The 144179-nt window shown below is 38.8% G+C and overlaps 1 long non-coding RNA gene across 3 annotated transcripts; it reads right to left on the reverse strand.

Annotated features, from left to right (window-relative positions):
* Positions 1 to 43852: 43852 nt before the first annotated feature.
* On the reverse strand, positions 43853 to 100193 carry LOC141276206 (uncharacterized). 3 transcript variants are annotated; one of them, XR_012325417.1, is made up of 4 exons: positions 100019 to 100193; positions 99456 to 99742; positions 89359 to 89466; positions 43853 to 46759 (listed from the first exon to the last, which is right to left on the reverse strand). It is a non-coding gene; the product is annotated as an uncharacterized lncRNA (long non-coding RNA). The 3 variants fall into 3 exon arrangements; XR_012325416.1 differs by lacking the exon at positions 100019 to 100193 and having other exon boundaries at positions 99456 to 99881; XR_012325418.1 differs by lacking the exons at positions 43853 to 46759; positions 100019 to 100193 and adding an exon at positions 65598 to 68506 and having other exon boundaries at positions 99456 to 99881.
* Positions 100194 to 144179: the final 43986 nt, after the last annotated feature.

A 144179-nucleotide genomic window follows, 5' to 3' on the forward strand; every position in this document is an offset into this window, starting at 1 on the left:
CCAGACCAGGGCTCGAACCCATGTCCCCTGCATTGGCAGGCGGATTCTTAACCACTGCGCCACCAGGGAAGCCCTCTTCCTCATCTTTATATCTCCAGTAGCTTTAGGACAAGCTCTGCTAGACCCATACCTCTCCAGAGAGGGGCTTTCCTTACTACAGAGTCTTACTTGTCATAATATAATTCCCTCACCCTTAGTTTCTTATAAACATATATTTGCTTTTAACACTGATTATAAACTCCTTCATAGCAGAGATTACCTATTCTCCTTTTGTATTTTCCAAAAGAGACTAAAATATCAGACACGGAGTAGATTTTTAGCAGTGTTTTAAATGAGTGAATGAATGATATATGGTGGGTGACAAGGCCTCAGTGCTAAAGTTGGTGGCTGGCCTGGAGTGGACAGACATATGTGTAAAAAATTACAGTTAGCTTCTTGCTCTTTCCAGATGGAAAGGAGTTTGATGATGGCAATTACATAGTAATCAGCAGTTTGGGTTTGGGATGTCAGAACATGAACGGGTTTTGGGATTCTTCAAGCCTCATCTCCGAGTCAATATATATTTTGAGTTCCTTCTTTAATACAGAAGGAACAGAAGATTTCGTAAGGCTTAATTTAAACTATAGTGAACTTGGGACCATAGAGAGACATTTTAAGAATTCATGGATCCCTAGGAAAAGTTCTCAGAGTTCCTGAAGGAAATATTCTCTCCAGAGGTGCAAGTGCAAGTGTAAAAGGTAAATCCATGAAAAATAAGCTTGATTCAAAGTTGAGGCATATCTAAGTAAAGGTCAATGGGAAACCCTGGTAATTAGTCCAACTGGAATTCCCAGAGGCTGTGTTCACTTTTTTCTGGTGGTTCTGTGAGATGTTCAGTGCCATTATCTTGATATAGTGGAAAGAGTCCCATATCACAGTTCCAATTTTTTGTTCATTTTCTTCAAATGTGCACACTAAGAAGTTCAAATCTCTTTGGAGCTTAAAATGATATCATTCCTTTTTACTTGGCATTACTTTGTCTCTTTTTTTAAAGGTCCTTCAGTTTTAGCAGCATCAAGGCATTTGGTCTTAAGTATGGTTAATACATGTACTGGGGCCTAAAACATACAGTTACATTGCAGAGAGTTGGTGATAAAGATTTAAAGAATATTGAAAGAAAATCCTTTATCTTAAGTAGAAAGTTTTAGGAGTTAATTATTTATGGAAGGCTACCTTACTTAGTGTAATTTTATCTCTGCCAGGACAAGGATGCTATCATATTTAATTTCTGTCTTTCAGGGCCTAGTACAGGGCCTCATTCAATTGAATTCAATTTATACTGATGGCAGAATTAATTCTAAAAAAATAATAATAACCCACAAAATAAATGCACATGATAAAAACTGTGAAGAGGTAAAGGAAAATTAAGGAGCTATTATTCCTACTATCTTACCATCTAAGAAGGTAGACATACATTTAGCAACTATAGAGCCATCTCAGGCAGTGTACAATTGAATGCTTGGAGAAAATTGTGGATTATAGTAGTTATTCAGATCTTTGTGGCTGAGACTTTAATTACAACTTGCAGGTATCAAGTGTAGAATTTGACTTAGCAAAATGAAAGAGGAAAATAATTCCAGAAAGAAGAAAGTCAGAAGTGAAGCTGTATAGATAAGGGACAGCGTGGCTATATGGGAAGTTGAGAGAGAAAGGCATCCTGATTGAGAATAACAGGTTCAAGTTGAAAAGCATTAAAAGGTAAGGCTCTCTGGAAGGTAAACCTGGGGGAATTTGAATGTCTACTATAGATAAACATGACTTGACACATGCAAAGATTTATCTCTCTAGGCATCTAATCTTTAAATGTATATGATTAGAGGTAAATTTCTCATTTATGTTATTCTTTGGAAATTATTTGGGATACATTTGAGTCATTTTACTCCGTATATGATATGATAACACTTTCTGTAAATAAAAGAGCAACCAGGATTGAAGTGTGCATGCGTGCATGCGTGTGTGTGTGTGTGTGTGTCTGTGTGTGTGAAGGAGACCCCTGCATAACCCAGAGGACTGGGCTAACCAGACATTTGAAGAGAGAATCCTGCAAGTATTTGGGGAAAGAGAGTCCTAGCAAAATTCCAATGCCTTTGATTTGGAGAGTGAAGTAAACAGGAAGAGAAAAAGAAAGATGGAAGAAGGCAGGAGACTAGTCCTGAAGTTTGGATAATGTTTCAACTGTGTAAGGACTGTAGAGATGAGTTTATCTTCTAGAGGGAAGGGTTTGGGTCCCACTGTTTTCAAGCACAGATCATGGGAAGCAAAGGCAAGTGGGGATGTGGTGCGGGAGGTATAAGACAAGGTATTGACACCCTCTCCTTGGTTTGAATCAATGTCACGCATCCTCTGACTCTCAGTTTCCTCATGCACAAAATGCGGCTGTTGACCCGGTCTTCCTAGGACCCTGCCAGCCCTATACATTTTACAAATTGAATTGCTTGATTAGGTTAAACATGTTATTCTGCTTTTGTCCTTTGTTTTAGATGTGTTAGTCTCATATCCCCAGTGAAATTATCATGGGATTCAGAAAACGCTGGTTGAATTGATTTGGTGTCTCTGCTCATGTCCCTCATGCTTTTAATAAGAGCACACTTGTTATTCAAAAGCTGGGTGGTGATGGGAGAAGAGGCACCTACTTCATCATGTCAAAGAAGGGCAAACAAACTCAAAGTTGAGTTCAGGGCTTCTAAAAATCTTATGGCCATCGTGTTCTTAAAGTAGAAATCAGGAATGATTTGTGGAAGATGGGGATGTTCATGTGGCCTTCATGCTGTTGACTTCAGAATCTATTTAGGTCCAATGAACTTTTCAGTAATCCTGTATATACCTGTCATCAATTATTAGACAAAAATATTCTTGATTATATTACATTTTCAGCCTGTCACCTTTTCTCCATTTCTCAGAATGAGTGTGTGTGTGTGATGCGTGATGTGTGTGTGTGTGTGATGTGTGTGTGTGGTGTGTGTGTGATGTGTGTGTGATGTATGTGTGTTTGTGTGGTGTGTGTGTGTGTGTGTGTGTGTGTGTGTGTGTGTGTGTGTGTAATGCTGAGGAGGACAAAATGAAGAGTAAGACTGGTATAAAAGTATGAGCAAGTACCAACTTAAACTCCTAATCTTATTTATATCTAAAAAATCTCCTGACCACTGTAAATTATTCATTCACATGTAAACTCTGTTCTGTAATTTATTATTCACCATTTGATTGGATTTTTATTAAAATTACACTATCACTTATTTAAAGAAAACTAAACTAGTGTCATATTTCAGTCATCAATCGGGGTGTCTCTGTGAAGATTTTAGTCAGATTTTTGTTGTTGTTGTTATAAGGAAAACTTCGGTGCTTTAATTTTTTTTTTTTTTTTTTTTGCATTGATTCTCTGTCATGAGTTTGGCACCAATTTGAGTTTTTATGTTCCCTGAAAAATCTTTGCTTTTCATGCTTGTGTTTTATAAGTTGCTGGCTGGCCTGTCTTATGGCTGAGACCTACAAGGGGAGGTGAAGTCCACTTGCCCAGGAAAAGGTATTTGTCAAGGGGCAAAGTCTATGGTGAAAATCATTGAGTAGTGGTCCTAGAGAATCAGGGAAAAATTTGGAGATAGTAGTGTTTTCCCCTAGAAGGCAATTGGGCAGCCGAAAGTTGGAAGCACCAACCCACTCTTGAATAGTGTTTCATTGTCCTAAATGCCTTTCCAAAGATCTTGTCTTGTTTGGTCCACACAGTCACTCAGGGAGCCAATTAGAGCAGGTGACATTGTCTCTACTTTATGGATGAGAATATGGTGGCCCAGTGTCTTGAGACTAACCCGGATAACATGGCACACAAGGTGAGGAGCCAGGAGGGGGCGCTAGTGCACAACATTTCTAGTGCAGTGTTCTTGCCATTTGTAACCCTCTTATTCATTATTTATCCTCTTCAGTCACCATATGGTCTTCTCCTTCTGCTGTATCAAGTAAGAGCAAGTGAGCTCAGAACTGTGAAGACGATTTTAATATATTTCCTCATTACCTTCAACTTTGTTGATGATTCTCTTTAATGCCAAAAACAACAACAATCCTTCGATGGATTAAAAACTTCAACCTTTTTCTTCAATCAGTGGAGGCAACTTTCATAATTGTGAGAACAGAAGATTTGTATTCTACCTCCAGATCCTCTGTGTTCTAACTCTACTACTTCTGCAAATTTATTTTTTGAGTGCTTATTTTTAGAACTGGGAAATGAAGTGCATGAACAGATGAGATAAGGGACCTTTTTAGCTTCGATACTTTATCAGGTTTGGATGTGAGTTTTGCCCTCTTGGGGCAGCAGAATGGAGGGCTTGCCTTGGCCTTAAGCCTTGCTAAGTAGCCTTAGCCTTTCATCCTTGTTATTCTCATTAAATGTTGTTCAAGACTCTCAAACCTCAAATCAAACCTGGTCCTTTCCCACTTTTTAACAAACAGACCTAAGGCTCCTGTACTCAGATCCTCTGGGCAGCCCCTAATACAGCACTTAGATGTGAGAAGAGTGGTTTAAATGTCTCTTTCTTCTGAAAGGATATTTTTATCATTATGGAGCTCCACCTTTACATCTATTATAATCTTGCCCTTACACTTCAAGTAAGGATATACTAGGACCTATATTGCCATGGACAAATGGCTTCTGAAGTAAAAATGTAACAAAATATGTAATTTTTACTGTGGAATAATCCAGCTCTCATCTTAGATACCTGTGAATTTGCAGCTAAAAACCCTAAATTTGTTTAATTCAGTAGCATTCACTCAAAAGTTTTGAAAGAATAAATAACTCTAAATGTTTAACAAGGGCATGTTTAGAGTACACGATCCATCTGTATTTTAAGATTTGAATAAATTGAACGATTGAATTAAATGTCAGCAGAAGTAATTTAAACCACAGAACCAGCAGTGTCTGACTCTAAAGATGGAAAATAACTTAATGCTGTGACATTTCTGTTTTAAAATATTATCAAACATTCCAGTAGATTGAGGGGGCAAGAGGTTATATTTTAGAACCCTAGTCTAAAAGACCAAAGAAAATCAAAGAACATCCAGAAGAAGATTTTAGATTTAATAGGAGGACGAGTTGAGGATGTCATGAATGTTTATCTTGGGGAGGTAATAGAGAGACATGATGAATACCACTGGGTGTTTGAAGTTGTGCCAGAGAGAGTTGGGCTTAACCTGCGCTGTATTCTAGTTCCATAAATTTAACCTAGAGTTTAAGAAGATGAAGAGAGACAGGTTTCGCTTCAATATGAGAAGTGATAATTTATTGGTCAGATCTGAGTTCCATGTCAAGTAGAGGCTGGACAGAATGTTTCAGATCAGTGAGGTCCAATAGAAATACAATGTGAGCAGAGCAATGGGTATAGTTTTAAGATTTCTAGTAGCCATGTTAAAGAAAGTCTTAGAAACAGGTGACATTACTTGTATTATTATACTTTCAACCCAATATATTCAAAATATTATCATTTCAACAAAAAGTCAATATAAAATCAGAGTAGATTTTATATGATTTTTTTTTCCTACTAGGTTTTCAAAATCCAAGGTGTAATTTGCAATTACAGCTCATCTCAGTTTGGACTGGCAACATTACAGGTCTTCAGTAGCCTTTTGTGGGTGGTTCCTGCTGTGTTGGGTAGTGCACTTTTAGAGTAACCAAGCATACTAACCAACCTGGAATTGCCATAATTCAAAACAATATCTGGATAGAATGGAGGCAGAATAGATATAATTTCCCAGGCAAAAGCACCTTTGGAGTCATGGCACAGATGTAGGCTAACAGGGTAGTCGCTTAGTCCTGGGGACTGTGGGAGAGAGAGGAGGATAAATGGATCACAGATCACTGTTAGTCCATACAGCACCCTTATATGAATTTTAAAATGGAACCCCTTCTGGACAAATAAAATACAGAAAAGGAGCATCTCACCCTTATCCTACTCCAGGGCAAAGTCTTGAGTAGAGAGCAGAGCTAGGGTTCAGTCCACCCTTGCCGCTTGGGCTGGGAGCCCTCCTGAGGCACTTCCTGGCATCTGTATCGCTGTGGGCTGCCTGGGAGCCAGTTTCTGCAGTGACTGCAGACTGCAGTCTTCAGCAGTCATTCTTAAACTTTCATAGGTCACAGGTCCCTCTCCAAATTTGATGAACACCATGAACCTCTTATCAAGGAAAAATCATCAAAGATTCGCAGAGTGGCAGTGGTTCATGGACTGCCTTTGAAAGCATGAACCCTTTTGAGTCTGTGGACCTGTGGCTAATAAACCTGGCCACAGTAATAGTTGTCCATATTTCTAATGAAGGCCCTCTTGTTCGGGGACAGGAAAGTAGGAGAGGCACAGACCTGCTTATCTCTCCCCTGCCTAAAATAGGCTTCACGGATGTGAATTGAAAGTAACCTTTGTTCCTTGTGTGTTTTGCCAAGTCATTATTTTCTCTCTGAACTTTCGGAGGATTTTTCAGCTGCTGTCACCAGCTCTCCCCAAAGTTCTCACCCTGTCATGTTGGGGGAAGACCACCTGGTGATGACTAAATCGAAGCACTGAAAGTTTTGACACTGGCTAAGGAAGAAGCAGGTCATTTGGTCTATTTTTAATGTCATCCCCATTGGCATTTCCTCCCAGTGTTTTTCTTGTGGTGCTACAGGACACTCCTTCCCTGCTGCCTGCTTCCTACTGTGATAAATGTTCATGATCACACAGGTCACATCTTCTATCAAGAACAATTGACTCAGCGTGCTGGGTCTCCAGTTCACTCCCACAGGCCATGCTCTCCTGTGCTCCTCTCTGCACATCAAGGTTTCAGAACAGTGAACAGAAAGAAAACTTGTGAGGTTTTAGTTTCCTGTGTAGTAATTCTGCAGTATCATCACATTTAGAATAGATATATATATATATATATATTATAATGTGTGTGTGTATATATATGCGTGTGTGTGCATCTATATATACATACACATGCATACATACATATACATTTTCACTCTTTTAAATTTTACTCATTTTTTTTTTACATTTTGTTATTTTGTAATTTTTATTTTATATTGGAGTATAGTTGATTTTCAATGTTGTGTTGCTTGGCAGGTGTACAGCAAAGTGATTCAGTTATACATATATCTATTCTTTTTAAAATTCTTTTCTCATTTAGGTTATTACAGAATATCACTTATATGTGGAATCTAAAAAAATGTTACAAATGAACTTACTTACAAAACAGAAACAGGCTCGCAGACTTAGAAAACAAACTTATAGTTACCGAAAGGGAAAGGGGGAGGGAGGAGGGATAAATTAGGAGGTTGGGATTAACATACACACACTACTATATATAAAATAGATAATCAACGAGGGCCTACTGTATAGCACAGGGAACTCTAAATTTTACTCTTTTAAAAAAGAACTTTTCCCCTTGGATTGACTGAACTTTTTCTAGAAAACTTAAGATCTGGACAACAGGTAACAGGTTTCCTTTTCTGTCCCAGTTATGACCATTATAATCACCCATTAAACTTAATGAGCATTAGGTTATTGAGAGTGATGCTATGCTGTATTATACCTTTTCAATTGCCACTGCACCTCGGGTTAGAGACAGAATGATGAAGAACTATTTTATAAAACTTAGCAGTTTAGAGGTGTGTGATAAGTGAGGAAGACAAGGGAAAATAAAATCATTCTGAGAAACAGATAGTACATCCAATCTGCAGGGGCAATGAGATGCTTGATTAGATTGTGGAAGCAAGGACTTCTTTCCTTCAGTCATTTTTATACCTTGAGGAGGAGTTGCAATTGGGGAGTTAGTTTATAGTGAATCAGACTTGGAAGCTTCTCCCTGGGGATTGTAGGGAATTAGGGACCTGAAGACAGCTCTGGAGATTGCCTGTGAAAGTTTAAGGACGGTGTCCAGTGTCAGTAGAAGCAGGAAGAAGTACAGAAGAGCAAGGGCTTTTACTGACCTGATATTTTCTTGCAATGCTACTCAGAGGTTGGTAAATGGATACATTTGCTTGGTTACTTCCGTGTTTCTGAACCAATGATAGTGTGACTTTTTTTGAGATATAATTGACATACAATGTTATACTAGTTTTAGGTATTCAACATAGTGATTCGATATATTTATATGTTGGAAAATGATCACCACACTAAGTCCAGTTGACATCCATCACCACATGTAGTTACAGATTTTTTTTTCTTGTAATGAGAACTTTGAAGATCTACTCTCTTAGCAACTTTCAAATAAATAATACAGTACCAACTATTGTCACCATGCTGTACATTACATCCCCAGGACTCTCTTGTTTTGTAACTGGAGGTTTGTCACTTTTGGCCATCTTCGCCCATGTCACCCACTCCCTACTCCCTCAGTCTGGCAACTACCGGTTTGTTCTCTGTAGCTATGAACTCAGTTTCTGTGTATTTTTGTTTGTTTTAGATTCCACATACAAGTGAGGTCATACAGTATTTGATTTTCTCTGTCTGGCTTATTTCACTTAGCAAAATGCCCTCAAGGTCCATCCATGTTGTTGCAAATGGCAGGATTTCCTTTTATATTGCTAAATAATATTTCATTTTATCACATCATCTTTATTCATTTATCAAACTGTGGACACTTAGGTTGCTTCCATATCTCTCAGAATCCGCAGCCTGGCCCTGCCAGCTTTGGAAGATCCTGGGGTGTAGGATCTTCCAGACATTCCAAATGCATGGCATTTCAGCAAAGACTTTCACACTTAAATGTGAAATATGGGGACTTAAATTATGTAGAAATTTCACATTTGTGGATAAGATGTGAATGATTTGATCAACATGTATCCAGTTAAGTCTTTTGTTCTATATACTTATAGAAATAAATAAGTTTAGATATTGAGCTTCTAGAAAATTTTGAGAAACATTCCTTATTGGTTTAAGTTTATCTGGATCTGGGTGTCCCTGCACTGCGTTCTTTCTAGCCATATTTCCTCTATATTTGAGAGCCAGTCACTGTCGAGGTGCTGAAATGTGGTTAAAGAAAGCGAAGATATTAAACACAATAGTGCACAGAGGTTTCTTATGCACAGAGGTACCTTTCCGAAGGTACTTCTTCATGGCCCTTGCAAACTTGAATTTTCAGATATGGAAACTGACCTAGTCTTTGATGCTCCCGACTGGACTTTGCAGAGACTATATAGATGAAAATGAATTCAAGCCATGTTGTATACTGTCAGTTCCAGCATTTAGTATCTCCTTCCTGCCATGACAAGTAGAGTCCCCCTGTGCACATGGGAGATAGAAGACCTTCCGGTTTTGTTGCATTCCATTTACATGCTCTTTTCTCTCCATTTTCAACCAGCTCTTTCTGTCAAAAGCAGAAGTTTCTGTCTTAGGCATCACCTTTGCCTCCCTGTCTGAGCCCTCATCTCTTAAGCAAAGTGCCATTTTGCTCACAGCATCTTTCCTTCTAGCCCCTTGTCTTTGTACTTGTTTTCTAAAGACCCACCAAAATGAGTCCTCATAACTTGTCCACACAGTGAACCCATGCTTTTCTGCTTAGCCTTCTTGTCTCATCCCTTCCAGTCCTACTGACGAGAATAATAGAATATTAGAGTAGTAAAACAACCGCATTCTAGGACGTTCCTTTTAAAGCTGATTTCACCTTTGGGTAATAGCATCTCCTATTTTATCAAATGTTCTTATTAACTAAAAGTTGCATTTCTTATCATGCATGACATTATCTGACATGTAAAATATAAACTGTGGTTTATGGCTGACATTCATATTCTTCTGTCTGTCCCAGGCACCACACTTATTTCTTTACATTGATTATCTCATTTAATCTTCATAACAACCCCACATGTTGTATACTAAAATTCTCATTTCATAGATGAACACTGAGATGCAAGGAGCTTACATAACCTACCCAAGTTCATAAACTGCAAAAAGCAGGGCTGGAATTTGAACCCAGGCAAGCTAGTCCAGGCTTCTGTACTCTATAGTCTCCCATTTTAAATGTAATTACTCTGGGACCTGATCATTCAGATTTCTCAGAGCCCTAGAGCAACTGTTACAGGCATCCCTTCTCATCATACCATCTGCAGAAGAGACTAAAGTATGAGCCTGGAAAAAGAAAGTTTCATTTTGAACTTAGTACAAATGAAGTAATTGTCTGAGTAACGCTAATGTGAGCTTTAGAAGTAGATGAGTCCGTACTGATATAAATCGGTGATTGAATAAACTCGTGAGGGGGAGGGAACACATATCCCTTAATGAGGAATTTTAAGTAGTTTAGGTAGATACTCCCCTCTCTCAACAAGTGGAACATAACTCTCCCCTCCTTAAGTGTGCGCTGTACATAGTTTACTTCCAAAGAGTGAGGTATGGAAATGGGAGGAAAAGAGTAACTTTTTTTTTTTCTTTTTTTTCTTTTTTGCGGTACGCGGGCCTCTCACTGTTGTGGCCTCTCCCGTTGCAGAGCACAGGCTCTGGACGCGCAGGCTCAGCGGCCATGGCTCACGGGCCCAGCCGCTCCGCGGCATATGGGATCTTCCCGGAGCGGGGCACGAACCCGTGTCCCCTGCATTGGCAGGCAGACTCTCAACCACTGTGCCACCAGGGAAGCCCAAGAGTAACTTTATAGTAGAGAAAAATGAAAAGCTTTACTTAAGTCAAATGATCAATGTGAACATCATCGGTGATAAGTCCTGTTAATAGTATGTACCCTTCATAGGAAGTGATGAGAGTGGCTCTTACGTGGTCTTCCTCCCCTATACCAATAATCCCAGTCTAATCATGAGAAAAATAGCAGATGAACCCCAGTTACGGATGGTTCTACAAAATACCTGACCTGTATTCCTGAAAACTTCCCAAATCATCAAAAACAAGGAAGATCTGAGAAACTCTATCAGCCACAAGGAGCCTAAAAAGGCATGAGGATTAAATGTAATGGTATCCTAGAGAGATCCTGGTAAAGAAAAAGGGATATTAAATAAAAACTAAAGAAATCTGAATAAAGTATGGACTTTATTTAATAATAATATATCAATAGCATTTCATGAGCTGTGATAAATGTACCACACTAATGTAAGATGTTAACAGTGGGGCAACTAGTTGTGAGGTATATAGGGGTACTCTGTACTTACTTTATAACTGTTCTGTAAATCTAAAACTACTCTAAAACATAAAGGTTATTTTTTAACAAATGAAGGGTAAAGATAACCTAGAATGGGAGATACGTATATAGAAGTTAGGGGCAAATAGTTTTGTGTCTTTGTAACTAAAATTTTTCTGCTTTCCAAATTCAGAAACAATCCTGCTGTGTACAGCGTAAAACAAGGTCAAAGAAAAGAGTGTTATGAAATTATCTAACAAAGAGAGAAGGTGGTCAGTGGCGAAAGTACTGGAACTGCATGCCAATGATGGAGGTCATGACAGAACAGGCATAATGGGGACTTGGCAGGCATGTTCTCTTAATTGAAATGTCAGCTCTGTTGGGTACAATCAATGTAGGAGAGCTCAGAACAGAAAAAAAAGGTGGCAAGGTGGAATCATACCTCTGAAATATTAATAGTGGCAGTGTACTTCAACTGGTCAATGAAATGGACAGTAAAACATTTTGGAGAGGATACAGAAAAGGCAGAAGAAGACAGAAAACCTCAACGAAGCTCTACCATACATTATAATATTGATATGACTGTCTTTGAGGAAATACCTAAACTTTGGGTCATAAAGTTGTACTACCAAAAACACAAGCTTTAACAGATCTGAAGTTTTTCGTTTGACAAGACAGTGATCCAGTGTAAGAGGGGGAAAGATGCTCTAACTAAATTTTTAGTAGTAAAGTTACTAGTTTCTACAGGCAGGCTTTGAATAATGAATGAGCTATCCACATTCATAAGGTAATAAGTTAGAAGAGCTCTTGAAAGGTCATATAGTCTCCCTTCCCATTACCAACCCTCATCTCCTCCCCCCACACACGTACACTATGTAGCACAAATTAATATTCCTAATAGGATAGCTATTGAAAGAGGACAGCAGTCTTCTTTGGTGACCTATCCTGGAGCTCAGCTATCCCAGTAGGTGGCATATTCTATTCCAAATGCCTAAGCTGCAGATAAAGTCTTTATCTTCCTCTTACTGTACTGAGATATGCACCTTGGAGTCTTGGGAACTTCGGTTTTGGTGTGTGAGGTATTGATATATGTCAGAGAAAACAAAAGATGGGAATGATCTTTCCTGGACTTTCAGATATTGAAGCCCAGATGTGTAGAGAAATAAATCACTGCAACAAAGAACGTCAAGTTAGAAACCAGCTTATCGAATAGTAGGACACTATAGATATAGAGATTACAGAGAGTGGTGGATTGATAGGTGAGTGCATGAAAATAGGGAGGTGTATGTGCTGAAGGTCCAACATGGGGTAGACTGTATTTTCAATGTTAGGAGAATGGAGACCCACAGGAATCAGAAGGGCAAAGCCAAGTGGCCAAAGAATCATTTAAGGGCACTTGAAGGACCTTGTGTCCATCAAGAAAAGGAGTGGATATAATCAGAAACTTCTTACGTGGTTCCTACTATCATGCAAAACTATTACTGAGATATAGGTGCCCCAGGGTCTGAGATGAGGATGGATGGGAAGGTTGGAGAGATGGGAAATGCCACAGGGTAATCTTAGGGTAAGAAAAATATGGGAATAAAAAGGTTTATTTTAAAATTCATAGTTAAGCTGTTTATGTAAAAACAAAATGGAGAAATGTTTACTTATCAAATTTAGATTTAGCCTTATTAGATTTATATTTCAAGAGGAGATGTCTTTTTGAAATCAACATTATGATTTTGGCACACTTAGTTCATTCTGAAAGGGTGAAAATAATTGGACGGTATAGGGATAAATGTCCCAAATTTGAGTGGAGGTTTTGAAAAGTTCTCAGGTCACTTCTGGTTAGAGCAAGAGAAGAGTCAAGGCTGCTGCCGGCAGCTGATGGCTTAATGCTGAAGAGTATTACTGGAGAGTAAGCACAACTCCTCCACTCCTGCCCTACTTCAGGCTCCTCTGCCAGGGCCAAAATGTCTTTGACTTGATGCTGTGAAATGAACATATGTAAATGCATAGACAGAGCAGAGACTGCAGTGATAATGGGGCAGAGAGAGGGTAAGTTTTGAAGCTGCCCTGAATGAATTCAAGTCGGCTTGACCAGGTGACACAAAGCGAATGGTCCATGAGATCAATGAACTACATGTCAAACATGACTTACTGTTCAATAAACAATTAGTGTGCACCTCCAAGAGACAGAAGCTGTGTTAATTTCTGAGAACACAAAGGTAAATGAGTGAGAAGCCCCGCCTTCGCTGTGTGAGTGCATGCTCTGGGAAGGAAGCCAAAAAATGGTCAACAATAATGACAGTGTATGGAGGGCAATTACAGAAGCTCGGAGGGCTTCTAGAGGCGGGCAGTGGAGATGAACAGAAAGGATGCTGTTTGTGCTAGTGAAGGATGATTAGGAGTTTTCCATATGGACTGGATGAGAAAGCCATTTCAGAGAAAAAAATGTATCAACACTATATAACAGACATAATATATGTTATGTGCTGCCAGCTTACCATCTATCAGAGCAATAAAGAGCACAGGATTTGGAGAAAATAATTCTAGATTCAATTCCCTATCCACAATTCCTAGCTACTTCATCTGAGAAAGTTATTTTACTTTTAAATTTTCATCTTCTTACCTGTAAATTGGGGTTATAAGAGAGGCTACGTCATAAGTGAGATAAGTGGTCAAGAAATGTTAGTAAGGGCTTCCCTGGTGGCGCAGTGGTTGAGAGTCCGCCTGCTGTTGCAGGGACACGGGTTCGTGCCCCGGTCCGGGAAGATCCCACATGCTGCGGAGCGGCTGGGCCTGTGAGCCTTGGCCGCTGAGCCTGTGCGTCCGGAGCCTGTGCTCCGCAACAGGAGAGGCCTGCATACTGCAAAAAAAAAAAAGAAATGATAGTAAGTGTAAGATATTATTAACATTATTAATCAGATATTGTCAGATCACAAAGTAGAAATGGCCTCAAGTAAAAGAAACTATGGCAGATAAGAACTAGAAGAAAAGATGCCTAGCAGGTTAGTAACTGAAGGAATGCCCTAAGGATTTGGATTAATGAGACCTTGTGCATATTGAGAGACAAGTTGTAGTAACATGCTACAGGTGTTCTGTCTAGCCTTATTCACGTTTTAATCAACGTGGATGAATGCTTGTGAATTCATAAATGATATGACACTGGAAGGGCTTCAATGACTTAGGGTGATGTTTTCCAGCATCCAACTGATGTTGATTGACTAGCTGAAACAAATTCCTTGCATCTGACAACATGAAATTTCAACTTTAACATGAATTATAGAAAGTCCTAACTTTGAGTTTACCAAAGATCAGTGATAGAATGGGGAAAGATCTGTATGGTCAAAATCATATGTGAAAAATACAAGGTTGTGGATTTGCGTAGCTTTTAGGTTTGATGTTGGTCAACTAATGTGATTTGGATTTCATCAGTAAAGGTGAGGTATACCTAGGGTGGTAGAGGTGATGGTCTCATTCTTCTCTGTTTTGACCAAAACACATCTACCATGCCGATCTCTAAGAGAAATTTATAAACAAGTTAATCCAATTCACTTGATTACTATCAGGGTGGTAAAGGAACTTAGTCCTCTCATTTATGAAATGTAGATAAGTTCTTAAAAGGAGGAGACTAGGGACACATAATTTCTACTCTTATACCTATGAAGAGTAGTCATGAAGAAAAGGAATTAGATTTATTGGGGTGGAATCTGAGGGTAGACTAGGATGAATGAATGGGAGATAAAAGACAGAACTTAGGCTTGGCATAAGTAAGTCTAATGAGTTCAAAAGATGGAAAGTGATGTGTTAGCTAACAATGAAATCTTCTAAGCATGGTCTAGTTGTACCAGGCAAAGACTACAGAAGAAACTATTGTCAGGACAGAGTTGGGCTAGATGGCCTTTATTTTTATTTATTTATTTTTTTGCGGTATGCGGGCCTCTCACTGTTGCGGCCTCTCCCGTCGTGGAGCACAGGCTCCAGAGGCGCAGGCTCAGTGGCCATGGCTCACGGGCCTAGCCGCTCTGCGGCCTGTGGGATCTTCCCGGAGCAGGGCACGAACCCGTGTCCCCTGCAACGGCAGGCGGACTCTCAACCACTGCACCACCAGGGAAGCCCGGGCTAGATGGCCTTTAAAGTTTTGTCCAAATCTGGAAATCTCTGATGCTGTGATAATTAAAAAGATTTAATAATGAAAAATGGTAAGCCGTAAGAGCCAAGTAACCATTATGGCTGCGGACTGAAAGTTAGTCAGAGGATATCTGGATTAATGTAAACCTGAAGAAGGACTGACGATGTTTAAAAAGAACATCCATAGTAAAAACCTTTTGGGTGTCATGCTGCAGGAAATTCCAAGCAAATGTTGAGGTCTAATTCAGTTTATCATTTATGATCTGGAAGAACTAAGAGCATGCACACTGAAGTCAGTACATGTTTCCTTAGTTACTGAATACAGAAACATAGGCAGAAATCAATAAACATTTATTTCTCCTTTGGGATGTCAGTAGAGCCCTATATGCTGGAAGAATAAACTAGATGATCTATTTACTTCTCATTTGTACTGTCTATATGTCTATAGTAACAATAATGATACACCGCAGGCTGAGAGCATGATTTTTTGATACCAGCTATTAGTGATACACACAGGAAGCAGAAGTACTCAAGTTTACTTTTTAGTAGATATTTTGGTTTGGTAATCTGGCTCTAAAGAGACTTGGATTTTTTTTTAAAAAATCTGTTATCATTTAATTATATCAAACTAAAGGGTAGCATCTAGTTTTGATTCATTTAACCTTAATGGGAGAGAACAAGTCATTACTTAAAGAGTGTCTTATAGCCTCTGTTATTTCTTGTATTTTTAGAAATCATTTATTCCTCTTCAAATTGATGTGCTGTAATTATTCATTAATAATAATTCTTGATGTCTCTGGAGTTATTCCATTACCCACAGTCATTATGCATCGTTTTGTCAATGTTTGCTATGATACTGAGATATCTATAGCTCATTGAGTCATTACATCCATTGGTGTATATCCTTCTAGTGAAGAATATCCAATTCATTCTGAATCAAGTTTCATTGAGATATTTTCCAGGAACTTTAGAAACTGCTTTTATGTCCAGGGAGAAGAATACAGATATAACTCCTATATACCAACTCTTGAACATCTTTCATAGAAATCTTGACCTTGACTGGAGAAGTCCATTTTTGTAACCGGGCTGATGACCCGGAAGAGATTTGTTAATAACCTCCTGGGCCCCAAATTGTAACAAAAAAGCAATACTCCCTAGAATCACTGTCATAACTGTTTTATGCATTTAATGGTAGTGTGTACTAAATCAACTCCATTATGGGTGGGCTTAATAGCCTTTAGTAGGAAGACCTAGAAACTTAAAAGAATGTCATTTCCTCTAGGTAATGGCATCCTGCATTTAAACAACCACAATCTGTTTGTTAAATTCGGAAGACTGGCACCACGTCGTAGGGTGAAATGTTTAGCATGGTAAAGATAATGTATTTTTTTAAAGTTTAGGATTGGTTCAGACATTTAAATCCATTGTTATTTTGTCTGAATATCTTTTCTCCAGCGATTAAAATAATCTAATAATGAATTAAGCACCTTCTAAATATTTATAAATTATTTTCCGCATTTCTTAGAAAAGACCAGGTATAAACTTCCTTCAGGGGCTTCCCTGGTGGCGCAGTGGTTGAGAGTCCGCGTGCTGATGCAGGGGACGCGGGTTCGTGCCCCGGTCCGGGAGGATCCCACATGCCGCAGAGCGGCTGGTCCCGTGAGCCATGGCCACTGAGCCTGCGCGTCCGGAGCCTGTGCTCCGCAACCGGAGAGGCCACAACAGTGAGAGGCCCGCATACCACAAAAAAAGAAAAAAACTTCCTTCAGGCAAGTCTAATGTATGAAGGCAGTTTATAAAACAGATGTGTTAGTGTATGTTATTCACATCACAAAAGGCTCTTTTGTTACAAAAGGACGGAGCTAAGGGTTTCTTTAAATCTGAGCCCCCATTATGCATTTAAAACAGCATTTAGATTATCCAAACCTTCAAGAATAAACTTACTGCGTAAAGTATCATATACTTATCTTATTTGTGAACTTTGGTGAAATGAGTTATTCAGTAGGTGATTGACACAAGTCTGGCAAAAAGCCAGAAGTGTGAAAATCAGGACTTTGTAATTCTTGAAGCTCTTGTACCATATTATATCTGTTTCCATAAAAATATTTACAACTAGCTATTTTGAAATAATAGTAATATTGATATAGTACTTAAAAATAAAAAAGTGTAAAGCTTACTTTCACTAGTTATATAGAAACTCTAGAAATACTTTTAATGAAAAAATATACTAATTCATTAAACAAATATTTATTAAGTGCACATTATTTGAGCTGGAAACAACATCAACTATTTAAATTTCCCATTTGATCGATGAGAAAACTGAGGCCGAGAGAGGTGATATGGTTTGCTCAAGGTCAGTTAATGAACAGATGCAGAAATAGTAATAGTCTCAATTCCTAACTGCTAGCCTTTCCACTGCCCCATACATGCTGGTCATATATTAATTTACTTCCTTATTAAGAGAGATTGTTTTAAAAATATCATCCTGTCTCCATTAACTTATTGAAAATAGATGGATTCCTATTAAAAAGGTATTCCCTCTCTCCTTTTGTATGCCATAAGGGATTCAGGCAGCCATAATACCTCGCATGCACTGCTGACAAAATACACAAAAGAATCAAAATCAAATTAAGTGATCAAAAATGAAAACCAAGATGATGAAATAAGGAATAATGTAAATCATACATAGTAAATGTAAGTATAATAGAAATACCTGTTTCTACCTGATTGTCTAACTCACTACTTATTTAGGTCACAAATAACATGTTCTTAGAAAAAAAAACTCCCAGTTTGATTTATTTTGCCATCCAAGTAAATTTTAGAAAACTCCCAAAGCTTTCCAAATAAATTTCAAATATCATCCCATATTGTAAAGGAATGAGAGAAGGAGAGAGAGAGACAAAAGAACTTATTATTTATGAAGCTAATCAGCTGGCCATAGGAGTTAGCTTTAAACTTGTTCATTTATTATTTCCTACGAGTTAATATTTCACAAGAAAGCAAACAATAAACAGAATGTTTAGAGGATTAGGAAGAAATGGCTTGAGGATTTTCTACATTTTAAGTTTGTAGTTTATTATTACATGTATATTTTCCCTCTCTCTTTTTTAAAAAAATTAGGGTCATTTGAATAATAAAGAAAAAGTTTCAAATTAGTAATTATTTATGGGAGTAAACCAGGGATCAGCAACTTTTTTCCATAAAGGACCAGGTAGTAAATAATATATATTTCTGGTTTGGGGGCATATGGCCAATGTTGTAACTACTCAACTCTGCCCCTATAGCAGGAAAGCAGCCATTGAAATAAATGAATGATTGTGCAACAATAGAATTTTATTTATGAACGCCGACATTTGAATTTCATATAATTTTACGTGTCATGAAATTTTACGTGTCATTTTGTTTTCAACCATTAAAATATGTAAAAACCATTCTAAGCTCACTGTCATATGATTTGCCCTAGGACCATAGTTTGCTGACTCCTGGTTGAACTGAATATCCTTATCATAGGGATTTTGGTAACTACTGCTGTGACCCTTTTAATAAACAAGTAAGCCTGTATATGAACTAGTGAGCTGCTCACATACTGTCTCATACTGCAACCTTCTACTATAGAACAGAAAGAAAAATGGAACATAAACAACCCATAAATCCTTGACCTTCACCCTTGAGTAGTTATAGCTTCTCTTATAAATTTGTACACTTATATTTGATGCTATCATCTTTTTAATATAAGATATTATTGTGTATCACCTTTCTTTGAAATTCATCATCTGTTGTGGAGATGTTTGTGAATGTGTCTTTTGTTTGGGTATGAAAATGCAGGATAATATGTACAATAGGGCAGTAAATGCTTGTGACCTGAAATATTAGGTTGTTTTCCTAAATACACTAATATCAGCATTTAAAAAAATCAAATGGCTTAACATGAAGAATGATTCAGATACTGTATTTTATTGAATAGATATCTGTATCACTTTTTCTATGTAATTTTATCTCTGCATGATACTAAACATCTAGATATTTGGAAGCATATGGAAGGTTGAACATTTTGCTTTATATCCAGATGTTTGGTGTTATGTAAACCTTTGATATATAGGAAAAGAATATGCTGAGCCATCTTTATTCAGAGTTTTTATGCCTTAATTGTCCATAAAAATGATGATTTATAAGCTTAGAGATATCTAGAGATTTAGTTAAAGCTATTTTGTAGGCATGAATGCCTAAATAAGATTTAGAATATATATATATATATATATATATATATATCAGTGTTGGAACTGATGTCTGCCTTCTCTTACTTCTACTTTATATATATATATTTATATACATACATATACACACATATGAATATATATGTATATATATGTGTGTGTATGTATATGTATGTGTGTGTGTGTGTGTGTGTGTGTATATATATATATATATACACATATATAAAACATTGTATGAGTGTTCCTGGAAGTGCCAATGTGGAAACACTAACTGAATGGAAATTTACTTTTTGAGCCCGTAGCCATTGTGAGTATTCCAATACTGTTGCCTGCTCTAACAGTAAGTCCAGAGATTCCTGTTCAAAAAAAGAAACTCATCTTCAGAACTGTAATGGAATTTTATGATGATATTCACTAGGTGGTAGGTTTTACATTAAATGAGAAAATGTGTATGAGTGGTGCTTTCTAAATTGAAAAGTGCTGTACAAATATTAGAGGTTATCTGCTTAACTTCTCTTATGCCACTCAATTCATTTTTCTCCATCTTATTTCAGAAGCTATTTCTAAGTCAGGAAATAAATGTTTTCATCACTGGTTTCCCTTCAGTAAGCTATGGATGCATTTTATTTTTATTATTTTGCAATTGTTAATTAAGAACCATTTATTAAGTAACTGCTATGTGTAGCTCTCCATTAAAACTTGTGCAGAAGGTGTAGACATCAAAGCAAGTAAGATTTCTCAGGAGGGATACTGAATGTGTCAAGATGAGGTTCGTGGGTACCCTGGACCTAAAGGAAGGGAGGGGTTTTTGAAAGTGTCATCTGAGGGCTTCCCTGGTGACGCAGTGGTTGAGAGTCCGCCTGCCGATGCAGGGGACATGGGTTCGTGCCCCGCTCCGGGAAGATCCCACATGCCGCGGAACAGCTAGGCCCGTGAGCCATGGCCGCTGAGCCTGCGCGTCTGGAGCCTGTGGTCCGCAATGGGAGAGGCCACAACAGTGAGAGGCCCGCATATTGCAAAAAAAAAAAAAAAAAAAAAAAGGAAGTGTCATCTGAAACGAAAGTTTTAAAAGTGAATAATTTGGCACATTCTTCTGAAATAGTCTCTTATAGTCTCTTCTTGAGGCAATGGACGTGAATTTTATGTGGAGATAAATGTGCATTACTGTCAGAGTCTAAGCCAGCTTTGCTGACAACTGACAGTAGAAAAATCATTTCCTGGGCCCCAGATTCCTTACTTTATATACAAGGGGATTCCTTACTTTATATACAAGGGAATTACTTGTATTGAAATTGCCTTTTTACTTTATTTAGCTACAGCCTTTTATTTAAATGAATGAAAAAAAGCAAAAAAAAAAAAAATGACCTTGTCAAATTTCAAAGGAATGAAGAGTGGCTAGGAAATCTCTTTGTTAAAATTTTTGGTTCCTTTTTCACTTTTCTATGAACAATTTTCAATTTTGAATTTTCAAACACTTAGAGTCACATAGCATGATTAAGAGAAAGTGAAGAGATACATATTGTCAAGTGTAAGAAAAAGATGGTACAAGATTTATCTCTATCTAAATATATTAAAGACTAAAGAAAGGAGAGTTTTAATGATTTTCTTGAAACAAAAGCAGGAAGATGGAGTTCTTAGGTTAGCATCTGCCTTATGAATCCATTAGAGATTCACATTAAACTTTAGGACAAAATTCTGACATCTGTTGACCAACTCAAACGTCGGTTTGTAAAAAAGAAAGTCATCGTCTCTCATTTAAGAGGTAGTGATCTTTAACAAATGAAGTCAAGTATTAGGTCTATTTGGATAATCAAAACCACACATAATATAGGTTTTTAATGCTAACTTCTACTTTAAAATAAATATTAATTTCACTTTAATTACAGCCATCAGTACTGTCAACTCATTCAATTGTTCCTCTATACATAAATGTAGGTTCAGAAGTAATCAAATCTTCAACTCTTCATGTTGTCAGAATCCACAAGTATAAAAATATATGCTCTGTCTTTAAAAATTAATTGGCACTGGAGACAATTTGCCAAGTTCCTGCTCAAGCTTTTTATTCAAGTATGAAGGAGGAGTGTGTTTAAATATTAGTGTAATCCTGGTGGTGTCTTATATCACCAGTAACATGTTTAAGACGTTCTTAAGCATGCATACATAAGTAAGGATGGGAAAGCTGACCTTTGACATAAAGTTTTAAAATCTTAGGAACACTGGAGTTTAATGTCAGTTATTCCCTGGTGAATATGCCTCAGGTATGGTACCTATACCTTTCTGTGTGTGAACATAAGTAAAAGGGCCACTTGTCATCAAATAGGGCATGAACAGATTCTCTGTGCTGCTTCAAAAATTGAGTTGTGATTTTTCTCTATATCTATACTCAACCCTATCTTTAAAATAGCCTCCTCCAAAAATTGCATTAGCATTTCCTGCTTCCCAGTCTTTCCTTTTAGTAGGTTCTGTTTAGCACATCTAACTGGGATTTGCTGTCTATCATTTGGCCAAAGCCTGGAGTGTCACTAAGTAGGGTTCTGTGCCAGAATCCCAAGAGAGCACCCCCTTGTCTTGGTCAGTGGACTTGCATCAGCAAAGCTTTGGGAACTCATGTAGGAGGCTAGATCAATGTTTTAATGCAACGTATTCCTAATGGCGAAAAAAAAAAAAAAACACAGTCATGGTACCGATCATTGCATTTCATGCCAGTCTTCATTCATTTCATATTGTTGCATTCTTCTCTGTTTCTTGTGACCCCCTTGAAATTAAAGCTGTTTATCAATAATATAGATTCTATACCATTTTAAGCTTTTCTCCTTGAATTTTTGTTTGTTTTCCCCAAAGAATTCAGAGTTTCAAATGTACTAGAAAAAAAATTTTACAAGAAATGCAAAAGAAGTTTGTAGGAGAACAGATGCTTCACTTACATACATGTCCATGATATTATTTGCTTTATAGTCATTCTTTTTTTTAGGTGCAGGTCAGCTCCCCGAGGAATGACCCACAAGCCTACAGGGCTTGCAGGGGTGGCAGACTGGCATAGTATGGGTGGAAAACTCAGTTTTTGTTTTTTTTGTTTTTAAAGAAGTTGTTGGGGGTAGGAGTTTATTAATTAATTAATTTATTTTTGCTGTGTTGGGTCTTCGTTTCTGTGTGAGGGCTTTCTCTAGTTGTGGCAAGCGGGGGCCACTCTTCATTGCCATGCGCGGGCCTCTCACTATCGCGGCCTCTCTTGTTGCGGAGCACAGGCTCCAGACGCACAGGCTCAGGAGTTGTGGCTCACGGGCCCAGTTGCTCCGTGGCATGTGGGATCTTCCCAGACCAGGGCTCGAACCCGTGTCCCCTGCATTAGCAGGCAGATTCTCAACCACTGCGCCACCAGGGAAGCCCCTATAGTCATTATTCTAAGCACTTCCCATGGAATTGAAATGATTTTGAAATAAATTACTAAGCTGAGAATTCTTCACTTATCTTTTATTTCATTAAATATGTGGACTTCTTGTTGAGATTTGAAACCCTTAAGTATGCATTTATCATTATCTTCTTTTTCCTTGTGTTTTTAATTGCAGCAGTAAGAAGTAATTTATACCTAATCATGCTATTTTGTCCTCCAACTTCTGAAATACATTTTGACAAATTATAAGTGAGTTTTCTTCAAACAGAAGTTTTAAGAATGAGTAACTTCAATAACAGGAGGAAAAATCTCACCTAAGTTGAGATGATTCTTCTTTCATTGATCCCTGGGCCTGGGGTATTTTTATTATAATATTTTTTGAGGTAAAGGGTTTCTTTCAGCATTTTATAACATCTAGATATGTAAACTCAAGAAAAATTGACATTTATACATATACATAAAATTCCAGGGACTCCATGGAACCCATTAAGTCTGTTCCGGTGGAAAAGCTCCCTGTAGTGTACAGAATGTGAGTATATTTTCACATACAAGAGTACACATTGCTTATTATGGGACCTTGTGTCTAGATGGGTAGCTAGAGGATATGATTTCATTATGATACTGACTTCAGTAGAAGCTAGGGAGTTGAGCTGTCACACTGCTTGCTGAAGGGAAGCATACTGGAATGAAAAGAAAATGCAAAGTTCATAAGGGACCAGAAAGGAGTTCTTGCCTGGGAGGAGCCTAGATTAGTTGAACAAATCATCCCTCCAGATAGAGAGGCTGCAGTGGAAGACTTCCCTTCTAAACTGGACTTACCTGAAGTCTGTGTACTTTAGACATCTTTCAGAATTGCATTTATATTTTCTCAAAACAGAAAGAATAATGTTGTAAAACATTTTCTGCTCCATTTGAGGATGGTCAGAAATGACATTGTGGTGATGGCGGCTTATTGTGAAGCCTGTTTAGGAGACAACATTTAAGAGACTGAAGAAGGCCAACACGACAGGTCCAGAGTCCCAGGAAATAGCAGCAAAGAGGGAATTTGCAGCTAAGACCTCCCTGTGCAGGACAGAGTCAGTTGGAATACAACCTGGCTTGGATATATTTGTCAATTATACCAAAAGCCATAAAAAAGGATGAAGTTATAAACAAACAGTAGAATAAAACTGCTAGAATACCTAAATGCATGTAGTAGCATAACAGGAAAAGGCATGGGATTTTCAGGCATTTGAATCCAGGAGTTGCCTTTTATAATGATGTTAGCTTAAGATTATTAACTTCTGTAAAACACCCAGGACAGTAAGACCTAAGTACTGAGTATTACTGTAATTAAATTGGACCCTATAAAATGGTGATATTCAACTGTGTTTTAACTCAAAATGGTAATTTCATAAGGTTCAATCTAATATTACTTAAAAGAGTAGAGAGGATTTTTTTTTAATTGAAGAGTAGTTGACTCACAATGTTATGTTAATTTCAGGTGTACAGCAAAGTGATTCAGATATATATATATATATATATATACACACACACACACACACACACATATATATGTATACATATATATATTCTTCTACAGATTTTCCATTATAGTTATTACAAGATATTTAATATAGTGCTATACAGTAGGTTCTTGCTGCTTATCTATTTTATATATCTATTTTATATATAGTAATGTATATCTGTTAATCACATACTCCCTCCCCCTCCCTTTCCCCTTTGGTAACCATAAGCTTGTTTTCTATGTCTGTTAGTCACTTTCTGTTTTGTAAGTACGTTCATTTGTATCATATTTCAGATTCCACATATAAGTGATATCATGTGGTATTTATCTTTCTCTGTCTCACTTACTTCCCTTAGCATAATAATGTCCAAGTCCAGCCATGTTGTTGCAAATGGCATTATTTCATTCTCTTTTATGGCTGAATACTATTCCATTGTGTGTGTGTGTGTGTGTGTGTGTGTGTATGTGTGTGTGTGTGTACCACATCTTCTTTATCCATTCATCTGTTGATGGACATTTAGGTTGCTACCACGTCTTGGCTATTGTAAATATTGCTGCTGTGAACATTGGGGTTCATGTATCTTTTCAAATTACAGTTTCTCTGGATATATGCCTAGGAGTGGGATTGCAGGATCATATGGTTGCTCTATTTTTAGTTTTTTAAGGAACTTCTGTACTGTTCTCCATAGTGGCTGTACCAATTTACATTCCCACCAACAGCGTAGGAGGGTTCCCTTTTCTCCACACCCTTTCTAACATTTATTTGTAGTCTTTTTGATGATGGCCATTCTGACTGCTGTGAGGTGATACCTCATTGTAGTTTTGATTTGCATTTCTCTAATAATTAGCAATGTTGAGCATTTTTTCATATGCCTGTTGCCCATCTGTATGTAAAAGAATAGAGATGGTTTTAACAATCCTTTCAAAATTTAGAAATGTCTACCTACAAATTTTTTTTAACTAATTTAACATAGCCATTCAAATATGTTACATGAGTAAATATATGTTTATCTATCAATAAAACAATTCTGCCAGGTAAAATTTTTTAGCTGTTATTACAAGCGCTGCCTTGTGTTTAAATGATCAAGCTGGAGGAGGGACATAGCAATGGTGGGGAGAGAGTGGGCCTTGGTTCTGCCAGGACTCACATCTGGGCTCCATCACTCACCAGCTATGTGAATGTAGCCATAGATCCTACTCCAGTTCTCTGTGCCTCAGGTTTCTTATGTTTAAAACAGAGACAAGGGAGTCCCAGTCCTAGGATGGAACAGTTCAGTATGTTAATTGTGATGGTGCTTATACAGATCTATACATGTGATAAAATGTCACAGAACTCTACGCACACACATACACAAAAACTCCTGCAAAAACTGGTGAAGTCTAAGTAAGATCTGTAGTTTAGCTACTCTTATTGTGCAAATGTCAATTTCTTGGTTTTGATAATTTTTTATTTTGGTAATGATCATTCTTTAGTCTGTTAGAACAGGGTAGGGGGCATTCTGAGTAATGGGTCTTGTAAGACCTTCCTGTACCATTTTTGCAACTTCTTGTGAGTCTGTCTTTCAAAAGTAAAAAAATAATGAAATATGCACTTATTGTATGAGCCAGCAATGCCACTCTTAGGTATTTTCCATAAAGAAATGAAAACATGCTCACACAAAACATGAATGTTTATAACTGTTCTAATCATAATCACCCCAAACTGGAAACAACCCAGATGTCCTTGGACAAGTGAACAAGTGATCAAAGAGTGGTACATCCATACAGTGTAATACTCCTTAACAGTACAAAATGAATAAACTATTGAAAACAGCAACATCAACCAAAAAGCAAAAAATAGAGGTGAAGAAAATGATGGCCTCTGAAAATGAAATTATATACATATGTAGGGGTTGATTCATAGTGAGTGCTTTGTAAGTGTCCACTGATAGTATATCTCCCCTGCAAAAAATACTCTATCTTCCAGACTAATGATAAATTTCCCATTTTTTCTAACTTGAACAAATTAGTGAGTATTATATAATTCTGTGTTTCAGATGTTTACTATATGTCACTGTGTGTATGAGCTTATACACATACCCACACACAGACCCACTTCTCATTAAGATATATGCAAAGCAGGGGTGAAGCGCTAGATATATATCTCATAGTATTTATAATGTAAAAGACAATCCCACAATAAGCATAATTTCTTTCAGTCCTAATTAATTTGGAATTTCAAACATTTATTTGAAAAATTTAAACTTGGGCATTGGAAAATATTCTATAATTGAAGCTCCATAGGTGGTACAGAGATCACGTTTTTCTTGTTTGGTGCTGAACTCTAGCACTTTGCATATATGCTGAATTCTAGCACTTCGCATATATTCTAGCTTTGCATATATGTATATATCTTAATTAGAAATGTGTGTGTGTTTGTGTGTGTGTGTGTGTGTATCCCTGATATGAGATACAGTACTAACATTTACCATATATGCTGACTGTGCTAAGTCAGGCTTTTATGATGGAGTTGTTATATTTTGAAGAACATGCTTTGAAACATTTATAAGTCTGTGTAATAACAAGGTGTATCATAACAGGATTTGCTGGACTTTTATTGCCACCTACACAGCCAGCTAGTACTTATTCATCAATCTGTACTGTGTGTGAAGTGCTGAGCTGGATAAAAGAGGAATTTTAGGAGGCATTTAGTCCAGGCTCTGGAGTAAGAGATACCTGGGTTCAAATCCTAACACTGTAACTTGCCAGGTCTGTGGATTTGTACAAATTATCCAACTTATCTAATCCTCCATTTCTTCACCTGCATGATGAGCACAGTACAAATGATCAACCTCATAGAATTACAGTGAGGTGAAGGGTTTATCACAGGATCAGACATATATAAAGTACTCAGTAAATAGTAGCTGTCATTATTATTATGTATATTATAATTATTTGGGGGGAAATGACTTAGAGATTTAATGGGAAATAAATACAAGGTGACATAAAATTACATAATCTATACTTCTATATAGAAACTGTTTAAGGGAAGTAGCAAATATATTTTAAGATACGTGCATTAAACTTCTTTGACAGCATGGAACTTCCTCTTGGTCATCAAGTACATGTAGGTTTGTGATTGACACACTGTGGGAGGGAATGGATGTTTATTTAGTGTACTAAATTTCTGGCACTATGTTTAAAGGAGAACAATATGAACAGAAATGTGATCAAGAGAAGATAAGCGTGGGGGTGGGGTGGAGGTGGTGGAACAGGGAGCTCAGCTGTATTGACATTAACTACATATGTTACAGCTGTCCAGTTCATGAAAGAAATGCTGGCTGTGAAATAAATAGAGGCAACGTGCATTACCTATCATTGCTGTCCCAATACACAGGGATTAAATGCAATTTCTATCATATATATATATATATATATATATATATACACACACACACACACACACACACACACACACACATATATATACACACACACACATACATATATATTGATATATCATACACACATACATATATATCATATATACACACATATGGGTCATATATTTTTTATATAAAATTCAAAATGGCTTAGTTATAGAGCAAAATTTTAATGTCTGTAATCTTAAAGTTGTAAGTGAATGCAAAGAAGAAAAATAAAATGGAGAGAGTACACTGGATTAGAAGTCAAAATACCAAGATTCTAATACCAATGAACTAGTTAATCTCTTATTTAAGGTATATAGTTTCCTCAGTTTTATATATATATATATATATGTGTATGTATATATACACACACATATATATGTATACACACAATCATATACACACACATATACATATATATGTAAATGTGTATAAAGCCATATGTGCACACACAGACATATATCTCTTTATCAATGAAGACAGTTCTAGAAGCATTTTACTAAATTTAAGCCATATATATTGACCATTACTAATTTAATGTTATTTATTACTCATGTTTTATTTAAATAATCTAAACTGCAGACTCTGCAGAGTTAGCAAGCCTCTAATCGTGTGGCAGATTTCTCAAAGCAACCATAATTATACACATTCTGTCTATTGGATTGTCTGCTGCGGCTTCTTGATGGCTTAAAAACAAATATTAAATGGCACTTAAATAAAAATTCCCACTGATGTGCTCTGTATGCTTCCATGTAGGAAGCAGTTATTTCTCCCATTAGTATAGACATATTTAGATACTGGAAACAAAGGAGATGTATAGTTTAAAATGTCCATTTGCTTTGAAACATTTCTGTGGTTTGTTGGTTTTGCATAAAACTGTAATGTTCAACAAGCTCTAAATAGACCATTTCTTGGTATTTCAGGGGAAAAATATTTTAAATACCTTGATTCCTTTTAGTAATGTTGTTCTTGGGTTCATTAGGAATGATGCTGCAATAACAGCAGTTTTTACAGAAGTACCAGAAGTTAAAACAAACCTGTTAGCATGATTTTCACATTTGTAGAAATCATATTGATCTCATATTACGGTGTTGAGAATGGGGTTAGAAATTTGAGCACAAATAGTAGTTTATTCTCACAATACTAAATTCACTGAGATAGGTCCCTGTGGTCTGAGTGACACAAAATTGATATTCCTTAAAGTTTCTGTAGACATGAGCCTCTGTGTGTGTGTGTGTGCCTGTGTTATCAACAATCATCATTATTTTGCTAAATACCTTTACTCTGTTGCTTTCTTTACGGTGGAGTTCAGTAATGAGTGTCAAATTGGTGTGATGCCATTGTTTTCTTAAATTGTTATTAGGGCACAAGACTAATTAAATATTTTCCAGTTGGCTATGTTATGCTGAGCAGTTTTAACACGTTTTAGAGGTTATAATTTGATCTGTGGGATAAAGACATCTATATAAACAAATAATTTAGTAAGTCAAATTCTTTTGTACTTCTGTTGACTTTTGACTTTGTTTTTATAGATCATGATTAGTTGGAAGGTACAGAAAGAAAGATTATCAATCTTAAGTTAAAAAAATAGACTTTATTCAAAGGACGCTAGGATATCTGAAGAACATAGGCCAAGCTCTGCCAGGAATATGACTCATCCCCCTGCCCCCACCAAACTCCAATATGTGGAGTCTCAGCTGAAAATTAAAAATGTTAAGGAGGGAGAACCTGAGAGAGAAAGGGGAGAAGGAGTGGTGAGCATTGCAGGGTGTCCAGCCGAGAACAGCTTATGTGTTGGAGGAATCACCTTGTATGTTGCAGATCATTTCCAAAGTAAAGGACATGTGTGGCTCAGTGCTCACATCAGTAATGGTCACCTGCTCATACAGGAAGACAAGGGGCCCAGTTCTCCCTCTCATTTCCCAGGGTTCTTTTCCAGACCTGCTGAATAAAATCAATTGAGAGCCTCTGAACCCCTTACTCAGTCTTACTCCTGAGCATGACCTTTAACTGCACAGTGGAATTCCACTGCAACATTTCAGCCTTCGATAAGCTTGGAACTAATCCCCCATGAGCCCCTGACTCTTGAGCCTCTGTTTCACATAAGTGGTCCCGAACGCATCACTACCTCACTTTTATAGCCGTAAGTATTGTACAAAATAGATCGAAGGTGCTGAGGTAGTGGAGGGTGGTGAGATATTGATATTGAGCCAGATCCATCTGAGGGACTTTGCTTCAAGCCTGGGAAGGTATTCTATGCTGGGAGCACCCTTGGGTGTTGGGTCGGTTCTGGGCTTTCTGTCCTTGGAAGCTTTAATGACTCCATCAATTTGTCCACAGTTACAACATATATGGCAATTATGCTCAGATTCTATAGGATCAAGGTGTCTAAATGATTTAGTGACCTGCATTCATTGGTTTTGTCAAGTGGTCAATCCAATGACCAGATCAAAACCCACATAGAACATATAGGCCTCATAGAAGGCACTGTGATTAAAAATAATAAGAAAAAGTGTTTTGGAAGGCCTTAACATTTCTAACCCCATTGAAAACAATCAATTTTTGAACATCAGCTTATGTGTGTCCTGTGGAGAAAACTCCATAGAAATAATTTGGACTTTATAGGCTTTTACAATATAAGTAGAGAGCCAGGGCTGACTGGCAATAACCAGTGACATTAAACCAAAGCACAGGTGGGCGACCAGCTATAAATATCACCCACATGGAAAGATACACTGTGGGAACTGGTGTGTTATGGAATCAGAGAAGAGGAAAAGGGAGAATTGGTGGTCTTAAGTTTTTCACTGCCCTGTCTCATTTTTCACCACGCTGCTTTTCCATCTCTGCCTAATCGAGATTTCAAGGCAGCTGGGGGCTGTTTTTACCTGATTCCTGAGGTCTGAGCTGATGACAGCTAAAGCATGTTCCCTGACAGAATTTTGCCTCCTGGCAATGTAGACGCAGGCTCTGGGGACACACTGTGTCGGAGCTTCTAAACCTCCTGTAGTCAGGGGACCTGCAGTCAAGGGCTTTGAGCTGTGTTATTACCCATGGGGCTTTGCTTTAAGGAGATGCTAAGGGGGAGGGGGATCTGGACCCTGCTCAATAGTTACTGCCTCTGCACCACCTCCAGCTCCCTTGGGGACTGGAGCCTTGGCAGACCAAGACATGTGTATGTTTAGAAAGGTCAACGGGAAGAGCAAGCTTTCTTCTTGAGAGTGATAGAGTTTGTGGGGAGGGGGGCTCCGTGCATTAGGAATAATTGAATGTGGAGAATAATCCCTATTCCCCCGGGGTACATTTTAATAATGCAGGTGACTGATCCACTTAATGTCTGCTTGACTTGAACTGCGCCTTGCTTGGCTTTTCATTAATAATGAATCCACAGGTAAACAAATGCTTCACATTAAATGCCTCTAAAAAGTGTTTAGCATCTGCTGCCAGGAAACCTATTAAGCACTGTGGTTTAGGAAAGGCAACGCTGAACAGGCACTGTATGTGATACCAAGGAAACACCTTTCAGCTACCTTCTTGTGATGGGAAAGTTCACGTATACCCCTTCACTGACTGTTGGGGAAAATTCCAAATTAATGTTCTATTCTTTTAGTAATAAGATAATAAATATAAATAGAATCCATAATGTATATTATTAATAATATATAACCTATTAATAACACTAAATATAAATATTTAAAATTATATTTAAATATACATCTAAAAATACTAAATGCATGATGCTACATATATACTTCCCTATCCCATGGGTATAGTGAATTAAGGGGAAGGAGGGAGAGCTTGCATCTTTGTCCTCAGCCTTTGAGTTGAACTAAATCATCCTCAGGCTTATTTCTTCTAAAGTAAAACTGACTGTGCAAACAGATTTCAAGGATTTAAAACTAAATAGCATTTACTTAATAGATGCATTTTAATTGTGTTCTCACAACCAAATTAAAGAACAACTTCACTCATCAAAGTGTGTGAGAGTAGCATAAAATCAAAAACATAGAGCTTAATTTTCTTTTAGAATTTTGTTTTTTTTCAGTTTTGTTTGTGCCCTCTTCTTTTTCAAAGGCTGAGTTAACCTCTGGAGGGATCATCTGCTGTCTCTTTCTATTTAATTTGTTGGCCTGGCCCAGCAACTCTTTACATCTCAGATCACAGTGTTTTCTAAATTGAAAAAGCCCTGAAGATTATCTTGCCCACTGCTCCCCCTTCTAAATGGATGAAGAAATTTTGTAACTCAGTTAAGTGATTTATACCAGTTCAGGCTAAGTGTCAGAATTTCTAGATTCCAGGTTTTCAGATTCCCAATCCCAGATCCTTCCCTCCTAAGGTGACTACCTCATCCTAGTTTGCCAGGGATCTTTCCAGTTTTAGCACTGGAGTTCCCAAGTTCCAGGAAACTCCTTTTTCCCAGGTAAACCAAAATGGATGATTCCCTTCCACTACGCTTCTTGTACCAGTTTCTGTCTTCTCTCTTCTTCTCCTTTCTGCTTCTGATCTCTAACTTCTCTGTCCTGGTATTTAACAACTTGCAAAACTGGGAAGTTTATCCATATGTTTAATATGCATCTCTACAATTGCCTCTACCTACCTTCCTTCCTTCCTTTGCATTCTTCATATCGTACCCATCATTCATCCATTTGTTCATTCAACAAATACTTGCATGCATTTTTAAATCACTTCATCAAATTATTTTTTGAATAATGTATATTGATTGCATGCTTCTCAGTTTTTCTGACCTCTGTGAAACAATAACCTGTGTGTTTTGTTTGTTTTGTTTTTTTACTCATCTCTATTTTGGCTGTTTATAAAAAGGAGTGTGTGAATATGGAAGCCTGCATTTGTGAATGTGCGTGTGTATAAAATAAAAGTGCAGACTTTGGAATTGGTGACAAAACAACATTGGATATGAGAGAATTCATAACAGCTGTGAGAATTCTACAGCACCAACAATATTAGCAATATTTCTTCCCAGCAACATACTTTTTCCTCAAGGCCACTGAAGTATAATATTATAAACTTCTTCATAAAGCTGTTAGATAGAGCTATGGAATAGTTCTTTAGAAGCAACTGTAGAAGAGTCCAGGATTTGGGAAGAGAATTGTAAAACTGGACTGATTTAAGTGTGAGAAGTAATTGCCCTGGAATAAATTCAACCCGTTAAGTCCGTGCAATCATAGATTTAATGTAGTTTAAAACTATAAAACTTTTATAGTTTTAAGCCATGAAAAAAAGGAATTAATTCCTCTAAACAATTTTGTTGTTTTTTTTGTTAGCATGTTTCACCTTTTATTTTATTTTATTTTTATTTTTGGCTGCATTGGGTCTTCGTTGTTGCGCGTGGGCTTTCTCTAGTTGCGACGAGAGGGGGCTGCTCTTCCTTGTGGTGTGCAGGCTTCTCATTGCGGTGGCTTCTCTTGTTGCAGAGCACGGGCTCTAGGTGCGTGGGCTTCAGTAGTTGTGGCTCACGGGCCCTAGAGTGCAGGCTGAGTAGTTGTGGCGCACGGGCTTAGCTGCCCCACGGCATGTGGGATCTTCCTGGACTAGTGCTCGAACCTGTATCCCCTGCATTGGCAGGCGGATTCTTAACCACTGCACCACCAGGGAAGCCCCATGGTTCACTGTTTTGAAGTCACTCATTTTGTCTCATTCCGTCAACACAGTATATTAAAATTTTGTTGTCTAACGCATTGGGTAGTAACAAAGAGAATACACTGAGCGTGAGGGCAACATTTGTTAACTTGTCATATTTGAATAGACTTTCATAAAAATAAAGTGTCTTTTTATGAGTGTATAGAAATGTATATGACTAGACCCTCTGAAAATAGGTAGGCTGCCCTCACTGTATGTGTGAGCTTAAGCAAGTCATTTAAGCTCTCCACGGCTCAGATTTCTGCACTCTGCCATGGGGATAAGAATAGTACCTACCTCATGAGGTTACCATTAAAGGTTAAGGGTCATAACTTGTCAAGACACCTGGGATTTAGCAGCCCATTCACATGAGGCATTACTACTTTTCACCATTGCTAATATCCTAAATGTAGGTGACTTAGGGATTTACTGGACCAATTCTCTTTGATTCCATTTTCCCAGAACCATCTCCTATCTATATCGATTCTGCAGAGAAATGAAGAACCTTGGGGATTTTGAATTTAACTACTGCAATGCACATCCTGCAATTATGCCTGCAGTGAAGAGGCAAACCCAAATAACACAGACAGAAGGTGCTCATGGCTAGGGTACATTGTGTTACATTCAAAAAGGACAGCTGGTTCAAAGATACTTATAACTCACTTGATGTGGTCACAAAGGTTCTGGAACTAAAATGTTCTATTTTGTGCCCAATTACTCATGTGCTTGTGTATCACTTGAAGTTTTCTTACTTTTTCCTAAGATCAACTACAAATCTGGAAACCATTCAATAGGATTTCCTACTGTTCTTTGACCATTTGAGTTGCTTATTGCTTTGTTTTTTTTCCTACTCCTGTAGAAAACTCATACTTGTAATGTGATGTTTTAGAAGGATGGAGATGATAATATTAAGTGCCTAAAGAAAAGAGTGAAATGATTTATGTTGCATAGTAATTCACAAGCATTATCTCATGTGACCCTCACAACTACTTTGTAAAATAGACTCTTGCATGTAGGTTATTGTTTCAGATATATTTTAGTAATACAGGAACAAACCTGTATATGCCCTGTTTAGCTGGTTCAATACATTCTTTGCCCTTGGTAAGTAAGTCATGTCATTGAAGAAGTGTGGTGAGGTCACAGTAACAATGACAAAGGGAGTGTTTCTAGAAATAAACGCATGTTAAAAATAATAATTAAAGTAGACATTCATGCTTCCCGTTCAGATGGGTGAGCTAAGTAAACTTCCCCCTGAACTTCCTCACCAAGAAGCGGGGAGTGTTACAGTGTCCCCTGTTTACAGGCTTAACAACCTGGCCTTTTGTGGTTCTCTAAAACTTTTGTGGCCTTAGTTTCAAAAACATCAGTCGTTCATCTTCACGGTAAACAAATTCTGTGGGAGAGAAAAAAAAAAAATGTTCCCACTTACTAGAAGCCAGTATTAAATATTCCTGCAGAGAAGAAACGGCACATCTCCACAATCCAATAATAGAGTGTGAGATCTGGAGGGACTCTGGAAAGAAGCCGCTGTCTTCCGTCTGGAAGTTTCCCCAACCCTCTGTCATTTACAAGGGGGCTGAAGTACAGATGGAGCTGTGTGACATTTTCTTTTTTGTTGTTTTTTTTGTTTGTTTTTGTTTTTGCGGTACGCGGGCCTCTCACTGTTGTGGCCTCTCCCATTGCGGAGCACAGGCTCCGGATGCGCAGGCTCAGCGGCCATGGCTCACGGGCCCCGCCGCTCCGCGGCATGTGGGATCTTCCTGGACCGGGGCACGAACCCATGTCCCCTGCATCGGCAGGCGGACTCTCAACCTCTGCGCCACCAGGGAAGCCCTGTGTGACGTTTTCTTTTCCATTGTGAGCTGGAGCATTTATACAGAATACTTTTAAAGAGATCACCAATGCAAATTCCTTCCAGGCCTGGAAACGGAGCACTGCCAGCTGCCAGAACCTAGTGTGGGCTCCCTCCCACTTTGTATTCACTACCTCTGGTTCATTCTTAAAGAAAATAGTGTGGCTGTGTTTATCTTTATAACCATGCTTTATCCTTCCATACACTTCTTTCACTCAGCATTATATTTGCAAGTTCCATGCATATTTTATGTGTACTTATACTTCATTTTTCTTGCTGTATAATATTCCATTCTGTGACTATACTACAGTTTATCAACGCATTCAAGATTTGGGTTTTTCTAATTTAGGGCTACCATGGACAGTGCAGCTCTGAATATTTTCTGACATGAATCAAGTCACGTGGGCAGGAGCTTCTGCAGATTATATACTTAGGAGACTCATTGCAGGTGTGTAGGATATGTACGTCTTCAATTTTTCTTATTTATATTTCCCCTAGCAATGAATAACAGTTCGAATTGCTGCCCATCCTTGCAGTCACTTGCGTTGTCAGACATTTTACTTTTTGCCAATCGGGTAGTTGGGTAGTGATACCTCAGGGTGATTTTTAATTTTCACCTTACTAATCACTCATGAGCTTGAACAGCTTTTCATATGCTTATTAATTACTAGGATCTGCTTTTTATGATGCCTTTCAACTGTTTTTCCATTGGATGAACAGCATCATTTATTTATTTTTTGACTGTGTTGGGTCTTCATTGCTGCGTGCAGGCTTTCTCTAGCTGTGGTGAGCGGGGGCTACTCTTGGTTGCAGTGCACAGGCTTCTCATTGTGGTGGCTTCTCTTGTTGCAGAGCAAGGCACACGGGCTTCAGTAGTTGCAGCATGTGGGCTCAGTAGTTGCGGCATGCGGGCTCTAGGGCATGCAGGTTTCAGTACTTGTGGTGCACAGGCTCAGTAGTTGTGGCTCACGGTCTCTAGAGCACAGGCTCAGTAGTTGTGGCGCACGGGCTTAGTTGCTCCGCGACATGTGGGATCTTCCCGGACCAGGGCTTGAACCCGTGCCCCCTGCATTGGCAGGCAGCTTCTTAACCACTGCACCACCAGGGAAGTCCTGAACAGCATTATTTAAAAATAAAATAAAATGCCATTTGAGATTTTTTTCTTCTAAAATTTTCAGTAGGGAGTTCAAGCAGAATCCCAAAGCTGAATTCTTAAGTTGATGGTTCAATAGTTATTTTTAACTGTCATATAATTGAAAACCTTTATACCTTCAAGTTTCCTTTTCTTTTCCAGATAATCTTGACAGTTTCTTTTTCTCATCTTCTTATTCATTCCCCCTCAGATGAAGTAATATAAGGCTTGTAATTTAGAGCTTAGAGCAGTCTCTAAGGAAAGGAGTAAAGCAGGGAGGTTATCCTTGGTCCTAAGCTTTAGAAATCTCCTACTTTGCATTGGAAATAGGCATATCCTTGGTAGAGACTGCTACCATTTAAACCTTTTCTGAGGCCACCTATCTGGAGTTTAGGAAAGGGAAACTTCACGAGATGCCAGGCTTAATGTTAAAAACAAGTTGTTGGACCTCAGTTGAGCAAATGTAAAGAACATAATGACAAGTAAGGGGAAAGGAGGTGATTTCACCTACCAGTGCTAAAAATGTCGTTAGAATGATTTCTGTGCCATCACCTCATTATGCTCCCATCACCAAGGATCACCAAGGCAACAAGGATGATTCTTCACACACAATCCTCAGGCTTTATCTCCATCTTCTGAAGCAATTTTGATGTTCCTTCCAACCTGATTATTTACACCTGGATGGCAGTATTTAGGTGGGACGGAATGTAATACACAGTTGCCTACCACACCTCTCCAAATTTAACCTGAGTCAGTCCTACAACTTTGATGAAAGCAACAGAAACTGTACTGTCTTGTGTTTATTGAATACCATACTGGCAGGGACATGGCAAGGGCTGTATTCCTTGGATTCACTAGACTTGGAGCCAGAAATAAGATCGCTGAACAAGCTGATGATGGATGATGAATTTTATGGATTTAGGTTCTCACATTCTGTTAGGTAATTTTTTAGGGTTTTTTTTGTTTTGTGTTTTCTTTGAATTTTTGTGTTTGTTGTTGTCTGCATGTGTCTGAAATTCTCATCCTTCATAACTCTTACTATCCATGATGCCTATCACTATTTTGATTTATTTTATTTCATTTATTTTATTTTTAGTGTCCTCTGTTCTTCCTCTTTCTTCCTTTCAATTAAGTTACTATTGTTAAGAGGTCTATGACTGGTACTTATAGAGCTATCCTCTTAAAGTATACTTTAAAAGAAAATTACTGTAAAAGTGTACTGAAAAACAAAATTAGAAATCAAATGGTTAAGCAACTGAACTTTAGGTAATTTAGGCAACTGTATGGACGTGAAAATTTTCTTGTAATGGAAACAAAATTAATTCAGATACTTAAGGGCAGCCTTCCTTTTAGTTTCCATTCATATTAAAAAGAACAAATGGATTTTTTGGGGGGTAAAGTGGTTATACTCATTAATTTATAAGGGGAAATGAAATGTTCCTGTTTGCTTCCATGAGTATTTCAGCCCCCATAGGCCCCTTTGAAAGTGTATCTTTCATGGATTTTATCTGTTTATCTAGTTTAGGCTTAGCATTCTGTGAAAAGAAGACAAATCAGTATCCATCCCTGACCCTATCCATCCCCTAGTCTGCTTATCCATGCCCTCCCTGGCTGTCCCAGACACCATCTTACAGAGGTCTCACCTGTCTGAATGCAGCCCCCAGGCACTCAGCACAGGATCCTGGCTGAGGGGATGTGAGGTTGATTTCCGGTTATGTTCGTATTGGCTTGGCCAAACGATTCGTTCGTTTTTTTCTGTAACCTGGCTCCAGTAGCACTTAGTTGTCTTTAACTTCATTCTAAACAATTTTGTTAGATTGTATGTGACAGCCATCATATCAGCTTGCATTTACAAAAAGACTTATCAAAATTGGTGAATGTTTGTGTAGCCATTTTAATATTGAAGATGGAAGAAAAAACCCAACATTTTTGTCATATTTTGCTTTATTATTTCAAGAAAGGTAAAAACACAACCAAAACACAGAAAAGGATTTGTGCAGTGTATGGAGAAGGTGCTGTGACTGATGGAACATATCAAAAGTGGTTTGTGAAGTTTCGTGCTGGAGATTTCTCACTGCATGATGATCCAGGTCGGGTAGACCAGTTGAAGTTGATAGCGATCAAATCGAGACATTAATTGAGAACAATCAATGTTGTACCATGAGGGAGATAGCCGACATACACAAAATATCCAAAACAAGCATTGAAAATCATTTGCACCAGCTTGGTTATGTGAATCGCTTTGATGTTTGGGTTCCATGTAAGTTAAGTGAAAAAAAAAAAAAACTTCTTGACTATATTTCCACGTGCAATTCTTTACTGAAAGTAATGAAAACGTTCTGTGTTTAAAACAAATTGTGACGGGCAATGAAAAGTGGATACTGTACAATAATGTGGAATGGAAGAGATCGTGGGGCAAGCGAAATGAACCACCACCAACCACACCACAGGCTGGTCTTCCTCCAAAGAAGGTGATGTTGTGTATATGGTGGGACTGGAAGGAAGTCCTCTATTATGAGCTCCTTCCGGAAAACCAAGCAATTAATTCCAACAAGTACTGCTCCCAATTAGACCAACTGAAAGTGTCACTCGACAAAAAACTTCCAGAATTAGTCAACAGAAAACGCATAACCTTCCATCAGGATAACACAAGACCACATGTTTCTTTGATGACCAGGCAAAAGCTGTTACAGCTTGCCTGGGAAGTTCTGATTCATCAGCTGTATTCACCAGACATTGCACTTTCAGATTTCCATTTATTTTGGTCTTTACAATATTCTCTTAATGGAAAAAATGTCCATTCACTAGAAAACTGTAAAAGGCACCTGGAACAGTTCTTTGCTCAAAAAGATAAAAAGTTTTGGGAAGATGGAATTATGAAGTTGCCTGAAAAATGGCAGAAGGTACAAAACGGAACAAAACGATGAATATGATGTTCAATAAAGTTCTTGGTGAAAATATGTGTCTTTTATTTTTACTTAAAAAACAAAGGCACTTTTTGGCCAACCAATACTTATTTTTACTTGAGAGTTTTCTTTATTAGGATGAAAATTCACAAAGTCAAGAAGGCTCATTTAGAATATGAAAGTAGAGTCCTAGAGTGTCATAGCTGGAATGGTCTTAAAGTTTACCTTCTAATTCTCATTTCAAAAATGACTTGCACTAAACAGCATAATAAGCAACAGAGCAAAGAACAGAACAGTCTCTTTTCTTTCTTCTTCCTCCCAGAATAGTAAAATAGTGATTTAACTTTTATTTTATAGTTTACAAGTATGTGTGTGTGTGTGTGTGTGTGTGTGTGTGTGTGTGTGTGTGTATCTTTGTGCCCCTATAGTCCTCACAGCCCTGTTGAATTAGGCTGAACAAACAATGGCCATATTTTATAAACAAAGAAACTAAGGCTTCGATTACGAACATAATTTGAACTCAGATCTTCAATGTGCATGCAGTTCCACGTGACTTTTACATATTAATCTGCTCCAAAGGAGTTTGGGGATGGACCTCTCTGGAAGTTATTGTGCATCAAATATGTAAATTTAAAACTTGGAAGTGATTAAATTAAAATGGCACAACTGATATTAGAAAAGGCAAAAACAAGAGGGTGCAAATAATTTCACTTGGGGAAAAATTGTATCAAAGTCGCTAATTCAGTACATAGAATAATTCTGGAAAATTGAACTAGATCAAGAAAGGAGAAAAAGAGTAAGGAAAATTTTCAGTATATCCCCAAAAAAGAACAACGGATTGATAAGACACAGATCAATGTGTTAGACGTATGATTTGCCTCATAGCCACCATTTACTCTTCTTTGGGCAGAAGTGACTGTGCTTTTCTCCTGGGCAACCAGAACTCCCCACTCTCAGCCTCCGTGCTTTAGGTTGGGCTCCATTTCCTCTTGGTAGACCAGCCATTTCCACTGATGGACAGACCAGCGCCTGTCACAGTATCTTCTTCTTCTGCCTCTAATGATGATTCAGGGATGGCTGTATGATGCCATCAGAATTAAAGATACAAGGAAGATAGTTTTTGAACTTCTAGGATATAGCCTTGATACTGAGAGGAGTTGCTCTTAACATCTTATACCTCCGAGGGGAGGGCAAGTCTGGAAACATCACTGTCTCAGAGGAAGAGACATGGAGAGGGAAATCTTCCCATGGGGACTTGGTTTTAGCCCCTAAATTAAGTCACAACTGAAGCCATCTCTATTATAGTATTTTTAATTTATGAAGACCAATACGTTAAATTATCGTTTTGCTTAAGGTAGTGTTTTATCAGTTTAAAATGAGAGTTATCACATTACATAACTTAGACTATAGGCACCTGGAAGACACTGACCAACCTTGAATTAAGAGACCCAGACCAGATCCACCAGTAGCACCGGTAGCAGCCTCACTGTCATTGTCACCATTGTCAATATCATGATTCTGTAACCTTCTAAGTAGCATATAGACTATTCCCTTTATTTCTCTTAACAACTCTGAAGCAAGTACCATTACTATCCCCCTTTTCCAAATGAGAATAATCCCTGTCTCTTAATCATGGTGCTATAAAGACTAAAACTCGGTTTCCAAGAATCACTATCAGTAATAAATCTAGTGAATTGATTTTAGGGCTTTTTGGACCCTTTGTACTCCTTCAAGTATGTGTTCACTTTGTTCAGTTCTAAGGCTTCTATCAGTTCCCATGGATCTGATCTTCCTTCCCCTCCTCAGTGAAAAGAATCTCTCTCTATCCTCTAGGCTCATTTAGCACTTTGACAATCAGTTGCAACTTACATATATATTAAATATGGATTTTAATACAGTAAGTCCCCACATACGAACCTTCAAGTTGTGAACTTCCAAAAGTGTGAACGTGCGTTCATGTGTGAGTGAAATTGCAGCTTGCCGTCCATCTCCTGTTGCTGACGATTCTTCAGCTCTACCATCTCCCACCTCCTCTCCCTCCTCCAGTCAGTAACTCTTCTTGCCTGTTCACTGATGCCAGCCCCTGTATGCCAACTGTTGTACTACAGTACTCTTCAAGATACTGTACTGTAAAATTAAAAATGTTTTCTTTATATTTTGTGTTTTTTTAATGTATTATTTGTGTGAAAAGTATTGGTATTATAAACCTATTACAGTACAGTACTATATAGCTGATTGTGTTAGTTGGGTACCTTTGTTGGACTAACTTTGTTGGACTTAGAACAAATTGGACTTACAAACATGCTCTTGGAGTGGAACTCATTCGTATGTAGTGGACTTACTGTATATAATTACATATAACTATAAAAATATATGGCTTAGTAGTATATATAATTATAAAATTGTATGTGTATATTATTTATATACACCTTTATATATTACATATATTATTTGTATGTTTGACTGTTTTAAGAGTGGGTCTTGGAGCCAAAGACATAGTTTGTTGTCATCTCTCCATAAGGGCTGGTTGTATGACATTGGGCAAGCTATTTAAATCCTCTTGTTGGAAGTATGGTGAAGATTGCTCAGTGTTAGGTAGCAGCCTGGATGTGAGGGGAGTTTGGGGGAGATTGGGTACATGTATATGTACGGCTGAGTTGCTCTGCTGTGCACCTGAAACTATCACAGTATTGTTAATCGGCTATACTCCAATATAAAATAAAAAGTTTTTTTAAAAAAAGAAATGTGAAAATAATATCCAAGTCACAATATTACTGTGAAGATTAGATAATTTGAGGCAGAGCTTTACAACTTGCAAAGTTCTCTATAATATGAGATTATTATATTTTTTCACCCGCCACAGCACTAAAACTCTGGGTATAGTTGGAGCTCAATAAATATTGTGGGACTGAATTCAATTTAGGATTGAGTGACAGCCTAAATAAATAAGAAAAGAGATAAGAATTTATTGGCTTTGACGGCATCCCACCTCTCCATACATGTCAACTTTTCTTCTTATTCCTTCTTTCTTGCTATCTTTGTCTTTCCTATTGCATTTAATATCCCTCTTTTTCCTTCACTCCTTAGCTTTTCAGCAAACTTCAGGAACATGTCAGAAACATATCAGTGACTTTCTAGATTGAAAGGTTTTCGATTCTGAGTTAAAGTTTGTAAACTATTTCTTACCAGTCACAAAATGCATGGACTGTGCTTGGATACTGCCCTAAAACCTTTTAGATCTGTAGGGTCGGTGCCCTTGCCCAAAGAATGTAGTCCTATATCCAGAGGACTACTCACTAGTCTTAGAACGGTAAATTAACTGCTGATGGCCACTTAGTGCACTTAACACACACCAGAGAACACTATACAAACCAAGGGACCTCATCCCATTAACTCTGCCACTTGCAGATTTTTCTGATTCCTTTCATAATCCATCAGGATAATGCAATGTAAATCATCTTCTGGACGAGCCAGCATCTAAAAACTCTATTAATTCATCGTAAATACACACATGTGATGGGGTACCTTGTGTAGTTATCATTTCTGAACTCCCAGTATTTTAAGCTGACTTGTAATTCTTCAGCTCAATCTCTCCCATGTCCAAATCTGCACAGAGTTTTCCGAAGGTAGCTGGTTAACGAAGGACATTTTGGATATCAGCCCAATATCACATTCACATATTATTAGAAAAATGACCTATCTGGGGTCTCTCCCTTTAATGGGGAGCTGGTTTTCAATTTGCCACTCTAGATTGTCTTAGGCTGATGCGGAAAGTAAATGGCTTAATGGCATTCAGAACTTTTCATCTCTCCACTCACAGTTATGTTGGTTATTGAGTTACGGAAGTTCTTGTTGAAATATGCAATCACTTGATGTATAGCTGCAAACCCAAAAGCTCGTGTACCTGTGTTTGTAGTGACCATGGCATGGAAGTGTTGGGCACCAGCTCTAAAGCTTCAAATCAGAGAAAAGGGCCTGTGCTTGGGCTAGGGCTGGCTTCCTCTGCGTTTTTGCTATCCAATTCTCTATCACTTTGCAGAGCTGGATAAAAGAGGACTAGGACTTTGCTTTCTTTGATGCCTTCAGTATATCAAAACAGGGCAGGCTTTGGTGTAAAGTTCCCCAAATGGTAACACTCTCTTTTATAGCTAACCACCAGCTGTGAAATTGAGACTGGCCAGGAAGTCAGTGAGGAGAAAAACACTTTAGGAATGGCCATGGGAAGGGAGAGGGTGAAGAGAATTACAAGTCTTCTTCCTGATGTCTTTTACAGTTATTTGTAAAGACTCTTTAATGGTGGGATATATGAGGTATTTGTGGCATGATTTCAGGAAGCATTGTAGGTGTCATAGTCAAGTCCAAGGTATGTGTTTCCAAACAGCTAGCTTTGAGAATGTAATTGACGCTCTGGCGATCACCATCAAGTATCTGCGAGATGGAGAACTCAGAAGGGCACTTTTGCCATTGGCTCTCTCTCATACCTAAAAATAGTCTTAAAATAATTTCTTTTATAAATGGACGATTACAAGACCTACTGTTTTGGTACGTTTTCAGGAGACCATGAATTTTTTTTTTTATCTGTTTCTGTCTTGCCACTCCAAGGCCTATAATAGCTAGCATGAAATAGGCACTTTTTAAATAGATGTTGATCAATTTGCAATAAAAACACTGGAGAGGAGAAGTAGCTCATTTCAGCTCCTTCCTTCTGAACCACTCAAAAGCACTTGGAGCAAAATTCCCAGAAATAAATCTGTCTCCTCATTTCAAGCATTTCTCAAGAACTTGTCATATAACGCCAGGGATGAACTAATGGGCATTTAACAAAAACATTTTTTTTTTACTTATAAAATGTAAAGAGTTACACAAATTTAGAAGAATATATACATATATACATGTATATTTATCTTTTTCAAAGGAGACATTGCATTATAACCTTTTACTAAATGTCTGAATAATAAGTTTCCTTGGCAAAGTTTATCACTGTAGTCAGTTTGGTTTAACATCAGTATTACACATTCTACTTTGAGTGATCCTTTAAAATGATAGTTATAAGTTACAAAATTGAAGGAAAAGTGGTAAGTAAACTGAATTAGAGTTAGCAACAATCCTGGTTGTTACAGATCTTCTCAGGTTTAACAATACAATATATGACTTATGTGAGGAAGGGTTATGAAAGATATTTTTAACTTGACAAGGTACCTCTAAATATAACCCACCTTGCATCGAAATGCCCCATTTCCATAACCTTAATTGCTTTCTCTTTCTTTTCTTTCACTCCCTCTCATCTCTGTCTTATTCTTTTAAAGTGTGTTTTTCATCAAAGGCCACCTACATTCTATCGTTAATTGCCTAGAAGCCTATAGTGAATGTCTCAAAATTTGTGTCTCTTGAAGCAGCATTTTTTCCTAGCTGAATTGTAATTACTTGAGAAATCGAAGGTGTCTGCAGGTTGCAGTAAGCTAGGCAAAGAGACCCGGCTTCATTTGCCAGAATATCAGCTGTACTGCGAGGGCTAATTTTCTTCCTATGATGAATTCTGCAGTGTGAACGATACGTAAGGTCACTCAATATCAGGAAGGGGTAAGGAACACAGCTTACAACCCAGCACTTTGGTCTTGTTTCTGTCCAGGAGAACAGTTTGCTCAGCACACCAGCCCACCTTGGGAAGTCTGCTTGTTGAAAAGATACAGACAGGTACAAACAGGTGTGTTAGATCCAGCATTGCATATGAAAATATTATTTTGATTAATTTGATCAGAAAAAAAGAGAGGGGCGGGGCCGAGCTGACTGAAGCAAAGACAAATGACTGTTAAGTTTTCCGGACTCTTAGGAACCTCTTTGCAACAGGCAGTAGAGTGAAGTGATTTGGACTAGAGTGTAGACACTGGAGCTGGACAACCTTGGTTCAAATTCCAGTTCCTGTTTTTACTGGTGATATAGCCCTGGGCAAGTTAGTGTCCCTCAGTTTTTCCATTTCCAATAATAGGAACAATAATATGCCTGGTCTTGTGTTTCGTATGATGATAAAATGAGTTTGACATATTTTAAATACTTAGAACTTAGCATGTAATAAAAACTCATGAAATGTGAACTATTACAATTGTCTTCTTTTAATACTCTGAGTGTAGGAGGCTGTTCCTTATTAGAGAGAGAGAGAGAGGAGATTTAGAAAAATTCACCAAATATTTTTAAAGATGAGCTTAGGGAAGCCTGGTTCCCCTCCTAACCTGCGAGGGCAAATATTGCCCTTCCATACAACACCCCCTGGTGTCTTTGTTGGAAGCAGTCCCTTGGTCTTATAGGAGAGGACAACATTTTCTCTAGCCTTCGAGGCTGTTTTGGCTGGTTTATTCATTAAATTGACATGAGACAGATTAACAAGAGAAAACCAAATTTCATTGCATATGTACGGGAACCGTACAAAGACAATGAGAGACTCCTCAACTGTAAGGCCATTGAGGCTTAGGTGCCTTTCTGAGCTGAGAAGAAGAGGGTAGGGATCTGGGGCTCCAAAGGGAAGAAAGACAATTCACAGGAAGATGCGAAGAGCAGGTGTTTGGTAAACAAATGTTTGCCAGGCCATTCAGAGACAGTGAGCCACGGAGAGGACTCAGAGCTGAGAGGCCCTGTGGCGCTCCCCACAGCTTACCACTTCTGGCCTGTACTCTTTAGAGTTATCTCTGTTGAGAGTTCTCTTCCTGGGCCAGGTCATCTCTCTAAAGTCTTCCAGGCAGTTAAGGGGGAGGTAAGAAGCTCTTCCTGAGTCTTTTCGGCCTCCGTTGTCTTCAGCTCAGCATAATCCGCGTGCCAGAGTGGCGCATTTTGGGGAGGCTCATTCTGCATCCCTTCAGTCCGATCCAGCACCTTGATGCCTGGCAGGCTTGACTTCTTATAGACGTACAATCCTCTTGGTGTTAAAAGACAAACTGAAGCATATATAAAAATGTAAGAGTTTATTTGAGCAAAAATCTATTTGAGTTGGGCAGCACCCAAACCAGCAGATAGAAAGGAGCTCCGAGGAACTGTACAAAACTGAAAACTTTTCTAGGCAGAAGGGAGCAGGAACAAGGAGGTTATACTAGGCAAGAAAGTGGATTGGTTATTGCAAAGTTACTCTCCTTTAGCGGATGACAAGGGTCTATCCGGCAGATTACCTAACTAGTGATTACCAAACAGGCAATTCCTGATTGACTGGTTTAAGATTCTATATTTCTGGGAGAGCCAGAACTGTAATTAAGTCTTGGTTTGGTGACCTGCGGCTTAGCATAAGTGACTCCATTTTGAACCTATTGTCTTTCTTTGAACAATGCTTATGAACCTACTAATAATTTGGTTGACCTCTGATCATCACTCTTGAATACCTGGTTTGCTGTTTGAACAGTATACTGTTTATGGCATCCCTGACCAGGTGGTCCCAACGTCTTAGCTCCCTTGAGGTCACTTCATTCCACTATGGGTGCGGCTCCCCTTCTTTGCAGCCTGTATGTGTTGCTAGGAGAAAAGGAAAGATGAATCAAAACTGTGGCCCCCTCCCTGTAAATTAACAACTGTTATTGTTATATTTTCTCCCTCCCTTAACACTCCGCACAATTGTATTCAAAGATTCCACAGTTAACTCAGCCTTGCAACTCCCAAAGCCCTTAAAGCTTTAGGGAAATTGATTTAAAATATGGTTGAATTCTGCTTCTTATTCATTTATCTAAAGACAGGCATATTCTTTGCAGAATTAAGGGGTTAGCTAGGGATTGGGCCTTCTGAAAATAGAGAAGGCAAGAGAGAACTCCATTGTCTTCTTGACCAACCTCAGACCAAAAGCTGAAATGACTGTGTAATGCACTTGTTAGAAATATCCTCTTGGTCTGCTTTGGGTTGATTGACTTAATTTATTGGCATTAAAAAACAGTCTTTCTGCTTTTCTAATATCTTGTATAGAGGCCTAATTCCACATATTCATGACAAGGATTCTAAGACAAGAACAATGTAAATTTGTCCCTTCTTCCCATCCTAGACTATCACTAGCTGTGAAGTTCCAACAACTTTTTTAAGTTTGTCCACTATTATCTGCTTTGTACTCACCAAAATAATCTCTCTCCCCTGATCAAAGCACTCCTTATGTTGTTATTTATTTATTTGGTTTGAATTATTTCAATGAATGTAACTGTTGTCTTTAAATCAACTTAAATCAGTCGATAAATCAGTTGACGAGCAGTATTAGTTACAATGGCTACTATTTAAGGAAAGATATTAAACACCTCTGGAACAAGAAAATTGCAACAGAATAAAAGAGGCTGAGAATTTCCTAAACTTTTAAAGACATGATAATTTTTTGATTAAGGTGTAGGGAGAATTTTATGTGTGTATAGCAGTTAAATTAACAAAAAATAGGATTTTTAACCAATCACTGAAAATATTGCCTATATATGGAATATTTTACCTATATATAATCTTTCTTAGTATTTGGACACGCATGTACACATGCAGTCATGTATAAGTAAAAATCATACAAGAACTGAAGTTAATATCGCTACGCTTGGGTTTCAGTTCAAATAATAACATGAAGTCAAAGAAAAAAATGCGTGATAGGAAAACTCAGAAAACATCAGACATGGAAATGAAACTGATTGTTAAGGTATATCAAAGGGAATTTTTAATATCATAGTGACTCCTATAAAGCAGGAGTAAGGTCGGTGACCTCCTGATACATCTCTGTAAAAATGGCTGCCCCACCACTTTTTTCCAACAATAGTAGGTATCAGATCATTCACAGATTGCTTTAAGCCACCTAATACTCTGTGTGTTTAGGTGTCCTTTAGAATGTGAAGCCACTTAGAATGTGAACCACTTTTCGTCACTGGAGCTTAGCTATCACATAAAATAATTTTTTAGTATCAGTTAGTGATTTATAGAGTCCTTGCTATGTATTAAGCTTTTTGCTAAATTCTTTACAGACATTAATCCCTGAAATAGGCATTACATCCATGTATTGAGATACAGAGAGTTTCAATGAATCAAGCAATGTTACAAAGCTAATATAAACAGAGTGGAAATCGAAATTGAGGTTGGCTTAATTTAAAGTGTCCATCTAAACCACTGTTCCACTATTCACATCATCACCTGATGCTGTGTCTCACTGGTACAATGACATGAACATTGGCATATGGCTCTGGTCTCACTCCACTATAAATATTCTCAGTTGCACTTAGCATCAGCACACAATAAATACTAAATATTCAGAATTGCATGAGAGCATAGGCAGGTCCCTTTTCCAGAGACTGTCTTGAGAAGCTAAAGTGTCACATGAATTATTTTACAAAACACATGCTCATGTCATTTTCGAATGCTTAAAGAATGCACGGAAACACAGCTCTATAAACATGCCTAACCATGGTCTTCTTGGAAACCAACTTAACACGCAAACCTGCCAGGTGAAGAGTATTTGCTCTGGGCAGTTAGTTGAATCAAGAATCAAGACTGTGAAAGTGTTAAATCAGTCTTTTAGTCATATGTGAAGGCATGCCCCAAAGCCCAGTGTCTTTACATGGCCAGACAAAAAGGATAAGAATAAATCTTTTTTTTTCACTTTGAGATGTGGAATGGCACCTGTAACATTCCTTTTAGAAAAAAAAAAGAACTCACGTAGGTAAGATGGATGAAAGACAGAGCTGAAATAGCCAAAGGAGGTTTCTGTCCATAGCAATAAAAATAATTAACAATTACACAAATTAAGACTTCTTAAATCTTTCCTTTGGGATGGCTAATCATTTCTTAATTTAAAGGAGATCTTTGCATAGGGTTCAGTAAGGGAAATGTTCACTAAAGATGGGCCCCTGATGTGAAATGCTAGGCAAATAGATGTGAAAACTTTGGTGTCAGTTGATGGACACATTAGATCCTCCCTCACCCAGTAATTAAAGTTGATAATACAAATGAAAGCAAGGACTAATCAAATATTTCCTAAGTATTCTTTCTTCTACAGCATGTACCAGCTTCAGGGTAGTCAAATTAGAATACAACATGGTTGTACCTAACAGAGTCAGACATACGGTAGAGCAATAAATTCTTACTGAATTGAATTTGAATGATCCAGTATCAGCAGTAAAGAAGAATGATTAACAGATTTAGTCATTTTCTCCCAATTTTCATTTATATTCTCAGTGGTAATACTGTACTTCTATTAGAAATAAAAACTCCTAGTTTTATGATGATTTATATTTTTGTGCTTAAGAGGGAGTGGCAATAAACCTAAATTTTATATATAATCAGCCCTCCATATTCACAGATTCAACCAACTGTGAATCGAAAATATTAAGAGAATAATCCAGAGCGTTCCGAAAAGCAAAACTTTAATTTGCCATGGATGGGTGACAATTTATATAGCATTTGCATTGTATTTACAACTATTTACATAGCATTTACATTGTATTAAGTATTGTAAGTAATCTAGAGGTGATTTAAAGTATATGGGAGGGCGTGTGTAGTTTATACGCAAACACTACACCATTTTATGTAAGGGAATTCAGCATCTGAAGATTTTGGTATCTGCAAGGTGTGGGAAGGGGCTTGGGGGTGGGTGAGGGGATTGTGGGGTAGGGGGGCAGTCCTGGAGCCAACCCCCATGGATACAGAGAGGGACTGTATATAACTGTTTCCTTATTTTATAGCGGGAATTCAAGGCATGGCAGGGTCACTCCATTGTAATACTCTAGCCTTTATGATATCTCACCGGCGTTGATCAATATGGCACAATCATGCAAAGCTAATGAATGATCATTGCTATTGTAAAGCTTGGCGACTTTATATCCCCAAGGAATTCACACAAGAGATTCTTGGTGATACCATTTTGCCTACAGAGTCTTGCATTTTTAAAGGAAACTCCTGAAGACCTAATTTTATTCCAGAGGATAAGTTTTTCTTGGGTTATCAAAACGTCTGTGAAAGTCCGATGGAACACTTGGCTTAAAGGACCTTTTTTGTTGTGCTTAAAACAAGTGATACGGGTTGCACTCTGCCTTGACGTAGGCTCTCTCATTTGTAAGTTCCTGGCCATATCACCTCTTCTAGCTCTGCTTCTTGATCGTTTTCATCTTAATATGAGGTCATTTACTAGAAAATGTGTATTACTTCGTTGTGTTTAGACAGTGCTGAGGGATTTCCATTGTGTTCCTGCTGCACCTTGGAAAAAATCTTCTCCCAATTCCTCATACTTTCTAATGACAGAAAGCTACTTTTATAGTTTCATAGCCTACTTGGTCACTTTAAATGAATCCTTTCAGCTTTATGAAAGAGACCTGATTGATAGGTCTACTGCAGCTTTGCACTTCAAGGAAGGCTGTAGCTTTTCTTCCTTCGTAACCTGATGTCTGCCCATGAGGATGCCTGTAGGAAGCCATAAAGTAAATGAGAATTACCTTAATTCAGTCCTTCAATAAATGTTATTGAGTGACTGTAGAGTTGTAGCCAAGCTAGATACTGGGCTTATACTAGTGAAAAAAAAATCAAAATACTGTCTGTTCACATGTTTGTTACCATTTAGTGGGGAAAACAGCTATGAAACGAATAATTAAGTTAATGAGTACATAATTACAAACGATGCTAACGACTGGAAGGAAAGGTACGTTTGAGAGGGAGTCTTCTTAATGTTGCTGGGGGTTAGGGAAAAGTTCCTTCTGGCGGTGCTGTTTAAGCTGAGACCTCAAGGATAGTTTTGGGGAGGAAAGATGCCCTTACAAGACAGAAAGAATATGCAGGTATGAAGATCCAGTGGGAACAGGCATGGGTGAAGAAAGATCAGAACACAAAGGCGTAGGTGTCCACACTCCTTTTTTTTTTTTTTTTCCTCCCCTAATGGTATTCTGGAACATCTCCCATGGACTTCAAGACCTCCACAAAGGCACTCTTGTCTATGAGTGATTGTTGAAATTGGTGTTCTTTGTGGAGCAGATGGAAGAAAATCCTTATTCTCCCATGTTGGTGATGACACTCTAGCGTTTTCCAAACCTTGTCTTTATCTTCAAGGCAGTGAGAACCACAGAAGTGTTTCCTATCAAAGATATTCAAAGAGAATCCTTTTTACTACTTTTACTAATCAAGAGATCCAAGTTTCTGAGTTGCTTACTGGTTAAGAAATACCAGGCGATATTTTTCTTGGCCCACGCCTGTGTAAATTTAAATCAATAGAGCAGCAATTTGGACACTGGGTTGACTTTGGAAAGAGAATGGCCAATGGAAGGAATATAACATATCTCCTTTAGTTTTAGTTAAAGGAATCCAGCTTTAAAATACTTTGAAAAACATTGTAGGTGTCTACTCCGGATGATTCCCATATTTGTGACTGATGAACCATATTTGTCCCAAACTTCATAAAAGTTTTTTTTAGCAACTTGTAGAAGGGCTATTAGGACTTGGGGGTCAATGAGGCAGCAAGACAGAGGAAAATTTCTTACAAATATATGTGGAATGACACTCCAGAGAATATATGGGGAACAAACACTTCTCCTTAGATATTGATGAATGATAAAGAGAGTACAGGAATAAAATAGTCACAAACTTATTTCTACTGTTACACGATGAATGCCATATTCTGTGACACAAATAACATAAATCTTCCCAAGAATGAAAACCCTCTAAGCTTTGGGGGCTATGTGTTGAATTTCCCTGAAGCCTTTGGATAATTTCTGGCAAGACCATTCATGTGCAGTATTTGGCTATGTTCTCAAGCTGTATATTCACAGTTCTCATTTATTTCTTGCCAGTCTGCAAAGCAGAGAGGGACAAGCCAGCACAGTGTTTACTCATGCCTCTTCAGTGGTTTTGTACAATCCTCTTCTCCGTTCTGCCTAATAACATGCTGCTAACATTTTACTTAATCTTGAAAGCAGCTCAGAAATAAAAGGCCCATATAAACCTTCTTCTGTTTATAGTGCCAATCAATTGGAGCCTTCAAGCAATTATTAACTAATTAATAGTTATCTCTGGGAAAACAGAGAACTTATTAGGGACTTATATGTGGAATTAAAGCTAGTTGCCTTCACATAATTCTACTGTGGTAGAACCAACATAGATAAGCTCTAAGATACTGCTCGAAGTTTATAAATATTATTTGATAAGAGTTTATAAGGGGAAAAGAGAGAGTCCTTGCTGAATTCCTTGTTGATAATCTACTGATTTGATCCCCACCCTTGCAGGTGTGCTTTTGGCAAAAATCCAACATTTTTCTTTTTTTTTGCTCTTATGTGAATCCCAAACTCCCAATTCATCCCACCACCACCCCCTGCCGCTTTCCCCCCTTGGTGTCCATACGTTTGTTCTCTACATCTGTGTCTCTATTTCTTTCTTGTAAACCCTTTCATCTGTACCACAGATTTTAAAAATACAACATTTTTTAAAATATTTTTTTTCTATAACAAAATAGCATAATTCTCTGAAAATAATTTAAAGACCATGCTTTATTAAAGAAAAGTGAAATGTGGAATTCTGTTCCAGGGTTTATTTGTACAAAATTATTTACAGATTTACCTTGGCTTAAATATATTATATATTTTACTTTGTATAAAATTTTAATTTGTTTTCATTTTCTTCATTCAAGCTCTAGGTCAACACTGTCAGGTATAAGGAAAACTCAGGACCTCAAAAGCATTAGCATGACCAATGACAAGGCTGTGCAGTGTGGATGTTCGTACTTCATTTTATAATCAGCAAATTATCAAATGCTCTGGGGTACTGAATATATGCTCAGCCAAAAGCTAGACACTGGAGAGGGTGAAAAAAGTATATAAACAAGTTTCCTGTCCCAAAGAAGTTGAGAATACGTGAGAGAATAGTATTTCTTTAACAGGCTAATCATAATTTTGTACTTCTGGAACCTAGCGTTGGCAAGAAGATGCTTGTTTCCTGAATCCTAGTTCTGTCTCTGTAAGCAGGGTGCAAGTGTTGAATGTGTAGAGATCAAGTTTTGCAGCTGTGGTTTTTGAAACATTTAAGCAGTGGCACAGCATGGGCACTGACCATCAGAATGGATGTGGTCATCAGCAACCCTTGTGGTCTTAGCAGCGCCCTGATTCCCGGTGTCCCCAGCTGTAACCCTGATATCTGTGCTAAGCACAGAGTAAGTACTTGATAAATATTTGTGCTTAATTAAGCTCTACAAAGCAAGATATACAGATAAGTCTTTACCATCTCTGGGTCACCAAAAAGGAGTTTAAAAATCTAAGAGTTGCTTTTTTTTTTTTTTCCTGGTTAAAACACCATTAAGCTATTAGAGTAATGGATTATACACTGTCGATTACAAGTAGATAAACGTCTTCAAATAGGCCATTTCTTTAAAAATCAATACTGAACTCAATTCAGCCAGCATTAAAAATATTCTGCAGTTATATCATCAAAATCTTGATGTTTTAGCCAAACTGCCAGAAGAAAATTTATTTATTTATTATTATTATTATTATCTTTTTTTTTTTTTTTTTAGCGGTACGCGGGCTTCTCACTGTTGTGGCCTCTCCCATTGCAGAGCACAGGCTCCGTACGCGCAGGCTCAGCGGCATGGCCTACGGGCCCAGCCACTCCGTGGCATGTGGGATCTTCCCGGAGCGGGGCATGAACCAGTGTCCCCTGCATCGGCAGGTGGACTCTTAACCACTGCGCCACCAGGGAAGCCCAGAAAATTTATTTTTTATTTATGGAAAATTCCTACCATTGCTTCAAATTGGATATAATTTAAAAAAAAAAAAAGAAACATTGATTCTATCAAGAAACCAACCCCACTTAGTACTAAGATTCTATGACCTAAGAAGGTCATAAAATTCTATGCATTTTTGAGGTTTTTATAATTAATAAAATAGTGCATGTTCATTATAGGAAAATGAAATACATTTGATTTTAAAAGGATAAAATTATCAATTTAACTACCATGCATATATAAGTACCACTGACATTTTGGTCTATCAATATAACCTTCCAGTCTTTTAAAAGTAAATTAAAACAAAACAAAATAAAATAATAATGTAAATCCAAACTGCTTTTTTTCACTTACATTATGAACATTGTTCCCACAACATAATTCTTATTGGCCACAGGAAATAGAGTTATGAAATAACTTTCTTTCCGCAATTTTCACTTTTAAGCGCAAGATCTCATTATTCATGTCTTCCTGCTTTCATGACTAGTAATGCCTTAAAATAAGCTCATGAAAATGTATTTGATTGGTCAAAGTGTGTACACATCTCTAAGGTCTTCACTATCCATTGCTAAATTGCTCCTTTCAAATTCTTAAACATCTCTTAAGCAGCTCTGTAGTCCTTGAAAGAGCTGGTATTTGAGAGAAAATAAATGGAAATACTTTCTCATTTCCTTCTTTAGTCTTTTATTTATCTATTTTCACCTTTGCCATTATTTTAATCTGCAGTGACAAAAGGAACATGTTTAAGATAAGACAAGAATGGGGCCCCCAATTTTCCCAACTACTCTTTTCAGTTTGGGTCTGGAATCGAAACAATAATCACGAAAAATAACCAGATCGGTAGTTCTCTAAGGCACTGTGGAAGGAGCTTCTTCCAAAGCCAGGTAGGAAGCCTCTTTCAGAAGTCTTAGGGTTTCATTTAATATAATTATTTTGTATTTCCTCTTCTTTTCTTTAAGGTCCTTGGTCAAAACTAGCTCAAAAAGGACAGAAAAGTTTATTACCTGCTGAGCTTTTCGGGGACTTGTGAGATAGAAGTCAGATGCCGCCAGTTAGGTTCCTAGTGGATCCTACTATGAAAGCTCACTCCACTAACCCCCTGCTCCCAGCCAGACTGCAGAAACATTGACTTTGTCAGCAGCTTGAGCAGAGCAATCAAAGAAACTAGAGTTAAGTCCTCACCGCTGGGTTCCTTGATAGAAATAAGGACGTGGAAATGAGAAAAAGGCAGTTTAAATCATTTAATAACATATTAAAGCACACATTTTATTTCTACTGTCAAGGCTCTATTTATTCAGATTAAGGAAAGTATTATCATATCTAGGTTTACCCCTTCACCAAAATCCTCAAGGAGACTTATTCAATCATAGGTTCGTGGTTGAGTCTACAGTTGTCTTTTATGTATTTAAGTCATCTGTGGAAAATGTTTTTTTCACTCCCTCTCATGTCTTAACCAAAACATTCTTGAAGCTGAGAAGTTGGCCTAAGCTTCTTCTCAGATATCCACTTTCCCACTTAATTGAGCTTTTCAGACGCCAATGTCCAGCCAGATTTTGAAAAGGCCCAAGTCAGAATTTTGTGAAGTAAACAAATTGATTGTTCACATGGTGCAGCCTGTATCCTTCCCTACCCCAAACTCCTTCAGCAGGAGGCTCCCACTGGTGCCAAGAACACAAATCATTAAAGTCAAGACTTTGAAGTCTTTTCTCAAGAAACTGCCTTTTAAACTGGAAATGTATAGTTTTGTCTGTTATCTATTAGTTGCTAATGCTTTTATCTTTTCCTTCTTTTTGCTTTACATTTTTTAAAACCATGATTAAACATAATTAAAAAATAAGCATGTACACATATAACCTGATATTAATGCATTCATCTTAATATAAACTTTTTTTGCGGTACGCGGGCCTCTCCCTGTTCTGGCCTCTGCCGTTGTGGAGCACAGGCTCTGGACGCACAGGCTCTGGACGCGGAGGCTCAGCGGCCATGGCTCACGGGCCCAGCCGCTCCACGGCATGTGGGATCTTCCTGGACTGGGCCACGAACCCGTGTCCCCTGCATCGGCAGGCGGACTCTCAACCATTGCGCCACCAGGGAAGCCCTTTAATGTAAACTTTTAACCATCTGTGGTAGAGTTTCTTAACCCCCTCACTATTGATATTTGAGGCTGGATAATGCTTTGTTGTATGGGGGGCTGGAGAGCGGACTTTCTGTGATTGTAGGATATTTAGCAGCATACCTGGACTCTACCCACTAGATGACCACCCCTTACCCATTTTGATAGCCGAGCCTATGCCCAGACATTGTTTAGTGTCCGCTGAGGGGCAAAGTCATCCCTCTTTGGTTGAGTCCATTGGCCTCTAGAGAGTAAGGCACTAACTCACTCTTCCAGACTTGATTAAGGCACCTGAGGGATATGAACACACAGAAACTCCTGCTCTCAGGTAGTGTATATTCCAGTGCATGTGAAAGATCTTGGAATGTCAGAGAAAATCTGCAAGGCCATATATTTCAGTGTGAGAGGACAGGTCAGGCCACGTATCACATTTATGTTCTTGGACAAAATAGGGAGTATTTGGCTGGAAGGAAACTCCAAAGGGCCATTTCTTAGTTTATTATTTCACCAAAGAGTTGACCTCTTTAAAGAAAAGTATAGTTACACTAAATCATAGCCCTAGGAAAACTCTAAGAAAGAAGACAGCCTGGATGAGTATCAGGTAAAAGCTTGTGCCTTGTGGATGGCATTAGATCAAGAACTGACCCACGTGTGGCTGGTTCTTTAAAAATGGTTCACATGCTGATAGGTGAATTTAATTAAACACTTTAATATTGGTTATATTATTTACATCTTCTACATAGTTTAAAAAACAATTAGCATCCTTTTTTTAAGAGTACTGTTTCCCCATGTTTTTTGTTGTTTGCATGTAGAATTCCACGTTGTTACCATTTCTTGTAATTTTTATTTTATATTGGAATATAGTTGATTAACAATGTTGTGCTAGTTTCAGGTGTACAGTAAAGCAATATTTCCTTACTTCTTAAAATAGCAGTGGAAACAAAATTTAGACACGAACAAAAGCCTAAAATCATCATATAGATTTAGCCCACTGAAATTTTCTTATATTTTTTTCAGATTTAGTTTATTCTTAGTGTGAGCTAAGATAACTGACCTTTCTAGAATTGATATAAATACCCTAAATGGTTCTTCAAAATAGTTACAAAAAATAATATAAGAAAGAATGCAAGTAAGTACCTTTCCTTGCTCTTATTGTAAAATTTACCTCTACCTAACACAAACATTTTATTAAATCACAGAGTTACAATATAGGTAACTATTTTTAAAATAGTTTAGAAATGTTTGGGGGTTGGGAGAGAGAGAGAAGAGAAAAAATTAAAAAAAAGAAAAAAGAAAAATGGTTCAGAATGAGAATGACTCTGTCAGCAGAGGTATTCAGGCCCCCATTTTAAGATGCTATTTACTCGTTCTTGTCTCATATCACTTTGGTTGTTTTTTCCACGCCAGGAACCCCAAGTCCTCTTACTCTTACTCCCCTCACATCTAGGTATATCTTAGTGACGTCAAGGTACTGACTTTACACTGCCTGTTGGAGAGGATATGGGAACCGAGGCCTCCTTGCTCCTTTCCTGTTACTGCCATGATCTTACTGTGGCTTTATTTCTCCTCACCCTGCATTGCACTAGGCAGATTTCTCGGTCTTCTGCTTGTTTGAGAGCTTCTTATTTGGGGATCACCCGTAGGACTGAGGAAGAGAGGATTTTCTCCTCTAAAGACTTTAGCTACGGATGCACCACTTCCCTCTTTCAATTCTTCTCCTGAGTCATCCTGCCAGTGTCTCCTGTATCACCTCAAGGCTTGGTGCCTCTCCTGGAAGGATGAGCAAATTAAAGTACAGAAATTTACAAGCACTTAGTTCACATGTTATTGACTAATAAGTCTTTGCTTAAAAGAGGATCATGTCTTTCCAGGACTTCTTTATCCATCTCTAAAGAAGACCAGGACCTCCCATAACTGAACTGAACTCCTTGGGAATCCCCATAGTTCTTAGTTGGGCTAGCTCTTGAAATTTATGGTGGTCCATGGAAATGAACAGTCATTTAGTCAGTGGGTGCTAAATCTTTGTCTTGGGTTTAGTTGGGTCACACCTTGATCCTCATTAGAACAGTTTCCCTAAAATCTATGTTAAAATTTTCAGACCAGATTATTTTTTCTGTTTCAGATATGAAATTTCCTTTTCCTAACTGAACTTACTTATTATATAGACACATTTGTTATCCCTGCTGCTCTTAGAAATGTGCTTCTCCTTTGTCCACAATTACATACTCATTCCAAAACGTGCCCACTGTCCATTTAATACCACAGAGGAACCCTTCGCTTGGAGATTCAACCTCCTCCAAGTGAAAGCCCTCACTTTATCCCCCCATCATTACCTAGCAGTGTTTTTTAATAGTATGTGCATTATAACTACCTACAATCCCATTTTATTGATTCTGTCTCAGTTGGTATGAGAATCATTTTGCAATCCAGTTACTTGTGAAGGTATAGCTTTCTGGGGTGGATCTCTGAAAACACTGAAATTTACATACTCGTAAATCCGTTAGCAAGAGCAAGTAAGGATATAGGACCCAAGTGGTAGTTGCAGGCCCAGAGGTTCTGAGTTCCAAAGTTCAGCCGTAAGAAATCTCACTCAAGAAATGTTTTTCCTTCTCATTCTTTTGGACGCTTCTTTTAAAAGCAACAGATTTAATACCAGCATTTTGATCCATATTCAGGCACTTTTAAAAGGTTATAACCTTTACAGACTAGAGCTTTCATGGAATGGGGTATGTTTTATAACCATTGGCTTCCATTTGGACTACTCAGCCCTTAACTTCTTGTGGGAATAGATCTAGAAGGTAACAGTCTCCTGTTCACTTCATTTATTTATAGTGTTCACCTGATAGTGACCTTCTTTCGGGACAGCCTTCTACCCGTAAGAATTTCCAAGTGACGGAACTTACATCCTGCTACAGGGTTATATACACACTCACCCAGGAAACGTATTTCAAATGTAATGTGCTCAAGTAAACCACCCTGTGTTGCTATTTCAAATGATGGTCTAAATTATGTCACCTCTCTAGTGAGTTCAACAGTGTTCTTAGAGCACACTGAATGTATAGAGACCTTTGGAATTATTTAATCCAAGAATTCTCGAAATCTGATCCCCAGGCCAGCAGCAAGGGCATCACTCGGAGCTTGCCAGAAATGCACATCTTAGGGTCCCACCCCAGATCTACTAAATCAAGAACCTTGGGGGTGGAACCAGACAGTCTGTGTTTTAACTAGGTCCACATGATTCTGATAGACACTTGGAACCAGTGATAGAACTTATTCTTTTTACAGTTGAAAACCTGAAACTTGAAGTAATGAAATGACCTGCTGAGAGAGAATAGAGCTAGCTAGTTCTATTCGTAATATCAGAATTGAGAACAAATCCTAGTATTCTTTCAACTGTCCTGTACTGCTATTGTGGTTGCTCTCTATACATACGCAGGGTTGAAATCCTTGAATTTTTAACAGCTAGCACCAAATTCCTCCTTCATAACTACTTTGTGAGCTCAAGTCAATACTCTTTCCCTACTTAAATTTAAATGCTGTGAGACACTCAGGAGTCTCCATGTTTCTTTTCTCCTGAGCTTCGCTTTCCTTGCTCAGCTACTTAGTTGAACATTTAACCAAGTACATCCAGCCACGTATTTAAAAAATCAGGTCCTCCTTTTCATAGGCGTTTTGTGATATTTTTGTTTCCTGTTTTGTTTCATCACATGCTCTCCTTTTGAATCTGAATCTCCACAAGCACCAAGAAAGACTTGGAGAAATTCTTTTGTTGCCAGAAAAGTCAAGCTCAATGCAATTCCATCTCTTAAAGTCAATTTGCAGGAGGCGTCTTTGAAACAGCCTATGAAATTGTGAGCAAATGAAGTTTCATCTTGCCGTTAACGAGATTGCCTTGCCAAACCTGTCAGCGCTGAGCTGACCCTTTTGTGTTATTCTGTCTGCTCCAGCTGGTGCCATTGGCTGTTAATCAGAAGTGTTTATACTTTTTCATTCTCACTTGATTTCCACTAGCCTGCGTGACTTGGTATTCAGCATTGCTTCATTACGGAGAATATTGTTGCAGCCCTGTCTTGACATTTCACTGTCACCCAGCAGTGATGGGTCAATATTGCTTCTCCTGCCCTTCACGGAGTAGAAAATATGCGATCACACCAATTAGGTGCTTTAAGCATGTTTTTTTCCCGTTCAGTCTTCCTTTTAGCTGCCAAAACTGATCTAGAATTGAAAGGGAAGAAAAGGAATTATTGGAGATCAAACCCTTGGCATAGGGTGCTAAGAAGATTAGCTGGTGAAATACCAACATCTTTAGGAGGGCAAAGGTCAAATCAGGAACTGTGGAACCGATGTACCCTCCTCTGCTCTGCACAGTGGCAGCAAATGGAAGAATTGATCCTTTGGAAATAGTTTGCAGGAACTCAAAGGCTATTATCGTTAATGCTTTAAAGTAGGATATGGAGCAAAATGCTCTAGAGTCTTCTCGATATTCTCTTCTCTGTTTCATGATTGTGAGCATCTTTGCCAGGTTGAGGGGCAATGAAGAAATTTCAGAGTTCCTGAACTTGTTTGATTTCTAATAGCCCTGAACCATTTGAATGTCCTTCCATTCATCAGTCTTTTCCTCTTCCTCCTCATTCTTTATTTTTTTTTATAAATTTATTTGTTTGTTTTTATTTTTGGCTGCGTTGGGTCTTTGTTGCTGTTCATGGGCTTTCTCTAGTTGAGGTGAGCGGGGGCTACTCTTCGTTGCGGTGCATGGGCTTCTCATTGCGGTGGCTTCTCTTGTTGCGGAGCACGGGCTCTAGGCGCGTGGGCTTCAGTAGTTGTGGCACATGGGCTCAGTAGTTGTGGCACGTGGGCTCTTGAGCACAGGCTCAGTAGTTGTGGTGCACGGGCTTAGTTGCTCCACAGCATGTGGGATCTTCCTGGGCCAGGTCTCGAACCTGTGTCCCTTGCATTGGCAGGCGGATTCTTAACCACTGCACCACCGGGGAAGCCCTCATTCTTTTTTATAATATTTTTTCCCCTGGCTTTTGGCATCTGTACCTAAGCAACTTTATTAGCTATACATGTTAGGCAAAATGATGTTGGAAAATGTACACACTCTGGAGTCAGTGAAAATTTTGGATTTGGTAAAAACTGGGCTCAGATGCCAGCTCAGTCACTTTCATTAGCTTGTGTGGCCTTTAAGCAAGTCATTTAACTTCTCTGAGCCTACTTACAGCTGTAAATGAGTGGAGGGGAAGCAAAATCAGTAACATTTCGTTTGGGTGTGCTTAGCATTGTGCTACGTGCTGAGGCTAGGTGAAAATAAGAGGCATGAAAGAGGGCTAAGGAAGCAGTGAGAAGGTGACATAGTTCCATTCAAGCACCCCGACAGGGCTTCCTGATGGAAATGAGGTATCAGCTGAGTCTTGAAAAAAGAATGAGTTTGGTAGGTAAATATGATGATATGATGGGGAAGGAATTCCCAGCAGAAGATGGAGTCTAAAAATTGTGTGCAGGCCCAGGAACGCATGGAGGCTCAGACATAAGTTGTGAATGCCAAACTATAAACAGCTGATAATCTGAAGCATAGAATGGATGGTGGGCAATGAGTCGTGGCCAGAAAAAAGCCTGAGGAGCCAGCTCCAGGCCTCTTGTGTGTGTTGTGGAGGTCAGAGTCTATTCTCCTGTGATGCGTAGTCAGCGTGGTCATTTAAATATGGAGTTTCATGGTCAGATGTAAATTTGACTATGAATTTTGTGTTTGCACGGATCCCTTGCATGGCAGTGTAGTTGGCGCATTGGAAGAAAGACTAGAGTGAGGGTGTTAGGAATGGTAGTGACCATAGGATGGTATGAGTAGTATGCATGCTACTGCAGTGCAGTGCTTTCTGAACCATAGGTCAGCAGACTTCTTCGGGGAAGGGCCAGCCAGGAAATATTTTGAGTTTTGTGGCCATATGGACTCTATCATAACTGTTCAACTCTGCCGTTGTAACGTGAAAACCCGCCGTAGACAATGCGAAAGTGAATAGGGTGGCTGTATTCCAGTAATCCACATTTGAATTTCACAAGTTTACACTGTCAAGAAATATTATTCCTCTTTTGATTTTTTTTCAAGTATTTGAAAGTACAGACAACGTCTGGGCTCCACAGGCCATATGAAAATTGGCACCAGTTACACGCGGCCTTTGTGTCATGCATTGCTGCCCCTGTCCTAAATAGTTGCTCACTTTTCCCCTGTTTTCTCTGGTCATCGTACTATTATTTTTATGGTACTTAAAACCCAGCTTTTGAATAGTTTAACAGTTATAGTTCTCACTCTTTTTTAATGACTTTTGCTTTTCTTTTCTGCTTTGTTTATGAAATTCTTTTCTTTCCTACAGTCATTAAGTTATTTTCTCGTAGTTCATTATTTCCCTGAAGCTTCAGAATTTTGTTCATCGCATTTAGGATTTCACCTGGAATAGAGTTTTGAGTACAGGGTGAAATGGGAATCTGATTTGCTTTTTTTTCCCCTACATTGATAACCAACTTTCCCAGCTCCCTTTATTGAAAAGACCATCTTCTCCTCACTGTTCCAGAGTCGTACTTCTGTCCTCTGTCAAATTTATGTGTACATGTGAATCTGGTGCTGGACACTTTTCTTTTGTGCATCTGTCATATCATTTTGCTACTACCATGCTTTCTAAATCATTACAGGTTCTTGATATTTGGGAGAGCAAATAGACCAAACTTTTTTTTCCCAAAAGCTTTTTTGCCTTTTTAACCTTTTTATTTTGCATATGCGTTTTAGAAGTACCTCATCCTGTTGCTGCTAAAAACTCATTGTATTTTAATAGAGTTGTTTTGAATTAATAGGTCAATTTGGAGACAGTATTTTTACAATATTGTCTTCTTATCAATGACCATTGAACATTCCTTGGGTCTTCTTTATTCACTTTCAATAAAGCTTTGTGATTTCCTCCATAAAGATCTCGCCCATTGTTGGTTATGGTAATTTTTTAAAAATTAATGAATTTATTTATTTTTGGCTGCATTGGGTCTTTTTTGCTGTGCGTGGACTTTCTCTAGTTGTGGCGAGCGTGGGCTACTCTTCATTGTTGTGCACGGGCTTCTCATTGCAGTGGCTTCTCTTGCTGCAGAGCACGGGCTCTAGGCGTGCAGGCTTCCGTAGTTGTGGCATGTGGGCTCAGTAGTTGTGGCTCATGGGCTCCAGAGCACAGGCTCAGTAGTTGTGGCACATGGGCTTAGTTGCTCCGTGGCATGTGGGATCTTCCCGGACAAGGGCTTGAACCCGTGTCCCCTACACTGGCAGGCAGATTCTTAACCACTGCGCCACCAGGGAATCCCAGTAATTTCTTTTTAACAGGGTAACTTGCTTTTTAGTTTTTCTTTAGCTCGTTTAATATTCTTTGAACTTTAATGTGTTAAAAATTCCTTCTAGTGGATACATTGATTTGGGGATATAATCAAAAGTTATGCAGTGCCAAGATTATGAAACAAGAGATCCTATTTTGTTTAAAATTAAGGTGGCATAATACTTTCAGAAAGAAGGTTTTTCATGTGGACCATAAACTTCTGAGTAGAATTTCAAAAAGGAAGCCCAGATGTGTCATGATACGTTGGTGGAGTTATTTGACTAAGTTGTGTTTTCTGAGGAAAATCTTACCTAGCTGTATTAATTTAGTAACTTTTAAAAGAAACAGTCTGTTACTCTGTCTATATTACTGAATGCTTGTTTGCATACCTACATAAATCTCTTATCATATGTTGGAGAAGAGGAAATTTCCCCCTTTATCCTTCTTAAATTCTTGTGGTTAGACACAAAACAACAAGTGAAAATGAAACACATTTTAATTCCTGCTCAAGGGAGGTTTTGTAGAAATAGATGGCAAAAGCAAGCAGCTTTTATACATTTTAGACAAAGGAACAATACATCTGTAAGGAATTGACAGGAAAAAGACACTTAGGTTTTGAGTGCCCAATTAGTGAAGAATCTAAACAGAATTTGGGCTTGGGAAGTAAGTTAAAGAAGTTACAAGGTTTGTTTATACAGGCTTGTTGGCCCCAAATTCCCTGTCTTTGGCAATAAGCATGTCATTCTAGCCCCAGATGCCAGGAGGGCACCTTTCACGTGGGAGATTAATTTTCTGCTTTCAGGAATACAGAAAGGAGGGTCTGAGTGTTCCTCCTGCATTGGCTGTTTCTTAAGTAGCTAATTCAAAATAATCAATATGTCATTGAGGCACATTTTGGGGTGTCCTACCCCAGACCCCAACACATGCATGTGTGATTATCATTTAATTTACCTTCATATTACAGATACAAATTTCTGACATTTATGTATCTGAGAATTTGACCTAACTTTGTAGTATACAGCTTCCTTTTTCCTGTGGAGAAGTGTTTATAGATTTCCTTGCTTAGCTGCCATTGTAGACATCGAATCTCTTGTTAGCTTGCTCTCTATGACTGTCATCCATGTTTATTGAGTTTTTTCTCTATGTTTCTTGACTTCTTTTAGTTCTGAAGCCTCTAGTGGCAAATTGAGGGAGTTTGTCACTTCACCTTTTTCCTTCCTTTTAATTCCACGTATATGTGACCTTTTCCTCTCTGAAGTATTGGTGAGTTATGAGGTTTTCAGTTAGTATTAACAGTTTCCCCAAATGCCACGGAAGTTTACATAAACTGCCCCTTTATGTTATCAGTTGTCATTTTAGAACTTGTAGCATTTCTCTCGCATACATGCTTGTGTTCTTAGATGTGTGAATTATCACAGTTTTGTATATATTGTTCTGGTTCATAGTTTGCTTACATCAGATGCAAAATTAACTCTAAAATCTCTCTATTCCAGATGCAAAATTAACTCTAAAATCTCTCTATTCCACAGTCAGATAAATACTTAAGTCCTGAAATACCCAACAAACATGTTTATCTGTAACTTCCACACTCTTCCTAGCTTCTCCTATAATAAAGTAATGGCTTTATCACTTCTGTGCACTCTACCCACTTGCTCTTGGTGAATTTCACTTACTTTGGATGAATACTCATATTGCAAATTTGCAAGGAAATTAAAATATTCTCATATTTATGACCCTAAGGGGAGGTCTAATTCCTGATGGATACAGTGAACATGAATATGTGATAATTTGCTGAAGGTTTTGTCAGTTTCCCCAGTGCTTTTGTAGGTGTGGTAGATAAAATAGAAAGCCTTGGTTTACTCAGAGGATTGGACATATTTGTAAATGTATATTTTTCTGCAGCTTCTATCGTTAATCACACTTGATATTCTACTGTATTCCTAACTATTGTTAATGTTCCCAAATGTCTGTGTCTGCGTCCCCATAACAGCAAAGTATAATTTTTTGACAGTGGAAAGAGGGTTCAATTATGCAGAATCTTTCTTTTAAGTGATCATTTTTCCCCTTCAACATTATGCCGACGATTTGAGTCACTGCCGTAAAGAAATCAGTGACGCCTGGTACAATATACACATTCTCCCTGCCAAGAATAACCTAAATTAAATAAATTGTGTACGTAATACAACCAGTGAAACTCTTCAAGTATATGTCTTTATTAAAATAATGTATTTTCACCAGTGAGTTACCTTTTTTTCATATTAGTACTCTAAGGAAATACAGTGCAAACATATAAAGGATATAACATTTTTTACAATTAAAAAGGCTTTAACCAACAAGATTTAACACAGGTGACTTCTTTTTATCCACTATTTATCATGATTTGGTTTATTTTGACTGTCAACACCTGACAGAGTACCTCCCTTCCACATGCCTAACATCTGTATGTTAAGGATTGTTTTGCATAATTAAGGGGTGTGGCTTGTTGTCAGAGTTAACTTGAAATATTATCTAAAGCTGGAAATATTGCTGCCTGACGTAATACATATTATAGAGGATAGACAGGTTTTTCTTACCTGTCAATCAGTAAGTTCCAAAAGCCATACATTTTTGTTGGCAGGAAGAGATTACCTAATGGATGTTTTTAGATGAGTCAAAATGCAGTTCTTTTCAGCATGTAGCCTGCAGATCACTGCTTCAAAATAACCTGAGAAAAACCTTTAAAGTGCAGTTTCCAGGGACCAGCCCTAGACCTGCTTAATCAGAATCTCCAGGGATGGAGACTAGAGCTATCATATTTAAAATAAAATTACTGAAGGTAAACTAAAGCATTGCTGACATTTAAGATGACTATCTAACTGGAAAGAACTTTTGTGCTGTAATGGTTTTAGTCCCAGCTCCAGCTAACTAGAACTGGGACCTTGGGCCGCTCATTTATCTATAGCTTCAGGCCTCTGCTTTCTTGTCCACTAGATCAAGAAGCAGGAGTATATAATCTCTAAATCCCTCCCAGCTCTAATTGTCTTTAGACATTGAAAAAATAGTAGAGAAAAGGAGTATAGGATAACTATTGAGATGGGAAAAACTCGAATATAGATTTCATAAAAACCATAGAGAGAAAAAGCAGAATAAAAGACAGTTTTACCTACAAAGTGTCTTTTTCATGTTATCTTTGTCATAACCACCAAAACCTTTGAGAAAACCTGAAAATATAGTGAAATTAGCACACACGCGCAAACACACCAGGCTTCATATGTTCTCTTAACTTAAATCATAAATTGACGAAGAATGGCATATATCACAAAAACTGCAAAAACATATCTAAAGTTAAATAATGACGGGCTTCCCTGGTGGTGCAGTGGTTGGGAGTCCGCCTGCCGATGCAGGGGACACAGGTTCGTGCCCTGGTCCGGGAGGATCCCACATGCCACGGAGTGGCTGGGCCCATGAACCATGGCCGCTGAGCCTGCGCGTCTGGAGCCTGTGCTCCGCAACAGGAGAGGCCACAACAGTGAGAGGCCCGCGTACCACAAAAAAAAAAAAAAAAAAGAGAGAGAGAGAAAGAACAGACGGAAGCAATACCACAAATATTGGGCCTTACGAGAGATTTTTTTTTCAATTCAATAAAGGGTAAAACCTGAAGAGGATAAAAGCTAACTTCTACTAGAGTATTTTACAGAAAAGAACATAAGCTGTTCTTTATTTAATTTATACAAGTTGCCGTAAACTTCATTTTCACCTTTCATTTTGTGTATATTTACTAAGAAATTCACAAATGTATTTTCTTCTGATATTTTTAACTTTGACCATAATTTATATCTGGGCTTATCTTTCACTGTCAATAATTGTTGGGCTTACAGTAGTGCTTGGAAATGTGTGAAAAGTAAAAAATGGTGGCATCCAAGAAGATAAATAGAAAAGTTCTTAATTAGCTCAGCGGTTCTTCTCACTCACCACTGCTACATTAATTTTTTTTTAATGTATTTTCTTCATGTAACTGTCGTTCAAGAACTAAAAGCCTCATCCTGGCATTTCATAATCTTGTGTCATCGCATCAACACAACCAAATGTCTCCTTCCTCATCAACTTCATTTTCCCAACCAGCCTGTCCCATCTCTGATGATCAGCTAGTCAGTAATCTTCTCACAGAAGAGGTATGAGCTGAACCTCTGATAGCTTTTATGTGTGTCAGTTACTGTTTTATTCAGCTATAAGAGACAGCAGCAGCTTAACTGATAAGTGGTTATTTTTTCCCACTCAGGAAGCAGTCAGGAGGAATGAAGATACTGTAATTATTTAAGCAATGGCCTGTCTTTCCCTCATGTTTGAAAAACGACAGTTGCAGGCTTCCCATTATTTCTGAGTTCAGAGTCCAGAGAACAGATGAGGGTTGTACCTCCTGTGTCTGGCCCTTTGTATCAGGAGGGAAAAGGTTTTCCCAGAAATCCCCCTCCCCAGATTTCCACTTACATCTCATTAACCAGAATCACACATTATATGGCCATGTCTCGTTGCAAGGGAAGGTTGAAAGTGAAGCACTGGCTTTCCTGCTTTTATAGTGGGAGGCAGAAAAGAAGGCCACGGGGGATGGATTGGGTAGCCATTCAACAGCATCACTCGTTTTTTTTCTTTGTTACATTTCATGCAGTCCTACTATACTTGTAATGTGCTCTCCATGACCGTGGTGTAAACTGTCTCTTCAGTTATGTTATATACTTTTCAAAAACAGAGGTTAGTGTTCCCTGTTTATATACCTCAAAGGGATTAGTCTGGGGAATTCCCTAGCGGTCCAATGGTTAGGACTCCGAACTCTCACTGCCAAAGGCCTGGGTTTGATCCCTGGTCAGGGAACTAGGGTCCCACAAGCTGCCTGGTGTGGCCAAAAAAAAAAAAGAGGGATTAGTCTGAAGATTAGTCTGAAGTGAGCGCTTAATAAATGTTTCTTGACATATTTTAATACACACTGTTTTTAGGCAGTGTGGTTTATTGTAAGGAGCTGAGGTTCTAGAATTAAAAAATGGAATTTGAGCCATTAATCTTCTATTTAATAGCTATATCATGGTTACCGACTTGTGGTATAACGTCAACATCTCTGAGATTCATTTCCTTATCTGCAGAATGAAGGAAAACAATAAAAGTTACTTTATTAGGTTTGTTTGAGAACATAAACATGAAAATGCATGTGAACACCTATTGTAAACAAACACTAGGATGGAAAAAAATCACTGTTCTTAATATAAAATTTCTAATATAGGAGCAAAATACGTTAAGTGACAAGTTTGCAAGAGGCAGTGGAAGTGATTCTCTAATTGTCATATGACATTTCTTTCAAAGCGGTACAGCTAAACCAGGAAAGAGACAGCAATTACAACTAATAAGCCATTGCATTCAATTTGAAAGTCTTTCCCAACTGTTTCTACAGTCACTAAGATTAACTTGCCATTTCTTTTGATATTATTGCAGCAGCAAGTGGCAGGAAAAGTTGTGGCACTATAGGAGAAATGTAGAATTCCAGAAAATATAAGCTAATCAGAAGTCCTGCTCAGTATGAAATAAAGAACACAGAGTATGGCAGATTTACAATTGCATATGAACAGTAGCATTCAGCGATGTATTGGTGCTCTGATTTAAATACTAAATAGAGAATGGAACTCATCTTCTCTCATTGCAGTAGGTGATACTTCTATCCCTATTATAGTTCTTTTACTGGGCTACACCCAATGGCTGGACTAGATCTGGCATATCAGAGAGTGACTGTTATCCGAGCAAGGACATCCCTGATTAAGGACAACAGAAATAGTGACGTTTTAATTCAGCACTCAATCCACAGTTGCTTCCTTCTGAAACCCAGTCTATAATCTTATGAAACTTAATGTGGGCAGTGGTAGGGGCTAGATGCATAGTGGTGCTATCAATTTAAGAAATTGGGGACTTTCCTGGTGGTCCAGTGGTTGGGAGTCCGCCTTCCAGTGGGGGGGACGTGGTTCGATCCCTGGTCGGGGAACTAAGATCCCACATGCCGCAGGGCGGCTGGGCCTGCGGGCTGCAGCTACTGAGCCTGCGAGCCACAGCCAGAGAGAGGCCCGTGCACTGCAACAAGGAGCCCATGCACCGCAGCTAAGACCTGATGCAGCCAAAAATAATATGAATAAATAAATTTTTAAAAAAATTTAAAAGAAATGGAACAAAATGTTATGGCTTATGTTATTCAGATCACCTGTATTTTAATACTATACGGAATGCAGTATTTCACCTAAACTAATTAAAGGGTTCCAGGAACTATTTCAGTACTGCTTATTGTGAATGTCTTCTGCAAATTTTATTTCTATCACTTGATTTTCAAGCACAGTAGTAGAAACCGCTAAGTGGTCAAATCAATGTAACAGTGTCATCGAGTTCTTTGGCACTCTGAAAATTCATCATATGTATATACATATATATGTATATGTGTGTGTGTATGTTTATTTCTGTATATTTATATTTATAAATGGTTGGAAAGAAAGGTAACTATCAAGTTATCCTCTAGAAAATGAATTAAATCTCTAGAACTCATCCTCTAGAAAATGAGTTAAATCTCTAGCACTTCAACTATTGTTTTACATGTTTTGACATATATATCAATGGCTTAATACTACAAAACTTTATTTCTTACTCATGCAGTGTCTGCTTTGAGCCCATGCATCTCTCCATGGGATCTGTCCTTCAGAGCAACTGGAATGTCCAGTGCATTCCAGACTGCTTTGATCTTACGACATCCTGTTTTCAACGTGGGCTTCCATAATCTTTATGGCAGGGGAAGAGTAGCGCTAGAGGGTTGAGCATAGGAAATTTAATGTGTGAACCCAGATTTGACCCATGGCCAAACTAAGTCAAGGCTATTTCCAGCTTCAGGAGGGTAGGAAAGCACCATCATCTGAAGATAACTGGATGTTTGTGAAGTGTCGTAATACCTATAATAGGAACATAAATGTCTGTCCTTAGTGATTGAGATATGTGACGTTATTTGATAAATCTCTCATCCACTGATGGCAGTTTTAAAAAATGTATCTATTATTTCTCACTTGGGATTCATTAGTTTGCCATGGAGTCCAGATGCATTCACGTTGGATGTGGAACATGAATGTTATTTCCTCTTATATCACCACTTGAAATCTGACAGTCATTTCCAAGTAATGCATAAATTATCTGACCTTAGATGTGAATAACAATGGAATCTCTTCTATAGGAATTGATATAAACAGGTAAAACTAAACAGTAGTTGATAAGTGAACCATATTAAGGTATATTTTTTTACCATGTGAAGTTGTTGTGTTTTTTTGTTTTTTTTAATTTTGTGAGGGGGTTGAGGAAGCTTTCAAACTTTGGAAACTTGGAATATATGAAATTAGCTAAAGTATTTAAATTTCTAGATAGCTTGTTTCTAAGATGTTAAAGAATTTCTTTCCATCAGTAAATCAATGTATTTTTAATGATGCAACATTTAAAATATCTGGATGTATATGGTGGAAAGGCATGTAAGGGCTTACAGATCAAAGTTGTAATCCTAGCTTGTATTACTGAGTATAGGCTAAATGTTATAGCAAAAAAAGACCCCAAATGTTAGTGACAACACAACAGAAGTACATGTCTTGATTGTGTAAACTCCACTTGGCAGTGGATACGGTGGGAGTCTCTTCCATGTAGTCACTGAGTGCATTTAGCAGTGTCTCCACACTCAGAAACACTGCCACTTCAACACAGAACTTTCAGGAAAACCAAACTTTTCAAGTTGTCACTATCCAGTGGAAAGACAGAGGAAAAAAAGAGTATTGTGTGGAAAGGTTTGATGACCTAAATCTGCAAGTAACCCATGATATATTTATCTAGAACTTGGAGAAATTGCCACTTATATCTTCAAGGAAGGCTGGAAAACGTAGTCCAGCCGTGTGCCCCAGAGGAAGAGCAAATGCATTTTGGTGAACACAAAGCAATTGCTACCACATAGTTCTACCATTTACTCCCCACGTAGCATGGAATAAATTGTTTACACTCTCAGATCCAGTTGTCTAGTCCATAAAAAAATAAAGCATAATACTTGCCCTGTTGGATTATGTAAGGATGAAAGAATGATACATTTAAAGACCAAATACAGTGTCTGGCACAAAGTTGGCAATCTGAAACAATAGCTATTATTTAGTACTCTATGAGGAAAAAGAATACACATGTGTATTTATTATCTTCAGTGATTTGATGATCTAGTTAAGGAGAAGCACGTTATAAGATGGCAAGATACAGGTGGGTACATTTGATGGATGCCAAAATATTTCACAGCAGATAAAGATCACTGTTAACTAGGATTCAATTAAGGAGAGATTCATAGAAAAGATAAGATTTGAGTTTGCCCTGTTGGAAAGTAAGATTCATATGGAGAACTGAGATATTTTGTATCTGATATAGATTTTTAAGAGGGAATATATAGTTTGTCTCTTTGTACTGGAATCTGTTTGCCCTACCATGAGAGTTTTGGAACACATTATTGGTAGTAGGGTATGGGGAACAGCAAATTAAGTAAGCATACTGAATTAACTGAGGTCAGTGGAAATGTTTGAAAGCATTTCAAGTTGTGGCCAGGCTGTGATAAAACAATTGTTTGTGATTTCCTTCTTTTCCAACCCCTTTTGAAATTTCTGGGAATTGGGGTAATGAAGGAGGGACTAGACCTTTGAAGGAATCTATAAATTTTCAAGCTTTTTGAAATACTAGAAAGCAATTTTTGCCAGAATGAGGTTATACCACAGCAACAAACACCAAAATCTTAGTAGATTAACACAACAAAGACAGTACGTCTGATCTGAATGAGCAGGAACATTGCTCCAAGTACTTACTCACAGATTCGTGCTGAAAGAGGCTCTAGGACCTCGTGATGCTGCCAGCTCAACACAGGAACTTCATGGCCTCTGTGCCAGGGAAAGAGATGACCACTTTGAATTGGAAGTGGCATCCATCATCTCTGCTCAGGGCCCACTGGTCAGAACTTGTAACTTGGCCCCTACCTGAAAAGGTGAGGATGCCCAGGATACCACAAGGGAGCCAGGTAAAATGAACACATCGAGTCTCTACAACAGCTGGGTACCACTTAAAGACTGGATCTCCAAGATCTAATTAGGCAAAGCAGGGAGGTAATGAGCAGTCTTTAAGTATACAGCTTTATTCTTTGGTAATAAAATCTTTACTGCCTTTTCAGCTAGTGGTTTGTTAGCTCAAATCTGAATCAGGCAAATCTTTAGGGCAAGGAGATGTTCCCTTCAAAGTCTTCTCTGAAGCAAGTCGCTCACATCTCATCTTCCTTAGGTTTCTTTTTTTTTTTTTTACTTCTTTGATTTTAATGAAATCAGTTACACATATCCCGTGTTTTGCCTTGCATTACAGAAAATACAAAGAGAGTATGAAAATACCCTTCTTTTTCCTTAAGTTTATAATGTTAATAGCTGAGAGAGTACTTGCACACTCAAATAACTGGATATCAATTCAGTGTGAAATAATATGCAAAAATTATGCAAAAAGCATTGGAAACAAACAAAAAGATTAGATATCTGGGTATCAGAGAAATGAAGGGGGGTTTTCAGGAGGAGATATAACTTAAGTCGGGCCTTGAAATTGGATGAACAGTGGGAAAGACTGATGATATTTCAGAATGAGGCAAGCAATGTGTCTTGTGGAATAAATATAGGAATAATTGTGACATGCTCCATTAAGGAGCCTATTTGGAGCTTCCAGGCCCTATTTTCAAGGATATTTTTTCCTATATTTCAGGGAGAACCTCTTTATAGAAAAGTGACTTTTCTGATACAAAATCTCATGACCAGTCCTGTCTTCTATTCCTGCCTACCCCCTCATTGCCTCTAAACTTTTTGATCTGTATCATACTGCTTACCATTCTCTTCACTAAATCAGGAGTCCTGCTTTCTAATAGTCTGCTATAAGCAGTAGGATCTCCATCTCACAAATATTAATGAGCATCTTTTATGTGCAAAGCACAGGGATTTGGGGATAAATGCAAAATAGACCTCTTTTTGCATTTCACAGTCAGATTGGAACCTATGTATATAAACAAAATATTTCTGTTGAGAGATCAAGGCAGAGAGGGAGATGAGATCACAGAGGACTTGGCCTTTCCAATGAGAACAGAGAGGCTTCCTGGAGAGAATGATCCCTAAATTGAGTACTAAAGGAAGAAGACTTAGGCAGAGGAAACTATGTGAGTGAAGACATAAGGTATGAAAGAGATCATTAGAGGTTAACCCATCAGCAGCTGGTATTGCTAGTGGGTAGAAGTATTCAGGAACCTGTCACTGGAAGTTATCGCAAGTGAAGGAATTTGGAATTTATAAGGATGAATGATGCAGTCCCTGATGTTTCTAGAAAGCAACTGCTTTTATCCTTAAACTCTACACTCATGAACCATCATAGGTAAGCATAAATTCTTGAATTTGCCTGAGGAAGAGGCAATTTCTAAAACCTGCAGTCAGATATGTGACTCTGCTTTGTGTCACCATCTGCCTTGAAATGCATCTACAACTCACGCTACCTTATTACATCAGATCCTATCACCACACAATTGTCCGTATATTCTCTGAACATGAATTCCTGAGAGTCTAGCAAAGCCCACGGATTCCAGCGAGTGTTTGAAGCACGCATCTCAGACCAGGAGTCAATGCAGCATATTTCAATAAAATATGAATCCAGGCGTGTACACATTGAGACATACTACTTGCCAATGTAAATAAATTTAAAGACGTGTTTTTCTATCTCTGGACAGAAAGGAATATTTGATTCATGTGTTTAATATGCTTCGCCTCTTTTGCTGGGGTACAAATTCAGGCAATGCAATTCCTCATACGGGAGAAGTTCAGAAACAAGTTTCTTAGAAATAGGAACTACAGATCAGAAGGTGAAAGGCAAAGAAACTGAATAGTATTTATCCGAGGGGGAAATGTAACTCTATTAATAATTCTGTGTGTATTTATGGGTTTGGAGGAATGTCAGACTGAGACTGGATTAGAGGCCTTGACCTTATTTCAGTGTAGCCTCTGATTTTCTGGGTGGCTTTAGCAAACCATTCTCTCCATTTATAATTAACATTGGCTGAGCATCCCCAGGTTTGGATACAGCGTTGAACTGGGACTGGGCCAGGTGGCTCCATTCGATGAAGCCTGGAATTAACAGGACCACAGTTCTTTGCTTGGTGCTCACAAGGACCAACTTTCACTGATACTATATTCTAGTTTTTTGGGCATCTAAGTTATACACGTTCCTCTCTACTGTTCCCCCGAACCAACTTTGCTCTAGAATTTCCAATATATTATTTGCCATAGAGTTCTGATTACTTCTAACATATGGAAGGGGACCTGAAAAAAACCTTTGTCAAATTGTATGTTCTGAATTTTGGTTTGGAAAAAAAGGATAAACATGCTAGAGGATGTGGGTGACTTAAATGAACTGATATCTGTTACAAGAATGAGATTCATAACACAAGAGTCATGTTCATGGTATGCTAGTAGTATCATCGTTGTATAAAGTAAAAGTAACAGTCTTGTTGTCCAGGTTTTACAGGAATTTTTACATTAAGAAAGCAAAATAGGTAAATGTACTGTTCCTTAAAAGAAGTATTCACAGTGTTTATTTTCTTTACTGTTAAATACTGTGTGTTTTCTGTGGGGAAACTCAGTATGTATTGAGTAAGACTGGTCATAGAACTGTAGGTCTGAAAGGTATTGAGATATTGAGTTCAAATTCTTTATTTTACTCAAAAGAACTAGATACCAAGCCTACTGAATCCAAAGATAGAAGTGCTTCTTCCATGGAAAAATATGCAGTAGAACAATCACAGTAGCTCATGAAATTAGCAGGGACCTTTCTGCACTAGAAATTGACAACCTTTTGCTTAAAGGGCCAGATAGTAAATATTTCAGGCTTTGTGGGCCATGCAGTCTTGGTGACAGCTACTCAACAGTGTCACTGTAGCATGAAAGTAGCCAGAGACTACACAAAGGAATAGATGTGGCTGTGTTTCAATAAAATCTTTATTTTTGAGCCCTCAAATTTAGATTTCATATAGTTTTTTACATGTTATAGAACCTTCTTTTGAGATTGTTCCAACCTTTTAAAAATGCAAAGACCATTCTTAGCTCATGGGCTGCACAGAAACAGGCGGTGGGCTAGATTTTGCCTACAGGCTGTAATTTGCTGACCTAAATTTACACTGTCCAATAGTTGGCTTTCTTCCTTATGTTCATTTGGTCTGGTTTTAGAATTGTCCCCCTTTGACAGTGATTTTAGGAATCTTTATTGCTAAAGTGATTAGAATACATATCAGTAAAATGTTGTAGGTATGGGTTTTTTTGAAGTATTTTCATGTATTTATTAAATAAAGTTGCTTTTCATTAAACATTTAAAAACCTGTTAATATTTTTGTGTCCCTTGCTTGCCCCTTAACAAACAATTACACCCTAGATTAAACATACCTATAACAGGTAGGTATATGTAATCTAGGGTGTAATTGTTTGTTTTAATCCCCACTTTTATTTATTTGACTCATAAATGTCCAATGACTCCCTCTGGACAGCCACATCTAGTATCAGCCACTGTAAACTTTTGCTGGTGTCAGCTCATAGCATGCTTCTCCTAGGCATGTGCCTTTCCCCTGGCAGCTGGAACATGGTTCCCTCCCTGCCATCTTTCCCTGAATAATTCCTAGAAGGTCTTCAAGACCATATTCAGTTCTCACACCTCTTTGATATCTTGATAGCCATTCCCTAGCATACTGATAGGTACAACATATAGTTAAAGGCCTAATTACTGGGGCTTCCCTGGTGGCGCAGTGGTTGAGAGTCCACCTGCCGATGCAGGAGACACGGGTTCGTGCCCCGGTCTGCGAAGATCCCACATGCTGCGGAGTGGCTGGGCCCGTGAGCCATGGCCGCTGAGCCTGCGCGTCCGGAGCCTGTGCTCCGCAATGGGAGAGACCCCAACAGTGAGAGGACCACGGACAGCAACAACAACAAAAAAAGACCTAATTACTTATAGACTGTCACATATACTTCTCAGTTCTCCAAGGCAGGTTGATCCCTTAAGTAATAAGTTGGTTAATTCTTCAGTCACCCCTTGATACAAAGCATGTGTCTGAGCATACACAGGTGAGTAATATATCCCAACTGGCTGAAATCTAGAGGTTGCCCTTTTCCAAAACTTTCAAATAAACCCTCTAATTTGGGTCTTAAATTGGATGTCTTCTGTTAGCTTTTTTGAATAATTATGGAGAATAGTAGCATGGTATAGTGAAAAGATGATAAATGTTTCAGTTATTCAAACCTAGATTAGAATTCTAGTTCTGACACTTACTGTGTGACTTTAGGACAGTTAAGTAAAATCTTTAAACCTCAGTTTCTCATCTGTAAAATAGAGATAGTGATTCCTACCGTGGAAATCTATAGAATAATTAAAGCTAAATTATATGACATACTGTGTGGGATATAACAGTCACTCAAACATGGTAGCCAGTATTAGCTTCTTTTACTATGTTGTGTGACAGTGTGGATATATGAAGAGTATAAATGATCATATATCTGATTTGGAGGGAAAAAAACTTCAGAGTTAAGTAGCTAGTATGTTAGAGAGTAGAAGAGAAAACAGAAATAGGAGGCTTTGGAATGTTTTTAAATCACTATATGCTTTTTCCCTCTAAAATTTTATTCTTATTTGGGGCTTTCAGCCATACTTCTGCAGGCTGATGACTCTTGAATTTCTGTGATTACTCAGACTTTCATTCCAGACTGATACATCCACATACTTATTCAGTTCTCTTCTGATATCTCAGAATTAATCTGGTAAGCTTTGCACTTATCCTCACTCTAAACCCCTTCCTGTTCTAGTGTCTTTCCCCGGGTCAGATGGTGCCAGCATCTGTGAACATCAACAGGTGTTCAGCTGTACGGTCCCAAAACCTGGGGATTGTCCTGGCTTCCTCCATCTTTTTCATCTCCCCTCCTGGGAAATACCCAATTATTTGTGAATTTCCAATCATTTTATCTCCTATTTCTCACCGTCATTTGTTGTCAGCACCTATTTCAACTCTTGCCTGCTCCACAATTCACTGTCCCCGCTGTGGACAGAGTGGCTTTAATATTTAAAAAAAAAAAAACTTAATAAATGTCTGGGCGTGTCATTCTCTGCTTGAAACCCTTCACTAAAGTGTAATGGCTTTTAGGGTGAAGGCTGAGTTCTTCAACGTGGCTTCAGAGCATCTGCATGATTGGGCCCCCGCTCTCTCCCTTACCCTCCTCTTCTTGTGTTGTGCTTTCCCTTTTGCTCGTTGATTTTAGACACACTGGTCTCATTTTATTTCTTGCATGAACCACACTTACCCTGGTTCTAGAGCCGTGGCAATTATATTACTTTTGTATTGCATGCCCAGCACTTCCTTAAGGGGGTTTGATCTTGGGAATATTTCTTTCCTTTAGAAAATACACCTCCTAAGTGTACGTCATCACCTTAAACATTTTGCCTCATGCAGTCTCTTGCAAAGCACCCAGCTGCGGTGGTTAATGAGCCAATGACTAACAACTTCTGTTGATGAGAAATTAAAAATCATTCTACATATAGAATAGTATATGGTTTTGGGTGTTTCCTATCAAATTCTTTATTTTTGTCCTTCATTCTGTTGGTATCCCTGTATATACAGAGAGTAGGAAGCAGGTGGGTTCATATCTGTCAGGCATGTTGAGTGGTAAGAAGCTGTTCTTTCCTCTCTACTTCCAGTCTTACACACAAGGTGGATTCAGTGTTGGCCATAAGATCTCTAGGGAGCCTCCTCTGGGAGATGTAGTAGGAGTGCTTCTTTCAATTTTTTTTTTTTTTTTTGAAATTATCTTTATACAATGTATCTCTTGGGATAATCCCCACTAAATTATGATATATATGAGGGAAATGGTTAGGAAATTATTTTATTTAAAAACATGATGACATGTGTCAGGTATCCTCAGAGTTGGTGCCTAATAGGCACCAAACCAGGAACCAAGTAGCCTGCAAGTTGGTATTACACATTTCCGCTTAGATCACTTGAACCCCTCATTCCTTCTTCTCTATTCCCCCAAAGAACGACAGATTTCTTTAATTAAATCACTGAACTATATGGTAACATCTAGGTGGAGGATAGACTAGGTGGAGTATCAGCTAAGAGCAAACTGAAAGACACACATTGGCTCCTTCGCTGGTGACTTTATATCCAACCCCGGGAAGCCGGTTTCATCTTCACGTTGCTTCCAGAGCACATGGAATCATCATCCTAATTAGCACAGAAATGTTGGAAAGTGCGTTGGTGTTTGTGCCAGGAGGTTAAGCTCAGAGCAGATGGATTCCATACTGTTCCAGAATAGATTATCCAGTACCAACACTTTCCAAATTGGTTTCCCTGGCTTCTCTGCCAGCCTTTTGCAATCAGATTGTAAAGTTTTAGCAACCCTTGCTCTTATTACTGACTGCCAGAGTTCCTGTTTGTGAAATAAATTCACTATATGCTTAAGAAATATTACTTACTCTTACTATTAAAAATAAAATAATGACTCTCAATTGGTCAGGAGGACAAACTGCTAGAAGATTATAGATCTCTTTGGAAGGTGACCTAATCATTGCATGGCCTTCAATCAGGACTCTGGGTATACCTTCTAAAACAGAGGTGTGTCATTCTCCAGAGATCTCTGAAGAAGCAGCTTGCATGATATCCACCAGCATCCCGCTATGCTGAGAGTTCAGAAAGGGACACCTAGTAACCCAGTCTTTTCAGTTGCATGTAAAAATAGTGACAAGTGACTTCTGACAACATTGACAACTACACCAGCGATTTGTCTAAGGTATGCATTTTGACATTTCCCTTGAGGATAATATCTCTGCATTCCATACCTTGCCTTTCTTACAGAACCTGAAGTTGTGTCTCACTTTTTTTTTTTTCTTTAAATGTATCAGGATAAAAAATCGAAAAGGAAAATTGGCAAGCATTTTACCTGTCAATGATGAAAACAAGACCAGAAATACAGTCCCATGGTAAATAAAACTCGTGAATATAAAGCATGTTATATCTGAAAAGTCTGAAATTTCAACAGCATGATGGCCTAAGTGTCTCTGTAACGTATCCTCAGCTGAGGGTATCAGGGGAACTTAAGAGTTTGAGAAAACAGTAGCATAAAAATGAACATCAGAGAATGTCATCCATAGTGACAACTAAGAGAATGCTATCTGTAGGCAAAAAGCTCCCCCTCCCTTCTTTTGCTCCATCTCTAACTCAGCACTGAATTAAAAAGAAAGAAAGGAAAATCTTTTTTTTTTTTTCCCTTTTCAGCAGAAAATGTCATGGAAATGTCAGAGTTCTTTCTATGTGATCACATCCCTGTTAAAAGTTAATAGCTGCAAATCATTGAAACACTAACTATATTGGAAAACATCAATTCCTAGTGAAAGTATCATTTCCAAGAGATGTGAGCTGGCTCTGAAGCTTTGAAAAGGTGCTTCTGAATGAAGTGTAAACTGGAACCACTGAAATTCTATGAAGACTCCTTAGGCTGCAATGGATTTATGTTACTTACTGACAGATTTATGTAACACTCTCTTTCTGTCCTGCCCTCAGGTCACATCCTTTGAGGCCTCCATTCATTCTTAAGCTTTTCTGCCATTTAAACACACTTGTAATTCTCTTTTCAGGATTCAAAGTGGTGGGAGTGTTCCCTTTTGAAAATGACATTCACAAATAACACATGGAAGGAATGGGGAACTTTGAGAAGATGTTTATCTGTTCCCTGGCTTCAGGCAGAAGTGATTTCAAACCAGTATCTATCAGGCTTTAAATATCCCTGTGGCAGTATCTTGTTTTGGGGGTTTTTTGTGTTGTTTTTTTTTTTTTGTACAACCCAGCATCATAGTAAGTTTTTTTATCAGAAAGTCTCTCTTCACTAATGATCCCTAACTGTGGTACATGTCAATTTTCTATATGTAACAGGATAGTGAATGGTTTTTTTTTTTTAATTATCAAGGAAGTTTGAGGACAGAGGTGAGTTCCTCTAAATTCTTAAAGAGACCCTGCCAGGAGCCTGTAAATATTACTAAAAGATAGCAAAAGTGGTCAGAGCAGGAGGTGGGAATGAGGCGGGGAAAACCTTAGATTAGAAGATCCCATTATTTTAACTTAAAAAAATTATATACATATATCTCTTATGTATTATATACATATCTGTTCTATGTATATAATATGTATATAAAATTATATATATGAAATATATATATCATATAATTTTCAAAACTAAGAAACTAACATTGATGCCTTACTAATAACAAAATTCCAGACTTTATTTAGATGTCACCAGTTTTTCCTCTGTGTTTAGAATTCAAGCCGTGGTAACACATTTCCGTTAGTTATCCTATCTTCCAGTCTCTACTGGTCGATGACAGTTTCTCATTCTTTCCTTGTTTTTTATGACTTTGAGGGCTCAGGCTGGGTATAAGAGCTCAGTTTAATTTAGACTGGACTGTCATATTTTAATACCTGGAAATGAATCAGAGTTGCTTACCTAAATGAGATTGTTTTTATAATTGAAAGTGACCAGGAAGCCATGGATGGTAGAGGTGTTATCAAGGAGAAATTGAGGGAGACGTGACAGAGGAGGTTAGAGGGCAGAGTTTGGAGAAAAATAAAGGCTCTCTTAGGTGTCACTTCATTGAGTTTGGCCCATTTGGTAAACCAATGACTTTTGCATCAGGGAGGGAAGAAGAAATGATAGCCATCCCAAGTACCCCCAAACAAGCATTCAGTATCTATTAGAGCCAGGTACTATGGAACATTCAGGAAGCAGCACATCTCTCAAGTTTATAATCTAGTAGAGGATATAAAACACATATTCATCTAATTCAAAATACAAACAGGTAAATGCTGGGGCGATGAGGAAAAAAAAGGTGTGATTTGCCTTTGAAAGGGAGGAAAGTATCAGGAAGTTAAAGATGATGGAAAAGTACTCTAGATGGCGCTTGCTTGGTGGTGGGGATGTTGGGAGGTGGGGTATGATTCCAAGCTTGGGAGCAAGGGAACACTCGGCTTACTTTTTGAGGTGGGAAGGGTGCTGCAGAATTAGATGCGTAAAAGTGATTTGTAAGAGAGACTAGAAAAGTAAATTGATTAGAGATTAAATTAAAGGCCCTAAATAGCAAGCTGGACTAATGACTTTTTCTATAGGCAGTGGGTTGGGATGAACAGAATTAGACTAGTTGGGTGTCATGGTCTGAGTTATGCCTTTAGGAAGGTGAGTCTGGCAGGAGGGTGTAGTACGGCTTCGAGAAAAGCCAAGAGACAGAGGGGAGACATTAAGAGTTACCAAAAAACAAACAAAAAAAAAAATGGAGAAGGGTGAATTCAAGGACACTCATGCTTAATAATTCTCATTTTCTCATTAATTGAGGAGATGACATCTATAGAAATTGGGAGTGGGCAAGACTGAATGTTTGAATAAGATGGTACATGCTTAGAACAATGGCTGTGAGGAATGGCTCAGGAGGCTTAGTGAATCAGAGGTTAAACATAAACACTTCCCAACCACATTGAGAATCCATTTGAGGGAAAGACAAATGACATTTTAAGAGACTCAATCAGAGTAGTTTTTGACTCTCAACTGTCTTTCGAGTTTCTGATTTCTGAGGTGAACTCACTTTCCCTTCTATATTTTGGAGACCACTTTTTATAACCTCCTCTTCCCCTGATCCAGTTTGGAAGTTGGGGGAGGGAGTAGGTTGCTCATTATTTTTTCTTGTCTTTGCTTTCTAAACATGTTCTGATTTTAAAAAGAAAAAAAAAAATTACACTGAGAAATATGAGTCATCTTTTTTTCCTAAAAAGTAAAACTAAAAAAATAACAGACATCAGTAATGCTACAGTTTGTCAGTGAAGCATGAAGGGAAGCTTATTTTACTTACTATTTGAGGCAGTTTCCGATCCTAGGATTTAATGGGCTTGGTTTTGAAAAGCTGACTGCCAGATCAAGCAACTTCTCGTTCATTTCATCAGTTTATATGTAGCCTAGGGCCTGGCTCAGAGGTATGACAAAATACCTAGTATGAGCAATTTAATTTTATGACAGTATATCCACACAGATTATTGGGTAAGGAATTATAAGAACATCATTTTAATATCTATATTAAATATAAACTTGCACAAATATTTTACACTAGAGATCCCTGCTATTCATTAAAGTAGCAGGCTTACTATTACTAGGCCTTTGTAAGCAAATATCACTGACCTAATTCCTATTAGAAGAAAATTCCCCATCACTGCTACCATTCTTTAGAAGAGAAAAAAAAAAAATATTCATAGAATCACAGAAACTGCAAAGGAAGGAACTTTACAAACCATCAAGTCCAGCCTCCTGGCAAATAAACCATTTTTTTTAAAAATCATGGTCACGGCCTTCATGATTATGCATGAAGTGATGCAGAATGAACTATTTGTTTTGTATGACCCCTTCCCTTGTTGACGGCTCTAATCTATAGCAACATCTTTGTTATATTTAACCAAAAATTACCCCTCTCTGAATTTAACTCATTGATCCCAAGCCCTTGTTTGGATATGTAAAAATAAATTTAATAATCATCTCCAAAGCTCCTTATCAAATGTTATAAAAGCTTTTATTCACTTACTGGGTCATCTTCGCAGATGAAACACCACCATTTCCTTCGGCCATTTCTCAAACAATATAGCTTTCTTGTTCTCACTATCCTGGTCATCTTTTTTGGAACAATCTTTAATCTCTCAGGTTCCAAATGAGGCTCAGTGCTCAGTAATGGCATAATTCTCCAGCTGTGTTCTTACATCTTTTATTCTCTAGGTTTTATTCATACCAGCTATTGCTTTAGCTTCTTTTCAGAAGGCCCTTTAGACTTTTAATTCAGACAGAACTTTTGGTCAGCAAATTCCCTAGATAGCTTTTACCTCAACTACTATCAAGACAGGATTCTCTTGGTTATATTTATCCAATTGATTTATATATATATATATAGATAGATAGATTTTTTTTTGTAAATTTATTTATTTTATTTTTGGCTGTGTTGGGTCTTCGTTGCTGCGTGTGGGCTTTCTCTAGTTGCGGCAAGCGAGGGCTACTCTTCGTTGTGGTGCGCGGGCTTCTCATTGTGGTGGCTTCTCTTGTTGCGGAGCACGGACTCTAGGCACGCAGGCTTCAGTAGTTGTGGTAAACGGGTTCAGTAGTTGTGGCTCGTGGGCTCTAGAGCTCAGGCTCAGTAGCTGTGGCGCATGGGCTTAGTTGCTCCGCGGCATGTGGGATCTTCCCGGACCAGGGCTCGAACCCATGTCAACTGCATTGGCAGGCAGATTCTTAACCACTGTGCCACCAGGGAAGCCCTATCCAATTGATTTTTTTTTTCACTCTTTAAGTTTTTACATTTACCTCTATTATATTTCACCCTTTTTGTCCATTGTTTTAATCTAATGACAGATATTCTTGACAGTTTTGTTTCGTATAAATATGTTTGACAATTTTGTTTGGAATGGATTCCCAAAACATCCCATGGTAGAAATGATAGAGATCATGAGATCATTTAAGGTTTTTTTTTTTTTTTTCTTTGCCATTTACTAATATGACCACGTTCTTTATAAAAATATTAAACTGGAAATAAATCAAGGATAGAGCTCTGTGCTACTCCACTAGACAACTGTTTCTGGATTTTTCTTTTGTTGTTGTTGTTCCTTTTCAGCTGTAACATTTGGAGCTCATGGTGTTTGAAACATTTCCCTTTGAGTATGGACAGTCCCATTAACCAGTATTCTTCAGATGCAGTGCAATTGTTCAATTTATTATAAATCCAACTAACAGTACTTTCATTTTACCAGTATTAAGCTATAAAATAAGACATTATGAGAGACCTTTCAAAAATCAAAATGAAAAGATTTTGTGTCACATTCAGATTTCCCTGATCTATTCTTCTATAAATTCCTACCCTTACTAAGAATCATGAAAGCCAGAATGGCACATGGATCAATTTTCCCCACACAGAGTCCAGACCTGCTGTCACACACCCCTCTCACTAATAACTTTTATCTTTGAAAAGGCAACTGCCCCTCAGTGAGAACCAGCATAGGCTCCGGTCATAAGTTAACACCTAGGACTTGATTATTAAAACTCCCACCGACTGTGCTAGAATGGAAAAAAATGCCCCAAAGTAGAATGCTTGGGTTAAATGGCTGCATTTCACTAGAAATGTAAAAGTAACTGAAGGGGCCAAGGAGTGCCCCTCCCCCGCCTTAATATAGATGAAGAAACAGAGATCCCCGTTGGTTTTCGGATTTGCCAGTCAGTTAAATAGCTAAGGTAGATGGAGAATTGTCTCCCAATTCCTCAGCTAGTGCTCTTTGGGGAAGACCCTGGATTTGGAGACTGAGTTTACTCCCAGCTCTTGTCTAATTTTGGATGAATTTCTTCACCTCTCAAGCACTTACTCTCCTTATCTGTGAAGTGAGGATGTTGGCTAGTTATGAACAAAGCTTCCAAGTACTGCCCTTTATTACTTGGCAGAGGGGAGAGGGGAGCTACAGTAAGCGGAGAGTTTGACTCCTTGAAATTCTTGGTATTGCTGCAGATGACAGCTTATAATTCGGAGCTCTGAGACGCTGGCTCAGTAACTCTCCAGTGATGGTGATGCCTTGACTGTGTTTAACCAATCTTCAAAGGGTTCAGTAATAAAAATTGCTGTTTTGCTAAATCTCTGCATAAACCTATATAAAAAATATAGTCAGCACAGTTCTTTGGTGAAGAGAATTTCCTTCCCAAAGTTTTTATTCCTGAGGTGGTTTGGCTTTCATGTTCATTTTGTTTTTGTTTATTTGAACATTTTGAATTACGCTTTAGAGTAAACTTGAGTTAAATTAGAGTCCTATTAAATTTTTTTCTGACCTCATTTTTTAGTGTTTTCCCTCTATTCTAATTAGATGATATGGGGAAAAAATAAATAGCTATCTTATGCGGCCTTAGTATGTACAAAATGAACGCGCCATCCCATCGTTTTCTGTACTGTTGTAAGGCACTAGATGGAAAATGTTCTCATCAAGAATTATACAGTCATGAATTTACATTGGCCTCTGCATTTATACTGAAGGCCAATTACTTCTTTTAAATTTCAAAGTAAAGTTTTCTAACCAGGGTGACTTTTCTCAGAAGTACAACTTCTCTCTCTTGGTTCTTTTCATCCACCTGGTGGTCAAAACAAGGCTGCGTGAAGGGGTAGAGGACTGATCACTCTGATCAAAACCGCATTACCAGCCTTCAGGATTGCTGTCTCTGTGCGTGTTCTCCATGGAGCACGGCTGGTGGCTGCAGGAACCGCTTTCTCACTTACAGTGTCGATATTCCCTACTGCTGCTTTTTTTTGTTTAACTTTGGTTAATACATTTTGAGATGCTGCTGGGGTCCGAATGCTGAAAATCCAGCAAACGGAATTAATCAGTTTTCCTCCAACAGGACCATCCTGTAGAAAGGGATGTTACTGTACCATACTGTGAGATACTCAATACACAAAACTGGCATGACTGCACTGGTGAGGAACTTGAGCTTAAAAGGGGATTAGACCTCTGTTTCTGAAGGCTGCTGGAAGACGTACGCTATGACAGAGTTTGGGTCTCAGGAGGGCTCATTAGATGAAAATTAAGTGAGGAAGTCCTTCCTTTCTCCCCTCCCTTCTTCCCTTTACTTCCTGTGCCTCCTTCCTTTCTGCTCAAAGCTTGCAACCTCTCCGTGACATGTTTTCTGAGCTTCAGGGTTTGGCCACTGGCAGAGCAGTGGCATCATTGCAAAGAGGAATGCATTTTTGCATGGAAGAAATCATATCGTCCATCTGATATGCCTGGAGGGAAAAAGGACCTCGTGGGAAATCCCAACGTCAGTTGCACACAAACTTCTGTTTACTAGGGCGCTAGGTACTACGGGGCAATTTATTCCCATCTGGACACCATTCCAAGTGTGAACTTGAGTGTTTACAGGTCCCTTTGCTTTTGACCAGGGTTGTCTTAGAGCTGATAATTATGATACCTGAGGCTTTCTCACACCTTTCTTTGGAAGAGAAACCCATGCCTCACGTTATGTATCCAGAATTACTTTCATCACCATAAAAATCGCTCATCCAAAACAACACCCCATTCCAAACTTGCTGATTTTTAATTTTTTTAAGGTTTTTATTTACTTTTTTAAATTATTCTTATTTTTGAATTTTATTTTTTTTTTATACAGCAGGTTCTTATTTGTTATCTATTTTATACATATTAGTGTATACATGTCAATCCCAATCTCCCAATTCATCCCACCACTACCACCCCCCCAAACTTGCTGATTTCTGACTGAGCAAAATGTACTTTATTTCATATGGATTTACTTTTCAAAGTCTATTATTCTTGGTTAACAATTGCATCCTATGAGCACACACTCATAGAAGGAAGAGATTAAAAGTAGATTAGGCAGCAAAAAGAGGTCAGAAACGAGGCACATGTGGAATATAAAATTTATCTTCCAATGCAGAGGATACATAATCACACTTCTGAAGAATGTTTTCCAGTCTGCTTTCTACCACCTGCTTTGAGTTATTCTTCATTTTCTCCTACTAAAACCGAAAGAGTCTCCACAGGAATGCATGAGCTCCTGATCACAGTTTCCTATGTGAATGTAGATAACTTGTCAGCTGGGAGGAATGGAAGGCTCTCTAGAATAGTAGCTTATTCTAAAACTGGAGTGTGAATCAGGAGCATCCAGTGGACCTGTTAAAACACAGACTTCTGGGCGCCGCCCCTGAAATTGTTCAGTAGGACTGGGTGGGTCCTGAGAATGTGCATTTCTAATAAGATCTCAGGTGATTCTCAGGCTACTGATTTAGGATCCAACTATGAGAAAGACTATTCTCAGTGAATAGATCTACTTTTATGTCTGGCGCTGGGCTTGTGGTCCATTTAGAGGATTAGAAGCCTTCTCTTTCTTTCCATCCCTGCCCCTTATTATATGCACTTCCCCCACAACCACACCTTTGATTTTAGGTGACAAAATGTGATCAAAGCAGGAATGCTTGTTCACGATTCCTCTCACGTCCATCATGTATCCCGTATCCTTAGTGACAGATCCATGTTTTAAATCCAGGAAGGACACATACAAAAATATAAATTCAGGAATCAAATGTAGGGCCCCCAATTTCATCCAAGGTGTCCCCAATCCTTGTTTCCACTTCTCTTATCATCTAACCCAGGAGTCTGCAAATGATGGCCGACACCCGCATGTATTTATGTATTGCCTGTGGCTGCAATAGAGGAGTGGAGTAGTTGCAAGTAAAGAAAATGAAAACTTTGTAGGGCGCTCTTAGAGTTGGGGGGAGGAGGAAATACCAAAAGGAAGTAGAATATTTTCACAGGTATCTTCTTAAGGTACTGAGAGAGGGAACTCCTGCAAAGAGGGAATACTCTGCAGAACTTGTCTTTCCCTTTAAAATCACATCATTCTTTCATCACATTAAAAAGAACATTAGGAAGTGAATAATGAAAGCAGGTGCATTCTCTTCTCTTGTGAAGCTGGGAGAGACTGGGGTTTGGCATTTGCATTATCAGGAGATCTTCCTTCCTAATTGTTTTGTTTCTGAAGGGAGTTGGGGGAGAAGCAAGGGATGGTAATTGTTCATTTATTGATTTCTTTGTTTTGGTCTTCCAACAAGCAGCAGACAACCATGTTTCCTTATGTGGTTTAATCTTATTACACAGTTTCTCTGTGACTAAAGCCTTAAACTAACAGTTCATAACGGGATTACATAGATAGGCTTATTTTCCACAGTTTTCTAAGCAAGGTTATTCAAGGATACTTCCTGAGGTAGTATTCTTTCCCCTTATGTTCTATTTTCTTTTTCTATATTCAGGTCTGCTTCATTCAATTTTTGCCTCATCTTTCTTTCCTTTGCCTCAAACCTTCAGTTCAAGAGAGATTTTCTGTAAGAAAAGGCAGTGCTTGCTCTTTCTCTCTCTAAGGTAGGATTGCTTTAAAGCTTATCACAATGTCAGCGAGGATTTACGCATTAATCAGCAATGCACATGTGTGTGTCGAATACACAGGGAAAGGGGGTTATATCAAGAAAGCCAAACAAGGTTTCTTTTGAATCTGCTGCTTCCCTCAGAAATAGTAGCTTATATGATAGGATTAACATCACCTCCTCACCCATGCAATGGACTCAACGTCAAGGGCAAATAATAATTTCCTATGTAATGAAGGGAACTTCACATATACTCAGACAGTAAATCACACAGATGAGATCCCTCAGTAAAGCCTTTTTTTTAAAAGGCACTCCATTAACCAAGTGCATCCTCGTAAATTGAAACAAAATTAAATTAATCGCAGGCTTGCATCCTGTAATTAAAATTCCATATATAAATTAATTCTAATAAAAATATTCAAATATAAATGAATTCTTCTTCTGTTTTTTCACTCCCTTTCAGTGAGAGTGTGAGTAAAATGGTATCTTGTAACATAGGTTAGTATAAGAAAACTCATTACCTTTTATTAGTGGTACTGAGAAATGGCTAGGGCTTCAACTTTATACTAAAGGTTGTGGAAGTTCAGTTATGGGAAAAAGTATCTTGGGATTTAGGTTGGGAGTTTATTTTTCTCACTGAAACTGCAGTGAGGTTTGTGATTTTGTATATACTCTGGGGCCCTTCTTTTTTTGCTGTAACACTCCTGTAAGTAGATTCAATGATCCAAAGCTAGTGGTTTCAGTGGGATTACAGTCATATCTGGTGACCAAAGTACATATTTACGGTTGACTGAGAATCGTAGACTATTAGAGCTAGAAGCGACATTAATATCAATAGTAATGGGGACAGGACCTTGGAAAACTGACTCCAGTTAATCAATAAACTTACCTGTTGAACTTCCGCTATGCAGTGATGACTGGGCGGGGAGGCACAGGAGTATAGGTGGCCTTTACTGCCTCATTAAGGAGCCAGGGCACCAAAGGCTTAAAGACGTAACTAGGCAGAGAGATGCATGAGAAGTGACAATTGGTTTATGCAGAGATTAAATATTATGTGAGCTCAGAGAACGGAGAACTATGAGGTATGGCCTCTTTTGAATGATGTAAAACTTGAAAAACATTCTAAATTACTTAGGTGGTGGAAGAGAAGCAGATATAATCATTCATTCATTTATCCACTCAAGAACCATGGAGTACCCTCCTTGTGGTCTTTCCATATTCTCTTTCCTTCTGTTGCAATGGAACCTGTTCCCTGCTACTAATCAAGGTCAATTTTCAGCTTGAAAGCCTCAATCCTAAACCATCTTGCCTTCTTCAGTGACTTGACTCCTGTTAAGTCCCACTCCCCTTTCCCATTTCATTAATTTCTCTCCCTGCTCCATCAGTATACGAACATGCTTTGGTGTCTTCCGTCTTAAACAAACAAGCAGGCAACCTCTTGCTTCTACACCCCGCTTCAGACATTGCCCCAATACAGGCTCCTATCCACAACAAAGCATCTTTTGAGATGCTGTCTTCACACACTCTCCATTTCCTCATTTCCTGTTCACTCTCAGCTCCTCCCATGAGACTTTGACCACCACCCTCCATCAAAGCAGCTCTTCTTAGGTCATCAGTGACCTCCACGTGGGAAATCCCAACGTCAGTTCTCATTCCCCCCTACTGCCTCCCATCACAGCATCTTTCAATACAGGTGATCACACTCTCCTTGGAGAAACCTTCCTTTACTGTTTCCCTTCTGTCTCTCATTTCGTGGGCAGCTCCTCTTCTGTGTTCTTTGCTGGATCTTTTCTCTACACCTGACACTGCAATATTTGCTGTAAACAGAGCTTGCTCTGAGCCCTCTTTTTTTCTCAGGATGCATACTGTCTCTCTTTGATCTTAATCAGCATCACTGTATTAAATGTCATTTAGAAGCTGAGGACAACCGAGCCGTTTCTCTCCAGCCTCACTCTTTTCCTCACAGACCTGAACTTACCCAACGGTCTGCTTGACACCTCCATGTGGATGCTTTACCAACACCCCAAGCTCTGTCTGGAACACGGTTCTTCATTGCTTATGACACCTGTTCATTCTGAATGAACATCCTGTTCATTCCAACTGTCACACAGTTGGAAACACACAGTTGGCAAAAGCCAAAAACTTTGCTTCCCCCTTGACTTTTGTCTACCCCACATTCAATTCACAAGCAAACCCTCCCAGCTCCGTTTCCAAAATAAAGCTCCAGTCTCTCCACTTTCTCCATTTTCGTGCCTACCTTCCTGGTCTAAGCTTTTCAGCTTTCTCCTGCAATATTACAATAGCCGTGTCAGTTGGGCTCTCTGCTTCTCTTTTCACCCCAATCCGTGCCAGTCCCAACCTTTTCTCCATACAACTAGGGTTATCTTTATAAAAGCAAATCAGGTCATCCCCCTCTTAAATCTTTTCAGTCTCTCTCCAGTGTATCTGAAACCAGAACTCTTTACCAAGACCTACAAGACCTTATAACATCTGGCCCCCACCTTGTACCTCCAAACAAATAACCATGTGCTTCTTAGCCCATCCCTCTCACACTGGCCTCTTTTCTTTTCCTTAGACAATCCAAGTTGTCTTACAGTTCAGGGTCTTTGTCATGTTGGGACAGCGTTTCGTGTGCTTTCCTACCTGTAAGTTCCCATTTTAAATCTCACCTCTTCAGTGAGGTCTTCTCTGACTTCGTTATCTTAAGTAGAGAAGTAGAGCCCCAATATTCTTTATTGCACAAAGTCCTTCTTAGAACTTGCACAATTTGCAGTTAATTTGTGATTTCATTTGACTATTGGCCATCTCCTTCCTCCAGAATTAAAGTCCACGAGGGTGTAAAGACATCTGTTTTGGTCACTGCTATGTTCTGAGCACCCACAAGAGTTTCTGGAGTGATGCCAGTGGTGGGTTAACATCAGGGATAAACAAGACGCCTGTGCAGTGCCAGGGACCTGGGGATACGCCAGACATCAACGCTGCCTTCAAGTCACTGACAATCAAGGAGTTACTAATTCTCCTTAGGCCTCACCTTTCTTAACATGAGCACAGTGGGATTATAATGTGTTGCATACAAAGAGGGGGAGCGATCACAGTTATTTTGTTGTGTAAAGTCAGCACTAGTCACTTGAGCTTCCCAGTTTAGCCTGCAGAGAACAACCTCCTAATTTCTGTAAAGAAGAAAAAATTGTTCCACTAACTAATTCTTGAGGGATGAGAAGGAAAAGCAGCTCTTGCCTTGCCTGGGGCAGAGGGTGGTCTTCATACGCATTTATACTTTCCTGGCCTCGGAGCTGGGGTTTGACCGTGCACCTGGCACGTGTTCAGTGTCACTCCTCCACGTAATTCACTCACTGTCTTTGGTCTCACTTTGACCAGCAATACTCAACTGTCCCTGGGTCATTCAGTCCCTGCTTTTCTCTGCACTTCAGCAGCTGGTGTGCTGTATAATCTGATCGCTCTGCCTCGTGAGGTATTTGGTGTGCTTATATAACTTCCCAAGGAAAAAGTATTTGCCTTTAACCTTTCCAATTCTTGGTCTTTGTCTTCACATTCCAAGTTGTATTGACTGTGGGAAAGGTTCACATCTTTCCTTTTCCTGTGACTCCTTCCTAAATTAGAACATTGCAATTAGGGTGACCTTGGAGACTTTTTTTTTTCCCCAAAGAACAGAATCTTCAAAGATCTTTGCTTTTGCTTATAAAACATTTAACATACTTGGAAACTTTTTTTTATTATGAAATTCCAAAAGCAATTATGATCATTCTTCGGAAAATATTATGCAAACCAGTCATGTACCAGGGAACCACTACCCAATGTCTCTTATACTGTAAGCGAAGCGTTCTTTTAAATATGCCATCGCCTTGCTGGCCATATTCTGATATATAGTGTTTATTTTTCAGTAAATGGGGCAGCTGGCTGCAAAGATGTGCCTGTTATAAACTTACCTTCGTCTGTAATGTCCCCTTCATGTAGTCATTGAGAACCACAGACTTTGTTAATAATGTGGGCTTGTAGGTCAGTTACAGCTGGTGAATGTGCCTTTCTTCCAAATGATCACTACTCCCTCCCAACTTCCCCTGATTTACCAAAAGGAAGCTTCAGAATCCTGGAAGAACAGAGGCCTACAGAGGAAGAGGGTGTTCTGGCAGTTTTACAGGTAGCAAAATGAGGAGGGAGACAACCCTGTTCAATTCATGGAAACTGGTCTCTCTTTGGTAGAGCTGGTCTGAGCTATAGCCTCTTTTTTGCTGGTTCTGTGAAACGGCATCACATTGTGCCCCTGAAGCTGTAGGTGTTGTTAACATTGAGGAGGGCATCAGGTGGGCATCTGTGAGGACAGGTCGCAGATGCCTCTTGTGTGCCAGTGCCAGCACATGGGCAATATCGTACCTCCCAAATATTGGGTAAGGGTTCCTTTCACTCTCTGAAGCCATTTGTTTTTAGGTGTGTCACTGAACAAATATATTTAAATTGGCGCGGCCATGATGATAGTACCGCGAGAAAGAAAAGATCTAGGAGAAAGTTTGTCAGGCAGGTTTCAAATAATTCTGTCGTTTCAAAAACTGGAAGAAATTTGAATTAATTAGACTTTGCAAGAATGTCGTAGGAGAGCAATACATAGTCTACGGATTAGTCCATCAGTATGTTGCGCTCAGTGTTTTCTTCTAGCTTTGTCCTTAGCATGGTGTTCTTTCTGTTTGTTGTAGAGTTCTTCATTAAAAATGGAAAAAAACTGCCACCCACCCACTGTTGAATCTGTGGCTGTGCCGAATAGGCATTGGACATTGCTATTGATCTTTTAGATTATTTTGTTTGTTTGTTTAGTTGAGAAAGCTATTACTAAGTCCATATGGAAATGTGGCCATTACCAGGTCTTGGCCAGTAAGAGCCCAATACCCAGATACTTGGTGGGGGAGACTCACAAATGGTGAAACCACATCACAAATGAAGAGACCACATATGAAGTCTATCCAATTTAACAACTAAATTGTTGTTAAACAATTTGTAATTAAAACCTGTAGAGGCATACAAAAAATATGTGCTTATCCAAATAAATTCTTAGAAACCTATTCAGTTATAATTTAACAGAGACATAGGGCAGTCCAGGGGTTAATTCTTCAAGAGGTTTATACACTGAGATAAGGAAAGGCTATGAGATCTGGGGATCTGATTCCTTAGAGTGAGAATAATATAGGTGTGAGGTGTTAAGAGGCAAAATCTCAGTATTTCCCCTTAGACTCCAGACTATGTCTATGCAGTCTTAGGCAAGTGACTTTATTTTACTGAGCCTCGACGTCTTCATTCGTAAATGGGAATAACGACAGTGTTGATATGAAGTTTAATTAAGGTGATGGTTATACAATCATGCAGTATAGTGCCTGGCACATAGTAAGGTACATAGTGAATGCCATCATGCCAGAGAATGAATGAAATCTAGGGCTGCTTAGCTGAAACAAAATAAAGCTGATGTTTAATGGCCTCTGGGTAGACCTTTATGAGGGGCAAATTTTGATATAAATCTCTCAGGACAGTTGCTACTTTCCCTGCTTAGTTAATTATTACAGTATCTCTAGAAAGAAGCAACGAGAGGTTCAGACTTGGACCAGAAGACGATGGCATTGCAGGAAGTGATGCTCAAGCATTATCCTCTGATTCATGGGAGCTGCCTACTATGTACCTGGCAAGTCTCCCATCCAAGACTTTATTTTTTTTTTCAGATTTATCCTGTACTTTATTTTATACATATTCATTAGGACAGATGACATTTTAGCAAAGCTTCAGCTAGGGATTTCAAACTGGATTTTAATGAATACAAATTGAAACAAACATGGCATCTTACAGTTAATTTTCTTTAGTAAAAAAGTCAAACTATAGAGCATTAAAGTGAGATTTTGAAAAATTAGGGTTTTTTTTTGTGTGTGTGCAGCCCTCTTTTTTTTTAACATCTTTATTGGAGTATAATTGCTTTACATTGTTGTGTTACTTGCTGCTGTATAACAAAATGAATCAGCTATAAGTATACATATATCCCCATATCCCCTCCCTCTTGCGTCTCCCTCCCACCCTCCCTATCCCACCCCTCTAGGTGGTCACAAAGCACCCAGCTGAGCTCCCTGTGCTGTGCAGCTGCTTCCCATTAGCTAGCTGTTTTACATTTGGTAGTGTTTATATGTCCATGCCACTCTCTCACTTCATCTCAGCTTAACCCTCCCCCTCCCCATGTCCTCAAGTCCATTCTCTATGTCTGCGTCTTTATTCCTGTCCCGCTGCTAGGTTCTTCAGAACCTTTTTTTTTTTTTTTTTTTTAGGTTCCATATATATGTGTTAGCATACGGTATTTGTTTTTCTCTTTCTGACTTACTTCACTCCGTATGACAGACTGTAGGTCCATCCATCTCACTACAAATAACTCAATTTCGTTTCTTTTTATGACTGAGTAATATTCCATTGTCTATATGTGCCACATCTTCTTTATCCATTCATCTGTCGATGGACACTTCGGTTGCTTCCATGTCCTGGCTATTGTAAATAGTGCTGCAGTGAACATTGTGGTACATGACTCTTTTTGAATTATGGTTTTGTCAGGGTGTATGCCCAGTAGTGGGATTGCTGGGTCATATGGTAGTTCTAATTTTATTTTTTTAAGGAACCCCTGTACTGTCCTCCATAGTGGCTGTATCAATTTACGTTCCCACCAACAGTGCAAAAGGGTTCCCTTTTCTCCATACCCTCTCCAGCATTTATTGTTTGTCAATTTTTTGATGATGGCCATTCTGACTGGTGTGAGATGATATCTCACTGTGGTTTTGATTTGCATTTCTCTAATGATTAGTGATGTTGAGCATCCTTTCATGTGTTTGTTGGCAATCTGTATATCTTCTTTGGAAAAATGTCTATTTAGGTCTTCTGCCCACTTTTGATTGGGTTGTTTGTTTTTTTGATATTGAGCTGCATGAGTTGCTTGTATGTTTTGGAGATTAATCCTTTGTCAGTTGCTTTGTATGCAAATATTGTCTCCCATTCTGAGGGTTGTCTTTTCGTCTTGTTTATGGTTTCCTTTGCTGTGCAAAAGCTTTGAAGTTTCATTAGGTCCCATTTGTTTATTTTTGCTTTTATTTTCATTTCTCTAAGAGGTGGGTCAAAAAGGATCTTGCTGTGATTTATGTCATACAATGTTCTGCCTATGTTTTCCTCTAAGAGTTTTATAGTGTCTGGCCTTACATTTAGGTCTCTAATCCATTTTGAACTTATTTTTGTGTATGGTGTTAAGGAGTGTTCTAATTCCATTCTTTTACATGCAGCTGTCCAGTTTTCCCAGCAACACTTATTGAAGAGGCTGTCTTTTCTCCATTGTATATTCTTGCCTCCTTTATCAAAGATAAGGTGACCAATATGTGCATGGGTTTATCTCTGGGCTTTCTATCCTGTTCCATTGATCTATAGTTCTATTTTTGTGCCAGTACCATACTGTCTTGATTACTGTAGCTTTGTAGTATAGTCTGCAGTCAGAGAGCCTGATTCCTCCAGTTCCATTTTTCTTTCTCAAGATTGCTTTGGCTATTCGGGGTCTTTTGTGTTTCCATATATATTGTGAAATTTTTTGTTCTAGCTCTGTGAAAAATGCCATTGGTAGTTTGATAGGGATTGCACTGAATCTGTAGATTGCTTTGGTTAGTATAGTCATTTTCACAATGTTGATTCTTCCAATCCAAGAACATGGTATATCTCTCCATCTGTTTGTATCATCTTTAATTTGTTTCATCAGTGTCTTATAGTTTTCTGCATACAGGTCTTTTGTCTCCTTAGGTAGGTTTATTCCTAGGTATTTTATTCTTTTTGTTGCAATGATAAATGGGAGTGTTTCCTTAATTTCTCTTTCAGATTTTTCATCAATAGTGTAGAGGAGTGCAAGAGATTTATGTGCATTAATTTTGTATCCTGCTACTTTACCAAATTCATTGTTTAGCTCTAGTAGTTTTCTGGTAGCATCTTTAGGATTCTCTATGTATAGTACCATGTCATCTGCAAACAGTGACAGTTTTACTTCTTCTTTTCTGATTTGGATTCTGTTTATTTCTTTTTCGTCTCTGATTGCTGTGGTTACAACTTCCAAAACTATGTTGAATAATAGTGGTGAGAGTGGGCAACCTTGTCTTATTCCTGATCTTAGTGGAAATGGTTTCAGTTTTTCATCATTGAGAACGATGTTGGCCATGGGTTTCTCATGTATGGCCTTTATTATGTTGAGATAAGTTCCCTCCATGCCTACTTTGTGGAGTTTTTATCATAAATGGGTGTTGAATTTTGTCAAAAGCTTTCTCTGCATCTATTGAGATGATCATATGGTTTTTATCCTTCAGTTTGTTAATATGGTGTATCATATTGATTGATTTGCGTATATTGAAGAATCCTTGCATTCCTGGGATAAACCCCACTTGATCATGGTGTATGATCCTTTTAATGTGCTGTTGGATTCTGTTTGCTAGTATTTTGTTGAGGATTTTTGTATCTGTGTTCATCAGTGATATTGGCCTGTAGTTGTCTTTTTTTGTAACATCTTTGTCTGGTTTTGGTATCAGGGTGATGGTGGCCTCGTGGAATAAGTTTGGGAGTTATCCCCCTTTTGCTATATTTTGGAAGAGTTTGAGAAGCCATCCAAGACTTTAGAAAAGCCATTTGCTTAGTGTTCCAAGTGACCTGTTAGGAGGTGCCCTTTTCCTGGTGTCATAGAAACACATATCTGAAAGAAGTGCCTGAACTCTAGAAACGTTTGCATGTGTGGGTGCTGTGCCCTTAGTTTGCTGTTTCTTGCTCTTCATTTTCAATTGATCCTTCTTCATGCTACACCCTGGGAAAGAGGCCCTCATCCCAAGGCCTCCCTCTCTCAACACCTGTCAAGTATCTTAAGCCATTAACCTTCAGCACCTATTTGAAAGCCTATTTTTCTACACGAACTTTGGCTTAAGGAGAGAGACAGAGGGAGGGAGAGAGAATTATATTTGTTCTAATATAATGCTTTAAAAATAAATACATTTGGGATACTGTTTTCTGTCATTTACTGTTGCTAATGAGTAGTTGTTATTTAATTGTGTGTTTATATTAAACATTCCTCATGCCAACATGATAGCCAAATGCTTGACTAATAGAGAAAGAAAGTAAAAATAAAAAGCTTAGGTGGAGGACACATGAATAAATAGAAATAAAATTGGTTATTTGAACACGAGGTCTCCAAAATGGATTGTTTCCGGGAAAGGCATCACCTTGCACAGCCAGTGGTTCTTTCTCGGCTCCCAGCCAATGTACACTTGAGTAAGATGTTGTTCTTTTCTTCCCCAGCCTTACGAACTGAGCGAATCTTAAATGGGAAAGAAATAATACTAGCCTTATTGTGGGCCTAGCCCTCTTCCTAATGCTGTCTGGCCAATTTTCCCAAAATAGGAAGAGTTCTCATGCTTGCCTGTGCTGTGGCTTCCAGTTTCAGGCTGCATTTTACTAATTTTGTCACCATTTGTCTGAAAGAGAGACATGTTGGGTGACTTGTTTTTCAACTCAATGCAAATTAGTTTATGCTTTGAGATTTGCTGATCTCACCTCAATTGGGAAAATGTCTGACTATATTGATTGATCAAATGAAGGACTCGATGAAGTCTCGATGAAGTCAAGTGCATTTTAGACGCTTCTTAAATTGTCCTCAGTCATTCCTTCTTAGAAAGCTGAGGTTTGTGAGGATGGCATTAAGATAGAAGAAATAACCCCTCTCAGGTCCTCTCTACTTTAAGGTAGTCATCTGCTCCAAACTAAGGCCTTTGCATATGCAGTTTTCCTTAGAGGAATCTCCTATGCCAGCTCTGCAAAGTGACTCTCATCCTTCTTTCGCCTGTTAGCATCAGCATCATTGCTTCAGAGAAGTCTTCCCCAAGTTCCCAGGCTATACTGCTGGTCTTTATCATACCTTGTCAGAGACCTGTGTTCCTCTCCGAGAACAAATTACTCAATTTCTTAAGTATGTATTCCTAAGGATGATATTGTCCTAATTCATTCTTGCTTCCCTAATGACAGTGTAAACTCCAAGAAAATAGAAACCTTATCCATTTTTGCTCATTGCTCTATCTCATCAGTTAGCGCGAGAGTTTGCGCATAGTAAGCAATCGACAAATGTGCTGAACGAATGAACATAAAGTTTTACAAGTGCACAGCCTCCTGGATGTTTTATTGCAAATTGACTCGCACAGGGCAAAAGAGGGAGCCAGACTGAAGCTGAACCTCAGTGGCATGAGTTTCAATACGGCAGCTGCCAGCAACATTTTTCTGTTTTGCTGCTTAGAGAGCAGCTCAACATCCACCACTTCGAAGTTGAAATTCCTTTTCCACTCAGGTAGTTTTCAGTCAATTTAAAATAAACCAAAATTGAACTCATTAGGCATTTCATTATTGTCCGCTCCCTCCTTCTGTTATCCTTCTTAACGGATACATCGCATCCTGCCTTCTCAGAGCTTACATTTCTGCATTTTGATGGCGAGCATGCCTGTGGTTTCATGCTCCCGTTTGTTCTCTTCTGCTAATGATCCTTACAGCTGTTTTCTGCTTATTTTTATAGATTGGCCAGTCTTCTTTACTAGGTTGTTTATATTTCTAAAACTGTCTGATTGATGGCAATTCTGGCATTCTTGCTAAACTTAATGGTCTCTCTTGCCCTTTTCTCTAAATTTTAACAGAGATGAATTTCAATTTCACTTTCAGAAACCATTTCTGAACTATGGAGTTTTAAGTATTTCTGACCAGGATCTTCCTCAGGGACAGTTTAAAATTTTCAAATAATTGGGAACTGTATTTCTTCCAGTAAACGTAGATAGATAGATAGAGAGATAGAGAGATAGAAAGATATGGATACAATCATCGACTTCAGCACTTAAAGTTTCATTCAAAATTCATTCAAATTTTGTGTATCTAGATATCTATCTAAACACGTATTTGAGAGCTTACCGCATTTGGGACTCATCGGTAGCATCCAGTCATTCTGTTTATCCTCCACCAGAGAAGCTTTTCCCCTCCAGTCCTTTGAAGAAGTAGCCAGCACCAGTGGGCAGGAGGAGGCGGGCTGGTACCTCAGACGTCAAGTCTTTTTCTTTTTCTTCTTCAGTAAAGCCAGTGCCATTGATGGAAGGACTTGGGCTGGGAATTAGGAATTGTCATCTTGACTTTGCTACTAATTAGCTGTGTACCCTCGGTCGGTCAAGTCAGCTTCTCTTTCTGCACCTTCATTTGCCCATCTGTAAAATGATGGGACTAAATTAAATGAATTCCAAGACCCCACAAGTGCTAACAATCTAAGAAAACTGACGGACTTGTGATCTTTTAGCAATCGCGTGAATCTTGATTCATTTGCAACAGTAGTCAGTGGCTTCACTGTCAAATTATATTTAGTTTCTAAAGGAGAAAGAAAATTCTCTGTCTGGAAAGCTCCACCCCAGAGCTCAATACTTTTCCCACATGACTCCAGCGAATGGAATAACCCCTGACTCACTTCTCACGACCCTGTAACTCACGGTGCTAGGAATTCCATGTATGTTGGAAGGTGCAATCACGAAGCAATAAGGCATTAGGTGATATCAAACCGGGAACAGCATGGGGAGAAGAGAGTGCTTTCATGCTAGCACAGCTTCCCGCTTTCCAAAGCAACTATCTGTGAAAAGAGAGACAGAGCACAGAAAGCACGCAGATTAGCCCTGCCCGTGACTGCTGGGTGGAGCTTTGACCCTTTGCCAGGAACAACATCCACGGAGATGAAACTGCGGTATATCGGGGGGATTCCTTTGTTTGGACGAGTCACTCTCCCCAGCATTAAACATCTCATTAAGTGTCTTCCTTAATTTTTGTGATGTCCAGAAGCTTTCAGAGAAAATCTGAGCAGTCAGTGAACTGATGTGTCTGCCAAGGCATGAATAGCAAAGATCATTCCGTGTTTGCCCTGGGTCTATCAGCAGCAATAAATTTTAATCGGTTGGGCATTTTTCAAACATGCTACTGTTTGCCAAACACTATTTTTGGCAGGCATCTGTAACAAAGCCTAATGCATTATGCATATTATTTCCACAGTATTTCATTGTATTAGCACATGTAGTATTTGTATGGAATTTTTGTAAATTCATTACCAAAGTATTATCATATTAATGACTCTGGTTAAGAAAAGTATTAGAAAAAATATTAATATTCATAGAGAGTATACATCCTATGGTGGGGAAATGGGGATAATCTATTATCATTTGAATTTCAGAAAAATATTAACATGGGTATGGGAAAAATAACTTAAAAAGTACATAGCAAAACTGAAAAAAATTTAAAAAACAGAATTACTTTGATGTTTCCTTGAAGACTGAAGGTTTATTTTCAGAACTGTAATGACAATCATTATTATAGATTAAATTACAGTGAAGGATTAGTTTTATTTAACAGCATAATTTAGTGGTGGAGACCTGGAAAATTTATTTCATTTCTTCGTGTCTTATTCCTTTGAAATCCTGATCTGCCAAAGGATGTTTTCTCACTTCCGTTTGCATCCTTCCCGACGGAGCCGAGGGCGTTAAGCCTTTGAACCTTGTTTAACTGTTTTTCTTGCTATACCCTTAGAATGGGAACACAATACAGCCTGGTAAAATTATCCGTCTCAACTGGAAGCTACTCCAATAATTCAGTTCTCCAGTGAAGTGTAGGATTTAGCTCTATTAAATGTCTCTTGGCATCACTCTTACTATTCTTACAACATTGGGGCCATAGAAATTAGTAATACATTATTTTCTCTACCCTTTTGCAGGTTGTATTATTTCCAGTGATTCCTTGCTCCTTGATTTGTCTTGTTCCTCTAAATTTAACAAATAATGTCTAGAGCACTCTTCCCTTTAGAAACTATTTTACAACACAGTAGTTTCTCACTGTTAGAAAATGTTATAGCTGTTCTTCTTTTCACGGGTTCTGATTCAGATAACACCTCTGTCCAAAACCTCTGCAAGTAACGCTCTCCACAGCTTCACAACAGCCCTTCGATGGAGGGCAATTTGTTCTCACTGCTATTAAAAAAATGAACAATCATCTCCCAACACAGCACTGTGCTTGGCAGCAAGTGACTGAAAAGATGCTCCATTTACTCTCTGTAAATATAAACCCAAAGGCATCGTAGTTGAACAGACGGAAAGATTCAATGTGCCCACTCTATGACATAGTATAAAATTACTATGAGATTTAAATTAGAAGAAAAATTAATTTCTTTAAGTAGAGACCATACATTTATAAGGATAATTACTCTTATTTTTAATATAAATTAAGTTATCCACATTTCTGTAGACCATGAGAATTGAATGGTCCCTCCACCCCATTCACAGCTGCGTAGCCAGTGCAATGTTTTCCTCCATATTTCTACATAGATCCTACTTCCTGACTCATGTTCCATTCTGACTGCGAAACAGTCAATGAGACCTTGACCTTCATACGCTCATGTTTCATGTGCTAATTCTCAACTAGAATGAAAGTCCTCTGGGCAAAGCCCATTGCTGTCTTGAGCTGTTTTCACCAAAACTCAAAGTAATAGACTAGGTATAAATATGGCACCGAGCAAATATTTCTTGCTCATTTTGTTCTCAATTTTTGTACTTGAAATGAAAAAATAATCCTGAATTTTAATAAAATTCTTGAGAGAGCACTTTCCTCAAACTATGTTTCTTTGAGGAGAAAGGAGTTTAGATTATTCAGTCAGAAATTGAAAATGGCTACCTATCCAAACCCCTCAAATTAATGTGTCCTATAAACATCTGAAGGAAACTTCAGTGTAAAGAGAAGAGAGGAATGTTTTATAGATGGACAGAAAGCCTCTTAAAAGGGAGAAGAAAAATCAGTGCCTCTAGACCATTTGACAGAGGCTCACTATTGGGTTGTAGTTTGAGAAGAAACGCATGGGCTGAAAACTTTCAGACAGGAAGATTTTCTACCTGCCAAATTTTCAACCTGTTGACCCAGTTACAACAGGTGCCCTGGGATACTTAATAGCTGACCTTCTCAAGGACATTTTTGTGGTTTTGAGTCAGAAAATCCCACACTTAACATTTTCCCTATGTTTTTGTTCTCAAAGAGTAAGAAAAGAAGGGTATAAGAACTTATGAAATATTAGAGTTTGGAGTAATTCATCATCCTTAGCAACACTCATTAAAACCAACCTACATGATTTTTGTTCTAAGATCTTCCTTTTCTTCCTGAAAGTACAATCTCTAAAGTTCTAATCAACAGTTAATTGTGGTCCCCAGCCCCTAATTGTTCTATGAAGGAATGTCTGCTCCGTAGTAGCTGATGAATGGTTTGGAGATACAGGAAAACAGGAGTAGAAGGACCAGGCCACGGCCATGGCCCCGACCCCTTTTCTCTCCTTGCAAAGCTGAAAGTGGATCAGAGCCTTTGGTGATTGTTTACCTACCCTCTCTCCCACCAAGAGGGAGGTGAAAAAAACAAAAGCCACCATGAGTGCCAGAAGCATGGGGACAAGAGGAAAAGGAGCCCTCTCTGTCAGGTTGTATATTTTTCCCTTCCATCTCTGGAAATGGCCCATGTGTCTCTTATGTTGGTCCTGACAAGGATAAGGAATCTTCCAACTTGGGGCCTTTGCTGTGCTAAAACAAGGAAAATAATGCAAAGGAAATTTATATGATAAAACATGTTGTACTTGATTTTTTTTTTCCTAAGAGAATATGCTTTTTTGATCATATCAAAGGAGAGGGGAGAGGACAGGAAATAAGTGACATGGCACAGTATACTGTGTGTTTTCCAGAAAGGCATTTGCTCAAGGACGTATTAGGATCACAGTTTGTGTCCATTCAGGCTTCGCTAAGGGAAAATGTCTGATACGTGAGTATCTCTCGATACTCTGAGCACTGAGCACATGAGTATCTCTGGATCCCCTTGGGCTGCATCAATATCAGTTCTCTGGGCTTGTAAGTACAGCTAAAGGCAGTGAACTGGTTAAGTGGCCATGTCCATTGAAAATTCGTATAAATAATGGTAGAATTTGGTTGAGAGAGTTGCTTGACAGACTGGTCCGAAACCATAATTTTAGCATTGACCCAATGCATATGGAAGTTTTGCGTAGGAGGCTACATCTCTTTTGAAAACCATTTTAGCCTCTATTTAGAAAAAACAAAAAGAGGTGCTTTGTTGTTGTTCTTGTTTATTTTTATAAAAAGATGATTTATCCATTGGTTTTGCACTTACACTGAGTTTTCTTGAGGCGCTGTGTTTCAGTTTTGCTTTCAGGTGTGTACAAATAAGACCTGGGTTGGTCAGATTTTGACTTAGATTCAGGTGGACCCTAGTGTGATAAAAGAGTGCTTTAAACCTGAGTAGCTTGCAGCCAGTAAGACTGGATAATGCAAATGGCCTAGAATTCTGTGAAAGCAATCACCACTTTTAGCCTAGAAGGGCTATGGAATATTCTAGACTCAGTAAATTGTATTCTGCCACTCATATAAACTACCCAACTAGTTGTTCTGCTTTCACACCCAACTCCTGCTTGTGCAATATTTGTATTATGCCAGAAGAGTACTGTAAAGTTTTCTAATCATCTCTCAAAAATGGCATAAGATAACTGGAGTTCATTATTGGATTTGAAAGCTTAAAAGAAAACAAAACACAGCACACATAAAAGCAAAGGAAGTGAGAAAGTCATGGGGTAAAATAAAAGGTTGTCCATAAGGGTTAACATTTTTACCTGGTCCCACATTTCAAAGGTGAAAAGAGAATCTCAGGTGTATCACTGGCATCATAAAGAATTTTAAAGAAACCTTATTGACATGTTTTAATTCTTGATTTCTACCCTCAGTATCCATCTACCAGGTAGTCTGTACCAGATCAGTAGCAGACAGATCCGGTGTTCAGTGAGGTCCTGACGGAGAATAAGCTCTAACAAGGAAAAGTTACCTCAATTCACCAGTTTTGGACCCTTAACTGAAATAGCAACACTATTTTAAATATATGAGGCTGGACTATAATAGACCTTCCTTTTTTATCTTAATTAGTCAAGAGCTTCTACTTCCACATGAATGTTATTCCTCAAAGTATTTACCTTTGGAAGCTAGGTCCTGACACTTTCGGAATTCCTTTCAGATTTAGGTAAGCCGCGTAAGACAAAGGTAAAGCATTATGTTAGCGCCTTGTTTTTGCTTTAGTTTGCACGATGACATAGCGGAAGGGAGCAAGGGGGTTGGATTCAGAGAGTCCTGGGTTTGATCTGCCAGGTACTAGCTTGTGTGGCCTTGGCCGAGGCACTAACATTTCAGAGCCTGTTTCCTCACTGGGCACATAGTAAACCAGCAGGCATTGTTTTATCCCTATAGTGCAATCATAAATGAGCTTTGTCATCATCCTGAGGTACCTTTTGAAGTTTTCAAGAAAGTACCAGTGTAATTTCTGCATTTTACATGTACTCTGTTTTAAAAAATGCTATTCCATATATAGTCAAAGTTAGCAACTCCCAATATTGACTTTCTCTCCTGAACATGACAGACAATTGAGACTTTGTCATCCATGATAAGGCCAGACACTGTGTTCCATTTTACCTCACTGCCTCTTGGGAATGTCAGTCCCTGGTCCTAATTCTTCTGGGTTTATAGCCTTCAGCTCACCTTTTTGGCTTTTTGCCTCTAGGCTAACATTTCATGTGTGTGTTGGGTATTCCACCTCTTCGGCTTGCAACCTAATTACTTCTGTTCACAGCTACAGTGCTGAGGAAGGATGCTGTCCCTCATCCCCTGTGTTTGGCTTCCCAGCTGGGAGACTGGGTGCATCTCATGGCTGTTTCGGTGGTCCTGTCTTGCCATCTAGTGATAACTAAGGCTCACTGGTGTTGTTGATCTGACGTTCTGTGGCAAGTCCGGGTTTCATAGGCAGATCTGAGGCAGGAGAAGCACACGGCACTGAAATCCTGTAGGTAGGTTGGAACCCGATGCCAACTGGGCCCCTCCCATCCCACTTCTGTTGGTAACACCTGCATCAGCCACTTTGGAAATACCATTGCTCTGGCTCAGTTCCCTCTAGTTCTAAATTTTTATCTGGCACAAATGAAATACTAAGAATATAAACACGAATTAAACGCTGTCCTGTCTTCGAAGAGTTCTCAGTCCTTGGGGGAAAAATACTTCTTGATAAGACTTTGTCATGTTTTTTTCAAAGTAGTTTTAGTTACTAATTTATTCGACACTGATCAAACCCCTCCTGTGTTCAAGGGATGTTGCTCTGTACTGTCAGAGATCATGGAGACTAGGACGTGAGCTGGGAAAGGGGAAAACAGGCTCTTGACACAACTCATAAATACAGGAAAAATAGAGTAAGAGTTAACTAGAGATGTGATAACCAAAGAATTGATTCTGATGTAAATGATCTTGGAAGAGTTATGGAAGAGTTGGCTGTAAGGCTGAATCTTGAATGATGAGTAGGAGTGAGATGTGCAGAGAAGAGAAAAGCTTCAGCTTAAGTGAAATGTGTGAGTCGAAGCTCAAAGGCAAGGACATCTGTGGTGTTACCTATAGGTAGATGGAGTAATTGGTGTACTGGAACGTTCTCCGGTCAGCTCACAGTATCTTTTCTGGTGTGGTATTCAGTGACATGCTGTTTGTAGCTTGAACACAGATTTGGTGGCGTATTTACACCACAGAAATGGGCAGACACTGCAAATCAGGGCTTCCCCCCACTAACCCAGAGAACCAGCTGTTAAATGTTTACCAGCATACCCTTGACTTGAGCTTCCTTTTCTAAAAGAAGCTCTCAAATAAGACTGCTATTTCTGCCATTTATCAGGTGAGAACACTGAGGCTCAGTTTAGGTTGAGTTGCCCAGTATCATACAGCTAAGTGTAGAGACAGGTCTAGAACCCATGTAAGTAACATTGTTCTGTAGGAATTTGATGCCAATGAGCTTTGTGATTCTGGATGTGTACCACTGTGTACAGGTGCCAGAGAAGGGGGAACACCGGGTCTTAAAATTGTAAGCGGCTGTGCTGAAGTCTGGTTGTCCCAGGTGTCTCATCATACACCTACGCTTGAGACTGAATTGGGTGGCTATTCTCTTGCTGTGCATTTTTGGCTTTTACTAGAGTTGAAGGAAAGAGGATGAGAAAGGAGAGAGGGTACACTTGGAAATTAACAACCTTAAGGACAAAAATATGGAAACTTTAAGAGAAAAAAAAAATCTGTGAAGATTAACTCCGACTCCACAATAAAATAAACGCCTTGGGATTGGGTGACTTCTGACGTGTAATTTCGCTAGTCTTTCTAGGTTTCAGTATCCTAAAAAGGAGGGGCCTTTAGGTAGTTGCTCTTGAAACATTATCCTTTTTCTGAAACGCTCTGATTCTGTAGGTTTCCCAAGTGTTTCATATGCTGGGTCTGCCCTTTTAATGAAAAAACAAAACAAAACAAACAAACAAAAAAACGACAGAGAGAACAAACTAATGGATTCGGTTTTTATTTGTTTCAAACCAAGTTTTCTTTCTTTCAACATCCTTCTGTACCAGATATGAAATGTTGCCACTTCATCCCACAAAGGGCTCTCATTGTAGTAATTCTGTGAGACATGGAGGGATTCTTGAAGACCTTGCTTCTGTTTTTTTTTCTTCTTTTATTTTCCTTTCCTCCCCTCTTCTCCCTCCCCCCGCCCTTTCCCTCCCCTCCCCTATTTCCTTGCTTTGCCTTACCTTTCCTTTTCTTTCGTTTTTAAAAATTCCTTTTCTTTTCTTTGTTTTATAGGATATGATGAACAAGACATTGATGATAGAGCAGAGGCCCAGGGGAGGGAGGGATGGACCAACTTACTTTTACCAATGCTTGAAGTTGCCAAAATAGAAATTTTTTCAACTGATAGATCTAAATGGTCTGGGGAACTCCATTCCATCTCCTTTAAAAATTATACTTTTATCTCTGTATTGATTTTTTTCTAGCAATGTTGGAATTTGGATCATAGCTTAGGAAACAATGGGGTGGGGTGGGGGAAATAATTCTTAATAGCGTTTCCAAAGGAATAGCATCCCCAAGATCACCAGGTTGGGTTTTGAATCCATGGTAGGAAGTCCTTACCTGGTAGTGAGATAGCTCTCTTAGGCACTTAAAAAAAGTGCACTGCTCCCCTGGGAACTGCGTGTTCCATGCTGCTTCTGGAAAATAGTAGCTGGTCTGGGGTGGACAGTTCAATGCAAATGAATACCTGGTCATACATCATAAGAGGAGGGTATTGATTAATAAGTCTCCACTGCCCCTGTAAGTCTTTAGCCCTATAAATTTGGCTGTGAGAATCCAATAAAGTTGATGGAGTAAGCCATCACTGAGATGTTCCTGATGGCTAGGGAGAAGAAAGAAAAGACAAATATAACAGTTATACAGTGGCTAAGAACTGGCACTCTGGAGCACAACAGACCATGGTTTGATGCTCTTTCTGTCACTATCGATCAATCAATCTTTAGTAAAAGAGCCCTCTGAGCTTTATGGACGTGTACAATATTGGGGTATTAAACTAAAAAAAAAGTTACCATATGTAAAGAATCCATCACAGTTCTTGGCTCTTAGAAAATACCTAATACATGGCAGTAGGTAGGGGTCTAGAATTATTGTTACAGCAATAATAAACATGGTCATCATCACCACAAGCTTCCTTGCCTCTCTCAGATGTCTGTCTAGACCTATCACTCTCTCTCTCTCTCTCTCTCTGTTCATTTGTTCTCTTCCCTGTCCCTTTGTTTTGTCCCTTTGTGCCAGCCACCACCAACATCCTTTGACACCTTTCACCATTCCCCTTCTTCCATACCCTTTTTACTGCTTTCACTTCTCTACACAGAAAAATGCACATTCCTATCTGCACAACAAATCTGCATGTAATTTCAGGAGTGAATTAATCTACTGTTTAAAATAAGTGGAGGATCTTTGACTAAAGACTAATTTAATTCCAAGGACTATATTGATGAAATAATATCTTTAAAAGGTTGATAGATACACAGAATGGTCAGTATACTGTTTCATTTATTCAACAAGTATTTATTTTAGAGCCTACGTTGTGGCCAATGATCTAAGAGCTAAGGATGCAGAGACAAACAATTTCATGTAACTTACAGTCTAATCAAAGACAAACAATAAACACATACACACATATGGTGATGCCAGGCTTGAGAGTATACTGAACAACAAAATGTCATGATGATGTTTTTCCTTCGTGTCCAGTTAATGAAACAAAAAATATTCCTATACATTCAAGAGGTGAAATTTATGTTTTTTTATTTTAAATTTAAAAATACAGGAGGTATAAAGAATAATCTAACAAACACCTATGTTCCTGCCATCCTGAAGTAACAAGCAAGTTGCTTTCAGTATTCTTTATTTTTTAAGTGAAAATGAAAAGATAGAGACAAAGCAAAAATCCTTGGGAAGGTTAAACCCCCCTCTGGTCTCATTACTCCCCTGACCCCAAGCAACCACTACCATACATTTTGAATATATAACATAAGTTAAGTGTTTGAGGTCTATGTATTCCTTTTATCTATTGTGTAGTATTGCATCATGTCACATAATACACTTTTTTTCTTTCTTTTTTTTTTTTAAGAAGATGTTGGGGGGTAGGAGTTTATTAATTAATTAATTAATTTTTGCTGTGTTGGGTCTTCGTTTCTGTGTGAGGGCTTTCTCTAGTTGTGGCAAGTGGGGGCCACTCTTCATCTTGGTGTGCGGGCCTCTCACTATCGCGGCCTCTCTTGTTGCAGAGCACAGGCTCCAGAGGCGCAGGCTCAGTACTTGTGGCTCACGGGCCTAGTTGCTCCGCGGCATGTGGGATCCTCCCAGACCAGGGCTCAAACCCGTGTCCCCTGCATCAGCAGGCAGATTCTCAACCACTGCGCCACCAGGGAAGACCACATAATACATTTTGACTTAACCGTTCCCTAAATGATGAAGCAAAGCCATCCATTTATTCATTTCAACAGCATTCAACTCGTGCTTATAGAGTGCCCATCCTGTTCCAGCCCATCGGGTGGTAGGAAATGCAAAGAGGAGGCCAACTCAGTATTTGACTTGAAGGATCCGGAATGACAAGATATATGCACACTTGCTACCACTGTCATTCAAGGTAGAAAGATGGAAAAGAGAGGAATCAGTTTGCTTAGGATTGGGAGAGCTGAAGTGGGAGGATAAGAAAAGTCTTTGTAAAGAAGGAAGCCTGGAAAATGGCTCTCTAAGGAATTGGAAGGGGAGAGTGCTTTGCGACCACAGGAAACAGAAGCTGTTTCTATCAACTCAACTGGGGAGAGTTTTGAGAGTGCAGATGAGATAAGGAGTGGAGACTGAGGACTGGAGTTCTTTCAGTCACTTCGAGGAGCCAATAGTATACTCTCTTTTAGACACGGTCACAGTAAGTCAATCAAGATTTGAGTAACTGAGGACAATGGAACAGAGATATTTGTACAGCTCTGCATGGCTCTTCACATGAGCCCTTTGAGTGCATTGCCTCATTTTGTTTCAGCTTCACTGGGTGTCCTAGTTCCAGGTGCTGTATAAAAAATACCATAGACTGGGTGGCTTAAACAACAGAAATGTATTTATCACAGTTCTGGAGGCTGGAAAATCTAAGATCAAGGCACGGGCAGTTTCAGTATCTTATGAGAAACCATTTCCTGATTCATAGACCGCCGTCTTCTGTGTCCTCACATGGGAAGGAGTAAAAGCCTTCTCTGGAGTTCCATTCACAAAGGCACTAATCCCATTCATGAGGAGGGCTCCACTCTCATGACCTAATCACCTCCCAAAGACCCCACCTCTTAATACCATTCTCTTAGGGGTTAGAATTTCAACATATGAATTTGGGGGAGACACAAGCATTGAGTCATAACACTGGGTATGGCTGTGTTATTCCTTTTTTTTTTACCAACTCATCTTAGTGAGCCACAGGGAATCAGAATGTCTTACAACAGATCAATAAGTGGTGGGTATGTGCATCTGTGTGTGCATATGCGTGTGCCACTATGTAGCAGCAGCAACAGCAACAGTAGTAGTAATTTGGTTAGAAGGTGGCATGAAAATTTGTGGTAAGACAATCCTTTTAAATTTGTTTCACGTTCTCCTTTCAGAAAATGGTCATTAGGCACTAATTATGAGAGGATAGGTAGAGTTCCCATGGGGACTGGGATAAATGAGTATCCAGAACTTTCCCCCTACCAGGAACTAGCCTATGTTCTGAGGACACAGAATAATAAAATAGAAAGATAATGAAAAATCAAGGGAATATCAATTATTATATTTAATTCCTTCTAAGGTACACATTCTTTTTCTTATTTTACCATCTTTGAATGTTACAGTCATTTTGCAGTAATCTGATAAATGCTATATTTGAAGTCTGTGCAAAGGACTTCTGGGTGTTTGAGAAGGTTTGCCATAGGAGAGGACATAAGATCTAGGGAGTTGAAGGATGAGTAGGAGTTTTCCAGGTAATATTTGGAACATTCTAAACAGAGATTGACATTTTACCTTTCTGATCATATACTTGTTTAATTTCTTTCCCATCTGCCAGTTGCTCCAGGTTGCTCACTTCAATATTATTGGGATGTAGCTGCTAATTTTGATTTTATGCCTCTCAGCCTAAGACTGGCAATATTTAGCCAGGTACCTTTGCCCCTGTTTATTGCACAGGAGACCATGTGGAACACCTGTTTTTTCAATTTCTTGCATCCTAATCCATCTTTTAAGTTTTAGAGCTCCCAGCATTTGCATTCTTTCTTTTGTAGGTGATAATATCTAAACTGCATTTAAACATCCTTTAAGGGATACATTGAAGCCAGCAGTTTTCCTAGCTTACTTATCTAGGACTTCTCCTGTTGGATGAATAATCCCTTCATTTTATCTGAGACAAAAGGAATACTTTTATTTGGAAACTTTGAAATTAGTACCAGTTTGACCCACATATTATCAGTACAACAGTACATGTTAATTGTTGCTACTGAAGCCCACGATAGACATTGTGACCTGGAGTTGTAGACAGCCTGGTTAGGGAGAAAGCATCTAATCACAAGAGCAATAATGAAAATACAGGGTGGGGAAGGGGGATGACTAATATAACTGTTATACATAGTTTAGTGGTGATTGGAGCTGATACAAAACCATCACTATGAACTAGAATAATGGTAGTGCAAGATTGAGCAGTGAAGAATCACCTTATGTCCCATCTTGGTTTGCTAGGGCCGCCATAACAAAATACCACAGACTGGATGGCTCAAACAACAGAAATGTATTTTCTCACAGTTCTGGAGGCCAGATGTCTAAGATCAAGGTGCCGGCAGGCTTGGTTTCTTGCCTTTGCAGATGGTCACCTCTTGCAGTGCCTCACATGGGCATTCCTCTGGGTACACACATCCCTGGTGTCTCTCTCTGTGTCCAAATTTCATCTCCTTATACAGACACCAGTCAGATTGAATTACAGACAGTTCCAGCCACCCATTTTAACTTAACGCCTGTTTAAAGACTTAATCTCTAAATACAGTTACATTTTGGGAGACAGGGAGTTAATTCAGCCTATACATTGGGAGGGGACACGTTTCAGCACTTCCACACCTCCTCTTCTAAGGTCAAATTTGGAAACCCAAATTGCAAGAGACCCCAAGCTTTATATTCCAGCCATAAAAGTTTTTGTAATAACTTGAAAATGCTTCATGTTGCTTCAAGACTAAGGACCACTCTTCCATCAAAGGAGAGTCTGTTCCACTTGCTTCACTCAACTGCTTTTCTTGTTAATCTGCAGCTGCTATAAATATAAACCACCCATTCTTGAATTCTCCATGCATTACTACAAAAGTAAATTTGTCCCAGCTGAGTTGTGGAACTGAAGCGTCCCAGAAGGTGGATGTGCTGTATTGGATTGTTGAATCTGCACCTTTTCACATTAACCCTTTAATCACGTTCATCTTAAACAGCCACTCCGATATTATTTACATACTCTTCTTTATTTCTTTTTAAGGGGAGAGGGGAAGAACATAGATCCAGAACCGTAAATTAAAGTTCATTCAAGCACGGTTGTTGTTGCTGGAAACACAGTTTTGCTTGGTTGCAATGAAGGGCTTGTTAAGTCTCCTTGTGATGGGCAAACATTGAGTCAGGCCGTCTTAAGAGGAGGTGAAACCTATCTTAGTTAATGCTTTGACAAATTAATAATGGATCTGTAGCGCTTCTTACCTTTATTGGGGGGATCTGAGTGGAATCTTTGAAACAAAAAGATTAAGGCTCTTTTCCCCTGACCTTAGACAAATGGACAAATAGTTTCTGCTGCTTAATTCAGTGTTTTCTCTGAGCCATAGAAGGAAGGATATTGTTTTACTTTGCCTATTATTGAAAACCTTCAAAACAGGAAGAAGCCCATTTTTTAAGCCAGTGTTAAAAATAGCCTATAAAATTTATGTTTAATAAGTAGATTAATTAAGTCATGATTTTTCAAAAAACATAGGCACTTGTATTAGAAATAAAAGCCATACATTTTTTTCTCCAATGAGAACAGGATAAAATTATCTACCTTGGAGGAAAATGAAGTAATTCTTTGAAAACAAACAAACAAAACCCAAATTTCTTCAGGAAGTTTCAGTGATGTACTTATATTTAGTTCCTTAAATCCCACTATAAACAAACTGTATTCCCAAAATTTTTTTACATAAATAGACTTTTTTAAGGTGCTAAACAGACTTTCCCCTTGCCTGTCCCTTCCATTAAATACATGTATATATAAATATATATAATATATTGATACTATATTTATATGTACTATATATATTATGTATGTCAATGTATATTATGTATTTATATATACTATATATTATATATGTCAGTATTATGTGCTATTTGTTATGTATTATATATTATACATGGACATAGTAAAATGTAATGTCTGAATTTAAAACAGGTTATTACTAAAATGCTTACATAAGGTGATAAAGTGAGTATGAAGCCACACAGTTTTTCACTATAGTCATTTGAAGTGAGGTCCCTTTCTCATACACAGGTAGCAAGAACTGATTGCGAGTGGGTGACCTGGATTCTGATCTTCAGTTGTCTTGGCCTGATAACTGTGGGTGAATTTTTTTTGTATCTAAAATTTCCCACTTGGAAAAGAGAAGAAATATGTTCTGTCTCCACCCATGTGTACAGGGATGTTATTCAGGATGTCCGCATAGAACAGTACATCAGATACCCAAGAGGTTGCAGGAGGGGTGAGGGCATGCCCTTGTGAGCAACATTATATATTCTAATATATAATTCTGTTTTCTATTTATGTATTCTGTTATTCTAACAATGCAATTTCATCTCGCAGGAGTATCCAACACGCAGCCTCCGTCCTGATAGATAGTTCTGTGCATCTAATTCCCTTTCTTTCAGGCATATCTGTGCTTTTACTTACCCATTTTCTTTGCGGGGGTGGGACTGGAAATTTCTCATTCTTCTCTCCCGTTTACTTAAATTATATTCAGACTTAAGCTCTGACTCAAGAGCCATGAGACTTTTGCAGACTATCCTAAAACAAAGTCATCTCTGCATCTGAACGTTACAGGCAATGCTGTCCCTACTGTAGGTTTGGGCATTTTACATGTTTACTAATGGAATGCAGATGTCACATGGCCACATCTACTGGGTGGGTACAAATGATGTCAGGGCAAAATTCCTTTTATCTTATCTTGTTTCATTTTCTATATCTGAGATAGTTGTGTTTCTGGGAACGCACAGCTCCCACCTGCAAAACTGAAGGATTAAGATTGATTTCTGTGGTTCCCCAAGAAGCACCGCATAGACCTTCAGAAACAATGTCCCTCATGTTCCTGTGGCCCAGCTTCCTCTTGGACATACTTAGGCCAGTGGAGGATGGCATCTCACCATTTCTTGTCGTGATGCTCACTGTGCACTTTCCTCACCTTGTAAGACTAATAATCAGAGAAGATATTGTGGCTTTCTCACTGCTATCCCCTAGTCCCCCAAAGACCTGACTGTTGAAAGTCCCTCCCCTATTTGCTACCGCTTATGTCGTCCCCAAAGAAAGCACTGCCTCTGTCTTGAGTCTTCTGCCATCCTTTGTCAGACAAATAAAACACTTCCATGCCCATGAAGAAATATGCAGAGGTGGTTTCCAGGACTACACCCTCACTGGGGCCAACAGCGAGACTTACCACAACCCTGGGCTCCAGGCTCATGCTCAATAGAATCTTTTCGATAAGAACATCATATAAATAAAGCCAAGACTTTGAGTTTGATACACATATGGTCTGTTATTTTTTCTTTGTCTTTTCCGTTCTTCCTGTTCTTGGTTATAAGCACCATCATTTACCCCAAGGGTTTCACCTTTCAAGAAGATGGACATTCTAAGTCCAAACCCATCCGTGATACTTGTGAGTGAATGCTTTCCTAGTAGAAAAAAGAAATCAAAATGCACATCTCCACACGTGATGCGTCAGAAATATCCCCTTCAAATCTCTTGTGTCATTTGTGACTTTCCTCCGGGGAAATATTTGGAAACCCTTTGTTCTATGCCCATCATATTTATAGAAGGGCGAATGTGGTCACATCAGAGTTTGTTTTTTTTCGCTTACGTACTGATAGGGAAACTACAATGCAAGGAAATAAAGTGGGGGGCCCAGTATTGTACAAGATTGATCCGTGCTGAGACAAAACCCAAGCTGTTCTCTGAGCCCAGTGCCTGATTCCCTGTACCGTTCTCGCTCTGATGTCCCCTGGGTGTGCCTGAAGCAAGTGCCGGGTGCAGTTTCCCAGGCTGCACGCATCCTCCAATTGGCTGCATCCCTTCTCCTCCTGACCTCTTTTGGTCCGAGGATTGCTCTTGGAAATTATGCTGCTGGGCTTCACCATATAACAGTGACTACGTTTCACTGTTAGCTGGAAGCCTTTCCTGAGATTCTAAACTAGAAAGAAATTTCTGAAGGCCCCCAAGCAAAGGTCAAGGTTTCCTTGGTGCCGAGGAAACCTTGGCATTTTATGTTATTTTTATCAGCAGGGCTACATTGTTTCTCATGGATACCTGCAATGTGCCGGAAGTGATGTTAAGTTTTCTTTCACTGTAGTCTGCCCGTCTTACTTCGGATAGATCTGATTCACTGAGGGCCGAGTTTCAGAGTGTTCGAGACAGCTGGGTAGATGCAAGTGCCACTGATAAACCAAGAGATGCATGTTCTAATCCCATCTTGGCTGGAGACACCGCATTGTAATTCTGTGTTTATACATTTATTTCTGCATGAGATAGTGACCACCTTCCACTTGGAGACTGTGTTTTTCCTCTTTTTCCTAGTGCCAAACATTTTTCCAGGCTCATAAATATTATGTTCAGTAAACTGGATTGTACTAGCTATAATCACTTACGTATCATTTAATCACTCTGGGTCACAGCTTTTACTGTGTAAAATGATGAAAGAGCTGGCTCATCATCACACTTCCGGTGTTAACCATCCCGTAATTGGACACTTTCGATTCTCTTTGACTGGAGGTGGTTCTGGCTTTAGTTCTTACCCCATTAAGAGATGGACATATTCTTGTCTCTTAGTTGTATTATAAGAAGCACTTACTTAACACCTGGTATTGCTACATGCTTAGGATGTAATTAGTTTCATTTTGAGTTCTCCATTACCAAGGAAAGTACAGCTGAGTATTTTTAGTGTCACAAAACAAATGTATGGGTGATGTGGGAGTATTAATTCAGTGGAGGCACCAATTATTGTTTTTCCAGCCAGCTGCACTTCCTCTCTCAAAGGTAGGGAAGGTGGAGAGGTTCCTTCTCAGAGTTTTCAATCAAGTTGCGGTTCATTCTCAAAAGGGCTCCAGTTCATGAAAAGTCATGGGCTTCTGTTTTTGAATAGATGATCAAATAACCAAACTCTTGTACAAACACCTTCCATCTTTTTTTTTTTTTTTTCGGTACACGGGCCTCTCACTGTTGTGGCCTCTCCCATTGCGGAGCACAGGCTCTGGACGCACAGGCTCAGTGGCCATGGCTCATGGGTCCAGCCGCTCTGCAGCATGTGGGATCTTCCCGGACCGGGGCACGAACCCGTGTCCCCTGCATCGGCTGGCGAACTCTCAACCACTGCGCCACCAGGGAAGCCCCCATCTTTACATAAAACATTTTATCTAAATAACCCTGAGCAGATTCTGGACCCCACCATCCCTGATTCAAAGCATAAGTGATCACACCCATAGGCTAAATACTTTCAGTTTGTGTCAGTGACCCAGAACTTAAAAGCGATCCTCTCCTCACCTTCTAGTCCTCTACACTGTCATGATTACAACATCCTGAAACCTAATTAATCTGAGAAGCATGATGAGGTTAAAAGGTCATCGCTCATCACTTAAGTAAGTAGACTCCATTCAAAGGGATGTAGCTGTAGCAGAGTTTTTCTTTGTTTTCTTAAAAAATAAATTTATATATTTTATTTGTTTATTCCTGGCTGCACTGGGTCCCCGTCACTGCCCGCGGGCCCCCTCCAGCCGCAGCAAGCGGGGGCCACTCCCCGCCATGGAGCGCTGGCCCCAGGCACGCGGGCTCAGTAGCTGCAGCTCGCGGGCTCCAGAGCGCGGGCTCAGCAGCCATGGCTCACAGGCCCAGCGGCTCCGCGGCATGGGGGATCCCCACGGACCAGGGGCTGAACCCACGTCCCCTGCACTGGCAGGCCAGCCTCCAACCACTGTACCACCAGGCAAGCCCATGTAGCAGAGTTTTGTTTTATTTTTACAAGTGTTTTTCTGTATAGTGATTAGAAATGGAAAAGGTTAAAAAAAAAAAAAGTTACCTAGATCATCCATTCTGGACAAGGCTGATTATTGCTTCAGAGTATATTTCTGTTGGCATCTGACCATCCAAGTGACGTTTATAGGCTTGAAAGTGACTATTCTACAAATTGTTTTACCAGACACCTTTGATCCCTACTGAGGTTAAATCAGTAAATATTGTTATTCAGTATAATTCATTACTCATCCTTCAGAATTAGGCAACTGTCTGCTTGCACGTTGGAAGAGTACTTGATAATCTAAAAACTAAAGGAAGGTCCTCTGAAATAATGTTTTTAGTCAGTGGCAATCATCCACTCTTGGTAAATGTCCCAGCATTTTACCATTTGCCAAGACAGATTTGCCTACCTTTTTTTACCACCAGGACAAAAGAAGGTTAAAACAGGAACAAATGAAATTGAGTACAATGTTTAGACCATAGTGAGATGCTAGATTTGTCCATGAAGTAACTACAAATGAATGAATTGATATTCAAGGTTTAGAAACAACCCTCTCACATGTAGAGTGAATAGTAATCCAAAATACCATCATATTATCCTCCAGGACTCTACATAAAGTAAAGAAATGGGGCCAAGTAAAGTCAAAATGTTATTGCCTAGAGGAAGCTGCTGATTAACTTTCCTAGATCAGGCCTACACTGCATTCCGTCCAGGGACTCTGAGCTGAATCTCTTAGCCCAGTGATGACAAAGCTCACTTGCATTCTCTAATGCACCGCTTTTTATTTGTGCTTATGCGGTGCTTTGCTGACTTAAGCTATTTAAATTTTTAATCTAAAAAATCATCCTGATAAGAACTCATGTAGTCAGGCAGCATACAAACCAGGCCAATCAAGTGCAACTGTTGAACATGTGCAGATGCCCCAAGCTTTGGAATGCATTTAATAATTTAGCTTCCCACTTATGTTTCACTTCTGCTTTCACTAACGCCCCACAGATGCTTCTGAACCACTGAACACAATACATTTCTCATTTTAGAATAAATTTCTTTAAGTTACATTATAGTTAAAATAAATAAAAGAGGGGTTGAAGGGGATACTCCAAGCCTTGCAAGAATGCACCCCCATCCCAACCAGCATAAGCATGGATTATAAACACATACTACATACTAAGGAATACGGATGTACAGGTTATAAAAATCACATGGACAATTTATTGGGTATTTTGTAGTCTGTCATTCCCATTTTATAGATTAGACCACTGAAATACACAGATTAAGTGATTTGCCATTTCAGGTTAGATTAGAACTTGAAAATGAACCAGAAGTTCTCGCCTTTTAAATTTTGGCTAGGCAGTCAAGGGCAGAGAAAAACTGGGACCCAGTTCTCTAGAGTTTCACCTCTGTGTTCTTTCTACTACATCACACCACACCTTTTATTCGATTAGTAGACATATTAGGAAGCCTGTGTTTAACGTAGAATTGAAGGGAGGCCTCACCAATTATTTTGTCCCATCTCTTCCCACTATTGCTGAGTTAGTCCATATTGGCCTGGCAACAAAGGGATTCCCATAAATATATCACTTTTGTGTACATTCTTCTCTCCCACTCCCTCTTTTCCTTTTTCTGAAACAGAATGTTGTGAAAGGGAGAATCCATGAAAAGACCAAATGGTTATCCATTAAAGTTCAAATCACCAGGATAGGAAGGTAAAGCAGAAACGCCACCTAATTGCTTGCTCCCAAACTCACACTGACTCTCAAATCACCCTTGTGACTGCATCGCTCTGGTTTAGGTTCACAGTACCTTGGAATCAAACTAAAAGAGACTGAAACAAATCTGAGGGTCCTCCTTGGGGTCCAGGTGGTACAGCCATGATGGCAATCTGATTGCATATTAAAGGAGAAAATTTTTGGTATTACCTATAGGTCTTTTGTCACCATCAAATTTCAGGTTTGTGTTTGTGTAGATTGGCCTTCACTCACGATAAGAGAACAGAACTCTCTCTTTTGACCATCAGGCAAACATTATTTTCACAGACCTGTGGACACACATGAGAATCAAGTTGCTCTGGGTTCCCCTTCCCCATCAAAATGAATGTGCCTCTAGCTGGATACCGATGCCCTTCCTCCCCAGCCTGTCTCCACCATACTAGCCCTTCTAGAATAGCAATGCCTCCTGGCCATGCTTTCAGGATTACCCTCCACTGATATTCCATAGTACGACAAGGGCTTCTGGGGATATCATGAACTAAACACCCAGGTGTAACTCTACTCCCTCAGTGCTAACATGACAGAATGGAGTACAGATGGGATAATCTTGAAGGGCAGGAAAAGGGGAATAAGGAGAACAGGAGATAGGAGAGGACAAGATTTTGGAAGCTGAAAAGTGGATGGCTGAATAGTAACTGATTTTGATCTCTGGTCGGGAGCAAATAACTACAACTTAATGCTAAACAAGCCAGAGTAGGCCTCAGAACCCCAGAAAGACTCAGGAATTGTGGCAACAGATGATTGTGATGGGGAGGGGTACAGAATATGGAAAACAAGTAGAATGAGGGTGATTGTGTATGAACCTACAAGCCTTCTCTGATCCCACAGAGCTGAGCAATTAGACGTCTCTGACTCCAGCAAAAGAGAGAATGCCCACTTTCTACAGGGACTAACTCGGAGAGGATCGGGTTTTAGGAATTCCAGAAACAGATGAGTGTGGGGAGAAGAAACTGTACTGAAAATAAGGAGATTAAGTGAGAGGTCTGCAATCTGAATGCTGAGATCCCACAACCCTCCATCTTTTAGGCCTTTCTCAAGCTGGCAGGCAGAATGTTTCCCCAATACCTCCACAAGGTTTGGAGAATTCCTTTCTGAGAAACTGGTCTACCCAAAGGAGAAAGATCCATGGGGGCTACCAAACAGCTAGAGGGAAGCCTGCAATTGACAAGCCCCACTTTGCACTTGGGATTTACAGAAGTTATTTTTTTTCTTCACTTTTGAATAGATACGGACATCTAAGGATCACCAAATACTTGTAAAATCTTCTTAAATTAAGTAGAGAAAGCAAAACCAGCAAATAAAAAGGAAACCAAGAGAAACATAAACCATACAAGGAATCTTAAAACAAGTGAAATATGATTTAAGTTAATACCCTGAGAGAGAGAATAAAATATAATGCCACCATGAAACAAGAATAGACAGCTATAAAATAAGAGAGAAAAACTTTCAAGTAATAAGAAAAAGTGCTCAGAAATGAATATTTGGTATTCCTAATAGAAGGAATGAAAAACACAGTTGAAGGATTGGAGAATAACATTGAGGACAAAGGAGGAAGGAGCAGGAAAAAAAAAAATAGAGGATCAGTCTAAAACAGTGATTCTGTAACTTTACTTGCATCAGAATTACCTGGAGGGCTTGTTAAATCACAAGCTACTTGTGCGACTTGAGAATGCACATTTCCAGCAAGTTCCCAGGTGAATGCAGATGTGCCTGATCTATGAGCTAGACTTTGAGAACCACTGTGCTAGGAGATTCGACATCTGAATTATAGCAGTTACTGACAGATAAATCCAAAAAAAAAACCCCAAAAACAAAAAAAAAAACAGAACAAAAACAGAGAGGAAAGAAATGATGATAGAAATAATCCCAGAGGGGCATGAGTTTCCAGATTGAAAGGGCACATTGAGTGCCCAGCACAATAAATGAGAAAATATTCACCCCAAGGGACATCATGATGGCATTTCAAAACTTTAGGGATAAATACTTCAGGGAGAAACATTCCCAGAAAGAAAAAAAAGTATGTTCACATACACACAATATAAGGAATCAGAGTGGACCAACACCTCTTCAATAGCAGCACTGATAAAACTAAGACAAGGAAGGAAGGCATTCAGTGTATTATGAGAAATAATTGTCAACGTAGAATTCCATGTGTAGCCTATTTTCAAATAAGTGCGAGGTCTTTCCTAGCATTAAGGTCTAATAAAAGGGGGAAGAACCAATAAAGAGGAAGTCTCAGGATCTAGAAAAAAGGATCCTCTGAGGGAAAGAGGCAGTTCTCGGGATGATGCTAGGATGGGAGCTTCCAGGTGACAGCTGCGTGACAGCTGCTGAGGTTGAAGCAGGAAGGTAGCAGCACCCCTGAGTGGACCCTGATGTGTTCACCTTCGTTAGAAAAAAAGGTTTTAGTTCTGTTGGGGAGTTTGGGAAGTTAATTACTGATAATTTCCTAGAAAATTAAGCAAATTAAAAGGTACATTCACTTTAGCTCAAATAACATTTGTGTAAGAAAGGCTATTTGATCATGGTACACTATATGGTACTCTACAATAAACATAGTCACGTTAATGTATTAATGAACATTGGGGTTTCTTTTATACATTTTCCATAGTGGTTTATTATAGATGGTGCTACATTTATATTGAGAGAAAGTAAGAGGAGACGTAAGAGAAGTGAGAAGTAAAAGTAAGACGTTTTGGATGGTTGGGGGCCTGGTATACAAAACAACTACAACTACCATCTTACTTTCCAGACTAGAAAGTCATTACATGATATTTAAATTGGAAAAATCAAGAAATAAGAATATTATTTAGAATAAGAGAAGGCTCAATAAGAGTTGAGTGTGGCCATTCCTGAAAGCTATAACTTTTATATGAGTAGGGCTGTGTCAGGGGATTGTTGCTTTATCATTATGGCCTGGAAGATTAATATGACATTTACTGTGGACATGTGGTGCTTTGCTGTTAATAAAAATTCTTAAAGGAAAGCAATAAAGGAAACTTAATCTTGGGTATGGACAAGCCAGATAATTATTTTGAGAGAAAGGAGTGCGTGGAAGAGAAATGTGGATTCATTCCAAAGGTGCAATGGCCCTCAGAAGACAGTCTGGAGAGCTAGTCTAGACAGCTACAGACTTGAGCCCTCCATGTAAGAGAAAAAGCCTCTTTGCTACAATTCTTTGAATTGAACAGATCTGGGGAGAGGATATATTTTTACATCATATATCTGCTCCATAAACCAGTGCAGTGGGCCAAATGTTTTAAAGCAAAAATCCTAGCAATAAGATCTCTTTGCTATTATTACGGCTATATGATGTGACCATTAATTTTATTGAGCTGGGGCCATAGAATGACTTCATACAGGTACAGCCCTATCTGAATACTGGGCAAATGTCTTTCCTTCATCACTGAAGGTAGAACAGCTTCTCAGATGCTACTCCTTCACCCACCATCTCCTCATCAAATTCTTGACCTAAGGAAGTGAGGCAGGTCAGTAGACAGTTTTATTGGCCCTGTTGAGACATGTAGAATGTTGAGCCTTCTCTTCATAGGCCTCTTAGTAATTGACTATGCTTGTGAAGTTATAAGAAAGCCCATCTCATGGTTGAACCTTCTTGTCCTTTTCCAACTTCCAGCAAGCGGAAGGCAAAGCCATTAACGTATAGGTTGACGTGTGGTTTTGGTATGCGAAGGCCTCTTGTTTCTTATATAATCAGAAGCTGATGGGCTAGAGTGCTTGGTTTTGTTGCCTTACAATTTGTTTACTGTAACAGGGAGACTTCTGGGTATGGCTTGCTACTGTAGGAAGAGCTGTGTTGTGCCTTGGAAAAGCTATTTGTTGATGAAACACTAATTGTAAAAATAGTTACCTCAGAGAACCCAAATGTAATTACATTAAGTTTAATTACATATCATTAATTATATAAAATATTTAAATTGTTGTGTTGAATTGTGCAGCACTCGTCACTGTGCCTTTTGCTAGTGCGTAGAGCAGATGTGCTTGAGGAGTTTGGATGTCATCCAGAAGTTAGTGAATTCTTACCGTTTAGATAATCGGAGCCTGATTTATGCCATCTATTGAAAAACAATAGCTGCATATTTTCAGTGATGCAGCAGTATCAAGTGTAGGGGTGTCGTGGCTTATGCCTAGGTGATGTTTTGGTAATTATTGCTGGCTGCAAACTTTTCAGTTTAATCAACCAAATATAAGGAAGTCAAAAGCCTAATTTCTCATGTAAATCAACATCAGGCAAACAAGCATCTCTTGTTTCTATTGGGCGAGAGCCATTCCTTTCTCTACTATGAAACTGACACTTTATTTAGGATGCCTGAATTATCAAAGGAATCCAGCATTAAATCATATGCCTTGTTCCTCAGATATTCACTCAAAATAATTCACCATTAGTTTAAAAATATTTATATACTTCACTTATATCCACTTCTCTCACTTGATTGAAAGCACGGTGAAGTTTCCATATAAAGAGAAGAGCAAACAGTCATAGAGACTAACAATAGATTTTGCTTTTCCAATATGTGACTAGTACTTATCAGATCTGATACTAAATGCAATGATTGATCTTAGGTTTTGTTAAACAAACAGAAGTACTGAAGTTTATTCTTTTTTGTTTTAATTTATTGATTGATTGATTTTTGGCTGCGTAGGGTCTTCATCGCTGTGCACGGGCTTTCTCTAGTTGTGGCAAGTGGGGGACTACTCTTCGTTGCGGTGTGCAGGCTTCTCATTGCGGTGGCTTCTCTTGTTGCAGAGCACGGGCTCTAGGCGCGGAGAAGTTTACTCTTTTATGGCTTTCATATTTACATCCATTTGGAGAACAGCAAAGCAGAGACGCAGTCATTTAAATAGAAATGCTACAGAAAGGAAAAATATGTATGAGTTGTGTTTCTGCCAATCAAACATGTAGTACAATTTAAATTTTATTCTTGTCTATACAAATACTATACGCTTGTTCATAGTAGCTTTGCTCAGTTCAACTCATTTTATTTTAACAAAATTTCACAAAATTTGGAAAAAGAAAATAACTAGTTAGTGCCTAGCCAGCCGTAAGTCATGACATGTCACTTCCACCATCTTTGGAAAGGATCTGTTCTCCAGAAGTTCGTTTTAAGGATGATCTGTGCTTATAATTTGAAGAGTTAACATGTAAAAGAAAAAAAAATTTAAGATAATGCCCAATCATTTTGACGGAAAAATCTTTAAAATTGTATCTCAGATACCTGTGTATTTATGCATAGGTATGTGTTTGATTGTGCCATGGGTCACCTAATAAGTAATTGAATTCTATATAAATGATGTTGACCATGCCAAAAAGTTCAATCTATGTGTCCAGATGTGGGGAGGGGCCAAAGAGAGGGACCACAGTTAGGAGGTAGAGAATGAAATAGAGTGGTTATCTGTTTTCACTGAAGATAGACCTTCTGAAGGCTTTTGTCCAGGAAGATCCAGAGAAGCCCAGTTTTAGTCACTCCAGCCTAGCAGCCTTCCCAAGACTACAGGTAACTTTGGGGGATGTAGGGATTGGTTTGCCCCAACTCTCACCCCTTGGTAGAGTTCTTGCCCCTACCCAGGGGCAAGAGAGCCATTCCTTTCTCTGCTATGAAACTGACACTTTATTTAGGATGCTGCAGCATCATCCAAGCATCCTCAGCCTAAATACTCCACGTGATTCATGACACAGCTTTATTATCGATAGATGTCATCTCGCCTAGTTTGAATTGAAACTTGCCTTCCAACCACAGTGCCAGTTCTATCTTATTTCCTAACGCTGTGTTGTAAGTTGAGTCTGTTGTAAGCGTATTCCTGGCCCAGCCCTGGCAGGAGACTTTAGGGCTTCTTTGTCTTCAAGGAGAAACAGGGGTGTCAGAGCTCATCTTAGAACCATCCTTCTTTCCTATGACAGGTTCAGGAAATAAGGACAATTTATCCCTGACAGCTTTAGAAACAGTATCTCCTAATTTATGCACTACTTCTCCTCGGGTAATTGGGATCCAGACATGTTTCGCATAACAGCTCTGACTTTGGGGGGGCCCAGGCTTACCAACTGCTAACCCAGGAGGAGGACGAGCCAGAGGGTGAGCAGATTGTGCCTTTTCAAAAAAAAAAGAAAGAAAGAAGAGAAAAAAGAAATTAGGGGTGGTAAGGAGGTTGGAAGACAAAGGAGGAAGCATTTGATAGGTCATCTGTCAGGAGGCCTTGATGGAGGCTGGTAGGAGAACAATGAAAACCCACTTCAAAGTGAACAATGCCACGCTGAGTAGGTGCCAGTTTAATGGAACAAAAAGAAAGAAGACATGTCGGCTATTAAACACATTCATTAAGGGGTGTCTTTTTAACCCTTTGGTTTTTCCCACTGTTTTTCTTTCCTGAGTGGGTAGGAAAAAAATGAATGAGTCTATCAAAGCAAGAGGGAGGTGTAAGGTTGCCAACTTTCTGGACAGTCAAGCAGAAATATTTGCATTAATTAAATATTTATTGGAATAGAGGTTGTATAGAGCGTGGAAATCAGGTACAATTGTTGACGGTTTCAAGTAATCTCACATGTTTGAAATTTCCAGCGAGTAGCCACCACCCCCCAACCTTGTTTTTATTTCCAATTATTATTCAAAATAAAGCAGGATCAAATGTTTAATCTGAAGTTGGGGAGAATTAAAAAAATGAGAAGATTTCCAATTTTAAAGCTATGATTCGTGGACAGGAGACAGAATAAAAAAGGGGCATTTTCACGTCTAGGTTTTTGTAATAACTAGAAAAGGAAAAATAGCCAAGAGAAAAGCTTAATTAAGTGCGGTTAGTTCACAAATGATCTCTCATCCTGAAAGTGTCTGATGCGCTCGTCTATGCTATGAATTTAGAGATAAAAGAATAAACATCAAAATGTAATAAGGACATCAGACTCTGAGAAGTTCCCTGTGAGTTTAGAACAGTGAGCTACTCAGCCTCAAATTCTGTCTTTGGCAGTGGAACAGAGCTTTTCCTTTTGTGAACTTCTCAAATAACGGAAGATTCGATTAAAATGAATATTTCCAATATCTGATCAATTCGCCAGAGGTTCCTACTAAAGGCTTATGTTTCTATACGTGGAGAGCAGTTTATCTTTGTGCCATGGGTTGGTTTGGTTGGAATAAGGGCTATGAAAAATCATTCTGTGTTCAACTCTAGTCTCTTCAGTTAGATATGTGTCTTGTCATGATCTGTGTCTCATCTCTCTTTTGCCATCCTCCAAAGTGGGGAATACATGGTACATATATTGGTTTGTCTGTTCATTCATTTATTTTGAAATATTTATTGAGTTCTTACTGTACTAGGCAGGTTCTTGATGTTGGACATTCATCAGAAAACCAAACATATAAATCTCTCACCTCCATGGGCTTATTATTCTAGTGGGGGATGGCAGAAAACACATAGCAGATAAACCAAGAAGATAACCTAGGTGTTGAAAGTGCTTTGAAGAAAAACAAAGTATGCTAAGGGAATAAAGAATGATGTGGCTGCTCTTCAGGTCTGGAGGTCAGGGAGAACCTCTCTGAGGAAATAACAGCTGGGGAAACAACTAAATGAGGTGACAGGACCACCTCCCGAAGTGTCTGGGGGAAAAGTGTTTTCCAGAGAGGCTCCGAGGGAATTGTGCTTGGTGTGTTATCCCAACACTGAGGAGCCAGTGTTCTGGAGTGAGAAGATCAAGGTGAGGGATACAGGCCATGGTAAAGATCTTGGATTTGTAGCTGGCAAGATGACGGAACCCCATTTGTCCATGACCATCTTTTAAATTTAAGGAACGGGTTTGGGGCTGATTTCAAGGAAATGAATTATACTTTTCAAGTAAAAGATCTCAGCTCTCCACTCTTGCTAGTATCATTACAACCCATTCAAAGCTCCAAACTATTCCAGGGCCAGGGAGTGTAGCAAGTATGAGGATGGAGTACCAGGACGAGGTGACTGAGGGCCTCTCTGCAAATGAAAGGTGACTTAAGTGACTGAGTCCTCAATGAAATCAGAATGTATATAAATGCTGCCTCTATTTTGTTCAAATTATTTAAGTATAAAGTTTAAGCAAAATCATTGTTGGAAAATCATTAATTTTCCAATGTTCAGTCTCTTTCCTGTATATATTTATAATATGAGAATAGTACACCAAACTAGTACAAAATAGTACACCAAATGCATATAATTCTCAAAGCTAGCAGACTACAGACTCCTGCCCTCTCTGTAAACATTACACTAAAGTGCAACTATTATATTTTGACTCTCTATGTAAAATACTGTCACTTTGCTGAGAAATATTTTGTATTTTCTTCCAAAGCTTACCCAGCAGGATCTTTGATATCATACATGTGTTTTTGTTTTTTTGTTTTCTTTTTCCCTCGTGTTGTCAGTGGAAACAGTAATTACATAGTATACCAGAGTTTATATTTTTATCATTAGCTTACTGACCCCTGCTGGGAGGCTTAAGATAATCATCCTTGAATTCAAAGTTGGGGTTCCAGCTAAATAGATGCTTGGACCTCAGACACAAGTGCTTCGTAATCCAGGACAATTGATTTTGCAAATCAGTCACCATTTCTATCCCTGGAAGCTGATCATTCCTTAGAAGGGAATAGACCTTGTCATATGACTGAAAGTGCGACCAGTGCCAAAAGTGACATATGTGGAATTAGCACATCCTTCCTGGTTGTCTGCCTCTGCTCGCTGTTAGTTCTGTTTTATGTTATTTGCCAAGGGGCCCTTCTTGATCTCTTTCCAATATGCTTTAAAAAAAACTCAAAAGGCCCATATGATGTTGTTCTCCATCAGAACCTTTTCCCCCGCATTACAATAGCATTATTCAGTATCATCTGCCAACCTTTTTACCGTCACATTTGCAGAACTAAACTCTTGAAAAGAGGGTAAACACCCCACAGAGCAGAGGCCTTATATTATTATTTTCATGAATATTTAAAGAGCCAGATGCACTTTTGTCAAAGTGTAAGCTTTTATTCATGTCGACCCCTGCAAATTTGTAGATTCTCCCCATCTCCATTCCAGACTATGTTGTCATCACCAATCGGTTTAGATAAACCAGTATGAATACTGTCCACCACCCTACATTAATCTCTGTGCAAAATAAGAAAACAGTAATAGGTTAATTATGTTTATGCTTTGGGATAACAAAAGATTAGTACAGAATATTGACATTAAAAAGGTCTGTGACTTGCTAGAACCGATCTAAACATTTAATAATAACATTTAAAAACAAATATTTATTTACAATAGTACTATTAAAAGTGATGTATGCGTGTATACATTTTAATTTATAGGCTAGTCTCTATAAGATGCCAATAGGAAAACTCTCAATTAACTAGAATCTGACTCTAAATCTTTAAATTAACTCTACAGTAACTGGTTTTTCTTCACGTACTCCACTTTTTACTGGAAATGGGTACAGGGAGAGATATGAAACAAGAGGATATAAGCACACAATCATTTTATTTCCCTTCTTTCCCTCCCTCCCTCCCTTCCTTTCCTTTTTACTTTTATACTTTTTGCCCTAGCTTTGAAGAAGACCTTAGATTCAGTCCCACTTCATTTAGTGTATTCTGTGTCTAGATACCTAATAAAATCTTGTTTAGCATTGTGAGCAGTGTGCAGAACTACTTCTGTCCTCTGAGTGGATTATGTCTTTTATTGTTCAATTTCATTCGTGGGTTGGAAGGATGTAATGACATTTGTTATATGATAAATGTCCCTCCCATTTTTAAACCAAACTCCACACTTCATTTGGATTTCACCAGTTTTTTCATTAATGTTCCAGTTTTCTTTCTGTTTAAGAATTGAGGGCTTCCCTGGTGGTGCAGTGGTTGAGAGTCCGCCTGCCAATGCAGGGGACGCGGGTTCGTGCCCCGGTCCGGGGAAGATCCCACATGCTGCGGAGCGGCTGGGCCCGTGAGCCATGGCCGCTGAGCCTGCGCGTCTGGAGCCTGTGCTCCGCAACGGGAGAGGCCACAACAGTAAGAGGCCCGCATACCGCAAAAAAAAAAAAAAAAAAAAAAAAAAAAAAGAAATGATTAAAGAATGCCACATCACATTTAATTATCTAGTTGTCATGTCACCTTAGTCTCCTCTGGTCAGTAATAGTGTCTAAGTCTTTTCTTTTATTTTCAAGACCTTCATAGTCTTGAGGAGTACTAGTCAGGGATTTTGTAGATTGCCCTATAATTTGGGATTGTCTGACATTTATCTCATGTTTAGACTGATGTTCTCATGAGGCAGATGAACCGTCATGACCTGCACTGGTGATGTTGACCTTCATCACTTGAACAAGGTAGTATTTGCTGAGTTGCTCCACCGTTACATTTCTAGTTTTCTCTTGGCATCCTCTGTTTTTTGCAATTGAGTCACTAAGTCTAGCTCATGCTCAAAGGTTGGGGGAGATAGGGCCCTTTCTGAAACATGAGATATACAACTGGATGGGGTAGAAAGGAGTGGGTAGAAAAAGGTATGCCTAGGTTTGGATCTCACTGCTAATGTTTCACTGAAGACTTGAGACATGGAAAAGGAGACATTGTCTCTTGAAAGTGTTTAGCCCACGATGGGGCAAACTCTTTTACCTTAGGCTATTAATCTTCTTCATAGCTGGATGTGCCTCCATTAGGTTCTGGGTACCATAGCTGAGGACTGAGCTCAGCTGTAATAGCAATGGCTGGGCATTTCTCACCAATGGTCTTCTATGCTCAGTGAGGTTAGGATGGGCTCTTACACACTGCCACCACAGCTGTCCCCAGTGTGCAGGCCTTGCTGTGTCCTACCTGTTGGACATTGGCCAAAGCAAATCACATGACCAAGTCTAGAGCTGATACTGGAGGCGCCATTCAAGGGAGTGAATACCCAGAGGCGTGATTCATTGGGAAACCTTCATGCAACAGTCTACACATCTGCACAGCAAATAACTAGTTAAGTTGAAAGTAAAGCCCAAATTTATCCTATTTCAGTACCAACTCCACAGTAGCATGTTGAAGCCAAGAAATACATTTTGTTCTTCTATTATGTTTGCCAAAGCAGTAAATCCAACCCATACTTTAGATTTTCAGTAACCAAGATTGACATGGAAAGAGCTTTTTATTTAACTTTTTAGATAATTAGCAAATTCTGTGAATGCTATTCTTTCCTCAGCACTTTACTATTTTAAGGTATTGAAGAAGTAAAGGAGGGCTGGCATAGGAATCAATCAGCCTGGGTGCCATGTCTAGTTTTGACGATGTAGGTGGGTGATCCTCAGCAAATGATTGACCCTTTCTTGGCCTTCCTTTAATTATCTGTAAAGTGAGCATATTCAGTGGCCTTTACAGATTAGTCAGCTTTAGAAAGTACTGTGATATACTCTTTATTTTTAATTCACATCTTTTCCTTTATCAACTCTTATTGTTTAGCAGAACAAGCTGTATACATAAGTGTAACCACATCCAAGAATGGAATGGTCAACAGCAGGGGGCCTTCGTAGTCAGAGGCAGAAATGGGTTCAAATCCTGACTCTATCACTGAGTCTCTGAGTTTGTCTGTAAGTGGTAGTAGTTTTAGATACCTCATAGAGTTTTGAGGATAAACTGAGTCAGATGAAGTACAGAAAGACATGCATCATGTAGTAGTAAGTGCTCAATAAATGGCATCTACCACTATTTTTAGGACAACTACTATTGTTGGTAATGGCAACTCAGACAAATCAATGCTTTATCCGATAGTATGTAAAATCATATACTCTACTAAGCAATATATACATGTAAGTGATTTGTACCTAAAATGTCTGTCTTGTATCTGACAAAGTTTTACAAGCCAGACCTTGCTCCTAGGAGATGTGTTTGTGGGAATTTTCCAGTCCACTTTACAGATGACTAAACTGAGGATGAGTCTTTCTATGACAAGTCTTGGTTCCGTGTTAGGCGCCCAGAGACCATCAAGTTAGGTCCAGCCATGGCTCTGTCCCAAGTCTAAAGTTAGATCCAGTGGTAGGTTTTCCCTTCCTTTCCTCCTTTCTTCCATTCTTCGTTCCTTTCTTTCTCTTTCTTCCTCCCCCCCCCCCCATTGGTTTTCTTTTAGGAGTTGTTGGGCCTTCACATAGCTTAGCATGTAGAACCTGTTTTGCTCACTCAGTGATCTTTGCTAGAGGTTGATTTCCTTGTGCCTTGAGTTGAAGACATTTTTGGGTTTTAAATGTTATCCTCCTAACTAGATTGTAGATGCCTCGAGGATAGAGAAAGCATTTTTAATATCTTTGTTTTTTTCCAAGTACTTATTACAGAAACATGAATGTAATATATCCTGTAAATTTTTTAATGTAGCCCGAAGAGATCTGAGAATCAGTGAAATTCAACAGCAGATAAATTCAGCCAATGTTCTGTGCTAGACATGACACAATGCATTTAATTTATGGGATAGGCTTTAATTCTTCTCTCTTAACACCAGTGTTTCAAATTTCTGTCTTTGAATGAATTCTATAATCATAAATATTGCCCATCCTTAGTATTACTAGAGCTAATTCATTAATGTCAAAACTATCCTTGCCCTACAATTATGGGGAAGGAAGTATGCCTACATTAAATAAGATGGAAAAGTGAAGACTTGAATACTAAAATGCCTGTTTTTCAGCCTATGCTAAGGCTCAAAGCATATGGGGAAGTCTTCATTGGCCATACAACAATAACAATCATTGTAGCGGCTGCTACATTACGTTGTTCTGCCACCCCTGGTTCTGTAATTGTCCTATTGTTTTTGTTGTCATTATCATCATCATCATTATTATTTTGGTTCAACTTAGAAAAACATTCACCCTGCCCATTTTTGACAAACCAAAGTAATCTCTCACTGGTAAAGAAGGAGGAAATGCCTTTCTTTGGAGATAAAATCATGGGAACTTCTCTTAAGAAGTTGAGGGCAGAATGAAACATCTCTGACAGATTCTCCCCTTCTCACATTTGCTTTCTGACAAAATGGAAAAGAAAAAAAAATTGCCTTTCTCAGGAAGCTGCTTCACTCTGTTTTTTGATTTTCCACATGAAAGGATTCTATTTAAGCACAGGAGGGTCTTGGAAGGCTGGCTTCTTGTTGAGCAGGTATATTCATACTTTTTCCCCTACAACTTGTAGCCTGATCCACTGCAATTATTTCAGTAGTCAGAATATGCCGGGATTCTGAAAACAAATAAATCACATGCTTTTTAAAGTCAAGGCTAAGGCTAAATATAGAACAAACAAAAGGAAGGTATTCACTGCACACAATACCTTCCCCCGTAAGGGTGTATAAACTACATGGATGGGCATAAAAGGGTAACAGTGATGGAGACAACATGTCACACCTTGGATGGACTGTGTGTTCTTGATGATACTGATCAACATTTGCCCTTTACACTGACATCAGAAACTCCACCCTCCCTCCCGGAGCCCCCAGCCTGCCCCAGGCTGCTGGAATCTGTGTGACAGCACTGCAAGATTAACGTTAAGAAACACACAAAAGGCAGAAAACAAATAGCGCTGCAGCCGTCTTATTGGTTGGCGTCCTCCTGGGATGATCTATAATCATTTCTTCAGCTTAGAAATCAGCATCATGGTCTTCAGAGTAGTACTGAAGTTCCCAAGCCTTATGGGTCCCTTTTTGTCCCCTCTATTGTTTGTAAGCATTCATTCATTATGCCATCTATTTTAATAGAGATATTGGATTTGCTTTTCTGTTGTTTGTTTTAAATTTTGGAGAAAATAAAGCAGAACAAGGAAAAGAGATAAAACTCTGGCTCCTAAGATTTATTTTCAGGTCAACAGTGTTAAATTTCTTTCTACTCAACATGTTAGAAGCCTTAAAATAATAAATTATTGTCCTTTTAAAATAAATGTGCTCAGGCATTAGTGGGAATGGATGTTAGGAGAGAATCATTATCATCTCTGAGTGTTTACAAAGAACACACACGAATATATACACACATAGTCAGAAAAGTAGTTCTTTAAGAATTTCATGCCACGAAAGATTTAATTAACCTTTTCACTAGGAAACCAATTCTGCTCACTGCCTTCATTATCCCTTCTTTCTGTTTCCACCCCATGGCTCTCACATGTTATTCCTTTCCTCTTCTTTTATTGCCCCTATCCTTTTGGTCCATTCTTTCTTCAGTGATTCTACTGTTAAATCTGCCAGCTGCTGTTAAAGTTACTTATTCCTCTCCATTTCCGACACTAATAACCTTGCTTCCATACTTAGCTTTTGCTGTTACCTGCTTTATTGCATCCTCTATTCCTTCTCAATTTTTAATTGAAAAAGCCATTTTGACCCAGAGTATCAGGTCAGTTGAAAAGTTTGACAAACTACAAGGCATAAAGCTTTGAAATATTATTTTTCCCACAGGGCATAGCAATTTATCTTAAATGAATATTATTTGTGAACATAAAACCAAAGGAAATCCACTACAAAGAACATTTATTGAATGGTGATATGAAGGAATTTATAATTATAGTTATCATCCTAATTTTACTATTACTGTGTTTTAGTTTTCAGTTATAGATATTAAAATAGACTCAGGAACACAGGAAGTATGCCCTCCAGCAAACATTGAGGAAGGTATTTAAATTACATGCAAATCAGAGTTACATTTTTGATAGTATGCTCATTCTCAAGCAAACTTTTAGAAGATAGTATTTTTGTTGTTGATCATGATTTACAGATGTTTCCCCACTGCATTTCTTCCTGTCTATTGTTAAAAAGAGTAAGGGTGTATATTCATGTAGCCCCCTTGCTTGTAATGCCTAGACATGTTGGTTGCTAGGAAACAGAATACTATGAGGGAAGGAGGGCCCATAGTGTGTATCTCTGATCTAGCAGAAATGCAGAAACCTCCACAGGAGAGAAGTTCTCTGCATTTCCTTGCATTTTTGCTGAACCAAACAATTATTTGGTTTGGTTTTTTGGTACTTTGCATGGCAAAGTACCACTTAGCCCTATGGAACTTCCTGGCAGTTTCAGTTTAATCATTGCTGTAAAGAATCCATAAGTCTTGCTTGGTTATTTCTACAAGATTGTATGTTGGGTTTACTTCCCTGAATCAAAACTTGGTTATACAGGATCCTGATCCCTTTGGCTCTTCCTAGGTTATTAAAGTCCATCTTACCAGTTACTTGAACTCTGAGGTGTTAGTTTCTGATAGCTTGCATTCTAACAGACTTTTTAAAAAATGTTTATATTTTGTGTAAACAATACAGTAGCTAGAATAGAAATCAAATAATTAGGCAAAATTGCTCAGAATTCCACTACTGTAAAAAGGAAAAAAAAAAAAATCTTCTCCTCAAAAACGTAACTCTTAATTAAAATAAATTGGTTACGTGTAAGTGTTAAGCATCGTCACAGGGTCAGAGAGGTGTAGATTCATCCTTGAAACATTTCCTGGGTGACCACTATGTGCCTTGGTACGGAGCCTTGCTATTACAGAAAATGAGACAGCATCCTGGCCTCATGATACATGTGACGGGAAATATACACAGATAATTACATTGTGGGAAACCTTGAAGTAGAACAGAAGGAGTGTTTGGGGAAGACAGAGGAGGAAGCAACCAATTAGGCCTGTGGGAATCAAGAAGCTTCAAGATGCTCTGTCTTGAAGGATGAGGGGTTTCCCAGGGAGAGAAGGCGAGTGACCTCTCCTCGGTTTCCCAGTTAACTCTCACTTATCCAGCAGTCCAAACCACTGTTATATAGGGAAGCCTTCCTGGATGTCTCTATGCAAATGGGATTCCTTCATCATATATTCTTTCAGCTCCTTTCCTTCAAAGGGCTTATCTCGGTTTTAATTATTTACTGAACAGTATTATGCAGTACTTTAATAGATACTACTACCTTTCTTCATCATTAGACTCTTCGTTTCGTCAAGGAAGGGACATAGCAGTTGTACTCATGTTATCGCTCTGGAGCAGCACAATGCCTTGCACACAGCAAGAACTTAATAAATGTTGAATGAATGAGTGAATGGACTTGCAAATCATGTCATTCAGCTAGCCGCCTTCCCTGCTTTCATAGTATGGGTGGCCAACCTCATATTCCATGTTGTTGATATTCCTAAAAGAAAGAAACAAATGCATTTTAGTATACTGTCCTTCCTAAATCCACCACATATACTCTATCATAAATCTAAACCTACCAGAAATATCCTATAGCTTTAGGCTTTTGCCTAGTATATATAACATGAAGAGAAACAATTTTAGATGAATTCTGTGGATAGTTAAAATACAGGAGGAAAATCACTGGTTAGTTCTTACATTGACTAGATTTCAGTGTGTCAAATCCTCCCTGAGTCTATTAATAAATTGCAATGGTGGGTAGGGGTGAGGATTAACATTTACTAGGTACTTACTTTATGTAAGACTTCATATTATCCCTTCAACTTATGCTATCACATTTAATTTCTACCACAACAAAAGATTTAGATATTATATTAGTCCCATTTTAGAAAGAGGTATACTGAGGTCTAGACAATTAAATGGTATTTCCTCAGCTCACAATTAAATGATATTTCCTCAAATATACTGAGGTCTAGACAATTAAATGGTAAGCAGGTAGCAGAAATGAATGTCCATCCCAGGTCTGTTTGATCCTAAAGCCATTTTCTTTCCATTTTTCCCACTCTTCTTCCCATCAGCCTTTACCGTCTGAATCCTGATAACTTATTTCTATACATCAACTATTTTCAAAATCCAGATTTGCCAGTTAATTCCCATGCCATCAGGGAAATGGTGTGCCGGTTGCAAACACAAAAATATTTTAATATCCATCTGTTTGATTGATACTAGTGAGATTCTTTATTCTCAGTAGGCATAGCATTAGGCAAAATGTTTCAGAAGTGGACAATTTTTTTCTTTGTTTATAAGGAGGGGGGAGAAAGTGTGCTTTGTTGCTTTTTTGAGGCAGGGAGCCTTTCTGATTGGTCATCTTTGTCAGCACATATGAACTGTTGAGGAGTAGCTGCTAATTCTGACTCCATTTGGGGACTGTCATGGATGGGTCCACAGTAAATGCACTGGGTTGAAATAAAATCAAGGTTGAATTAGAATCTTTTTTTCAATCTGCTTGTTCAGCAAGGTGAGGACAATGTGAGAAGACTGTTTGATTCACAACAGAAAGTAGGGGTAAGTGCCCCTTTTTTTTGTAGCTTCTAACATGAAAATGTAACTTTCATGGTTTGTAAATAAGTGTCCTTCCTCTTGGAAGAAAATGCCGTAATTATGACACTCTAAATATTTCAAGCCTAATTTTACCTCATTTAAATCCAGAGGGTTAATAAATGTTTTTAATATGGCTTATGATAGAAGCTTTGAGAATCTGGTAATTTAATTTGCACTAAAAGCATTTAACTCTGTGAAAGCCACCCCAAACTTGCCATTACTAACTGCACAAATAGGGCAATTTGCTAATGGGGTTCCATTTGTGGCAGTTTATGGACTGCCTAACTTTATCCAACTTACTCACCAAGGCACTTCCAAATATGAACCAGTCAATGGGAATGAAACATTGATGGATTTTAACTCAATAAAAGAACACATTACCTATTTAGACATAAATAAATAGGAACGTCATATCAAAGTGACATTCACTCTATAGACCAGTTACTGGTGACACAAAAGTCAGCAGGGCAACAACAACCAAAAATCGTGCTATACTGGGAGAAACAAGCATCAATTTAAAGGAGCTGGAGGCAGATGCTTTCCAGGCTTAGGATCAAGACAGTGGGATGGGAGGAATCCTGTCACATTCAGGGAACATGAAGAAAGGTGGTGGGCCTGGAGAACCAAGAGCAAGAGGAAATGATGTGAGGGTTGAGGCTGGAAAGGTAAGCAGGAGCTGGATCACGCAGGGCATTGCTATGGCCTGAATGTTTGTGTCCGCCAAATTCATATGTCAAAACTCTAATGCTCGATATGATGCCACTAGGAGGTAAGGCCTTTGGGAGGTTCTTACGTCATAAGGGTGGAGTCCTCATGAATGGTACTAGTGCCCTTATTAAAGAGACTCCTCCTACCCGCCCCCACCCCCAGAGCTCCCTAGTCCACTTTCACCATGTGAAGACACAGAAGTCCACAGTCTGCAACTGGAAGAGGGTCCTCACCAGAACCTGACTGTGTTGGAACTCTGATTTTGTATTTCCATCTTCCAGAACTGTAAGAAATAAATTTCTGTTGTTTATAAGCCAGTGGTATTTTGTAGTATTTTGTTATAACAGCCCAAATGGACTAAGACAGCATTTCTGCATTGAGTTTATCAATAAAAGACAAGCATAGGCTATGAGGTGCTATTCCGAGGATATAGACGTGAACAAACCCGATGAATGCCTGAGAAGACAAATAATTAGCAGCTAGACCCATAAATAGAGACTGTATCAGGTGGTAAGTGTTATGAAGAGAACTAAAGCAGGTGAGGAGGATGGAGACTGACTGGGGAGAAGAGTTCCTGGTTTACAGAGTGGTTAGGAGGATAAGGTGACCTTTGAATAGAGACCTAAAGAAAGTTGGCCGTGTAAAGTGTTTTAGGCTTTCTTCCTAAGAACAAGTGCTGAGTCATTGAAGGGTTTTAATCAGAGAGGTGGCATGATCAGAACACCATCCTGGCTGTAGGGTCAAAGGATCAACCTGGCTGTAGGGTACAAAAAAGATGAGAACAGGAAAGAGTAGAAGCAGGGGACCAGTAAGGGAATTACGGCAGTTACCTAGAAGGAGATGATGATGGCTCGTCAGACTGTGTTGGTGTGTAGGGGCTGTGGCTGAATATGGATGGGTTTCATCACTGGAGCTGTTTCTTCATCCCACGTGGTTCTAATGCTGTTTTTGAAAAGAGTTCTGAACTGGGAGTAAAAAGAAATTATTTCAAGTTTTTATCTGTTTTACCTGAGCCACTTCTATATTTTATAGTTTTGCCATCAAAGGAAGTCATGATTCCTGGGTTTTCTACCTCTTTAGCTTTTGTAAAGAACAGATACAAAATACATATTTAAAATATGTAAAGTGCTATATCATATAAGGGGTGAGCAGTTGTTATTCTTCAGTGGATACGTTGAATGCTATAAATAGTGTTTTTCCAGACTAGAGGATATGCAGCTTTTTATTCTTCTGAGTTTCCAGAGTGAACACAGAGTTGTTACAAAGAAATCCACTATATTAAATTATTTATATTGCAATTTAGACAGTATGTGCATATGACTTAATGTTAACTGACATATTGATTGAACTCGACTAAGAAAGGGTCTATATTGCAACAATTTCTAAACCATAGCCTATGTCCAAATCTACATTTAGATATGGGGCTAAGTGTTCTGATCCAGTTTGTAACCCCTCTAAGAGCTTCCTCTGAGAGTCTCTAAAAAGCCTTAGTGAGAGGTAGGGGAGGAAGGTGCATCCCTAGATGTCAAGGCCCCTCTAGTCAAGAATTCCAGTACCATTCCTTTGCAGAACCTATGGTTCAGGAACCTTTCCCTACTCTGACTCAGGGACTAGCAAGAGTCTTTCTTATGTATATTTAAAGTTGGAAAATGCACACAACCCCTGGTGAAAAAAACAACCAATGGGACTCTGTTATGTAGATTATATGAATGCATTTGAATAAAATTGGACTGTTGGCTTCCCTGGTGGCGCAGTGGTTGAGAGTCCGCCTGCCGATGCAGGGGACACGGGTTCGCGCCCCGGTCCGGGAGGATCCCGCATGCCGCGGAGCGGCTGGGCCCGTGAGCCATGGCCGCTGAGCCTGCACGTCTGGAGCCTGTGCTCTGCAACGGGAGAGGCCACAACAGTGAAAGGCCCGCATACCGCACAAAAAAAAAAAAAAAAAAAAAAAAATTGGACTGTTATCTTAGATGCTAAGAATTGCTAATCTCTGACTTAATATGAAACATACATAGTTCACCTCTGTACCATGTTATCTTGCTTCCAACAGGGGTTATGGCACTGATGTGAAGGCTTTAATGGCACATACAAAAAAACAAACCAAACACCCACTTCATTTATTTGCTCTGTCGATAGGTGCTGTAAATTCCTCTGCCCATTTATTAAAGTAACATTTTGGACAGGTTGGTTTACTAGCTTTGAGGTGAGATCATCTTCCGTAGCTATCTGACCTTCGTTAGTCATTGTGTGGACAAATGGAATGTAGCACACGCGTTGAAGCAGTGAATAAGATACGGGGTTAGTGAGCTTGATGGAATCACAACCCGTAATTTCAAAATGTGACTGAATTCTTCCGACAATTAAAATCTTTCATTATGCTCCTTCAAAGCTAATTTCTTTCTTGTTTTTCTGAATAGTTGCTTCCATTAATCTCACTCTAGGTAATGATGGTAATGATACAATTATATGTAATCATTGCCTGAATTCAATATGCAACACATCAGTCCCTTTGTGCGGTGATTGTACAGCTCTCTACAGTCTTTGGATTTGGAATGTTTCCATCATGCCATGCCAAAATCAAATTCAAAAGTCTCTGACATTTTACATAACATCAGTGGAGACAAGTGTGCCAACTGTCCCTTGTAGCAACTGGGCAAATTCATCCATCTGGCTGGTGCCAGTTGAAGCTGGGGTGAAGGCATGAGGCCAGCGAAGTGGAGTTTGCTGTTTTCATTGTTTCCAAAGCACTTAGAATATTCAGGAAAATACATTGAGAACAAGAACTTTGAAAAAGGCCTTCGAGTGTGCAGGTGGCAAATTTGCTTAAAGTACTAATGACACAAATCATAATCTAAATTTGTTTGTTATTTTTTTAAATTGAAGTATAGTTGATTTACAGTGCTGTGTTAATTTCAGGTGTACAGCAAAGTGATTCAGTTGTGCATACATATATATCTATTTTTTCCATATCCTTGTCCCTTATAGGTTGTTACAAAATATTGAGTATAGTTCCCTGTGCTATATTGTAGTTCCTTTTTGTTTATCTATTTTATTTATAGTAGTGTATATCTACTAATCCCAAATTCCTAATTTATCCCCCCCCTTTCCCCTTTGGTAACCATAAGTTTATTTTCTATGTCTGTGGGTCTCTTTCTGTTTTTTATATAATTTCATTTGTATCAACTTTTTTAGATTCTGCAGATAAGCAATATCATATGATATTATGCAGCAATTTATCATGTTTTTGTGGTAAAGGGATTATTTACTTCAAAAATTGCAAATCTACTTTTCTAACATTTGCAGCTACTGTTCTATCAGTTGTCATTCAGTATTTACCTATTCCTCGAAGTACTAATAGGTAGACATATGATTACAATTCTTTTTTTTTAATATATTATATGGAGGTAATTGTACTTATGTTCTGAAGACATAATACCTGATATTCAATTTAATTCAATTAAGACAATGCTGTCTGTATGTTTTGATACAGGATTGAACATGTCCATATCTTCTAAGAATTAAATAATGAGGTGTAGGTGGCTGTGAGGTACTAGCGTTTCTGTTATCCCATGCTTAAGTTTCTTACTTTTCCTTTCTTTTTTAAAAAAATTTATTGAAATGTTGATTTACAATGCTGTGTTTAATTTCTGCTGCACAGCAAAGTGACTCAGTTATACATATATATAAACATTCTTTTCCATTATGGCTTATCACAGGATATTGAATATAGTTCCCTATGCTATACAGTAGGACCTTGTTGTTTATCCATCCTATATATAATAGTTTGCCTCTGCTAATCCCAAACTACCAATCCTTCCCTTGCCTTTCTTTTTCTTTTTCTTTTTTTTTTAATCTCTCTCTCTACCTCTCTACTTCTCCCTCCCTACCTCCCTCTCTCTCTCACAAGGTAAATGTCAGAACTTTTTCTGGCCTGCAGTAAATATTTAGAATTCATAATTTTACTCTGACCTATTTTGATTTACTGATAATTTTTTACAGGACAGTGTCTACATAAGCATGTGATAACGGGTTACAGTGTGTGGGATGACAGTCACGTAGATCTCCAAATCTGAAATGAACTTTCTTCATCCCCTTTAAATAGATCTCTCTAGTTCTGAAGCAATCTTTTTGACCTATTGATCTCAGCTATGTAATTAGCATCTACTAGTTTGAAAGTTACATCAGATGTAACTTAACCAAAATGGAAAACACTTGATTTTCCCTTTCAAATCTAATCTTCCTATTCTTACTCATACCTGTTAACAGACACCACTATCTACTAGTGGCTCAAATCCAAAAAAGAAAAAAAAAAAAAATAGCTTTTCTTCTTTCTTTCTTTTCCTCAATTTCCGCATCCCAACCATGGGCAAGTTCTAGAAGTTCAACATCAAAAACTCTATGTGTTCTCACCTCTAATCTCTACCACCACCTTCTCCACACCACTGTCACCTCTCTGCTGCATGACTGAAATAATCCTGTAACTGGTTTCTTTGACTCCATCTTTCCCCTCGAAATCTATTCACACTAATCTTTAAAACTTAATTTATATTATACCTTTTCCTTGGAATAAAGTCCAAATGTCTTTACTGTCTTTTAAAGCCCAATATGATCTATCCCATCTTATTCCTCTAATCCACCTTGTTCTTCTCTTCCCATCTTATACTACTCAACAGCCATGTACTTTTTTGGACACTTGAAAGTTCTTGCCTTAGGGCCTTTGCACTGTCTGTTCCCTCTGTTTGGAGTGTTATTCTCCAAGATCCTCAGGGAAAGGCCTTCCCTTATACTGAGTCACCTTCTATCATAAATAATATTATTTTCCACAGAGCCTTGATATTTTTCTGGTTGGTTGGTTGGTCAGTTGATTGACTGACTGATGTGTTTTTCTTTTTCCATTAGGATGTAAGTTCCAAGAGAACAGGGACCCGTCCTCTCATGTTTATTACTTATGACCAGTGTATAGTGATGTGCCTGGCACACAGAATGAGCCCAAGAAATATTTGATGAATAAATGAATGAACAAATGAAGTACTAGGCATATAGGGGAAAAGTTAATGTTACGTATATTAGATTATGTAAGTTGAAAAAACAGCAGACTCGAGTGAAATTTCCCCTCCAAGAGAACTGTTGGCCAGCCTGAAAGAGAAGTTAGGGAATTAGTGGAATAATAGTATTTGTCTTCTTCACTCTCCACCTCCCTCTCTTCCTTTCTCTGTCCTTCATTTCTTATATATTTATTGTTCAGGTACTGTTTTCAGAACATGAACTAGTAAGGTAGAAAGAATTCAAATGTAAGTTGAAAAAGGTCCCTGCACTTACCTTTATAAAGCCCTCCTCCTTCCGGGAAAAAAAGTAAGAGGTGTACTTGGATAGCTACTAAAAGTACAAAAAAAAACCCTCTATAATATAACTAGTTATATTAGAAAGATGCTGATATGGGAGTAGACACAATCCAAGCCTTCTCCTCAAGGGCTAAGACTGCTTGTATCAGTATCAGTACTGGAGAGAATTCTATCTTAATCTGAAGGGATACAGACGAGTCCACTGTGACCCACACCCAGGATATCTGTGCTCTCAGCACTGCCACTGTCACTTGACTTAGCTACTCATCAAACCGTAGACATTTTGCTCCTGAGGCTTCCTCTGACATTCTCTTTCATTTCCTTAAGAACAGAACCCCACCAGTACTTCTTTCCTAATGGTCAGGTTGCACTTACTCCTATTAGGTTGTTCAGTCAACTGGCTACATCTCATTGTGGTTCACTGGGCTGAAACATGAAAAATAAATATTCAAGTAATTTGCAAGGATCTGTTTTCCACACTGGCCTCTGTTCCAACAGAGCTCTATACAACTCCTTATAACACATCGAGTCTGAGCTTTAAAAGGATTGTACTGGGCTTCCCTGGTGGCGCAGTGGTTGAGAGTCCGCCTGCCGATGCAGGGGACACGGGTTCGTGCCCCGGTCCGGGAAGATCCCACGTGCTGCGGAGCGGCTGGGCCCGCGAGCCATGGCCGCTGGGCCTGCACGTCCGGAGCCTGTGCTCCGCAGCGGGAGAGGCCACAGCAGTGAGAGGCCCGCATACCGCAAAAAAACAAAACAAAACAAAACAAAAAAACGATTGTACTGTTTTGGGGCACTGCTCAATTCTCTTTTCTTACCAAAGAATTGAAGTTAAGAGCTGGCAGTGTTTCGATAGTCCAAATGAGATGTTCGGCACGGAGTTCACGTTGCCTCTACTTCTTCAGCCCACACTTCCAGAAACAGTGTCCCCAAACCCAGAAATGCCGGATTCATTAAGATTTCAGAGGATAACTTAATCAGAGTTCATAAGATCTAGAGCCTCGTGAGATCAGAATATTCTCACCACAGGGCAACTTCTCCTATTTCCTGTCAACCATGCAAGATTTTCTTGAGTAGAACAAACAAGCTCAGCATAATCCATGAGCAGCTTCTCACATCACTCTAAGAACGGCATGAGTCCATCTGAGGTGGACTTAAGAGGCTGGAAGAGAAATCAGTCACCCTCCAGGGCTGCTCCTTACTGAAAACTCTCCGTGATCAGATTTTTGCCAATCTTTCAGTTCTTCTCTACAATTTCTCACTGAGAACATGAGCGTTTGGACTAATCTGTAGAATCTGACTCAATGCCATTCTTGTCATACCCAGAACATGGATCATCTAGCTTCTCTGTGTACTTTTCTCCCAAGATCCTTTCCTGTGGTGGTTCTACTCATCAGCTGAACCATCTTTTTCCATATTCCTAGTCACAGACTGTAGTTAATCTAGATTGGTATCCACATCTCCTAACCCCCAGCCCAGCAACTTTTACTCTTTAAATGAGTCCACTGCTCAAACCTATTCTAAAAATTTATTCTAAAAAGTTTTCAATTTAGTCTGATTTGCTCAAGTGATGTGGAGACAGCTTGAATTTCTGTTAGGATGTTAGCTAAATATTTTTAAAGTATGTGGATATTTTTGCGAATACGTGTAGGGAACATATACACATACAACTAAGAAATGTATCCTAAGACTAGTTCTCAATACTTTGGACTGTTAATAAGCAGAGTAGGGCTTCCCTGGTGGCGCAGTGGTTGAGAGTCCGCCTGACGATGCAGGGGACACGGGTTCGTGCCCCGGTCGGGGAAGATCCCACATGCCGCGGAGCGACTGGGCCCGTGAGCCATGGCCACTGAGCCTGCGCGTCCGGAGCCTGTGCTCCGCAACGCGAGAGGCCGCAACAGTGAGAGGCCCGCGTACAGCAAAAAAAAAAAAAATTAGAATAA

This window comes from Tursiops truncatus, chromosome 13 (genome assembly GCF_011762595.2).
Source record: "Tursiops truncatus isolate mTurTru1 chromosome 13, mTurTru1.mat.Y, whole genome shotgun sequence".
Taxonomy (NCBI): domain Eukaryota; kingdom Metazoa; phylum Chordata; class Mammalia; order Artiodactyla; family Delphinidae; genus Tursiops; species Tursiops truncatus.